At 39.9% G+C, this 144179-nt stretch overlaps 1 protein-coding gene, 1 non-coding gene and 1 pseudogene across 10 annotated transcripts; all 3 read left to right on the top strand.

Annotated features, from left to right (window-relative positions):
• Positions 1-45495: 45495 nt before the first annotated feature.
• On the top strand, positions 45496-45636 carry LOC128592782 (U4 spliceosomal RNA). The gene has a single exon (XR_008382005.1). It is a non-coding gene; the product is annotated as a U4 spliceosomal RNA (small nuclear RNA).
• A 2360-nt stretch (positions 45637-47996) lies between these two features.
• On the top strand, positions 47997-75399 carry LOC128592449 (phospholipid scramblase 1). Of its 8 annotated transcripts, XM_053600373.1 has the most exons (10): positions 47998-48231; positions 54600-54625; positions 56937-57261; positions 57946-58020; positions 60365-60582; positions 62629-62671; positions 65939-66159; positions 66254-66415; positions 73711-73893; positions 74358-75396. In XM_053600373.1, the coding sequence occupies exons 4-10, from the start codon at positions 57948-57950 to the stop codon at positions 74400-74402; spliced, it is 945 nt and encodes a 314-aa protein (XP_053456348.1). In that variant the 5' UTR covers positions 47998-48231; positions 54600-54625; positions 56937-57261; positions 57946-57947; the 3' UTR covers positions 74403-75396. The 8 variants fall into 8 exon arrangements, with proteins under 8 accessions (XP_053456351.1, XP_053456352.1, XP_053456348.1 ...); XM_053600376.1 differs by lacking the exon at positions 56937-57261 and having other exon boundaries at positions 47997-48231; positions 60464-60582; positions 74358-75399; XM_053600372.1 differs by lacking the exon at positions 56937-57261 and having other exon boundaries at positions 60374-60582.
• Positions 75400-103269: 27870 nt separating this feature from the next.
• Positions 103270-104363, top strand: LOC128592448 (triosephosphate isomerase-like; annotated as a pseudogene). The gene has a single exon (XR_008381871.1). The product of XR_008381871.1 is annotated as a triosephosphate isomerase-like (transcript).
• Positions 104364-144179: the final 39816 nt, after the last annotated feature.

The following is a 144179-nucleotide window of genomic DNA, read 5'->3' as shown; positions in this document are numbered from 1 at the left end:
CAATTCATAATTGTTAAGTCATGGAAAAAGCCCAAGTGCCCATCGATCCACGAATGGATTAATAAATTGTGGTATATGTATACCATGGAATACTATGCAGCCTTAAAGAAAGATGGAGACTTTACGTCTTTCCTGTTTACATGGATGGAGCTGGAACATATTCTTCTTAGTAAAGTATCTCACGAATGGAAAATAAAGTATCCAAATGTACTCAGCCCTACTATGAAACTAATTTATGGCTTTCATATGAAAGCTATAACCCAGTTATAACCTAAGAATATGGGGAAGGGGAAGAGGGAGGGGAGGGAGGGGAAAGCATGGGCGGAGGGAAGGTGATTGGTGGGATTACACCTGCGGTGCATCTTACAAGGGTACATGTGAAACTTAGTAAATGTAGACTATAAATGTCTTTTTTTTTTTTTTTTTTTTGTAGAGACAGAGTCTCACTTTATGGCCCTTGGTAGAGTGCCGTGGCCTCACACAGCTCACAGCAACCTCCAACTCCTGGGCTTAAGCGATTCTCTTGCCTCAGCCTCCCGAGTAGCTGGGACTACAGGCGCCCACCACAACGCCCAGCTATTTTTTGGTTGCAGTTTGGCCGGGACCGGGTTTGAACCCGTCACCCTCGGGATATGGGGCTGGCACCTTACCGACTGAGCCACAGGCGCCGCCCCTAAATATAAATGTCTTAACACAATAACTAAGAAAATGCCAGGAAGGCTATGTTAACCAGTGTGATGAAAATGTGTCAAACGGTCTATAAAACCAGTGTATGGTGCCCCAGGATCGCATTAATGTACACAGCTATGATTTAATAAAAAAAAATAATAAAAAAGAATTCAGGTATTGAATACTATAAGAAAACAATAAGCTTAATTGCTTGTTCATTCAAGGTAGAGATGGTTGTGTAAGACACAGTTTATAAGCAAAGAAGAGAAATTATATGATACAGGGTTTGGGGGAACTGCAGAGTTTAGAAACTTGAGCAAACATGTTTCCCAGATACTGACTGGCTAACTCTTGGAAAATTGTTCCCTGGACTGGCGCTATTGCTGATTATCAGATTTTCAGAAATTATCTTAAGAGGATTACTACTGATTGTCTTTCAGAAGTGTGTGCACTTAGTAACCAATGATTGATGGATTAAGCAAGTTTAATACTGTTTTGACTGTTTCTCATTTGGTTGTGACTATAATAAGTGAGCAAGCAACGGGTTATTTCTGAGGAGAATGAGAACTTTATATTCCTCAGCCTATGAAGAAGAGTAACTCAAGACAAAGAAAGAGGGAGAAATACAGCTGCTATTACATTTGAGCATAGAACTGAGTAAAGGAATCAAGACAAGAATATTTGGGACAAGCATGAATCCTATGTACTCAATTTTGATATGAGGACAATTAATGACAATTAAGGTTACGGGGGGAGGAAAAGCAGAAAGAGGGATGGAGGGACAGGGGTGGGGCCTTAGTGTGTGTCACACTTTATGGGGGCAAGACATGATTGCAAGAGGGACTTTACCTAACAATTACAATCAGTAATTGGCTTATTGTACCCTCAATGAATCCCCAACAATAAAAAAAAAAAAAGAATATTTGGGACAAGAGAGTTCCTGGCAAATGGAAAAGCTAATGCAAAGACTCTCAGCCAAGAGCATATGGGGCAAGTTTGAGAAGCACAAGAAATCTGTGTGACTTAAGTACAGTAAACAGTGAGGTCAGAAATAGCACCAGGGGCTAAATCATAAAGAGGAATAAACACACCATAGAATTTGATCGGATATGAGATGTTAGGGACATGAAGAACTCAAGGATAGAGCCCCAGTTGTTTCTATTGTGAGATACTGAAGTCATGGCCATGCCACTCACCAAAACAGGTGTAATTCAGCGTCACAGGTGCCACAATAGAAAGAATGTACCACAAAGACACAGAAGAGAACGCGTTCAGTACCAGTGACAGTGGGAAGTTAGGATTCTTAGACATTAGGTACAAACAACAAATGAATTAGACAGACATCCTCCAGCCTAGATGGGGTCGAAGCCTGAACGTATATATCTGAGAGAACATTTGAAGGCAAGAGCACGGACCAAAAGCATAGAAATGAGAAACACAGCACCAAGAAGAAGAGGCCCCAAGAGCATCATCATGTGCATAATGAGGTCGACTTATTCTTGTGCAAGGCAGCCACACCTTCCCATTCACCTGTGCCCCAGATAACTTCCAAATAATGGTGCTTGATCATGACACAAAAAATATTTTCTTCTCCTGGATTTATACTTTGTACTTGGCCAGAGCATGTTCTGGAGACTTTGGAAACTACTGATAAGCTAGACTGAAACTCAGAAACTGTGTGTGAGTGAACCAACATGTATGAGCGGAGAGAAAAACTGAATATTTTTCCCAACCCGTAATATCGTAAAAAAGGGAAACTAAAAACTCATATGATAAATTACTCAGATTTTCCTACAAAAGAGAAACTTGGCTAGATGATTTAAAGAGTCAGGTTATACTCCAGACAGCATTTTTGGCAGGTTACTAAATTTCTGATTCATGGGCGGCGCCTGTGGCTCAGTCGGTAGGGCGCCGGCCCCATATACCGAGGGTGGCGGGTTCAAACCCGGCCCCGGCTGAACTGCAAACCAAAAAATAGCTGGGCGTTGTGGCGGGTGCCTGTAGTTCCAGCTACTCGGGAGGCTGAGGCAGGAGAATCACTTAAGCCCAGGAGTTGGAGGTTGCTGTGAGCTGTGTGATGCCATGGCACTCTACCGAGGGTGATAAATTGAGACTCTGTCTCTACAAAAAAAAAAAAAAAATTTTCTGATTCATTTTAGCCTCAATTAGAGGTTTACAGATATTTTTAGATTTATTATATTTTATTATCAAAGTGAGAATATATGTAGGGAATGTCATAAAATTGTACTACTTTACAAATTATTCTTATTCTATTTTTGCAATTCTGTGTCAGTTTCTTTAATCGTTAAAATTAGGAAAAAACAAAATTACTGTTAATAATATTTTAACTTCTCAAGTTTAGCAATTTTTCTCTTCTATAAACTTCTATTTTTATCCTTTCTCCTTATATTTTGTTTTGGAATCTGTGGCTTACTTTAGAAGGAAAATTTCTTTTTAATAAAAATTTTCTAAACAAATGCTAATAATTTTTTTCTATTTCTTATGCTATAAACATTGTTTATGACATTATAACAAGTGGGAATTATACTTAGTGACAATGTACTGTGATTCATCCTACTGTCCAGGTGTTAAATTTAGGCATCACTAATTTAAAAATTTTTAATTAAGTAATTCAATTAACCTATAATACATTTTAAAAAGGAAAAAAAAAACAATTAATTAAAATCTTAAGAGCAAAAACCATAGTAGGTTTTGCTGATTGAGCCACTGTTTTTTTTCTTTTCTTTCTTTTTTTTTTTTTTTTAGAGACAGAGTCTTGCTTCATCACCCTCAGTAGAGTGCTGTGGCATCACAGCTCACAACAACCTCCAGCTCTTGGACTTAGGCAATTCTCTTGCCTCAGCCTCCTGAGTAGCTGGGACTACAGGCGCCCACCACAACATCCTGCTATTTTTTGTTGCTGTTTGGCCAGGGCCCAGGTTTGAACTCACCACCCTTGGTATATGGGGCTGGTGCCCTACTCACTGAGCCACAGGCACTGGCCCCTGAGGCACTATTTTATGACTATCTGACATGTATTATTATCAAAATAATTAAAAATATATTTTCTGGCTCAGCACCCACAGGTCAGTGGCTAGGGCACCAGCCACATACACTGGGGCTGGCAGATTCGAACCCAGCCCAGACCTGCTAAACAACGACAACTACAATAACAATAACAACAAAAAATGCTGGGCGTTGTGGCGGGTGCCTGTAATCCCAGCTACTTGGGAAACCGAGGCAAGAGAATTGCTTAAGCACAAGAATTTGAGGTTGCTGTGAGCTGTGACACCAAGGCACTTTACCAAGGGTGACATAGTGAGACTCTGTCTCCAAAAAAAAAAAAAAAAATCAAATACATATATATGTGTGTGTATGTATGTTTTCTAGGAACTTCCATTTAAATATAAACATATGGTTTTCAAAGATCAGTTATGAAACTATAAGAGATTTCAAATATTAAATTTTGACATTTTGTTCAAAACAAAACTAAAATATGAGAAGACTATATATAAACAGTATTGATGAGCATCTCACACTGTGCTAGATTTCTTATCTACATTTATGATCTAATTTCAGTGATATACACAAAATGATTATTAAAAATACAAAGAAAAGGGTGGCACCTGCAGCTCAAAGGGGTAGGGTGCTGGCCCCATATGCCAGAGGAGGGGGGTTCGAACCCAGCCTGGGCCAAAAAAAAAAAATCCAAAGAAAACAATGTTTAGAAAGGTTAAGTAACTTGCCAAATCAACTTTTAAAATAACATAGAACAAGGATTCCGGAACCTATGGGAGAGGTGCTTTCATTCTTCTAAGACCTAAATACATAATATTTTCATCGATATTATGTGATAACTATTTGAAAAAGCAACATACAAATAATATTTTAAATCTTTTACTGACAGTATAGCCATGGTGCCATTTTTGTGGCTATCTCTGCAGTTACTATTCCCTATAAGGGATGAAGCAGTCAATGTGTAAGCCTGGAAAAAAGTCTCTTTGAAAAAAAGTTCAAATTATATCAGAGTATGTAGTATATGTTATAAATTAGCAAATGTAAAATATTTGGAAAATATTATCTGATATCAACAAATTATTAAAGCTATATTTGCCTTCCATTTCATTACCTTTTCAAAGTTAATTTTAGCACAAATAATTGACATGTCAGTATTTATGTTTGTACCTATCTTTTTTTTTTTTTTAAGGGACAGAATCTCACTTTGTCACCCTCAGTAGAGTGGTACAGCATCACAACTCACAGCAACCTCCAGCTCTTGGGCTTAAGCGATTCTCTTGCCTCAGCCTCCCTAGTGGCTGGGACTATAGGTGCCCACCACAACACCAGGCTATTTTTTTGTTGCAGTTTGGCTGGGGCCATGTTTGAACCTCCGTATATGGGGACTGGTACCCTACACACTGAGCCACAGGTGCCGCCCTGCACCTATTTTATACTCTCAAGCACATTGGATAGTTTAAAATATACCCTGTTTTTAAGTATGTTGAAGGCTTGCAGTAGAAAATATATAAACTAATAAAGAAATTATATAGTTCCTACTTTTTTATCCCAGCAAATTACTTAAAATGCAGTTACACGTATAGGTAGGATAGAGTTTTAAGAAGTCTTTCATGCTGCAGATGGCAGCAACACTTCACACTCGGACGGCACCGCCTTGCTATGCCATCAAAATCATGGACATACAAATTTCTCTTGTATATTCCCTTTGTTCTTTCTGTAATCTGGAAAAGAAAATACATTGATTTTTGTATGTCTTTGATCTTTTAAAATCAACAGAGAAACAGACTATTTTTATTGATGCATTATCCACACCACAAAAGTTTAGTAATTATTTACTATTTTTAAGAAACAAATTAATACAATTTCCATCAATTTAGTGAATGCATATAAATTTTTTTAAGGAAACTGAGTAACACAGGCTTAAGTAAAAAATAGTTAAATAAAAGCAGTCATAAAGAACATAATTGAAAGTAGTTTCCGAAATCTGATTTTGTCTTTATCATTTAAGAGTTAAACAGTTGTTACACAAAACTTAAAATCACCTAAAATGATGCAGAAAATCTCTTCACTGTGATCATTTGTATGTGGCACCTTGATCAGCTTCAAAGGAAATTTTTAGGCAAAGCTGAGACAAATCTATTTCTGGTTTGATGATTCAAGTTCCTCAAGCAAGAGCAAGTAGGTCTGACCAAGAATAAAAATGCCCCCCACCAGTTTTAATAGGCTTTTAAGATGCTAATGATATAATACCATAATAAACAATCTATCCAGAATTGGGGTGAGGGATCAGAGAAAAACAACATAAATATAGAGAAATCAACCCTACTGTATATGGGTGAGTTTCAACCCAAGCTGAATTTTTAAATCACATGAGTAGATTTTTTTTAACTACCAGTGCCCAGATCTCATTCCAGAGCTATTAAATCAAAATAACAAGGAATGTCTCTTGCACCACTTTATTCTTTTTGTAAAATCTGCTCAGTAATTCTAACGCGCAACCAGTATCATAAAATCTTTCTGTTTAATAATGACAAAATAGTATAGATTGTATTTTTAAGTCTAAATCCCAAATTTGGCATTGAACAAAATGTTCAGTAATCAGTCTCTGGTTTACTTTCCATTAGCTTATATACTTTTTATTAGCCTGAGCTCTTTATAGTGCAGTATTATCCCTCTGGATCCCTGTGCAAATCCCTAGTCTATTCTCTATAACCTGTTTCAACTGGGCTGAACCACTACAAAAGAACAGTAATAATAGTGATGTAATTTTATATTTTTAGAATTGTTCATGGTATTTCAAAGCCCTTGGACGATATGAATGACTTGAGTTTGACCTCTCAAGAATTGATTCAATTATACATAACATTGGAGACAGCTAGATACAACCTCCATATACTGAAGCCTTAGAAAATGAGAAGTAGAAAAATTAAGTGATTTTCTTCTACTTTATGTACACAATCTTTTTTTTAATTTCCCAGAGTATATTTTAAAGGACTATGCATAATATATAAAATGTTCAACAATGGTCAATGGATTAATAATAAATTATGGTTCATACATAAAATAGAATTCTTTTTAAAAATGGGATTATTATTAAATTATAGAATAAATACACAGATAGATGGGATGTAAAATATCTATAATACCTTGGTGTGTGCCACACCTTTTGGGGCAAGACACAATTGTAAGAGGGACTTTACCTAACAAATGCAATCAGTGTAACCTGGTTTCTCGTACTCTTAATGAATCCCCAACAATAAAAAAAAAATCTATAATATAAGTAGGTAAATGAAAAGCAAATTACTTTGCCGAAGTGTGCAGAACTATGATTCACTTCTTATAAAAGCAAAACCAATTACATTGGAGGGGTGTGTGTGTGTGTATGTGGGTTTGTGTGTGTAGAACAGAGAGATGAAAGAGAGGCACTGGGAAGAGAGAATAATGGAAAAGGTTAAATGTCAAATTTGCTACAGCAGAACCACAAGCATGCAAATCATCTAAAAGTCATATTAACTATTTTTAGATAGATATTTAATAGAATTACACCAGGATATAGTTTTACTCTAAGGTAGTTTAAATTTGTAGTTTATACTTTCACAAGCATACACTAACTTTTCTGTACTGCAGAGGAATTGTGAAGATACACAATTGTATCTTGTCTAACTCTGACAAAACCATAGCACTGTGATCAAATCCGGAATACTACTGAGATGTTTCTTGTGGAAAAATTCTTCCTAAGGGTTTTTCCTGAATTCAAGTTAGTCAGATAGTCTTAATGAGCTGGGTCATTCTGGTATAACAAGAGACTGGTCTGCAAAATGAATTTGAAAGAAATAGACAAGCAATTATAAATATGCACCTTCATGATTCTTGGCAACCAAGTTCTAGAACCACATGTGCAACACTGACTCTCATAACTTCTCAGAACATGTATATATTTTTTTTTTTTTGTAGAGACAGAGTCTCGCTTTATGGCCCTCGGTAGAGTGCCGTGGCCTCACACAGCTCACAGCAACCTCCAACTCCTGGGCTCAAGCGATTCTCCTGCCTCAGCCTCCCGAGTAGCTGGGACGACAGGCACCCGCCACAACGCCCGGCTATTTTTGGTTGCAGTTTGGCCAGGGCCGAGTTTGAACCCGCCACCCTCGGTATATGGGGCTGGCGCCTTACCGACTGAGCCACAGGTGCCGCCCAACTTCTCAGAACATGTATAGGAGAACTAAAGCAACTAAGTTTGTTATTTAGTAGAAATTTTTTAAAAAACACCAAAACTCTGGCATATACAGTCCAGAAATGCAATGATCCTTATACTATACAGAAAAGTAATTTATGTTAAAAAGGTGTATTCAAAGAAGGAAATTAATAAATGACTATTCATTGAATAATCATTAAATAAACTCTGCTAAGGAAAATATTAGCCAATATGGAGCCACTGATGTTTGGCTAGTGCATTTCTACACTACCTTTTGCTACTATCAACGACAGAAGCTAAGTGTGTATGTGCGCGCGCGTGTGTGTGTGTGTGTGTGTGTGTGTAATGTAAAGCAAGAGAAAGAGAAAAAAGGATATGAAAAAATAAAATTTTCAGAGAAAGAATTTTCTTTTCTTTTCAGAGAAAAAGGGATATGAAAAAATAAAATTTTATATATTTATAGCAGAATCACAGATATACAATCATCCAAAAGCCATATAAAATGTTTCTAAATGTACATTTAAAAGGATGACAGCCAGGATGTAGGTCTCTCCAGGCCTAGGTCTATTGCTTTCTCAGCTTCATTGTATCCATTGCATCCTTGTAAATCAGATGTTGTCAATGAAACATAACTATAAGTTTATTGGGTCTTCCAGGAAAGTATTTACTTTTCTGTAAAGAAGGGAGGATCTCAGACCTCTAATCCTAGCATTCTGGGAGGTTGAGGCGGGTGGATTGCTTGAGGTCAGGGGTTCAAGACCAGCCTGAGCAAGAGTGAGAACCCCATCTCTAAAAATAGCCAGGCATCATGGCCACTTCCTGTAGTTCCAGCTACTTGGGAGGTTGAGACAAGAAGATCACTTGAGCCTAGGAGTTGGAGGTTGCTGTGAGCTATGACACCACAGCACTCTACCAAAGGCAACATAGTGAGACTCTGTCTCAAAAAAATAAATAAATAAAAATAAAAAATATAGAAGTTAGAAGCAGCTGCAAACCCCCAGCTCCCAGTGAAAGAAGAGTAAATAGGAAGCAGGTGTCTATACAGACAACTATTCTCAGAAGGAATATTGTGAAACCATAGAGAAGGGGTGTGGGCTTGCAGTGTGGGGGAAAAAGGGTGATGAGGAAGTGATAGTTAGATGCTATCAGAGCTCACATGGGAAGGATCGCAGGATAGAGCTCAGGACGCTGCGTTCATACAGCAGGCGCTGCCGGTCAGTTGTGAGCCGCCTCCCATGATCAGGGACCGGCCTGGAGCCTGCGCAAAAGTCACTGCACCTGACACTAGGGGCGGTGGGGATTGGGCGGAAGCTTAAGCCATCCTGAGCTCCTGGGTGCATGGTGCCGGGTCAGCAGGGACTCAGCTGTGTGGCTGTGGCCTTCACATTGCCCCCACCAGGAGGGAGTGGGCCAACAGGAGGCTCCTCCGACCTGTACCAGGCGCCCCTTCTCAACAGTGGATGGGATATGAGGCCATGATCTCTAATCTGGGAGGCTTTGGGCCTCTGGCTGCTGGAACCGACCTCTTCCCACTTGACTGCTGTCTGATCCTGAACTGGGAGAACAACCTGCCACCTGCTGGGCCTGGGCTCTGCCCTCCAGATGCCAACTGCCTGTGGCCTGCTTAGCCCTGACCTGCCCTCCATGCCGGTCCAGCCCTGTTGTCCTCATGTCCTTGCTACTGGCCCTCAGGCCCTGCTCAGAAGCCTGCGTCTAGCTCCTTCCAGTCTCCTCTCTGAGGTTTATTTATTTCAGATTAATATGAGGGGACAAATGATTAGGTTACATTGTTTGCATTTATAGGGTAAAGTTCAGTTTGTAGTTGAGCTCTTCATCGAACGGGTTTGCTGTATACCCTTACATTATGCACAACAGGTGAGAGATTGCCAGTTCTCCTCCCACCTCTCCCTGCACCCCTTCCCCCCACTGGAATATGCTTGTGTTTTTCTCTAGGGTAGGTTTGCATGTGTAAATATCTGTATCTATTTTTGTGTCCACCTATCCAAATGGGTTTATTTTTCAAATATTTTAAAAATACACAATTATGTAAACTTGTATGTAATCCCTTCATTATGTCTAGTCCTATTTGAAATAAATACTATCAAAATTTTTGGTATGTATTCTTCTAGATTTCTAAATTTAAAATATCCTATTTAGTGTACAGGGTGTCCCAAAAGTCACCCCCAAAGTCATCATACAAAATGGGAAAATGGGAAGTTGTAGCTAAGTGCACCTTTACTTACAAAATATTCATTATAAAATTTTACAAAGAGGTGGCCAACATGCAGAGACTATTTTGTAAATACTTTGTAAAATAATTTAATTATTGAAATGTGTGGTCACATCTTCCTTTAGTCCCAGCTTCTTGCCAGGCAGGAGGATAATCTGAGCCCAGGTGTGTGAGGTCACAGTGAGCTATGATGAGGGCACTGTACTCTAGCCCAGGAGGCTGAGCCAAGATCCTGTCTCAAAAGGAAAAAAAAATTGCCTTAGTATATGTTGTGTTTTACATAAGAAAAACGTTGATCTCAAATTTTATGGTTAGATTTATATTTGTGTGTGACCTGAAATCATATCTTCATTTTTCTAAAGGATTGTATTAGATAGCAATACTTTCAGCTTCATGTTACAGTTTCCCTGAATAGTAGAGCTTAATCACTAAAGAGCTCACGTAAGAATTTTGGAGAAAGGTACTCCAGGACAGGCAAAACAACCCCAACTCCATCATATCACCAAGAGCTCATGTTGTTTCCATGTTTTTGAGTTTCTGTCCTTGAAGTATTGGCTTATTTATTCATTGTCACAGATCAGTACTATATTTTCAGGTATCAGATAGATCATATTCCCAGTAACAAGAAATGGGCAGAAAATAGATCTCTGCTAAAGTTTCCTCCTGATGGTCACTTCAGGATAAACCCTTTCAGTGGCAGGGGCTGCACCCTGTCCTACTGCAGCAGGCTGGGACACCTGCTTGGCTCCGACTTCCTTCTCCACAGCTGCGGTGTGAGGAGGGATTTGGCAGCTTGAAGCAAGACAGTGGTGCTTACCAGGGCTGAAGCTGGGGCTGGGTTGCTGAGGACTCACCCACTCCACTGCAGATAGCAGGACACTGCACCCCTGCCGCAGCCTGGGGCCTCCCAGACACCTGCCACGGCGTTACCAGGCTCTGAGCCTCTGGGGGTTTGACTCCTAGCCAGATCATGTTCTTTCTTATTTGTTCCACAACTTCTTCCCGTGGGATCTCTGGTAGGTTTTGGCACTTTTCCCTTGGAGTAGCTCCTGAGCTGTGTTTTTTTCCCCAACTAAAACTGTCTCTTTTTGAGACAGTCTCACTTAGTCCCCTGGTATAGAGTACCATGACGTCATCATAACTCACAGCAACCTCAAACTCCAGCTTCAGCCTCCCCAGTTGCTGGGACTAACAGCACCCACCACAAGGCCAACTTGTTTCCTATTTTTAGTAGAGAAGGGGTCTAGCTCTTGCTCATGTTGCTCTGGAACTCCTGAGTTCAAGCAATCCCTTAGCCTCCCTGAGTGCTAAGAGTACAGGGGGTGAGCCACTGCCCGGCCCCCCAACTAAAACTTTTTCTTCTTTCTGAGATGATTTGCCTCCCACTGTCTCTGGTCAACCACTGTCTCCCCCAAACTCTCCTCATTTTCACATTCAAAGAATGGTGTTCCCGTCTGCTTATCTGATGGTGACAAGAATTGTTCATCCCTAAGCTCCCAGTCCTATGTTGGGAGAGACGTAGCAGAAAAAAAATGGGTATTTATAGCACAGAAAAAGGACAACAGACACCAATCTTCTATTCTTAAATATAAATGAACTAAGGGAACTACATACACAGTATATGAGGAATAAGAAATGGAGATGACCAAAAAAATAGCTGAGCAAAGAGGGAAATGCATGTAAGCCAGGAAAGGAAAAACTTAAAAAAGAAAAAAATTTGCATTGTATCAATATAGAAGAATTTGAAGTAATGCCTCTGTTAAGGAAGAACTGAAGGCTATGAAAAAAAAAGAAAATATAAATTACATATAAATTGTAAACATATTATTGCATTCCCAAGGCCACTGTGATTTGGTATAATATTACAAAGAAAATTTGAATTTTCCTTTTTTTTGGTAGCCCTGGGTAGAGTGTGGAGTTGTCATAGCTTGCAGCGACCTCAAACTCTTAGGCTCAAGCAATTCGCTTACTTCTATTACTTCACTTACTTACTTCTGATATCATGCCATCTGTATATGATATTAAAGTGTTAAAAGAGCAAGCTTGACTCCATTTTGCTGTTTACTCCTTTTCTGTTACATTTTATTACCTTCAAAACTGGTTCCTCTTATTTGCCCTTCCATTCAGTAACGGTGAATGCATTTAACTAAAATTGTTAGTGATGTAAGTTACTGACCCACACTTGTGATTATAACCCTGGTGATTATTGCTTTTTATGATCATGCCCTTTAGGACCCTTACCTGTATGTTCTCCTCCCTAAATTTCCCCCTAGGACATTGTGGTTTGTACCTATTCTGTAAGGGAGAAAAATTGCTAATCGCTCTAGTGATCATAGCATTGTGTAAAATGACTAACCACCCTAACCTTGTGATTCCTCCTACCGCTTTAACTGCTGTTTTCACTTCTGTAACAATGCTTACTTACCTTCCCCCACCATCCGAGAAATTTTGCCCTATAAAAACCAGAACCTCAGACAACTTGGGGCTGCTCTCAGAAAACCCCATGTTGGGACACTGATGCAGTCACCAATGGCCAGCTTTTCAATAAAGGGACTCTTTTTAGAATTCAGCTTGTTTGGCAGTGTGTTATCTCTGGGGAACTCCTGGGCCAACACCTCAGCCTCCTGAGTAGCTGGGACTATAGGCATAGTCCCCTACAAGGCCCTGTTATTTAGAGACGGGGTCTGACTCTTGCAAAGGTTGGTTTTGAACTGGTAAGCTCAAGCAATCCACACACCTTGGCCTCCCTGAGTGCGAGGATTACAGATGTGAGCTACTGGTGCCCAGGCAAATTTTCTTTTTCTTTCTTTCTTTCTTTCTTTCTTCTTTCTTTCTTTCTTTCTTTCTTTCTTTCTTTCTTTCTTTCTTTCTTTCTTTCTTTCTTTCTTTCTTTCTTTCTTTCTTTCTTTCTTTCTTTCTTTCTTTCTTTCTTTCTTTCTTTCTTTCTTTCTTTCTTTCTTTCTTTCTTTCTCTTTCTTTCTTTCTTTCTCTTTCTTTCTTTCTTTCTTTCTTTCTTTCTTTCTTTCTTTCTTTGCTTGCTTTCTTTCTTTTCTTTCTTTCTTTCTTTCTTTCTTTCTTTCTTTCTTTCTTTCTTTCTTTCTTTCTTTCTTTTCTTTTCTTTTCTTTTTATTTATTTTTTTTTTTGAGATAGAGTCTCACTTTGTCACCCCTGGTAGGATGCACTGGCGTTATAGCTCACATCAACCTCAGACTCTTGGGCTTAAGCAATTCTCTTGCCTCATCCTCCCTAGTAGCTGGGACTACAGGCACCCACCACAATGCCCACCTCCTTTTAGAGGCGGGGTCTTGCTCTTGCAGAGTCTGGTCTCCAAACTGTGAGCTCAGGCAATCAACCCATTTCCACCTCCCAGAGTGCTAGGATTACAAGTGTGAGCCACTGTGCCAGGCCCTGAATTTTCTATTTGAACTAAGAGTTTTAGGTACTGAAGAAGCTAAGAAAATTTCACCCCAAAATATGATTCCTTGGTATAAAGATTATTTTGAATTAAAGGCTATTCATAATCAGGAAACTCTGAATGAAGACTTTCCTCTATCTACCTAAAATCTTACAGGGCTTCTAGACTCCTTATACCTGCTAATAGACCTGGCCTTAAGGTGATGTGAAGCACAATACCCGTCACTCAGGTTAATTTACTAATCAATCTGTTTCCCTCCATCTACCCATCCCCCTTAGCAACCACTTGCTGCACATATACTTTTCCGTTTCTTTCCCCCCTCCCTTCTAAAAGGCATCTTTAAAAGCCATTGGCTATCACTAAAACTTTGGGAAATCATTCTTGTGGTTCCCCCCAGGTGCATGGTATTTGGAAATAAACCTTTCTCTTATTAATCTACCATAACTGTGAGTTGATCTTTTCAGCAAACGAACCTAGGGGAAAAGGGAGAGTTTCCCTGAGACTCCCCTTCAGCACCTTTCCAGGAAATGTTTTATTAGAAGTTTTAATGAGTAGCATAATTAGTAAATTTTAAATATTAAATTTTTCAATTCTCAGATGAAGGTAAATATCAGCAATAAAGATATTAATAACTAAAACTAAAATTACTGATCAAAGGTATGTGGAGTATACATAAACACGGTATGTAATAACTTGGTGACTGTTTTGCTTTCATGTTCTTAATAAATACACCAATCCCTGTGCATTTTGGCAGAGGAATAATAAGCCAGATGGTGTATTAGAAAAAGGAAAAAACAGGGGCTTATTTTTCTTCTTATTTCATAGTACTATAAAAGAAAAAAGAAATTATAATTGTGTAATCCACATAAATAATCTACAAACTGCCATCAACAATTGACAAACTGTTAGTTCTTTTCTGAGCTACTAATATTACTTTTCCTGAATCATATGCAAAATTCTATGACATAAACATAGTAGCAAAAAAATCAGCCTACAGGAAATTAATATTACCTCTTTCTTACTCAGTCTTTAATAACCTTTATGAATGAACCATGCAAGAATTGCATGAGTCAAATTCACAAAAATATTACTGTATTGCTTTGTACTGTAATTTAACATACATTTTACAAAAATGAATGCCAAAAATAGAGTGGATTAAAAAATGTATTCAATAATTATACAAAGACATACGGCAATTGACTATCAAAGTAAACTCTGCTACAAAGACTTATATGGGTAGTAACACATTTCTCTTCTTGATATTTCATAATTCTATCCTTTTTTCCAATAAAATAAGGCTCACTATATACATTAATAAATACCAAAAAAAAAAACCCAAAAAACAGTTACATCACTTTTATGCCTGGTTGTAGCTTCCAGACAATCCAGAATGTAAATCTCTTCACTGGATGAAATATTTCAGTATTTTATTTTTTATTTTATTTTTTTTTTTAAGTAAATTTATTTCAAGTTACTGTGAGGGTACAAACAACCAGCTGAAAATATTTGATTTTGTTAGGTATAGTCCTTCTTGTGGTTATGTCCCACACACAAAAGATATACCAAACGACCCACGGGTGTCCATTCAGTGAGAGCACTCCAACTCCCTCCCTCCCTTTCTCATTACCCCTCCCCACAACTTGAACTGAAATGAGTTTTTACTTCAGTATTTTACACCACAAGTGGAACAGCTGTGAGGACTGAGGAAACATCAAGAGTCAGCTCACAGAAACAAACTTGCACAGCTATTAGGCTTACAAGGGAGGGAGACAGTAAAAACTCGGTGTTAGAAAGTTAAACGTCAGTGTAAAACTTTTCAAATTTAATTTTGAGGCAAAAGAACAATGTCTGGATTTTAAATAATCTTTGCCTGACTTGCTTTATTCAAACTTAACATGCTTGAGGCATTCTGATTTCTCTGCATTTATTTGTACTTTTCTCTCTACCTTAGTACATTTTTGTATTTTTCTACCTACTCAAACCCCATTCGTCTTTTAATGCCAAAATTGTTCTTGCTTTTTTGTTGTTGTTGTTGTTGTTTTTTCAGACAGTCTCACTTGTTGTGAGACTGTGGCATCATAGTTCACAGCAACCTCATACTCTTGGGCTCAAGAGATTCTCTTGCCTCAGCTCCCTGAGTAACTGGAACTACAGGCACCCACAAAAGCACCTGGCTTATAGAGGCAGGGTCTCGCTCTGGCTCAGGCTAGTATTGACCTGTGAGCTCAGGCAATCCACCTGCCTCCCCTTCCTGGAGTGCTGGGATCACAGGCATGTTCTTGCTTTAAAATTATTATCTAATTTTTGTACACTCTGTATAAGTTTATCCATTCATTTCATATCAACAAAACATAATAATAATGTTTTTATGGAAATTACCATGTTCTGTGACACATAGCTATTTATTTATTTTTCTTTTTTTGAGACAGTCTCACTGTATTGCCCTAGGTAGAGTACTGTGATGTCACAGCTCACAGCAACCTTAAACTCCTGGGCTTAAGAGATTTTCTTGCATCAGCCTCCCAAGTAGCTGGGACTACGGGCACCCACGACAGTTGCGGGTTTTTTTGTTTCAGTTTTTATTGTTGTTTCACAGGCCCAGGTTGGGTTTGAACCTGCCAGCCTCTGTGCATGGGGCCTGGGCCATAACGACTGTGCTATGGGCACTGAGCCACATTTTCAGTTTCTGATACATTTTTTTTTTCTGATACATTTTTTTACATGAGACTGTGAGCTCATTCTGGTTGGTCTCTGACTCTGAATGATTTTTGTATTTGTCATTTATGGTGTCAAAGACACTAGACACTATGTCTTCCATATAATTAATTTCCATAAACATTTAATGAAACTTTTAAGCTATAACATCTCAGGTATGACTAAAATTCATTTTTGAAATTCCAAAATGAAAGGTGGGTGTGTCAACATTCCATGTTAAAAACAAACTAATAAGCAAACAGGAATTTTATTTAACTATAAGCTCAGTAAACGCTAAAACAAACAAAAAACAGAGATTTACTGAGATAAATTGATATAAATGTATGTCCATAACATAGGAGTAGCTATGGCACTCTGTATGTTAATAACCCTTCCTCCTAGATATTATGAATGTTATAGTAATAAATCCAAACTTTAGGAATTTAAAGGAAAACTGAAGGACACCAGGAAAAGAATAATTAAAGGGATGAAGAGGCTAGGTGCCTATAGCTCAGTGCCTAGGGTGCCAGCCACATATACAGGAGCTGGTGGGTTTGAATCCAGCCCGGGCTGCCAAACAACAATGACAACTACAACCAAAAAATAGCCGGATGTTATGGCAGGTGCCTGAAGTCCCAGCTATTGGGAGGCTGAGGCAAGAGAATTGCTTATGCCCCAAATTTGTATGCCCCAAATTTGAGGTTGCTGTGAGCTGGGACGCCACAGCACTCTACCAGGGTGACATAATGAGACTCTGTTCACAATAAATAAATAAATAAAACAAAGGGATGAAGAGTGTGGAATCCATGTTCTATGAAAAGTAGATACAGCAGCATGAAGGGAAAATGTGGGTGCTAAAATATGAAGGTGGGGAGACCACAAAAAGTGGGATTCAACTCCAGCAAAAATGTTCAAACCACACAAAGACTTGGAAATTAAACAAACTTATGCTGAATAATAGTTGGGTTCAGGAAGAGATAAAAGAGGAAATTATTAAATTCTTCAAACATAACAACAATAAAGATACAGTTACTTAAACCTGTGGGATACAGCAAACGCAGTCTTAAGTGGGAAGTTTTTCCCATTAGATGCCTACATTCAAAAAACAGAAAGCACATCAACAAACCCATGAACCATCACATGGAACTAAAAAACGAAGAACAATCTAATCCCAAACCCAGCAGAAAAAAAGACATAACCAAAATTAAATCAGAGATTAATAAAATTGAAAACAAAAAAAACATTCAAAAAATTAACAGAACAGAAAGTTGGGTTTTTGAAAAAAATAAATAAAATCAATAAACCTTTGGCCAGATTAACTAGAAACAGAAAAGTAAAATCTCTAGCAACCTCAATCAGAAATGATAAAGGAGAAATAGCAATAGATGCCACAGAGATACAAGAGAACATCTCTGAGTACTACAAGAAAATCTATGCCCAGAAGTTTGAAAGTGTGGAAGAAATGAATCAATTAACTGGACTGGCACTCTCTCCCTAGATTTAACCAAGAAGAAATACATCTCTTTAACAGACCAATTTCAAGAACTGAGATCAAAGAAACAATAAAAAATCTCTCCACAGGCTCAGTGCCTGTAGCTTTATGGCTAGGGTGCCAGGTATATACACTGGAGCTGGTGGATTCAAACCTAGCCCAAGCCTGCTAAACAACAATGACAACTACAACCAAAAAAAAATAGCCAGGTGTTGTGGCAGGCGCCTATAGTCCCAACTACCTGGGAGGCTGAGGCAAGAGAATTGCTTAAGCCCAAATATTTGAAGTTGCTGTAAGCTGCGATGCTATGACACTCTACCAAGGGTGACATAGTGAGACTCTGTCTCAAAAAAAAAAAAAAAATTCCCACCAAAAAACCCTGGTCCAGGTAGCTTCACACCAGAATTCTATCAAATCTTCAAAGAAGGGTGGCACCTGTGGCTCAGTGAGTAGGGCGCCAGCCCCATATTCCGAAGGTGGTAGGTTCAAGCCTGTCCCCATCCAAATTGTAACAAAAAATAGCCAGGAGTTGTGGCAGGTGCCTGTAGTCCCAGCTACTCGGGAGGCTAAGGCAAGAGAATCCTCTAAGCCCAAGAGCTGGAGGTTGCTGTGAGCTGTGATGCCACAGCAAGGGAGACTCTGTCTCTAAAAAAAAAAAAAAAAAAAATGTTCAAAGAAGAGCTTATACCTGGGTGGTGCCTGTGGCTCAAAGGAGTTGGGCACAGCCCCATATACTGGAGGTGGTAGGTTCAAACCCAGCCCCAGCCAAAAACAAACAAACAAACAAAAAAACAGTTTATACCCATACTGCAAAAATTATTCCAAAAAATTGAGAAAGAAGGACTCTTCCCCCAACATGTTCTATGGAGAAAACATCACCCACACACCAAAGCCAGGAAAAGACCTAACTAAAAAGGAGAACTTCAGGCCAATTTCAATAATGAATATAGAAACAAAAATTCTCAACTGAATCCTAGCCAATAGATTACAGCTACACATTAAAAAAAATAATTCATCATGATCAAGTAGGTTTAATCTCAGGGATGCAATGCTGGTTTAACCTACACAAGTCCATAAACATAATTCACTATATCAACAGAAGTAAAAACTAAGACCAGATGATCCTTTCAATAGATTCAGAAAAAGCATTTGACAAAATTCAGCATCTTTTTATAATTAGAACACTTAAGAAAATAGGCATAGGTGACACATTTCTTAAACTGACTAAAGGCATCTGTGACAAACCAAAATCTAATATTATATTGAATGGAGTAAAACTGAAAGCTTTTCCACTTAGAACTAGAACCAGTCAAGGTTGTCTTCTATCATCACTACTACTCAGCATAGTGCTGGAAGTTCTAGCCAATATAATCAGGCAAGAGAAGGAAATAAAGGGCATCCAAATGGGGGCAAAGGAGGTCAAACTCTCACTCTTTGCTGATGATATGATCTTAGAGAACCCCAAAGACTCAACCACAAGACTCCTGGAAATGTTAAAAAAATACAGCAATGTCTCAGGATATAAAATCAATGTCCATAAATCAGTAGCCTTTGTATATGCCAATAACAGCCAAGATGAGAAGGTAATCAAGGACACAATTCCCTTCACAGTAGCTGCAAAAAAGAAAAAAGAAAGAAATACCTAGGAATATACATAACAGAAGTGGTGAGGGTCCTCTACAAAGAAAATTATAAAACCCTAAGAAATAGGAGAAGATATTAACAAACAGAAGAACATACCATGCTCATGGCTAGGACCAATCAACATTGTCAAAATGTCTATACTACCCAAAGCAATCTACAAATTCCATGCAATCTCCATTAAAATACCATCATTGTACTTTCAAGAGTTGGAAAAAATAATTTTTCATTGTGTATGGAACCAGAAGAAACCCCATATAGCCAAGGCAATTCTTAGTAATAAAAACAAAGCTGGGGGTATCACACTATCAGACTTTTGGCTATACTACAAGGCCATAGTGATCGAAACAGCATGGTATTGTCACAATAATGAGAAATTGACATTTGGAACTAAATAGACATACATGGGATGAAACTAACATTTTATAGCCATGTGATCTTTGGTAAACTAAACAAGAACAACACTGGGGGGTGATGCCTGTGGCTCAAAGGAGTAGGGCACCAGCCCCATATACCAAAGGTGGCGAGTTCAAACCCAGCGCCAGCCGAAAAAAAAAAAAAAAGAACAACACTGGGGAAAAGAACCCCTATTAAATAAATTGTTTTGGGAGAGCTGGATAACCACATGTAAAAGACTGAAACTAGACTGCACTTCTCACCACTTACAAAAATTGTTTCAAGATGGATAAAAGAATTAAATCTAAAGCATGAAACAATAAAAATAAAGAAAGTGTGGGGAAAATACTTGAAGATATCATTTGGTCTCATGAAACTGTCATGAGCAGTGCCTCAGTCTTTTCTGGCAGCAGTTTCTTGGAGATCACTGCCTTTTAAGGACTTTTACTGTCTGGATTAATTATGGGCTTGATATCATTTAGTATTTCAGATAGGACAGAGACCTTAGAAATGTTTCTGTTGGCAAAGAGCGGTGGCTCACACCTGTAATCCTAGCACACTGGGAGGCTGAGGTGGGTGGATTGCCTGAGCTCACAGGTTTGAGACCAGCCTGAGACAGAGAGTGACCCTGTCTCTAAAAATAGCTGGGCATTGTGGCAGGCATCTGTAGTGCCAGCTACTTGGGAGCCTAAGGCAAAAGAATTGCTTAAGCTCAAGAGTTTGAGGTTGCTGTGAGCTGTGATGCCATAGCACTCTACCGAGGGTGACAAAGTGAGACTGTCTCTAAAGACAAAGAAAAAAGAAAAAAATAAATGCTTCTCTCATCCTCTAAATATTGCTTTTCATCCTCACTGGGCATCTTTGCTAAGCATCTCTGAAACAGTGGAGGCATCTCTATCCAAATTTGGGAATGCTCAGCACTATAGCCAGTGGAAAGGGCTGTTGTGTACCTAGTCGTATAAGTGAAGATTTACTCACAATTTAAGATGTTTTTCAACACACAGGGTGGTTGCAAATTGTTGTGCAAATTGCAGGTGGCACACAAACTTTATGGCCACCCTATATAATAATACATCTTAAATTAGCTTACTGAACTGTGCTTTGTAAGAAGTAAATGTAGGAATATAAGTAGTTAGGGGGCAGACTACGTTCATTTAAATTATAAAATTATGTTTACTGATGATACTCCAATTGAGATAACATAATCCAAATGTGAAACCAACTGAAGCAGTTTATATTAAAATAATGTAGAGCCATAGAATATAAATAGTAATCAAGGTCTAATTTTTATAAAAGTATAGATACAGCCAGAAGTTAACCAGCCATTGTTCCACAACTTCCTTATGGCTGTAACCCTTACTGCTTAGTGGTACAATCCTCCCTGACAGGCGCAAGATTTGTGACTTCCCCAACTGTTTCTATAGATAAAATCACTATGGTAAAGCACAAGACTTATGCTTCTATAGATAGCACTGGTGTTGTGAGGTCTAAAAGGGGTCTTTGAGATGTCTTTCAGACTCTATATTTTAGGGGAACCCACTAACACCAAAAAGGACCCTAGGTAGATGAAGGAATGAACGCAACAGCTTCGACCCCCTACCTAAGAAATTTCCCAACTGGCTTGGCACCCATACGACAGTAGTTATGGTGCCAGCCACATTCACAGAGGGTGCCAGATTCAAACCCAGCCGGGGCCAGCTAAACAACAATGACAACTGCAACAAAAAATAGCCAGCCATTTTGGTGGGCACCTGTAGTCCCAGTTATTTGGGAGGCTGAAGAAAGAAAATCACTTAAGCCCAAGGGTTTGAGTTTGCTGTGAGCTGGGACACCACATCGCTCTAACAAGGGTGCCAAAGTGAGACTCTGTCTCAAAAAAAGAAAAAGAAATGTCCCAACTGAAAATATAATTTCTCCTTCACAGCCCTATCAGTTCATCCCAGCCAATAAGCAGACCCAATCCCCTAAACTTTTGTTCACCAAACCTACCTTTAAAACCTTAGCTCCCAAATTCTTAGGGAGACAGATTTGAGAAATTATTTCCATCTTCTCATCTGCTGCACTGCAAAATAAAACTTTTTCTGCTGCAACACCTGCTGTTTCAGTATACTGGTCTTCACTGAGTGGTAGACGAGGCACCTGGACTTACAAAAATGAAAGCTCTCACTCAGTCTGATGCTTTACTAACAATGTCAAAATATGTTCAAGTTTCAACATAGAGGTGAAACAAGTAAAGTTCCAGAAACATTGACACAACTTATCAGATCTATTCTTATAGCTTTGGGACGCTATAAGAAACCAAATTAAAATCAGAGGTTGCTAAATAATGTTTGTGGGTAGAGTACTTAACAGGATGGAGCTGTTTTGGCCATGAAACATCTCCATTTTATACTAAGATAGTTTATTAGACATTTTCCAAGGAACTGTGACCCACAATTGCAAACATTCTAGAGTTGTTTATTAATCCCAGACAAGCCAGTTCCAACTTCTTTGTAAGCATCCTATAGATAAGGGCTAGGTGGGCATGGCAGCACCACTGATTGTTTCAGATATTCAAGAGGTTGAGCCCCTCTGCTCTCTTTCGTACCATTTTACTTGATCTCTTTGGTTTGGGGATGGGTAACATATTACTTTGTACTGTGGCACTTGACCTTTGTGTATATGATAGCTACTGAGTCACTCGCAAGAGCTTGAGTTTGGGAGATGGCTGACAGCAGTTGTTCACAGTGAGCGCTTATTACTACAGGGGGTTGTTAGTTTCTTTGTGCATTTAGATAAGAAAAGCCTGGTATAAATAGTTAGAGAAATGTCTTTATAGCAAAGTGCGCTGTAAAACCATTCTGTGGCCTGGTCCCATGGTGATTCCCTCTTTGGGGGGGGACCTGAGAGTTGATGTAAAAGTGAAATACTTAGTTTTAAAACATCTAGTTGCCATATCTTCCAATTGTGCCTGCTTGTCACATAAATTATTATTAAATGCTTTATTGGTCTTGTTCCTTAACAGACTCACCTCGGTGGTCCCACTGGAAAACAGATTAAATGGAAAGCTATTACCAAGATTATTACCTATCTAATAATCTTATAATCTTATAAAATTCTGTGGTAAATTCCTATGGTTTTGTTTCCTTGGTATCCATTTTTTAATCCTTTTTTTTTTGCCCAGGGCCAGGTTTGAACCCACCACCTCCTGGTATATGGGGCCAGTGCCCTACTCACTGAGCCAAAGGTGCTGCCCTCCATTTTTAATCTTTATCTAACAACCTCAAGCACCTTGAAAAAGCTTAAGTTATATCTATGTGCTTTGTGATATAAATTTACTACCTTGTTTTCTCTAAAATTCAGTTAAGGGCTTTGGCCATGTGAGATAGTTTGAATGCAACAGTCCTCTGACTAGTGATTTTTATTAATCTCATGATTGAATTTTAAAATAAAAGCTATAAAAGTCTTTAGTCATGCCTGTCTATATTATGTGTACCCAGAAACATGTCTGTATTTATTTATTGTCTATATTATATCAAATCGACTTATAGATAAATGAATAGGCATAAATTAAGTAAATAAGCCCAAATGCTTTTCAAGTACACATGATTTTAGTAATCTTTGGCAAATAAAGATAGTTTTTAAAACTGTTGGTAAGAATAGATTAATAAATTGTGGTATATGTACACCATGGAATATTATGCAGCCTTAAAGAAAGATGGAGACTTTACCTCTTTCATGTTTACATGGATGGAGCTGGAACATATTCTTCTTAGTAAAGTATCTCAAGAATGGAAGAAAAAGTATCCAATGTACTCAGCCCTACTATGAAACTAATTTATGGCTTTCATATGAAAGCTATAACCCAGTTATAACCTAAGAATATGGGGAAGGGGGAGAGGGAAGGGAGGGGAGGGGACAGGATGGGCGGAGGGAGGGCGATTGGTGGGATCACACCTATGGTGCATCTTACAAGGGTACATGTGAAACTTACTAAATGTAGAATATAAATGTCTTAATACAGTAACTATGAAAACACCAGGAAGGCTATGTGAACCAGTGTGATAAAAATATGTCAAATGGTATATAAAACCAGTGTATAGTGCCCCATAATTGCATTAATGTACACAGCCATGATTCAACAATAAATAAATAAATAAATAACTGCTGGTAAAATAAAATGGAAATATTGATGCAAGGTGCCCCTGTTCAGGGCTGGACAGAGGCCCCATTTTCTAGGTCTAAGCAAACAGACTTTTTCTCTCTAAAGTGCACTCTCTGAATACAAGCAAAACAGGAGGAAAGGAGTTTTTGCAGTATTTCACGTAAGCTGTGCTCTTCCGGAGTGGACTTACTGCTGATTTTGCCCAGAGCTGGATTAATGAGACACAGAGAACAACTCCAAGAAGGGGAGAGGGGCCTAATGAGACTTGTAGTCCTTCCTCATGGGCTAGCAAATCAGTTTTAGGGATCCTCTTGGCCAAGAGAGGGTCCAGTCAGTCGCTGAAGGGGAAACCTTAAGATTTTCTTTTGGTCAAGGCACAGGGGCTCACACCTGTAATCCCAGCACATGGGAGGCCAATGGGGGTGGATTGCCTGAGCTCACAGGTTCCAGACTGGCTTGACCCAGAGCAAGACCCCATCTCTAAAAATAGCCAGGTGTTGTAGCAGGTGCTTGTAATTGCAGCTACTTGGGAGCCTGGGGTGAGAGAATCGCTTAAGAACAAAAGTTTGAGGTTGCTGTGAGCTATGAGACTCCTCGGCACTCTACCAAGGGTAACAAGTGACACTCTGTTTAAAAAAAAAAAGATTTTATTTTAGTTCACAATTTCAACAGTGTAGATCTATCTGTTACCATGGGTTGAAATAATGTGCATATGGCTGTTTCACTTCTAAGGATAGGCAAGAATATCTTAACAATCTATTGGTTGTTCCCATTCCAATGTCTCACAGGCAATCAAATTCAGTTAAAGTAACTGGGGGGGATGCTACCCTGAATTTTCTTTAGCAATTGTTATTTATATGTTTGCACTATCAACTGCCAAAGGTGGAAACATTCTTAAGATAATTCCCCACATCCTCTCTCCAAAATATATTCAGTCACCAAGCATCAGCACCATAATCCCTATGAGACTGCCCTTCTTTCTAATTTTACTAAACACCATCTCAAGATTTTAGTTCAGGATTGCACAATTTTGGTTTTGAATTGTAACTAAAACAATCTCCTAATTGCTTGTTTCTCCTATCATACAAATAATTTTTCACAATATAAATAACTTAGTATTTCTAAAATAAAAGGCTAATAGTGTCTTTCTCATTCTTCAAATTGTATCATTCTTTGATCTATCCACCAATATAAAATCCAAAGTCTTCTATAATACTACATATGTGACCTCATGCCAATGGCTTCCTCCCAATTGATAGAGTTGATTAGTGTGAATAATGCTAGCTGCTATAATACATTTTCTAATAGAAGGTTATTCTTATTTCTTCCTTTCATGAATATCAAAGTGTGGGCTTCTGGTTGGTGCATAGCTTATAGCCAAGTGATATTTCAGAGTTGAAGGATCCTTCTGCTCTTTAGCTCTGCTATTCCTTAAGAGTCTCATCATCTTGGGCTGTGCCTGTGGCTCAGGGAGTAGGGCACCGGCCCCAAATGCTGAGGGTGGTGGGCTCGAGCCTGGCTCAGGCCAAACTGCAACAAAAAAAGTAATTAATTAATTAATTTAAAAAAGAGTCACATCATCTTCAACATCAAGATAATGGAAGGGAAATAGCATTGGTGATGGAATTTCTTTCTGCAGTAGCTCCTTTGTCTCAGAGATTCACAGACTACCCAGATCAGATAGGAAGGAATTGAAGGAAGGAAAGGCACCAGAGCCTCTGGCAGAGGGGGGAAGACTCAAATGGGAAGTGGTGTTATATATTGTTCTGTAAATAGGGAGATCTTGAGAATTATATTTGGCCTGGACTTGGCAGACTTCAATGTTGATTAGTGAATGAATAAGTGTATTAACAAGTGAATGTAGTCCTTCCAGCTCTGGGCAAAAGTGGCAGGGAATCCACTTCAGAACAAAAAAAACTGCTTTTCTCCTGTCTTGCTTGTATTCAGAGTGCAGTTTGGGGAGAAAAATTCTGTTTGCTTAGTCCTAGAAAAAAAGGGCCCTTGTCCAGCTCTGAGTGAGAGAAACCCTATATCAGCATAGTGAAGGCTCACCTGTTTCTTAATAACCTTGATTTGGAAGTAACACATTTACCTTCTTCTCACATTCTATTGGTGAATGTGGGGATTATGGCAAAACTTGCTCCTTCCCCCCCCCAAAATCTCACTGAAAGATCAACTCACAGGTAAGGCAGATTAATAAGAGAAATGTTTTTTTCCAAATACCATGAGCATGGGGGCGGAGGGGGGGACAAAGAATGATTGTTTAGTGTCTCAGTAATGGTCAGATACTTTTATAGATGCCTTTATTATTATTATTTTTTGAAACATTCCATTTACAATCACTTATTTATTTATTTATTTATTCATTGCCATTTTTTTTTTTTTTTTTTTTTTTGCCAGGGCTGGGTTTTAACCCACCACCTTTGGCATATGGGGCCAGCACCCTACCCCTTTGAGCCACAGGCACTGCCCTATTGATACTTTTTTGAAATGGGGGGGAATGTAGAGCATAGGTGTAGCAAGTGGTTGCTAAGGAGGATGAACAGATGGAAAAAACAGATTGACCTGTAAATTAATCTGAGGCAGGTATTATGTTTTAAATGATTTGAGCCTGGTCTGCTAGGATTCAGGGGGAGAAAAGGAAATCAGTTGCCCTCTTTGATTCCCCTGATCAGATCAGTCTGGTGCTTTCTGATTAGGAATGGCCTTTAATCCAAAATATTCTTTATGTTAAGTAGTCTTATTTGGGGGAAAATTTTTCTTCGATTTCAGAGTCTCAGAGTCTGGCCTCTGAGACAGTCTCTTTTATGGCCCTCAGTAGAGTGCCATGGCATCACACAGCTCACAGCAACCTCCAACTCCTGGGCTTAAGCTATTCTCCTGCCTCAGCCTCCGGAGTAGCTGGGACCACAGGCACCCGCCACAACGCCCAGCTAGGGAAAATTTTTCTTAGTCTTTCAGTCCCTCATCCAGAACTTCCCTAGGAGGCCCACATTAAAACCTGGGTCAGTAGCTGTGGTGAGAAGAGATTGGGTTGGTAGACTGGGAACTAGATCTTGAAAGAGAAATAAGAACATAAAGGAGAATGAGAATAAATAAATAGGAACAGATCTTGGGCACATTTCTGCACATCTCATTAAACCAGTCTCCCATTCTTAGAAACAGGTCTTTTTTAATCTGATGGGGAATATTTATCTTGTCTTTTAAGAAAGGTAGATCACAGTCTTTACTCACCCTTAATCAGTATTTTCACCAATGATCATATAAGCTTTTCCCTGTTGGGCTGTTATGGCATTCAGGAGGCAGCAGTTTTCAAATATAATAACAGAGGCTGGGGGAGGCCAAGGTGGCTGGATTGCCTGAGCTCATGAGTTTGAGACCAGCCTGAGCAAGAGTGAGACCCCATCTCTAAAAATAGCTGGGCATTGTGGTGGGCACCTATAGTCCCAGCTACTTGGGAGGCTGAGACAAGAGGATCACTTGACCCAAGAGTCTGAGGTTGCTGTGAGCAATGAAGCCATAGCACTCTACTGAGGACAACAAAGTGAGAATCTGTCTCAAAAAATAGTAATAAATAACAGAGGCTGGTCTGCTGCTGATTTCTAACTAAAGTGCTCTTTATGCTTTCATGGCGATATGGAACCTTTGCTCTAGTACAAGAAGAGACGAAGCATGTTGTTTCTTATCTGGTTGTAGATGTAATGTTTTGTCATGCAACCATCTTTCAGTTTGGTATCACCAGGCACTCACATTGGCAGACATAAAATGAGTTCAGCTTCCTTTGAATGATCTAGATGTTGACATAACCAGCAATTAGACTGATTTGTTAAGGTGGTCAAGGTTTGAAAGACTGGAATGAAGGGATGCTTTCCTGATCTTAGAAAAAATAGTAAAGATCAGTGAGAGCAAATTCAAAAGCTATAGAAGAAGATAAAAGGGAGAATGACGTAGGTTGAGGCAATCCACTCAGCATCCAATGTGCGATTCTCAAAGGGAAAGACTTAAAAGAATTGTCTAAAAGTAACATTTAGTGAGGTTTTAACACAAAAAGAAATTTATAGACAAAAATAATTGTTGCTGTTTGCCCCCATTGACTTCCTTAGAACCTGACTAAAGTGGAGGAGGTTGGTATGACAAATAAAGACTCTCACATTTGTGACAAATAAAGATTCTCACATTCAGCTACTTCAGGAACAACAACCAATGAGGCTTCAAGAGGCAAGCACTCTGACTGTTGTAAAGATGTACTGGGATGCCATCCCATCTGAAATCTCACCAGGCCTTTTATTGTGTTTCAACAGTATAGCATTAGTGGATTTATTATGCTCATTTAGTAGTCAAGGAAACAATGTCCCCATACATGGTGTATGGGTGGTCTTGTGTAAGACAGGGGAATAGACAAAGGATCTGGGTTACGTGTGCCGGGAGAGAGTTATATAGGTTGGGTTAGGGGAAGTCTTAGAATGGTGACGAGATGATAGAATAGCCAATAAGGAGTTACTGCTCTGGCCAGAAGAGACATTAGGGACAGGCCATAAGTTTGAAATTTTCAGTGGGTAATTGGGATAGGGAGATAAAGTAAGTTTTGTGGCTGGGAGGCAATTCCCTGTTATTTAGAGGGCAACTTCTTGTGCTTAGAGACGAGCTGTAATTTTGTAGAAAGTAGGAGGGTCTTTTCTGGGGGAGGGGCTTTCTCTGGGGCAATAACCTAACAGAGGTGACAGACAAGAGTCTCACTTTGTCACCCTAGACATCAACAAAAACTTTTCTTTTTTCTTTTGGTAGAGTGCTATGGCATCATAGCTCACAGCAATCTCAAACTCCTGGGTTCAAGTAATTCCCTTGCCTCAGCCTCCCAAGTAGCTGGGACTGAATGGTGGAGACTGAGGGGAGAATTCTCAGTCACAAGTCAAGCTCAGAAATGTAACGCAGGATGAGAATAAAACTTTATATTGTTTTGTTTCAGAGACCCGCAACAAAATTTGTCTTAAAATACACTGGACTCGTCAGAATCATGTTACTGGCTAGTATGCAGGGCCAGTTTGAACACTGGGCTCCGGGGGAGCTAAGTCTGGGTTCATCCCTCTGGCAACCCTCTTTAGACAAAAGGACATAGAAAATTGACAAAACAAGAATAAGCAATAAAAATGTTACTGGAATTTCTTCCTCGGTAGGTCCTTGGTCTTGGGGATTCAAAGAATGAACCCACGCGCCACAGATCAGTGGTAAGATAGGATTTCATTAGGCAGAAGGGAATAAAGAAGGAGTAAAAAGTAACAGAGTCTGGCAAAGGGGAAGCGCTAAATTGGACAAATTGGAAGTCTCTCACCTGGGCCCATTGTCTTGGGGTCTAAATTACATTTTGGCCAGGACTAGGGAGGTGGAAAACGCCTTTTCAAAGTTAATGCTGCATTAACAAATGAATGAAATGCAGTTCCTCCTCCTGTAGGGTAAGGTTATCAGGTCCTTGCAGGTTTTGTCTCAGGGAAGGGATTAGGGTGTGTGTTCCCTACTCAAGGTGGAACCACCACCACCACCTCAAAAGAAAAGTCTGGGGCTCCTTTTGTCTCTGATCTTGTTAGAGCCCAGAGGATGTGACCTAGAATAGGCAGCCTGTTTGTGCCTGGAAAAGGAGGTCTGATTTCGGAGCTCACCAGGACAAAGAGAATGGGGGAATCTCTGTCCAGCCCCAACTTGGGGGAATCCCGTATCAACAACAGTGACAAAAGCATTTCTGAGAGGAGATGGAATCAAACAACATGAATATTCATACACCACAAAGTACCAAAAAATATGCCAAGACCAGAGGCTTTCACAAGACTGGGCATCAACAAAAACTTTCTCTTATTAAATCTTAAATTTAGAAAGGACAATGATCTTTCATCATCTGCTCAACCAAAGCCCACAGAGAGCAAAATCAGGAGTCTGACTGGTTGAGTATCTGATCACATGCGGGTTGGTCAGTTACAATCTTCCTCACTGCCCCTTTCAGAAGAGCAGAGTGGCATTGAGGTCTTGCTCACAGTGCAAAACTGGAGAGACTGTAGGGATAGTGGTGAAATTTGCCCTTTCCCCTTTATCTGGTTCACTGAAAGATCAACTCACAATTATGGTAGATTAAAAAAAATAAAGGTGGGCATTGCCTTGGCTCAAGGAGTAGGGTATTGTCATACCGGAGGTGGCAGCTTCAAACCGTCCCCAGCCAAAACCCTGCAAAAATAATAATAATAAAGGTTTATTTCCAAACAGCAGGTGCATGGGGGGAACCACAAGAATGATTTCCAAAAATCTCAGTGATGATCAGTGACTTTTAAAGATGCCTTTTAGAAGGGAGCGGGAGAGAAACTGGAAAGTAGACCTGAAACAAGTGGTTGCTAGAGGGGAGAGTGTGGATGGGAAACAGATTGATTTGTAAATTAAACGGAGACAAGTATTGTGCTTCAAGTGACCTTGGAGACAGGTCTATTAGCATGTGATAAGGAGGCCAGGAGCCTTTTCTAATTCTAAATCAGGTAACTTAGGTTTTATAGAGGAGAGGCCAGTACTTTCTAATCAAAAATAGCCTTTTAATTTAAAATATTCTTTATACCAAGGAATCATATTTGGGGGTGAGATTTCCTTATCTCCTTTCACCTTTTCCCTTCATCATTTCACTGAAAGATCAACTCACAGTTAAAGCAGATTCATATGAGAAATATTTATTTCCAAATACCTTGAGCATGGGGGAAATCACAAAATGATTATCCAATGTCTCTCTCTCTCTCTCTTTTTTTTTTTTTAGAGACAGAGTCTCACTTTATCACTCTCGGTAGAGTGTTGTGGTGTCACAGCTCACAGCAACCTCCAACTCCTGGGCTTAGGTGATTCTCTTACCTCAGCCTCCCAAGTAGCTAGGACTACAGGCACCCGCCACAATGCCAGGCTATTTTTGTTTTTTTGTTACAGTTTAGCTTGGGCCAGGCTCAAACCTGCCATCCTTGTTATATGGGGCCAGCGCCCTACTCACTGAGCCACGGGTGCCACCCATACCCAATGTCTTAATACTGGTCAGATATTTTGATAGATGCCTTCTTGAAGGAGGGGGTGGGATGTAGAGTATAGATGTAGCAACTTGTTGCCAGGGAGGATGAATAGATGGGGAAAACAAATTAACTTGTAAATTAACTTGAGAGATGCCTATTGTATTTTAAATGATTTGGGCCAGATCTGCAAGGATTCAGGGGGAGGACAGGAAGTCAGTTGCCCCCTTTTGTTAGGCCTGGTGGGCCTTGGCTTAGATGGAAAAGTGTTAGGCCTAGGCTAAAATGGAAAAATGCCAGTTAACTCCTGGCAAATTTCCGGACTGCAAGCTTTCAGAAAAAAAATGGACTAAGTTTAGTTCCCATCCAAGATAGATGGGAAAGTACTAATTGATTTCTTGTTTCTAGTTCACTCCCAATTTCTTGCTTAGCTATGTCCTTCAGAAATGGACTGGGAGGTATGACTGCTCCCAGACTAACCTTTAAAAAAACTACCAGGTGGAGAAAGTACTGAAACAAAGATGTATAGCTAACCAACCGCAAAGTTCTGCTTCGGTGCAATGCTTGCTTGCTGACCTACCCGGATGCACCTGGGCAGCCTTCATACTAACTAGGATGCAGACCTTAAAAGCCTTAAAAACCCGACACCTTAGTACTTAGGGCTGCTCTCAGAAACCTCATATTGGGACATTGAATCCGTCACTGGCCTGCTCTTCAATAAAAGACTCCCTTGCAAATTCAGCTTGTCTGACCGTGTGGTCTCTGGGGGACCTTCTGGGCATAACACTTTCATCCCCTGAGCAGTTCATTCAGGTTTTAAGCAGATAGAAGGAAATCTCCTTCCAATACTTTCTGTTTATGAATGGCTTTTAGTTCAATATATTCTTTTGTTGTTCTTGTTGCAGTTTGGCAGAGGCCAGGTTTGATCCTGCCACCCTTGGTATATGGGGCCGGCGCCCTACTCACTGAGCCCCAGGTGCTGCCTAGTTCAGTATATTCTTTAAGGAGTCAAAATTTCCTTAGCTCTTCGGTACAATTCAGTCAAATGGGGAAACCTAGATGCAGGGTAATGTAGTCCTAACCTGGACAGCCACTTATTAGCCACAATTTTATTCTATGGAAGATAAAACATAAATTTTGGTCAATAATTGTCGCACCTTCAACATAAGGAGTATCTGTCCGTTCCATACCTTGTTCCTAAATGCACTGCAGCCCTACTTGTGTTCTTAAAATACAGCATGACCTTCCTTTGGTATGTTGCTGCCTTTTGTTCATGGCTGTCTTCTACCCTTCTTTCAAACATACCTGAGAAATCTTTTCCTGCAGACAGTAAGCACTGAACTGGATGGATAAACACCCACCCCACGTGATCTATATTTTTCTGTTGTAATAAGTGTTAGGTTCAGTTCTATGGTGTATTACTTAAAGACATCAATCTTTCTCTTTCTCAATGGGACCTAAAAAACGCGGGTATTGAAACTTTGGCTCATTTAGAAAGATTCCTATTACAAACTTACAGAAATATTTTTTGTTACAGTAATCAGATTTAATATTGTATAAATAGTTGTGATCATACATCTGGTTACTTAAGAGTTTGCTAAAGAGGGCGGCTCCTGTGGCTCAGTGAGTAGGGCGCCGGCCCCATATGCCGAGGGTGGCGGGTTCAAACCCAGCCCCGGCCAAACTGCAACCAAAAAATAGCCGGGCGTTGTGGCGGGCGCCTGTAGTCCCAGCTGCCTGGGAGGCTGAGGCAAGAGAATCGCGTAAGCCCAGGAGTTAAGAGGTTGCTGTGAGCTGTGTGATGCCACGGCACTCTACCCGAGGGCGGTACAGTGAGACTCTGTCTCTACAAAAAAAAAAAAAAAAAAGAGTTTGCTAAAGAGGGGCTTTATGTTTGTTTTAATCATTAGTGCAGCCTATAGTCCCAGCTACTTGGGAGGCTAAGGCAGGAGAATCACTTGAGCCCAAGAGTTTGAAGTTGCCCTGAGCTATGATGACACCATGGGACTCTCCTGAGGGTGACAGAGTGAGACTCTGTGCAAAATAAATAAATAAATAAATAAAATAAAATAAAATCCTTAGCACAAAATCACAAAAGAGAGTGATACAGGGTTCCCCACATTCAGGGCTTGAAAAGGGACCCTGCTTTCCAGGCCTAAGCAAAACAGACCTTTTCTTTCTAAACTCCACTCTATGAATATAAGCAAGACAGGAAAAAAGCAGTTTTTTTCAGTATTTCTTATAAGCTGGGCCTCTTCTGAAATTGACCTCCTGCCTTTTTTTTTTTTTTTTCCCACCCCCGAGCTGGAAAAACTACATTCATTTGTTAGTACACTCATACATTTGCTAATCAACATGGAAGTCTGGGCTGGGCTTCCATGCTCAGTGGTTAGGGCGCCGGCCACATGCACCAGAGCTGGTAGGTTTGAACCTGGCACAGGCCTGCTAAAACAAAAATAAATAGCTGGACATTGTGGCAGGCACCTGTAGTCCCAGCTACCAGGGAGGCTGAGGCAAGAGAGTCTCTCGAGCCCAAGAGTCCGAGGTTGCTGTGAGCTATGACGACACAGCACTCTAGCAAGAGCGACAAAGTGAGACTCTTTCTCAAAAAAAAAAAAATTGAAGTCTGCCAAGCCCTGGCCAAATATAATTCTCAAGAGCTTCCTATTTACAAAACAGTATATAACCCCTAGACAAAAAGATGCACGCAGGGACTTTCCACTCGGGTCTTCACCCCTCTGCCAGAAAAGTTGGTGCCTTTCATTCCGTCTATTCCTTTCCATCTAAAAAGCCTATCTTATCACTGTCTCTGTGGTCTGTGGGTTCATTCTTTGAATCTCTGAGGCCAAGGACCTATGGCAGAAAGAAACTCCATCAACAAGAACATAACTTTTTGTCTAACTAATAAAAAAAGATTTGTTTTTTTGCTTATTTTCATGTACTAGATAGCAAATCCCAAGTTTCCTTGAAGTTTAGTGTGGCTCTCCAGCTGAATTCAGATCCATAAAATATAACCAGAGTGGCATGTGTCAATGTCATGCCTGGTCCATAAAAACCTCCTTTATGCAACTCTTTTCTGCTTTACGCTGACTACAGACTCACTGCCAAAGCCCAGAATAACTTGAGAAGTCCGTATATTTAAAACTTCCAGAGTTGAGTTCCTTAATGGTGCTGAAGCAGAGTTCCCTACTACCAAAGAGGAATAGTTCCACTTAGTTGTTTCATAGCTTAAATTATTTTTTACTTTATTAATTAAAGGCTTGAGGTCGGTAATGAGCTTAGCATTACTCAAAATAATATGGCCCAAATTTGATCAATAAAGGATGCATGAAAATTAAAATTCTTTGCTAAGGTTAGTTTCTCAAAATGGAACACTTTGCCCTAATTTAGTTGAAACTTGGGTATCCAGTTTTCAGGACTAGTGACACACAGCGAATCATCTTTCTGCTGTTTCCTATAAAGCCATGTTATACCAACCCCGATTAGGGCCACGGAAGTTTGGAGCTATTGGTTACACCAGTCAAACTAACCAAAACAAACAAGCACACAAACAAACAAAAAAACCTGAGATAAGATCAATAAAAAGGATTTTAGAACAAATAGGTTTCATATCCTTGGTGGTACAATGCTTTTGACTATAAATAAATTTTCATAATCTCTTAAATAAAAAAAAAAATTCACGCTGGGTGCCTGTAGCTCAGTGGTTAGGGTGCTGGTCACATACAGCAGGGCTGGTGGGTTCAAACCCAGCCCAGGCCTGCTGAAACAAATAAACAAAAATTAGCTGGACATTGTGGGGGGTGCCTGTAGTCCCAGCTACTCGGGAAGCTGAGGCAAGAGAATCACTTGAACCCAAGAATTTGAGGTTGCTGTGAGTTATGACTTCACAGCACTCTACCAAGGGTGACAAAGTAAGACTCTGTCTCAATTAAAAAAAATAACAAATAAATAAATAAATCCAGAATCACAAAAAACTACAACCATACTGTTCAAAAGAAATACACCTGGCCATATAGATGAATAACTTATTTGCCTCGAATATGAAATTAAGTGAAGAACAAAGATATATATCTTTAAAATTCACAATCACAAGCTAGCCTTTATGTAACAAGTCATCTGGAGCTGAATAAGTGTACAGGGTCAGGTTATGAGTGCCTCGTGTTCTTAGTCTTTTTCCTCATTTCAATTTCACCATCCTTAGGACATGTTCTCTGCTGGTATGAATGTGTTGCAATTCCACACAGCACTTCCTCAAAAAAGAGAGAGCACAAGTACCTGTACCTATCCTTACACACATGTACTCAGTAAGTCCTTTCCTAGAAGCACTAAAGATTTTCCCTTATCCAGATATAAACACCCTGTTTCCCTGAAAATAAGACATCCTCCGAAAATAAGACCTACTTATAGAAAAGATAAGATGTCCCCTGAAAATAAGACCTAGCGTGTCTTTGGGAGCACACCCTAAAATAAGACACTGTCTAAAAAACTGTTTCGAGGAAACAGGGTAATATGTCCACAAGTATACCAATCAGAAAGAAAGGAGCATGGAATCATTATGATCATCTACTAATCAAAGTTCATCATTTGTGGTCTGACTCTCCTTCCATGAAAACATTGTTCCATAATACATGAACGAAATAGAGGTTTTTTTGTGTTGTTTTATTTTCCTTAAGTAAGTAGTTCTTAAAATGGCAAAGCATCACAGTATCACACGAAAATTTGTTACCTGATGATAGGGCTCTACAAATTTAGTTTTAACTATATGTCCAAGTGATTCCTAAACATGTTAAAATTTGAAAACTGCTATTTTGCATATAAAAAATGAAAGTCAAAACAAAACAAAATGAACAAAAAACTAAAAAGTTGTAAAATCCAGAAAGACTATGAGAAGATGAGAATGTACTATAGTGAGTAAGATTTCAACAAATTTGAGAAATTGGGAAGAAGTAGATGTGGAAACTTGATTTTTCAAGACTTGGGATGTTACAACATAAAAGTGTATAAAGAGGTATATAAGATTGAAGAGGTCTAACTTATTTCCACACAACTCTAGGGAGACTGAAGACCTAGTCATGTCAAACATAAAGTTGAAAATTAGGAAATATAAAATGAGAAATGCTTGTAGGTCTATATTCAGAAGTCTATTCACCCATCCTTGCTCACTGCTTCCTTGGAGAGGACATGGGATGGGAGACTTCTTCCATGCAAAGCTGACCAGAAAAGTCTTGGGACTGAAAAACTTAATATTCATCAGGGAAGGAGAGGTTGAAAAATAACTTTGAATATCAAAACCACTGGATTTATACTGCCTTCCAGCTCTTCTGAAACAAAAGTTCAGCTGTTAGGCTAAGGGGTGGTGGCTCATGCCTGTAATCCTAGCACTCTGGGAGGCCAAGGGGGGTGGATTGCCTGAGCTCACTGGTTTGAAACCAGCCTGAGCAAGAGCAAGACCTCATCTCTACTAATAGTTTGGCATTGTTTCGGGTGCCTGTAGTCCCAGCTGCTTGGGAGGGTGAGACAAGAGAATCTCTTGAACCCAAAAGTTTGAGGTCGCTGTGAGCTATGATGCCAGAGCCCTCTACTGAAGGTGACAAAGTGAGACTCTGTCTCAAAAAAAAAAAAATTCAGCTGTCAGGAAGCCAACCCCAAAGCAAAAACTTGCTCTGTGGTATGTACCATTCTATACCCTTTGTATATGAGTTAGACAATTAAGTTCGTGAACTGGCCACCATAAGTTTATGTTGGTAGCACTGTATGAACAACTCAGTAAGATTTTATCACGTTCGTACATCAATGTCTCACAACTGTGTTCATCTCAACACGTGTCTTGCTGAGTGGTGTTCATTATTTCTATCATGAGAATCTTGAATTAGAGAACCAAACAAACATTAAATTTTTTGTTAAGCTTGGCAAGAGGGGAAGTGAAATCAGGGACATGGTAGTCTACATTTAAGGGATAATGTCACAAAGAAAATAACAATGGACAAATGGATTAAATGTTTTTCTGAGGGGAGAGAAAGTGTCCCTGATGAAGAGAGGTCAGGTGGCCAGTAACAAGCAGAAATTAAGAAAACATTGCCAAAATGTTTCCAGTTGTACATCAAGACCATCAGCTGACTGTGAGAAGCATAGCACACCAAGTAAACATGGATAGAGAAACTGGAAAATCTTAACTGAAAATCTTGGCATGAGAAAGGTGTGGTTCTTGCATCACAACAATGTACCAGATCACACAGCACTGTCCGAGAAGGAGCTTTAGCCAGTAAACAATTATATTGGAACATCCTCCCTTACTCTCCTGATCTGGCCCTCAATGACATTTTTCTTAACCCAAAGATAAAGGAAATATTGAAAGCAAGACATTTTGATGATATTCAGGACATCAAGGGTAACACAACAGCTCTGATGATCATTCCAGAAAAAGTTCCAAAATTGCTTTGAAGTGTGGACTAGGTACTGACATCAGTACATAGCTTCCCAAGGGGAGTACTTTGAGATTGACCATGGTGATATTAGCAATTAGTTATGTAGCACTTTTTCTAGGATGAGTTCACAAACTTAATTGTTATACCCCATATTTTAACTTCCTAAAAGCTCATAAAAATCCTATGAGGTGAATACTAACACTATCCTAGTTTACAGATTTTAAGAAGCGACATTTGCCAGACAAATTTCATAAGGTCACAGGGATGATAAGCTGAAGAAAAAAAGCATTTAGACCCAGGTGGTTTGGTTTTCTTCTCACCTTTTTTGGTCTTCCCTTCCCTTTTCTTTCTTTCTATCTTTCTTTCTCTCTCTCTTCTTCCTTCCTTCTTTCTTTCTTTCTTTTTTTCTTTTTGACGGAGTTTCACTAAGTTGCCCTTGGTAGAGAGCTGTGGTGGAACAGCTCACAGCAACCTCAAATTCTTGGGCATAAACAATTCTCTTGCCTCAGCCTCCCAAGTAGCTGGGACTACAGGTGCCCACCACAACACCCGGCTATTTTTATTGTTGTTCTTTAGCAGGCCCAAGCCAGGTTCGAACCCACCAGCCTTGGTGCATGTGGCCAACGCCCTAAGCACTGAGCAATAGGTGCTGAGCCCATCTTACTTTTTCAATTTCTTTCTCCATCTCTCTCATTTCCAATCTAGTGTTTCTTTTCTTTTGCCTGTTCTCTTATTATATCTTTAGATGTTTGTTAATCTTGATTAGCAGGGAAATGAGGAGGAAAGTAAGGAGTGGAGAAAATAAGGTTTTACTTCTTTTCTGCATATGCTGCTTTACTGTTTGAAAGATCACATTACTATAGCCGGGCATTGTGGCGGGCGCCTGTAGTCCCAGCTACTCGGGAGGCTGAGGCAAGAGAATCGCTTAAGCCCAGGAGTTGGAGGTTGCTGTGAGCTGTGTGAGGCCACGGCACTCTACTGAGGGCCATAAAGTGAGACTCTGTCTCTACAAAAAAAAAAAAAAAAGAAAGATCACATTACTTTAGCAAATAAAAACTTTGAAAGAGTCTCGGTGCCTGTAGCACCGAGGTTATGGTGTCAGCCACATACACCAAAGGTGGTGGGTTCAAACACGGCCTGGGCCAGCTAATAGTAATGACAACTGCAACAAAAAATAGCCGGGTGTTGTGGTGGGCACCTGTAGTCCCAGCTACTCGGGAGGCTGAGGCAAGAGAATCGCTTGAGCCCAAGAGTTGGAAGTTGTTGTGATCTGTAATGCCACAGCACTCTACCAAGGGCAAAATAGTGAGACTCTGTCTCAAAAAAAAAAACCAAAAAACTTAGAAAAAAGGGCGGCGCCTGTGGCTCAGCGGGTAGGGCACCGGTCCCATATGCCGGAGGTGGTGGGTTCAAACCCAGCCCCGGCCAAATTAAAAAAAAAAAAAAAACTTAGAAAAAAGAACAATGAATCCTTCAGATCAATAAATATTTATCACATGTCTCTGTCCTATTTATAGGTTTGGAAAATTAAATATTCTAAACAAATCTGGTTGGTTTGTCTCCTAAAACATTTGAAACATTGAAGCATTTCTGGTTTTTATCCTTGCTTTTGTAGTCTGAGCTGTTCATATGATATCCAAGAAACCTTTGCCAAAGCCAATGTCCAGGATGTTTCTCCTTTGGTTTCTTCTGGTTTTGTGGTTTCTAGTATTACATTTAGGTCTTTTATCCATTTTGAGTTGGGTTTTGTATATGATACAAGATAAAGGTTCATATTTCTTTCTCTTATATATAGAAATCCAGTTTTCCCACACCACTATAGTTAATTGTTATGTAATATATTCAGAATTTTTGATGCTCTAGGGGGGATGGGTAACCATATGTGATGATGGATACTTAAGAGACTATTTTATCCCTCACTGTGTTTTCTTGATGATATATCAAGAAACAACCAGTTGGTGATATATGCTTGCATTTATTTCTGGGCTCTCTATTCTGTTCCATTGGTCTATGTGTATGTCAGTATCATATTGTTTTGATGTCTCTAGCTTTATAATATAATTTTAAATCAGAAAGTTTGATTCCTCTCACTTTTATTTTTTTCTAAGTATTGCTTTGGTTATTAAAGGGTCTTTTATAGTTCCATATGAAGTTTAGGATAACTTTTATCTATTTCTGTGAAGAATGACACTGGAATTTTGATAGGAATTGCATTGAATCTATATATTGCTTTGGGTAGTATGCACATTTTAATAACATTAATTCTATGTCAAACTAAAAAGCTTCTGCACAGACACAATTGAAACAAAATGAAAATGCAACGTATCAATTAGGGGAATAGTATTTGCAAGCCATTTATCAGATAAGGGTTTAATATTCAAGATTTATAATGAGCTCATATAACGCTGTAACAAGAAAATATATAACATTGGCAGCATCTGTGGCTCAAAGGAGTAGGGCGCCGGCCCCATATACCAGAGGTGGTGGGTTCAAACCCAGGCCAGGCCAAAAACTGAAACAAAACAAAACAAAAAAAAAAAAGAAAAGAAAAGAAAGAAAAAAAAAAAGAAAACATATAACATGGCCAAAGGACTTGAATAGACATTTTCCCCCAAATTACATTAAATGGCAATGGCTACATAAAAACATATTCAAGAGCAATTATGAAGAGGAAAATGTAAATTAATACCACTATGAAATACTAACTCGTATCAGTTGGGATAGCTATTACCAAAAAGACAAGAGATAACACATGTTGGTAAAGGTGTAAAGAAAAGAAAATCTTGGTGGCATCTGTGGCTCAGCGGAGTAAGGCGCCAGCCCCATATGCTGGAGGTGGTGGGTTTAAACCCAGCCCTGGCCAAAACTGCAAAAAAAAAAAAGTAAAAAAAAAAAGAAAAGAAAATCTCTGTACACACTTGGTGGAAATGTAGCTTGGTGCTGCCATTATGGGAAAGAGGTTCCTAAGGAGGTTCCTAAGGAAATGAAAAATAAAAGTACCATATGACACAGCAATTCTTCTGGGTATTTACCCCACAGAAATGAAAACATCTCATAAAGATATCTGCACTCCTATGTCGATTGTACCATTACTCACAATAGCCAAGATATAGAAACAATCTACCTAGAATAAATAAGACTATATATATATTCAATCATCCATGAATAAATAAGACTATATATATATTTACTATGCGTTTATGGACTTGGAGGATGTTGTGCAAAGTGCTAAATGAAATACACCAAACACAGAAAGGAAAATATTGCATTATATCATTTATATATGGAATCATAAAAAAACAAAACAAAACAGTCAAATAACTAACAGGGAGGCTCGGCGCCTGTAGCTCAGTGACTAGGGTGCTAGCCACATACACCAGGGCTGGCGGGTTTGAACCCAGCCCAGGCCTGCCAAACAACAGTGACAACTACAACAAAAAAATAGCCAGATGTTGTGCTGGGTACCTGTAGTTCCAACTACTCAGGAGGCTGCGACAAGAAAATCGCTTAAGCCCAAGGGTTTGAGGTTGCTGTGAGCTGTGATGCCACAGCACTCTACCGAGGGCAACATAGTGAGACTCTGCCGGGAGCCAAAACATCTCACAAGAATACCCCTTGTTATCTTGATTTTACGAGCAAACTATTCTCAGGAATTAAACCGTAAACAGCAACGGTACTTTCCCCTTGCATATCTCCTCAAAAATGCACCCCCTGCTTTAGGGTCCTTCTCCTAGTAATTTTCCAGAAACTAGCCCCCTCCCCGCCCTGTTAGGAATAGCCCTTAGTTACTTCCTCGTTTGTGTGCTTATAAGCCCAGCTGAAAAATAACTCGACGGAGCTTGATCAGACTCTTGACTTGCTCTCATTCTTTCGTGTCTCTTGTCCCCTCATTCGACTGACCCCTTTGTTTCCCAGGTCCCCGTTGAATTCCCCGCGGGCCGGGGCAAGACTCTGTCTCAAAATAAATAAATAAATAAAAATAACTAAAAGGGAATCCTATCCATCTTCCCTCTCCGAAAATAAGATCTAACTTCCATTAGGGAAAAAGGGCGCTGACCACTCCAAATTGCTTCTTCCTGAAGATGGACGGTGAAATACTATGGCAGTTCCTCAGAGGAGGGTGATCCATGGTTCACAGTAAGGAAATCCAGGTTGATCTCTCTAGCTTGGGGCAAAATGTCAGAGTATTCTCTTCATGAAATTGTCCAGGGCGGCGCCTGTGGCTCAAGGAGTAGGGCACCGGTCCCATATGCCGGAGGTGGCGGGTTCAAACATAGCCCCGGCCAAAAATCACAAAAAAAAAAAAAGTGAAATTGTCCAGGCCTAGAAAACTTAAGTCCCTTGTCCAGTCTTGAATGGGGGAACCCTATATCACTAGAAAGGGGCAGTTAGCTTTTCTCTGGAGGAAGGGCAATTCAGCGGTTCACAATAGAATTAGGTCTTGGGTTAGAACCCTTTTCACTGTTTGTGGCCTAATGATATCATCTCTGGAAGACATAAATCTGATTAGTACATCATCTGATAGCTAAAGATCACCTTTTAAAATCAAAAGTTTAGTAAGGTTATAAGAAATATAACAATTAGGGCTCTTCCAAAGACAGCTTAATTGCCTCTGGGGTTAAGAGGGTTATAGCTTCTAACACCCATAAACAATGTGGCCATTCCTTGGCCTAGGTGTCAATTTCTTTAGTAAGATAAGCTACAGGTTGTAAAACTGGACCCTCGTGCTGGGTCATGACTCCTAGGGCAATTCCAGTCCACTCTGGATTAAATTGTTGTCTGGTAAGAATACTTAAAGCAGGGGCCTGTAAAAGAGCATTTTTCAGCTGTTGGAAAGCCTTATCTGCCTCCTGTTCCCATTTTTGAGTGAGCAGGCACTCTTTTTGAGTAAATTAAAGAATAGTGGTGGCGGCGCCTGTGGCTCAAGGGGTAGGGCGCCGGTCCCATATGCTGGAGGTACTGGGTTCAAACCCAGCCCCAGCCAAAAACCAAAAAAAAAAAAAAAAAAAAGAATAGTGGTTTAGCTATTCACATATCCAGGAATCCAGAGTTCACAAAAGTCTGTAATTCCTAAGAACCCTTGAAGTTGTTTGAGAGTTCGAGTTTTAGGATGAGCCAATATTCATTCTCCTCTTTCCTTGCCCAATACTCTGTTCCCCTATGAAAACTGGAGACCCAAATAGTACAGTTCAGGCACACATAATTGGGTTTTAGCCTTGGAAACTTTGTACCCACAATCAATAGAAAGTTAAATAGAGCTTGGGTAGCTTTGTGGCATTCCTCTGCATCTTGTCCTCCCAAAAGAATGTCATTTACATACCAAATAAGAGTCCCTGTGGGATATGAGGAGCAACTCAAGTCTTGGACTAAGGCTTGTCCAAACAAGTGAGGGCTGTCCCTAAATTTCGGAGGTAACACAGTCCATGTAAGCTGGGTGTAGAAGACAGAGGGTTCTTCAAAAGCATAAAGGTATTGGAAATTCTAATGAAAAGGGAATGCAGAAAAAGTTATCATTTAAGTCTAGGACTGTGAAACAGGCAGCTTTTTCAGGGATTTGAGGTAATAAAGTATACGGATTGAGAACTATAGGGTGGAGAGGAAACTGCTTCATTTATAATGTGGAGGTCTTGAACTAATCTCAAGGTCTCATTTGGCTTTGGCACGCCTTTCTTTTTTTTTTTTTTTTTTTTGGCCGGGGCTGGGCTTGAACCCGCCACCTCCGGCATATGGGACCGGCGCCCTACCCGTTGAGCCACAGGTGCCACCCTGGCACGCCTTTCTATTAACAATTTCTGTCGCTTCAGATTCTGTATTATGGTATTAGCCCATTCTCAGCTTCTGCTCTTACAGGGTATTGTATTTGATTGAGATAGACAGTGGGATTTTCCAACTTAATTTGAGCCAGTTGAGCATATTTTGCTTTTCCCACCTGTCTCTCGGTAGCCCATACTTGCGGGTTAATTTCTGACTCTAATAAGGGAAGGTATAGTATCGATTCTTGTCCCATATTCATATAAATGGTAGTCAGTATGTTCTTCCCCCCAAAGGGAACAGGACTTTCAGGCATAATTAGGAAGAGAGAACAGCTGGTCACTCCAATTGTCGCTTAAAGGCTGAGAGAAGAATTTAGTAACCCGTTTAGTTACAGATTTGGAGGATAGAAGGCCAGGGTTAGAGAAAAGTACAGAAAAAGTTGCTCCAGTGTCCAAAAGACATTCTGTCCTCTGGCCCTGCACTATGAGGCAGAGGGATGATGACACAGGAAAGAGCCGTGAGCAGCTGCCCCAGGCACTCTCAGTGCAGTTGGGGGTGGGGCTGATGAGATCACTGTCCCAGGAGGCCTTTTGCCTCCAGGGACAGGCTGTCCTCCAGTGGTCACCCTTGTATTCTGGACAGGGGCCCAGTGCCTTGCCCTATAGGCAGTGCTGGTGGGGGCAATCTCTCTTGAAATGGCCATTCCAACCACATTGGCAGCACTTGCTCTTAGCTCCTCTGGCTCCCCTCTGCCCTGCGTGGGCAGAGTACCATTACTAGATCTGCTTTCTTTTTTCTCCTTTTCCTCCTGATCTCAACTATAAAAAACCGCTGTGGCCATTTTAAGAAGATTCTCCAGGTTATGATCAGGACCTAGAGCCAATTTCTAGAGTTTTCTCTAATGTCTGGGACACTTGAATTATAAATTTACCTTTTAAAGTAATTTGGTGGCTTGGCGCCTGTGGCTCAAGTGGCTAGGGCGCCAGCCACATACACCTGAGTTGGCGGGTTCGAATCCAGCCCGGGCCGTCCAAAACAACAATGACGGCTGCAACCAAAAAATAGCCAGGCATTGTGGCGGGCACCTGTGATCCTAGCTACTTGGGAGGTGGAGGCAGGAGAATTGCTTTAGTCCAGGAGTTGGAGGTTACTGTGAGCTGTGTTGCCATGGTACTCTACCCAGGGTGACAGCTTGAGGCTCTGTCTCAAAAAAAAAAAAAAAAAAGAAAGAAAGGAAAGAAAAAAAAGAAATAATAATAATAATAATAATAATTTGGCCCTCTAAGGAATCAGGCAATAAATCAGGTGTGTTTTCTCACCACCTCCGTAAGCCACTCAAGAAAGGCTATGGGACTTTCATTTTTTTCCTGGTAAATAGTGGACAATTTAGAATAATTGATAGGCTTTTTCTTGGTTCAACATAAACCTTCCAGGACAGATGTTAGAAAATGTTTACACCACTAGTCAGTCACATTGTTTTTTAGGGTCCCATTCAGGATCCTCAAAGGATCTGTCTTCACATTCCTTTTCTCAGAGGACATACTGCTATCAGTATTGGACATGAAACACTAATTATCCCACTTTCTAGCCTTATCTAAGACTTCATTTTTCTCACTCAAAGTTAAAGTTTACACTAGTAGTAGCATTATATCTCTCCAAGAGAGGTCAAAGCTCTCTCCGAACCTCAATTTACCATTGCCAAAATGTGGAAACAGCCTAAATGCCCACCAACCCAGGAATGGATTAACAAGCTGTGGTATATGTATACCATGGAATACTATTCAGCCATTAAAAAAAATGGAGACTTTACATCCTTCGTATTAACCTGGATGGAAGTGGAAGACATTATTCTGAGTAAAGCATCACAAAAATGGAGAAGCATGAATCCTATGTACTCAATCTTGATATGAGGACAATTAATGACAATTAAGGTTATGGGGGGGGAAGCAGAAAGAGGGATGGAGGGAGGAGGGTGGGGCCTTAGTGTGTGTCACACTTTATGGGGGCAAGACATGATTGCAAGAGGGACTTTACCTAACAATTGCAATCAGTGTAACTGGCTTATTGTACCCTCAATGAATCCCCAACAATAAAAAAAAAAAAACTTTTGTATTCAAGGGAGGTGCCTGTAGCTCAGTGAGTAGGGCACCAGCCCCTTATACGGAGGGTGGCGGGTTCATTCGAACCCAGCCCCGGCCAAACTGCAACAAAAAAATAGCCGGGCACTGTGGTGGGCGCCTGTAGTCCCAGCTACCCGGTGGCCAAGGCAAGAGAATTGCCTAAGCCCCAAAGCTGGAGGTTGCTGTGAGCTGTGACTTTACAGCACTCTACTGAGGGTGACAAAGTGAGACTCTGTCTCTAAAAAAAAGAAAAGAAAAACTTTTGCATTAGAATTAGTCACCACTAGCTTTGCTCAGTGGCAGTATGGTAGCCAATGAGGTTTATCCAAGACGCGATTATTGCTAATTGAAAACTTTTCCCAATACCCCACCATGATGACTTGAAATATAGTTGGCATTGGCAATTTTTGGTGGTCTCTATGGAGACTGAATTAAAAAAAAAATAGAATGAGTCACAACTTAGTCTTAGAGAAAACTGTAATGACTTTGAACCTTTCCGTTTACATCAATAGACCAAAAAAAAAAAAAAAAAAATCAAATACCCAGATCATTTTCTTTGGCTTCCTTCATTTTTAAAGATTTTCTTTTTAAAGAAGAGACTGAACTGTAGCCCAGGGTTTAGGGCAATTCTTGCCTCAAGGGGTTGCCCTGGGCTCCTCTTCAATAGGCTCCTGGTCTCCCAGAGATACTGTGTAGGAGAGTCATTTTGGAGCGGACTTCTTGGCCTCTAATCATTAACATAGTTCAGCTTTTTGCAGACATGTGGAAAAGTTAATTGGATTTAATTTTGGAGGAAAAGGCAATGAAAAGGACCTTTTTGAAACACACTTATAACATCTTAAAAAAAATCAGAAAAAGCCAGGACAAACTTAACTAAATGTATAAAGCAATCCTTTACTGACATTCAAACAAAGCATGCAAACTACAAGGAGAGAGAGGGAGAAAGTGGCAGGGAGGGGTCCGTAGAGATAAGAAGAGGTTCAGGACCCAGGAAGACAGGAGAGCATAGTACAAGAGCTGGGAGAGCACATTTTTCAGAAGGTCCACCAGTGCTATGGAGTCAGAACTGTTGGTGGGGACCCCAGGACTTCTGGGTGCTACGTCTATTTGCTGGGCTCTCAAGCCTTCCAACATTCCCTTCTGCTCCTTTCTTTTGGAGCCAAGGGGAAGTAGAAAGTTGATTCCCCAATAGCCTCTCACCTATGACCTAGAGGTTGGCAGCTGCACTATGTGCTATTAGGGGCTGACAGGCATTCAAATTATTAGTCTCCACTATCATGATTATGGAGAAAAACAGGATAATGGCCCCAGTGCTTAACACAGATCTTCAGTCCCTGAAGACGGCCCCAAAATATGTTACCGGAATTTCTTCTTCAGTAGGTCGTTGGTCTCAGGAATTCTAAGAATGAACCCACAGACAACAGATCAGTGCTAAGATAGGTTTTTATTACACAGAAAGGAATACAGTAGTAAAAAGCACCAGGGCTTCTGGCAAAGGGGAAGACCCAAGTCGGAAGCCCCCAGAGTCCTTTGTCTAGGGGTATATATTACATTTTGGCCAGGACTTTCTTTTTTTTTTTTTTTTTTTTTTATGGCCCTCGGTAGAGTGCCATGGTGTCACACAGCTCACAGCAACCTCCAACTCCTGGGCTCAAGCGATTCTCTTGCCTCAGCCTCTCGAGTAGCTGGGACTACAGGGGCCCGCCACAACGCCCAGCTATTTTTTGGTTGCAGTTCAGCCGGGGCGGGGTTTGAACTCGCCATCCTAGGTATATGGGGCCGGCGCCTTACCGACTGAGCCACAGGCGCCGCCCATGGCCAGGACTTTCTAAAGTTCATGAGAGTATTAACACATGAATGAATATAACTCTGCTGGGGGAAGGTCATTAGGTCTTTGCAGTTTTTGTCTCAGGGAAAGGATTAGGGTATATGCTTCATACTCAAGGTGGAACCATCTAAAACCTTTCAGGCTGCTTTTTCCTGACTTGCTCCAACCCAGAGGTTGTGGAAAGGGCAGCCTGTTTGTGCTTAGAGATGAGGGTCTGATTTCTGAGCTCACCTGGGCCTAGGGAATGAGGGGAAGTCCCTCTCCAGCCCTGTATCAAAGGCACACAAAGTAGCCAGTATGTTGGATGAGAGGTATAGTTAATTACCATGCAATGTATTCAGAATTTTTGCTGCTCTGGAGGAGGGAGGATGGTCAACTAACCGCACGTGATGATGGACAGGTTAATTTGTTTCACAATTGTATAACAATATGTAAATTAATAACATTTATTTTTTATAGAAAGGATCAAAGCACAATATATAAATGAAGCAAGCTCTTACAATAAGAGTGATTAAAAATAATAAAATATAAATTTGTTGAAAGGATTAAGACAGTGAGAGAGAGAGAGAGAAAGAAAAACAGTCCTGACCCCTCCTCCTCAGCTCTAAGCACTCCCTCTGTTTCCTGCTCCTCCACCTCCCACCCCAACTTTGGAAAGCCATGTGATTCGGAGGGATGGAGATGAAGGCCGGCACGAAGGAAATTTCCCAGAGGAGGCCACTCCTCAGTTATTGACTTTACAGTCCCAGCCTGTGACGAAGTCCCAATCCATCTCTGTCCAAAGGCTTTGAGACTTTGTCCTTAGAGTAAGGAAGCAGGGAGCGGGGTGGGCGGGAGCAAGTGGGAGTGGCGGAATGCGGGAGGCGGTGGGGTCGGTGGAGGTGGGTGCGGCTCCGGGAGGCCTCTGTTCTCACCTACAGCTTGGCCTTCTGCCAAGAGTGACGCGTGGGACCTCGGGGACAAGGGGAGGGCAGCCGTGTCCTACACGTAAGGGACAGGAAACGAAACCAAGAGCCCTGCGTATCAGCAGTGAGGTTACTCTGAGGCTCTTCTCACGCCTCCTTCAGAGTTGGTTGTGTGACTTCTGCCCCTGCAGCAGTTATAGGTCGCTGGAGACAAAAGAGTAGCCAGCAGACGCCCGGGTCAGGGAGCCCGGCCTTGCCCGGTCTGCGCGGGAACAGCGGCAGCCGCAGGTGAGCGAGCAGCTTCTGTCCTCTGCCTCCCGGGGCGTGGGCGTGAGTTTATACGTGGAATCCGCGCGGGTCCCAGGGCCGGGCGCATTTGATGGGCCATGGACCCCTGGGTTGTGTTTGCTCCGGGGTGGGGGGAGGACTTGGAGTGAAGGTTGGGGGCGGGGGTTCAGAGTCCTGGGGAGTGGAGCTCTGCTGGCGCAGCGCACCTGTGATCCCGGAAATTCTTACCGCACCTGGCTCAGAGCACCTGCGGAGCTGCTGCCCTCCCCGCGTTACTCTACGGGGGGAGCAGCCCTGAGTCATGGTCAGAAGCCGAGCTCGAGACTGTTTGCCAGCGTAATGGGTTTTAAAAGGGAGGACTTCATAGAGCCTCCTGGCTGTTATTTAACAGTAAGTATTAATTGGAAATATGACTGGAGCCCCAAACTGTACCAGCTACACTACGATACTAAGGCGATAGGAAAGGTGGGGTCTGTACAACACGTGATGGCTAAGACCGTTTGCTCCAGACCCAGGCGGCCTGAGTCCGAGTCCCACCTCTATTTCACCCATGTGGTTTCTGGACCAGTTTCTTCACGATGGTCCTTCCTTTGCTTCATGTCTGAGATTGTGTATTAAACGAATTACGAAAGTTACTGAGTACATTACATGTACTCACGTAATGTTACCTTGCAGGGAGTACTCTGCCAAGTTAGCGCTCAGAGTTTAGCTTTTCGACGAGGTCCCTGCGGCTTCGCGCTCCCTGTCCGCTCCCAGGTACTGTGATTCACTGGCTGTTACTCCTCAAGGTCTTGGCGGCTGCGTCTCACTTCCAAGAATGCTCATTGCTGCTGCCGGTTTAGCAATTTGAGATACGTGGCTAGTTGTAAGTCAAACCTCCTTAATGAGAATTGTCAGGCACTTTGTGTTCCTTTTTCTTTCCCAAGCTTTCCTAACGGTAGATGTTTTCTCTTAAAATGCAGCAAGCCCACGAGTTTGAGGTTGCTGTGAGGCCAGGGCACCCTACCCAGGGCGACATAGTGAAACTCTGTATCAAAAAAAAAAGCAACAATAGGAGGGATTTGAACAATAAACAAATTCAAGGAAATGAAAAACCAAATGAGTGAATTTCTGCTCCTGGGCAGAAAAGTGGCGTTTAAACCGTTGGGTTGTAGATGACACGACCTTCTGGTCTGTAGAGGAGTTTGGAATACCCAGCCCCTCAGCACCTCCCCATCCCATCTCTAATTAGGGACCCCTCTTTCCTATTTCTGTTCTCTATCCTCATTTCCTTGAATGAGCCCCGTTCTCTCCAGTCTCAAGACTTCTACCTGTGAAGTCCCCTTTATCTGTTAAGCTCTAGTTCACGGCACCCCCACAGACCCTCCACAGCATAACGATTTTCAATTTCCTTCACCTCTAAGTCTGACTTTGCCAACAAGTTTCCTCCCTATCATCATCCAAGTTAGTGCTCTTTTCATAACCCTTTCTTATAACATCATTGTTTGATGCAGAGCGCCTAGTATTTTCACTAATGTATTTGTGTCCCCCGGGGTCTTGCTTTAGTGCTGTGGTGTCTGCTCTATAGAGAGCCTGTAACCCACACCAGCTTTATACAAAGCGGATATTTTATATGTATACATTTGTATGTACGTAAGTATATGCACACTCTATAGCACTACCAGAAACAGTGCTAAATTTAAGAAGGAAACCCTTTTTTAATGCACAAAATTTACCTATAAATATAGCCCGAACAACAGGAAAACTCCATGGTATTTGACTTGTGGTGAACCTACGTCCACAATATTAAGTTCTGCTTTTGGTCTACTATTCCAAATTCTTCCCTTCCCGTTAGCCTAGCATCTTTCATTTTCACTCACAGGTAGGAAAGTAAGGACCTACAAGTCTTGTGATTTGTTTTATAACAGTAGAGTTTTGCTAAAATAATTCAGAATAGGTTTCTCATTTTGGCTTATGTAGAACAAAAACTGGTTTACTTTGTATTTGGGGGGCATCAGGAGAAGGTTTTTTCCTCAGGCAATTAATAAATAAATTCAGATAACTAACTCAAATCTAGTTATGCCTTGTTTATAGACACATTGGTTTTGGGATTTTCCAGAAGTAGAGATATGTCCCCTTTGAGTTCCCTATTTTCCATTAATACTGTTTTGAAAGCAAAAAGAGAACTTGCAGGATGTGAGAAGGGATTTGTTGTAATATGGATTGTGAAACCATAACTGGAAATCCCCTTTACTGTTTTTCCCTTTCTTTGGTGGTGGTGGTTAAAAATTATCAAATAGTCCAGAGCCTCAGTGGGAACTTAGAGTTCTGATTAAATGATTTTTAACAGACACACACTGATATATACATATATGATGAGGAAATTGAGGCCCCATGTATTATATATTATATGCATATCATATATGTACATGTCTCTATGATTGAAATTCTGTTGTTTGTCCTGAAGTATTTATTTATTTATTTATTTTTGCAGTTTTTGGCCAGGGCTGGGTTTGAACCCGCCACCTCCGGCATATAGGGCTGGCGCCCCACTCCTTGGAGCCACAGGCGCCGCCCTTGTCCTGAAGTATTTATGATTGCAACAGTACAATTGATAATGACTTCATTTCAGACCTTTGTTTTGTTACATCATAAATATAATTTTTCTCTTTCCCTAAAGTGCTTGTGAACTTTTTAACAAAGAAAGAGTGGTCCAAACCATTGCTAAAGAGTTACGTTAAATTAACTAATTCAACAAGAACATACTCAGCTGTTCCCCAAACTGAGTGACGTAAGTCTTAGAATAGACTCAAATTTGAGAGAACCACAGGATGATTATAGCAGCAAACAAGTGAACAGGCATCTACATGGTGAATGCCTTTATTCATCTGGTTTATGGTGCCTCATTCTACTTGGCACAGGAACAGGTACAAAGATCACTTAACATTTTGCACATGTTATCCCCCTTATCTATGATGGGAGATAAGCTCTGAGATGTTATATAATTGCTAAAATTCTAAAACCTCCAGTAAAGCGACAACCCAGATTTTATTCTGTAGTGGTTTTGTCAATAGGTGCTCCTCCTTCCCTAACGTGTTTTAAGACTTAATGTAACTAAGTGGGAAGAAAAAAGCAAATATGAACAAATGAGCACTGTTATATAATCTGCTTATGTTCTCTTCCTGGGAATTCTGTGCAAGAAAGAATGATCTCTGAGCCCATAAAAAGTAGATACTGTGTGTCTGCACCCTTGGCGCTCATTTGGCAAGGACTTGGAAATATATGACACTCCATGCTTAAGATCCTCCAGATGTTCTTAAAATTATGCATAGCACTAGTTTATGGATTCCCTATTTTTCTAGCAGATTCTTTATTTTGAGCTTGCACTGGACTTACCAGCCTAAAACAGCTAAATGCTAAGACGAAATATTTTTAAATGATAAGAAAAAATATTGTCCATCTGAGATGTAGGGATTTGCAAATCCAGAATTTATGAAAATATTTTTTCCAATTTAATGGTTCGTTTGCAAAAAAATGAGAAATAAACACTTACCTGTGTTTCTCCTCTTAGATATCATTTAGAACTTTTTATTAGCTGTTACTTAGTCCCTTTCTGGCATCGTAGGCAAAGTAAGAATGCTAAAACAATAGTTGCATAAAAATTAGCCGGGTGTTGTGGCGGGCGCCTGTAGTCCCAGCTGCTCGGGAGGCTGAGGCAAGAGAATCGCGTAAGCCCAAGAGTTAGAGGTTGCTGTGAGCCGTGTGACGCCACGGCACTCTACCGAGGGCGGTACAGTGAGACTCTGTCTCTACAAACAAACAAACAAACAAAAAAAAAAAAATAGTTGCATAAAATTGCTGTTAAAATTAGTTAAAGGCCATGCTAGGGAAGGTAGCTCACAACTATAATCCTAGCACTCTACTAGGCTGAAGCAGGTGGATTGCTTGAGCTCAGCAGTTCAAGACCAGCCTGAGCAAGAGTGAAACCCTCATCTCTAAAAAAATAACCATGCACTGTGGCAGGGGCCTGTAGTTCCAGCTATTCTGAGAGGCGGAAGCAAGAGGATCGCTTAAGCTCAAGAGTTTGAAGTTGCTGTGAGCTATGATACCATGGTACTCTACTACTGAACGTGACAAAGTGAGATTGTCTCAAAAAAAAAATTAGTTAAATGCCATAGAATTCTTTTTAAAACCAAGAATTGTTAAGAGAGGTGCCTTATATGGGTTAGATAAAAACTCTATAGATGTGTAGTCCGGCATGTTAATTAAGGGATATTACCTCCTTTGACTCCAGAATTTATCAGTCCTTTTTATACATCCATTAAATTATTATTATTATTTTTTGAGACAGAGTCTCACTATGTCATCCTCTAGAGTGCTGTGGCGTCACAGCTCACAGCAACCTCTAACTCTTGGGCTTAAGCGATTCTCTTGCCTCAGCCTCCCAAGTAGCTGGGACTATAGGCACCTGCAACAACGCCCAGATATTTTTTTGGTATAGTTGTCATTGTTTAGCAGACCTTGGCCCGATTTGAACCCACCAACCTCAGTGTATGTGGCCGGCACCCTAACCACTGAGCAATGGGCACCGAGCCAGTTAAATTATTCTTAACATGTTTTAAGAAAATGAGTATATTGGGCGGCGCCTGTGGCTCAAGGAGTAGGGCGCCGGTCCCATATGCCGGAGGTGGTGGGTTCAAACCTAGCCCCGGCCAAAAGAAAAAAAAAAAGGAAAATGAGTATAGGGGCTGCGCCTGTGGCTCAGAGGAGTAGGGCGCTGGCCCCATATGCCAGAGGTGGCAGGTTCAAACCCAGCCTGGGCCAAAAACTACAAAAAAAAAAAGAAAAGAAAATGAGTATAAATTTTTTTTTTCAAATTTGAATTTTGGCCTTCCTCTGTTCTCACTGATTGCATTTAAAGTTAATGAATTTGGGGCTTACTATTCCTTATTTGTAAAGTGAACATTATTAATACCTATACACCATGCCCAGGACATCGTCAATGTTCAGCACATGGGGGCTGTTCTGTCTTCCCCATATATACCCTATGATGAAGAATATGTGGATTTGACAAAAATAACCTGGCCTTTTGTATGTATAAATTCAGTCCCTTTTTATAGTCCTTTAGATGATAGAACCTAAAATATGTACATAGCTTTGAAAACTTTTAGACTACCTTGGTTACACATGTTTATTAACTTATTAATCACTTTATAGATTAATTACAGAGAAATATAAATTTTAATATTTCTGCCCTTCTGACTTGAACACATAGCTTACTTCTGACCAGTTAATGCAAACCTGGTTCCTATTGTTCTAAGAAAATCCAGGAAGTTAAATCAGTAGCACAGACACATTTTTGGATTTATTCCAGGGTCAAGTAAACCCATGTTGACTTATTCAACCATTGCTTTACTTCTTGAGTCAATATAATTCAGAAGTGACTATAATTGGAACCTTCCTAAGAGTTTCACAAGATTTTGAAATTTTATGCTGAAAGTCGGCAAATGATAAAGAAATAATTTTGAAATAGAGAGGAAGAATATGGTTTCTTCCTTAGGAACCCTAGAGTTGAGTTGAGGATGTAGAGGGATCAGGTCACCTAGGTAACACTAGGGAAGGCTTAGTAGGAATAGTTGCTAGATGGGCAGCCAAGACCGGAATGTGCCTGGGAAGGGGAATGGCTAATTGGGCAACAAGAGTTCCTTGCCTGGTGTGTTTACTGTAATGAGCAGGCATTGAAGGGGGTTGGGACCCACAGTAAACAGCGAAAGTTCCTTGTGGGAACAACTAAAATGGGATCAAAGCATTGGAAGGCAGATGCATTGAGTAGAATGTTTATTATTATTTATGTTTCTGTAGAAATAACCAAGTACAAAGTTTCGCTTGCGTTGTCAGGGTGCTACAGCAATGCCAACTGAAAAGCCGTTGGCATGTGGCGAGGCAAAGAACACAGTTAAGCCTTCTCAAAATTGCCTGAAAATTAATCTTTCTTGCTCTCTGCTATATCAGTCCCAGAGGTCAGCTCAAGGGTTGAGCACTGGACTATATGCTTCCTTTATGTTGTGTACGTTGTGAAGTCTGCATTTTTTAGTTTGGTTACTATTTGGGGTATTAGGCTCACAGCGTTTCTTCATGGATTTCTACTTCACTGGACTCTTCTTTTCGAAGACTTAGAAAGTGTTCACCATCATGGGCTGACCAAAAACTTCTGAATTCCTACTCAGAAATACAATACTTGACTCTTAATAGAGCCAAGTCCAAAGGGCTTCAATGACTGGATAAGGCTTAACTAGATGAATGAGGAGGAATGACCTATAGAGTGCCTGTGTAGTTTAGAGACCTGTACATTTGGAAACAATATGTTGATATCGGACCTTTCTTTTCAGAACTATTGATATCATGGACAAACAAAGTAAGTAATCTACTGTAAGTGGTTACTCTTCTCCCTATAACCTTTATCTGTTGGTAACTCCTTTGTCATAATGTTTTAATCATTGCGACACAATCATTAATCAGTTTCTGAAAATACAAAATTTGATCTGTGTTGTTTATATGCCAAAATCCAATGTCTAGTTCAGCATTTTGAAAATGGAGAGATGTATACAATCACTGATTTTTTTTTTTTTTTATTAAAAATAAGAAAATCTTTGTGGCAGGTGCCTGTAGTCCCAGCTACTAGGGAGGCTGAGGCAAGAGAATCACTTAAGCCCAAGAATTTGAGGTTGTGATCTGTGACACCACAGTACTCTACCAAGTACGACAAAGTGAGACTCTGTCTCAAAAATAAATAAATAAATAAGAAAACCTCAGAGAAAGCTAAGAAATTTGAGGTTTATTGGGAAATATATTGTATAACATATACTATATTCCCATCCAGAACAGTTTTTCTTTGTGTATTTTATATGCATAAAGATTATTCAAGTCATGCTGATTAACAGATAATAATTTTAAGATGTCAAGTCATTGTTGACAAAGTCCTCAGCTATATATTCTGATGTATATTTCATTACATACACATGTAATGTAGGTTTAAACAAATCCCAATTGTTATGGTAATTTTTTCTCTATAATTGTAAATAAGATGGATATTTATCAAACATATAATGAAAGACTGTCTTTTAAAAATTTTAAGATTTGGAAAAAGAAAAACACTACGTAGGCAAAATATAAAAATATGGTTTAATGAAATGTTTTTCTTTATTCTCCCTTTTATCTTTTTTTGAGATAGTCAAAAAATATTTCTCTCTCAATGCAATGGCAGCTATCTAGACAAGTTAGATAATCTTTAGAACTGGACCCCTTACTTTTCCCATGTGAAGTTTTGTGATCTTTTTATTTATAAAAATCAAGGCTTTTAAAATGTAAATTTATATTGAATTAAGCTATTTTATTAGCTATAAGCATTGAGATGCTTACACTCAATTTAAAAACATTCATTTAGTCAATTTATTTATTTATTTTTTTGTAGAGACAGAGTCTCACTGTACCGCTCTCAGGTAGAGTGCCGTGGCGTCACACGGCTCACAGCAACCTCTAACTCTTGGGTTTACGCCATTCTCTTGCCTCAGCCTCCCGAGCGGCTGGACTATAGGCGCCAGCCACAACGCCCAGCTATTTTTTTTTTGTTGCAGTTTGGCCGTGGCTGGGTTTGAATCCGCCACCCTAGGCATATGGGGCTGGCGCCCTACTCACTGAGCCACAGGCACCGCCCTAGTCAATTTAAAAACAAACATTCAAATATGACATTTGATCATCGTTACCTTTTTTTTCTTTTTTGAGATAGAGTCTCATTTTGTTGCCCTCAGTAGAGTGCAGTGGCGTGATAGCTCACAGCAACCTCAAACTCTTGGGCTCAAGTGATTCTCTTGCCTCAGTCTCCCAAGTAGCTGGGACTACAGCACCCACAGTGTGTGGCCATTTTTAGAGACAAGGTCTCACTCTGGCTCAGGTTAGTCTTGACCTGTGAGCTCAGGCAATGCACCTGTCTGGACTTCCCAGAATGCCAGGATTATAGGCGTGAACCACTGTGCCTGGCCCTATAGTTAACTTTGACCTCTTCAGTTTTGAATGCTATGTATGTAATTGTATGTGTGTATGTATATATGTGCATAAATAGAAATAAAATGCATATATAGAGATGTAAACATCAAATATCTTTAAGACAATGTGATAGTTCTATGATTTTTATAAGCTGCAACTGCAGAAATCAACCTCTAATTCATATACTCTTCAGTATACTTGAACTCCTGCCCATTCACTTATTTTCTTTGTATAAATTCCTCCTGTAATTCCTAAAACTGGATCACTGCTCTGTACCAAAATCTCAGAGATTATGAGCTCTTGATTTTTTTGACTGTCTCTGCTCCTAAATATGTGTATGTATTTTCTATTGTTTTAACAATGCTGCCTGTTGAGAGGTGACAAAATGTGTCCCATTGGTTAAGAGTAAACCTTTAAGTCAAAATGGCTGTGTTTACTTGAGTTCTGTTCTGAGTCTGAAACTGTTGTTTCCAACTTGAGTTCGGAGTGTGGGCTACAGGCAGAGCCTTCATAGCTAGAGAATTGGGGAGCTTGGCCACCACGTGAAGCTGAGGAATAGAATAATTGCGATGGAAAAACTTGTCGTATTTCAGAGGTCTGTGATAATTTGCGGTATATTGCAGTGTCTGTCCAGGGGAAAGTCTTCATTTGAGTAAGAGGGCATTGATTGCTTGAATTTACAGTCTCCAAGGATTGCATTCTGCTGAAGTTACTGCGAAGCCAGTTGAAGTCTGAGAAGGGGAGATGGCGCACAATCCCGCCTTCCTGAGTGAATGGCCTTTGAAAGTTCATAATAGAGACACACTCAGAAAATTTGTCAGATTGGAAGTTTAGCCAATGTACCCTCTATATTGATGCCATGTCTCCATGATACAGAAACAAAAATTTTGAATTTGGGCGGTGCCTGTGGCTCAAAGGAGTAGGGCACTAGCCCCATATGCCCAGTCCTGGCCAAAAAAAAAATATATGAATTTACAGTTAGTAGCCCGTAAGGAAACAGAGGAGGAGGTAAGTGTAGTGTCTGCTAGACCACAAGGTGTATGAATGCAAAGACTCTGAAACCCCAGAATTTAACTCCAGGATGACGCAGGGGCTCAGTAAATAGAGGCCGGCTGTGGTGGATGAGTGAATGACTAGAGACGGGAGTAGGAAGAGCAGGGAGGCTGGATCCTTAGTGCACATACCAACGTCACACAAGCAGCGCTAATTAATTAGCAGGCAACAACGTTTAATGTTTATTGTAATTAAATATTATGGAGTTTGTAGGCCAAAATCTGTCATATATTGTAAATTTGGCATGGTTCACACTTATTTGTGTACTTCCAGGGTAAGTACTAAAAAGATTCTGAAATGCGGAAGTAATACATTACTTCAAATATTTTAAAAATGTATGGAGCAATAATTAGAGATGTCTTTTAAATCACTCGTAATCCTACCCTTACTCACATACAACTTGTTTCCTTTATCACTTCTTCGTAGTCTATATGTGATTTAGAAACTACCTTTTCTGTAATACCAGCAAAATCAAAGCATGCAACTGAGCATTCATCTAGCACATATGAAAACTATGAATTCAGCTTCAGTAACTCAGCGATCTCACTTTATCTAAAAGAGAAAATTTGAAACAAGATTCTCTACTGCAAATTAGCTCCTATAACAGCGGTTGTCTATTGACCTGTCCTTGACTTGCAGACATGGAAGTGAATGGGCCTTATCTGGGAACACATCCTGGGTACCCCCCTCAGAATCCATCAGCAGCATTCCAAGGTAAGATACTTGATTAAAGAAGAAAAGATAAAATTAACCAATTGATATGGAGGTGGGGGTGGGGATATGTGTATCTTTACTTAGTACTTATTTTTCTTAAAAGCACATGAATAAAATTTTGGCAGCCTAGCTGTTTTTGATTTTTTTTTTTTTAATTTGACTAGACTACCTGTTGTCTGTGAAAAAAAAAATTTTATTTATGGAGGACAGTAAAAATGTAAAAGAAAGCTAATAAAAATAGTAGTGAGCTTATTATGTTTAGTAACTGCTGTCCATAAACCCCAAAATACAGATATAAATAAAATATTTTATTGATCTTCTATCTATTTTGAAAATTATAAGTATTTAATAACACAGGAAACTTATCCCTGGGTTTTTTGAGTCATGTAGTAGCTGGTGTTGTGGTCAGTGAGAGTCATAGAAAAATAACAGAATTGCTTAAAATTGGAAACTGGGTGGGACACAGTGGCTCGCACCTGTAATCCTAACCCTCTAGAAGATCAGGGCAGGTGGATTGCTTGAACGCACAAGTTCAAGACCAGCCTAAGAGCGAGACCCCATCTCTACTAAAAGTAGAAAACAGCCAGGTGTTGTGGTGGGTGCCTGTAGTTCCAGCTACTTGGGAGGCTGAGGCAAGAAGATCACTGAAGCACAAAAGTTGGAGTTTTCTGGGAGCTGTGATGATGCCATGGCACTCTATCCAGGATGACAGAGTGAGATTCTGTCTCAAATAATAATAATAATATCATGAGGTTTAATCTGTCTTTATAAGCCTTATTTTATTTTATTTTTGAGATAGAGTCTCACTATGTCGCCCTCAGTAGAGTGCTGTGACATCACAGCTCACAGCAACCTCCCACTCTTGGGTTTAAGCAATTCTCTTGACTCAACTTCCCAAGTAGCTCGGACTACAGGCCCCTGCCACAACACCTGGCTAATTTTTTGTTGTGGTTGTCATTGTTGTTTAGCTGGCCCTGGCCAGGTTCAAACCCGCCAGCCTCAGTGTATGTGGCTAGCGCCCTAACCACTGAGCTACGGGCACCGAACCAATATAAGCCTTATTTTTAATTGTATGTGAACTTTGTTTAATTGTATGTTCCATTTACAAGCTTTTGTAAATTGCCCATTCTAAGTAAAAAAATTTATATGGCCTTTAATGTTAAAATATTGAGAAATTTAGTCCTTTGAAATTATATTCCGGGGTGGCACCTGTGGCTCAAAGGAGTGGGGTGCCAGCCCCATATGCCGGAGGTGGTGGGTTCAAACTCAGCCCCAGCCAAAAACTGCAAAAAAAAAAAAGAAATTATATTCCCATTTTGTGGTATTGCTACTCTGTGGACTACACAAATAATCTTACAAAGCGTCTTGGTACTTACATGTGCAGAGAGAAGATGAAGCATATGTGCTTACTGAATCTCTGCCTGGCAACTCTGCCTCACATTCCTCTTTGCCTGCCTTCTTTCTCAAATTGTATCTTCCAGAGTAGAGAATGCTAAATTGTGAAATTTCAGTCTCTAACCTAAATATCGTGATTTTATTTAGGTTAGATAAGTCTAAATAAAATTTAGAATTTGAAAGAATAAAAAAATAGAGCATGACCTAAAACTCCAGGAAAACTGTTAACCCAAACAAATATCTAGAATGTCCTAGAAGAAATGACATGCTTTTACCGCCACATCAGGGTTTCTCCACAATATACTATTTTGGTCCGCACAATTCTTTGTTCTTAAGGGAATGTTCTGGGTATTTTAAGTCGTTAAGCAGCATTCCTGACTTCTACCGTTTTTACCAGTGTCCTCCCCACCTACAATCCTGACAAATAAAACCATCTCCAGACTTTGTCAAATATCCCTTGAGAAGGGAAAGAACAAAACCTCCCTCACTTCCAAACATAGGATACGCCATTTGTTAGAATTCTAGAATTATCACTTTTTCCAGGTATTTGGCCCTAAAAATACTGGTTCAAAGCCTTTACTTTAGGCCTTCTAGCCCATGCCATGTCTTTTCCATGAAGGCAGCTCAGAATCTTTACATAGGTGACCTTAGATCATGGTTGTTTAATTTTCTCCGGTATTAAAGCCTGTGTTCCAGCAACGTTTTTAATGGTGAGATTTAAGGCTATGGGCCAACTCTATTCATAGCCCACCAACTCTCAAAGTAGAAGTGAAGAGGAAACTACAGCTATGTCATTGAAAAGTCTCTGAGGATGAAAGCAATCCTTAAGCTTCACAGATACAGAATTTCTGAGAGGAGAAGTCAGCTTGTAGACAGCTGGGGTAATCCTAAAAGGACTGATGATATTTTTCTGTGCATTTACAAATTATTTCACCTGTTCCTATTTGAGGACCTCCAGGACCTGTTGGATTCCTGGAGCCTGGATACCCTGGGCCTCATGCTGGTTACCCAGTCCCGCCTACTAACTACTCACCTGCTGGGCCCCCAGGCTTTCCTGTTCAAAATCAGCCAGTCTATAATCAACCAGTTGGGCCTGCAGGGGTACAATGGATGCCAGCACCACCCCCTCCATTAAACTGTCCACCTGGATTGGAATATTTAACTCAGGTAATTTCAAATACATAAATTGTCATACAAAATAAAGCTGTTCTCCAGTTTACTTAACCAAATTAACAAAAGAATAATTCAATAGAGTTTGAAATGGTAAAACAAAATTTCCTGATTATAGATTACTCTTGATTCTTTTATATTAGGTTCTCTTTCAAAGCAAAATACAAATGTTTAGGAAATTGTGTTTTCTGTGAACTTGATCTCTGATAATTGTCAATTGCAAATATTTAGTAAATACAGTTCTTTTGTATTTGTCCTAAGCATAATACATAAACTAACTCGTGTAATTCTTACAGAAAATGTGATGTATACGTGCCAGGATTATTTCCACTTTTCACAAGAGGAAACTGAGGTCCAGAGAAGTTATATAACAAAAACCGAAGGAAGGCTGGCTTTTTAATCCTGGAACTTTGGTTCTGAATCCTAGGCTCTTTAATCTTAGCGCTGAAAAATTACCCTGCAATCTGAAAAAATAAAAAAAAATTTTGAGAGAGAGTCTCACTTTGTTGCTCTTGGTAGAGTGCTATGGCATCACAGCAAACTCAAACTCTTGAGCTTAAGAAACTCTTTTGCAGAAAATGAATCAAACAATTGCTACATCGAAATATTAAGCAATAATAATAATAATGTAAATTCCTTTTCTGAATTTATGTTCGTTTGTTCTTTAAGAGGTTTTTGTTTCTAGTCCTTAACTTAAACATTGTTATTGTTATTAAATTTTAAGTCTTTAATTTTGTGAAGGCAAAAAAATGGAAACCTAATTACCACATGTATATGTAAAAATAAAAATTAAAAAAAAAAAAAGAAAGAAAGAAAAACTCTTTTTGCCTTTGCCTCCAAGTAGCTGGGGCTACTACGGGTTCCCGCCACCGGGCCTGGCTATTTTTAGAGATGAGGTCTTGCTCTGGCTCAGGCTGGTCTTGAACCTATTTGCTCAGGTAATCCACCCACATAGGCCTCCCAGAGTACTATGATTACAGGCATGAGCCACCACGCCTGGCCTATACCTGGCTAATTTCTCATAACATAATGTCCTTCGGGTTTATTGATGTTGCTACCAACGGCATGACGCCATTCTTTTTATGGTCGAATAATATTCCATTGTGTGTATAATAAAAAGTGGATTTTTAAACCATTTTTCTGCTGATGAACCTTTAGGTTGATTCAATATCCTGGTTATTATGAATAGTACTACAATAAACATGGGAGTACAGGTAGCTATTTGATAGTCTGATTTCCTCTCCTTGGGATATATATTCAGCAGTGGGATTGCTAGATGATATGATAGTTCGATTTTTAGGTTTTTTTCCTTGTTCTGTTTTGTTTGAGACAGAGTCTTTGTCAACCTTGATAGAGTGCCTTGGCGTCTCTACAGCTACCTCAACCTCTCTCTGTGGGTTCAAGAGATCCTCTTGCCTCAGCCTTTCAAGTAGTTGAGACTACAGGTGCCTGCCACAACACCCAGCTATTTTTAGAGACAGGTCTCGCCCTTGCTCGGGCTGGTCTGGAACTCCTGAGCTCAAGCAGTCTACTCACCTCAGCCTCCCAGAGTGCTATGATTACACGAGTGACATGATACCTCCTGGTGGATTTTATTTGTATTTATTTTTATTTTTATTTATTTATTTATTTTGCGGTTTTTGGCCAGGGCTGGGTTTGAACCCGCTACCTCTGGCATATGGGATTGGCGCCTTACTCCTTTGAGCCAGAGGTGCCACCCATTTGCCTGATGATTAGTGATGTTGAGCATGTCTTCATAACCTTGCTGGCCATTTGTATCAGTTTTCCAATTTTTATAGGTATTTCAGTATGAGTCAATTTTATTTGACCTAAAACTTTCCCACACTGATAGTGAGACCTTTAATAAATATTTTTAGCCATTAAAAACAGGAACTTTAGCTTTAGACTAAAAAGTAATAAAAAGTTCATTAAATATTGATAATTATTTATACTTTTAAAGTATAAAACATTAATATTAATGTGATTGGTTTAAAATCCTTCATATGACATACATTTAACCCTTACTTTTCTTTTCTCTACTAGATAAATCAGCTACTGGTTCATCAGCAAGTTGAAATTTTAGAAGGTATGTACTCACTGTATTCATTATGCCTTTAGATTAGAAGAAGAGGTTTATGAACATAAAGACACCATCAGCCTCCATGAATACAACAATTTAACTCATGTGAGACAGTTAAATCTGGTTTGTTACAAACCTCTCTCTTCATCCTAATGAAATTACAAACATTTTTAGCAATTTTCCAAAAATGGGACATGAAATGCTGGGGATCTGTCCCCATGATACATGTATAGACATTAACTTAGAAGGAAAACAAAACTTTTCTTCTTAGCTCTCTTTGTATGTCACTGTAAGTGTTTCTGTCACATGAAATGACTTCTACCACTTCAGCTATTTTCTTCCCAAATGTCATTGCCTTGAGAATAGCACAGTTCCACACAGATCTTTTTGATTTTGGATGGGAATGTATTGGGTACTTACCATTCATGCCTACAGTTTCTCTAGAGAGTTTAGATGAACACCATGAAACCTTGATTACACGGGCAGTAGTTTGCCCGCTAGGATGCAGAAGCACTGGACTGTTGGAGGATGCTGACCAGTGAATCTGAAGGCTTGGCCTCCTAGAACACTGCTGCTCCTGAATAAACCTGTCCTTTCACTGGGTCCAGTGCTACCTAGTGCAAGAATAAACTTAAGAAGCCACTGGACGCTTCTGGACAGCTCCAGGGGAATAAGACCATGGGTGGATTTATGAACCTTAGTGTCTTTCTTCTAGACAGAAAAGATTAAGTGAAAACCCTATTGGTTCTTAGAATATATCTGTTCTATCTTTATCTGTCTCCAGTGATAGAAATTAGAACATGAGGTTGGACGCCTGTAGGTCAGTGGTTTGGGCACAGGCCACCTGCTCTGGGGCTGTTGGGTTTGAACCCAGCCCAGGCCTGCTAAACAAAAAATAGCCTGGTGTTGTGGGTGCCTGTAGTCCCATCTACTAGGGAGGCTAAGGCAAGAGAATTGCTTAAGCCCAAGAACTTGAGGTTGCTGTAAGCTATGATGCCATAGCACTCTACTGAGGGTGACAAAGTGAGAGTCTGTCTCAATAAAAATAAAGCAAGAAAGAAAAAAAAGAAATTAGAACATGAGCTGTTTAAGAATGATGGATTTGGTTAAAATATGCGATTGTCACCTATTATTGAAATTATTTATAATGTACGTAATAAATGATTCTGTTTAGTTTCTTTAAAACAAAGTTAATGCTGGAAGAGAGCTCTTTGTTGTTTGATAATTTATATTCTGAAATTTAATGTTTCATTTATGATATATATAAAATTTATACAGTTAAATATCTACATTACACAGCTCACCATTTACCTTTTTTTACCTTTATAAATACTTGTAAAATACATGTCTTATCATAAAATATAAAATAAGTTCCAAATACTAGTTTTTAATTCTGCATTAATTTTTAAAAGATCTTTCTAATTTTCTTGCTTTCTTCCTCTTCCAAATTGGGAGCCTATATTATTTTCTCATATTATGAGTAATATAAAAAAGATAAACAGTATTCAGTTCTTTAGTATCTGAGCATATAATAGGCATTTATAATCTCCCTCAATTTAAAACATTATAGACAATAAAGATGTAAACAAAAGTTTTATTTGCTTTCATTTTTATTTATTTTATTTTATTTTTTTATTAAATCATAACTGTATACATTGATTGCTTTCATTTTTAAGTAGCTAGAAGGAAATGTAAAAATTATGTAAACCCATGTTGGTTTATAAATAAACAAACTGGAGATTTCTGAGATTAAGTTTCTCAAAATCAAACAGATGATATAGGCGCTCTCAAAATCAGTTTAATATTTTTCTCACCAAATATTTCTTACAAATGTAGAGTGCAGGGCCTTCTGGATCCCACCAAAGACATTTGAAGGAGTTTATGGTGATAGTACTTGGAAGGACATTTGTATATGACTAAAATTCCTTCCACACCGACATTATACAGTGATTTTTGTCTCCATATATATTTTTTTCAGTCACTCATTTGGTCCGGTCTTTGATATCTATGACCCCAGTTTCTGAGGGCTATGGGCAAGTGGGATCATTTATGGCTTCTTTCTGGCTCTAAATAGGGAGAGGGTTCCAATATGGGAAGACGTCAGTAAAACATCATATGGATGTCAGCATTTATCATCCCTCTGTTCCCTCCATAAAGAGATTAGCCTATCTAAGCAAGGTACAGAGTTCACTTAGGCTGCCCTCAGCCTGGTTGTTTTATGAGAGTTTTTTTTTTTTTTTTAAATAGACAGAGTCTCACTCTGTTGCCCTGGCTAGAGTACCATGGCGTCATCCAACCTCCTGGACTTAAGTGATCCCTTGCCACAAGCCTCCTGATTAGCTGGGACTAAAGGTGCCTGCCATGATGCCCGGCTAATTTTTCTATTTTTAGTAGAGATGGTGTCTTGCTTTTGGTCAGGCTGGTCTCAAACTCCTAAGCTCAAGCAATCTGCCTGCCTCCGCCTCCCAGACTGCTAGGATTATAAGCATGAGTTACTGCACCAGCCTTATTTTGTAAGTGGAAGCCCTAGTTGTCAAGCATTTATTCCTACTCTTTAATATCAATCTCCTACTTCTGAAAAACTACTGCTGAGCTAAACCAGGGTGTGTCCAATATGACATTATAATTCACTTTCCATTTTCTCTTTCTCCCTTTTTACACATAGGCATTGAGAATAAGGTCTCTCATTGCCTTCCTTCAAACACAGAGAAAAAAATAAGAAACAAGCATAGCTTAGGAAACAAAATCTCATAGAGCATAAATGACAATCATCAGATATTCTCCTCAATAATACATTAAAACTACACTGGGTAAGTGGACATTTTCTCTGTACACTTGACACCACTATGTCCACCTGTAGCATCACCCAACCCTCAGCAGAGATGTCTCCCTCTCTGGCAGGGGTCTGTGAAGTTGGGAAAAAGACTTCTTTTCTTTGTCATGTCTCATATAAGGACTCTTTATTTCTCCTTATGCTAACAGGCTCTCTTTTTCCTTTTCCTTTGCTTTTTTTTTTTTCTCTGCTTGGTTTTTTTTTTTTTTTTTTTTTTTTTTTTTTGGCTGGGGCTGGGTTTGAACCCACCACCTCCGGCATACGGGACCGGCGCCCTACTCCTTGAGCCACAGGCGCCGCCCTTTTTCTCTGCTTGGATCATCTCTAAAAACCATTTCTTGAAGTATCATCTAAAACTGGTATATTTAGATATTTTAATAGTGTAGGTTCAATATGTTTTAGCATGAAAGTGATTATGATTTTCTCTTTTATATGTTTAGTCTTAACAGGTTTTGAAACTAATAATAAATATGCAATTAAGAACAGCCTTGGACAGAGGGTTTACTTTGCGGTGGAAGATACTGATTGCTGTACCCGAAATTGCTGTGGGCCATCTAGACCTTTTACCATGAGGATTCTTGATAATATGGGTCGAGAAGTCATCACTCTAGAGAGACCGCTGAGATGTACCAGCTGTCTGTGCCCTTGCTGCCTTCAGGAGGTCTGTGGGCAATGTCCAGGGCACTTGGTAGTGTAGCTCAGCAAGGATTTTCATGCTTTTATTGAACTTAACATGTATTCCTTTGCCTTTGTAGATAGAAATCCAGGCCCCTCCTGGTGTACCAGTAGGTTATGTTACTCAAACCTGGCACCCATGTCTGCCAAAGTTTACAGTACAAAATGAGAAAAGACAGGATGTACTAAAAATTTCTGGTCCGTGTGTTGTGTGCAGCTGTTTTGGAGATGTTGATTTTGAGGTAAGAAATGTTGTAATGTTATAAGGTTTCTTTCCTGATAGAAGAATATAATTTTGCAGGATGTTACAAATACATTAAGCATTGTGCACTAATAACTTGATAGAGAAATAATGTTCTCTTATATTTTACTTTAGTCAGGGTAGTGAAAATACTGGAGAAGCATTGTGAATTTTTTTCATTTGATGCTAGGAAACTAAATTTCATCTAACAACCTTTCTTGGTAGATGCCCTAAAGCATCCATTGCATGGAATGAATTAGCTTTTCTTCTGTTCATCCAGAGCAGTGGTTCTCTGCGACCCACAGGAACTATATTAAAGGGTTGTGACATTAGGAAGGTTGAGAACCACTCATCTAGAGTGATCATACTGAGGTACTGTCTTGGAGAGAATTGGGAAATAGTCACTTGAATCATTTTCTTTCTTTCTTTTTTTTTTTTGAGACAGAGCCTCAAACTGTCATCCTGGGTAGAGTGCTGTGTCATCACAGCTCACAGCAACCTCCAACTCCTGGGCTCAAGCAATTCTCCTGCCTCCGCCTCCCAAGTAGCTGGGACTACAGGTGCCCACCACAACACGCAGCTATTTTTTGGTTACAGCCATCATTGTTGTTTGGTGGGCCTGGGCTGGATTTGAACCTGCCAGCTCAGGCGTATATGGCTGGCGCCTTAGCCGCTTGAGCCACAGGCGCCAAGCCACTTGAATCATTTTCTATTGAATTCATGTTGGAAAATTTAAAATGTTAAAGCAGGAGTTATCAGTATGAGAGACCACTGAGGAACATGGACTCCATCCAGGTGTCACTGAGCTTGAGAACTTGAAGTAAAAATAAATAAACTTGGGAGGACAAGGCGTGTGGATTGCCTGAGCTCAGGAGTTTGAGACCTGCCTGAGCTAGATGAGACCCCATCTCTAAAAATAGCCAGGTACTGTGGCAGCCACCTGTAGTCCCAGCTACTAGGAAGGCTGAGGCAAAAAGATCACTTGAGCCTAAGAGTTTGAGGTTGCTGTGAGCTATGATGCAACAGCACTCTACCAAGGGTGACAAAGTGAGACTCTGTCTAAAAAGTAAATAAATAAATAAATAAATACCTGATCCACAGCAGAGTTAGATCATTCTAAATAAAGTAATAATTCAAGAGACATCTCTTAAGTACATTGTGCAGTATGGTCCATTGAGAATGAAGAAAAACGTAGAGATGATTCTGATATCTGATTATTCTGATCTCAGATGTTTGAACAGCTGAATGAATAATATTATTGGCCAAGTTAAGAATCTTAGAGGAGAAACACTTGTGGGAAGCTCAGGATTTGTATTTAGGTCATGTTAGGTTTTAGTTATGTAGGAAGGGGGGGAAAGATGTAGTTTTCAGCATACAGATAGTAGCTGTAGCTATAAAAAGATTATCACATGGCCATGCCTGGCGGCGCACACCTGTAATCCTAGCACACTGGGAGGCTGAGACAGGTGGATTGCTTGAGCTCAGGAGTTTGAGACTAGCCTGAGCAAGAGCAAGACCTTATCTTTACTAAAAATAGAAAAAAACTAACCAGCCTGCGGCAGGCACCTGAGTCCCAGCTTCTCAGGAGGCTGATGCAAGAGGATTGCTCAAGCCCAAGAGTTTGTAGTTGCTGTGAGCTGTGATGGCCGAGCACTTCCACCCAGGAAGTGCTGTGATGGCCGAGCACTTCCACCCAGGAAGTGCTGTGAGCTGTGATGGCCGAGCACTTCCACCCACAAATACTCTTATCTCAAAAAAAAAAAAAAGAAAGAAAGAAAGAAAAAGAAAAGAAAATATCATCATCGTGGTGCATACAAGACAGCCAAGTAGATCTATCCAACGTAGATGATAAGGGAGTGGGCGAGTGGGTGTCTGTCTCCTCCCAGGACTCTTGATAGTGTAAAACATATGTCCACATGAAACTGACATCCAAAGTCTAGGAGTGTGATGTCTGAATTCATGCCGCTATTGTGGTTCAGGAATCTCAAATACAGAAATTGATCCTGAGTGGTGATAGAAGGGTAAAAGCAATGCATAAACGTAGTAGAAAGAGATGGGTCACCAAGGATACTCTTGATCCTAACCCGAATCCTATCTTGACATGAGAAAATTGAAAAGTAACACCCAGGTTGAGTATCCTTTTTCAGAAGTTCTTGGGACCAGAAGTGTTTTGAATTTCAGATTTTTTCAGATTTTGGAATATTTGCATCATTCTTATTTATTGAGCATTCCTAATCTATAAATTTGAAATCTGAAAGGCTCAAACAAGCATTTTTCTCTAAGTATCATCAGGTCAGTACTCAAAAGGTTTTAGATTCTGGAGCATTTTCGGAGTAAGGATGCTCAACCTGTAATGCTTTGGGAGCTGATCATAAAAGACATACCTAAATAAATATTAAATATACAAAAGATCAAAACAGGCCATGAGAGGAAATGAGACTATAAGGAAAGAGAAGGAGGATTTGAAAACAAGTCAAAAAGAATCTCTAAAAGTCTAAATCATCTAAAAGAGAGATGGTCACTGATAAAACCTCCTTGGAGAGGCTGAACTGCAAATTAGTCATAAGAGAAGGCAGACTTAGTAAACTGCATGATTTATATAAGGAAACTACAGGTAAGGAAAAAAATATAAATTTGAAGGCACAAGTAAAATTGCAGAGCCATGAAAGCTTGAATAAACAGCTCTTTTTAATGTACTTTCTCTTCTATCAAAGAGAATGTATAAGACGCAATTTGTCGAGATTATATTCAAACAGAGAAACGGCTAAAAATATGCAGCATTGATGCCATCGAACCTCAGATTAAGGAAATGCAGGTACTTCTGGATTTAAAAACAAAAGCAGTGACACCCAGATACAATTCAGTTTAACTCTGATCCTGAAATGAATAAAGAAAATCTAAAAGCAACAGGAGAGGGGGAAGGGAGGAGATTATCTCTAACACATAATTTCATGGCATTTTGCTTTAAATTTACTGTTATTTGCTCTTTTTTTTTTGGTAATTCCTTTACCTTTTTATCTTTGGTTGTTTACTTTTTTCTTGTCAATTTATTAACTAATTTCTGTCCTAGAGATACTGACTTTGTGTCTGTCCTCTAGTAGGTAAATATTTCCTCAAATCGACCTTTTGTTTTTAGATGTGATATTTTAAATCTGCAATAGAATCTCCATAGTTGGCCACCTCCCTACATTGACCACCTCCTTCAGTTGACCTAATTTTCATAGACCACGTTTACATACCAGTAGTGCAGTAGGCCTAGCCTCTTATGTTGACCACCTCCATATGTTGATGAGTTTGCTACTGTCCCTTGGGTAGTCGACTTACAGAGGTTCTACTGTGTACATACATATATTCATGCACGTGCTATATAAACTTTTGTATTTTTAGGTAGTCATCTACAACCCACTGATTATTTTTTGCTGACCCCTGACCTAGATTTTTATTAGTGTTTGATACTTAACTTTCCAAAAGCAGAATATCGTATCAGTCAGAGTATAGAAACTAGAACCAAAATGCCTGGGTTTGAAACCACCCATCCCCACCACATCTTACCTGTGTGACTTTGGACAATTCATTTCATTTCTCTTTGCTTTAGGTTTTTTCGCATTAAGATTGAGTAAAATAATAGTATATACTATCTTATAAGTTGGTTATGAAGATTTAATTACTCAGTAATTATAATGTCTTTCTCTGTCTTGCATATACTAAATATTATATAAATGCATCATTTGTAAATAAAATATCTTAGCAACCATTGATACAATCATATGTTACATTTTATTATGTTATTCCTTTGATATATTGCTGGGTGCTATGTACTATTGTTGTAGTTAATATTTTTTACATTTATTTAGAATATTTTTAGGATGGCGCCTGTGGCTCAAAGAGGTAGGGCGCCAGCCCCATGTGCTGGAGGTGGTGGGTTCAAACCCAGTCCCAGCCAAAAACCGCAAAGAAAAAAAAAAAAAGAATATTTTTACCAGTTATCGATATTAAATTTATGAATTAAAAAGCTGAACATTTCCATAATGCCAATTTATTATATCCAAAGGTTGTAATCTTATTATAGGGATTTTCTTTTTTTATTTATTTTGTTTTTATTTGGTTTTTTGAGACAGAGTCACATTCTGTGTCCTGGGTAGAGTGCTGTGGCTTCATTGCTCACAGCAACCTCAAACTCTTAGACTCAAGTGATCCTCTTGCCTCTGCCTCCTGAGCAGCTGGGACTACAGGCAGCCACCACAATGCCCAGCTAGTTTTTCTATTTTTTAGGAAAGACAGGGTCTTGCTCTTGTTCAGGCTGGCCTTGGCCTCCCAGAGTGCTGGGATTTTAGGCATGAGCTACTGTACCCAGCCAGGATTTTCTACTTTAAAATCATTAGCTAGGAATTGCTAAAAATTAGTCCTAACAACTTCTTGGTTGTAAATCATTATTTGCATTTCTGATTCTTGTCATAAAAAAACCCCTACATTATCTACTTCTAATTCAGTTTTATTTAATTTTGAAAATTCTTGCTGTAGAAATCAAAAAGTGAAAGTTAATATCTTTATCGGTGTAGTGTTTATGGTGGCTAATAAGTTGTCGGCTGCTTTTTTGTTTTTTGAGACAGTCTCACTTTGTCACCCTAGGTAGAATGCCATGGCGTCACAGCTCACAGCAACCTCAAACTCTTGGGCTTAAGCGATTCTCTTGCCTCAGCCTCCCAAATAGCTGGGACTACAGGCGCCCGCCACAACGCCTACCTATTTTTTTGTTGCAGTTGTCATTGTTTAGCAGGCCTGGATCTGGTTCAAACCCACCAGTCTCGGTGCATGTGGTTGGCGTCATAACCTCTGTTCTACGGGCACTGAGCCCACTTCACCCAGATTAAGAAAACTACTCATGTCACATCTGCTAATGCTCATTGGCAAACAAGTCTGGCCACGCCTGATTATTGAGCAGAAAGTGTACGACAATAGTCAGGCCTGCAGGTGGTAGAAGGAATGAAATGTGTGTTTGATAGAGAATAATCCATGATATCAGTTTCTTTTTCTTTTTCTTTTTTTTTTTTTGGTTGCAGTTTGGCCGGAGCCAGGTTCAAACCTGCCACCCTCAGTATATGAGGCCTGCGCCCTACTCCCTGAGCCACAGGCGCTTCCCATGGTATCTGTTTCATTTTAAAAATTTATTTCAAGTTCTTTAAGAAGAACCCATCCATCTTCATTCAAATAAAATGATTCAAATGTTTTTAGCTTCTCTACTTGTATTAACCTAAGGCTAATGCTTCAAAGAGTACATGTGAGACCTTGAACCACATTTGAGAAAGACTTTCTCTCTCTCTCTCTCTCTTTCTTTCTTTCTTTCAATAGAGTCTCACCTGGTTACCCTCAGTAGAGTGCTGTAGCATCTTAACTCACAGCAACCTCAAACTCTTGGGCTCAAGCGATACTCTTGCCTCAGCCTCCCAAGTAGCTGGGACTGCAGGTGCCTGCCACAACGCCTGGCTATTTTTAGAGACTGCGTCTCACTCTTGCTCAGGCTGGTCTGGAAACCCTGAGATCAGGCAATCCACCCACCTTGACCTACCAAAGTGCTAGTATTGCAAGCATGAGCTACCATACCCAGCCCAGAAGGACACTTCTTTCTTGGCTAACACAACCCTGTATACAGAGCTTCAGGAATGTTAGCTATGCTCAGTCCCCATATGCCTGGTTAAAGAGTTGCTTTAGTCTAAGCACAATCTGTTCAACACCGTATCAGGGCCCTAGATTTTCCTCAGGCAGAATTGTGAAATTAGAAAGTATTTTCTAATTTCGGGTGCAGTGGCTCACGCCTATAATCCTAGCACTCTGGGAGGCGGAGGCTGTTGGATTGCCTGAGCTCACAGGTTCAGCACCAGCCTGAGCCAAAGCTAAATCTCATCTCTGAAAATAGCTGGGTATTGTGATGGGCATCTGTAGTCCCAGCTACTTGGGAGGCTGAGGCAAGAGAATCACTTGAGCCCAAGAATTTGAGGTTTCAGTGAGCTATGATGCCATGGCACTCTACTACCAAGGGTGACAAAGTAAGACTCTGTCTCAAAAAAAAAAAAAAAATATTTGCTTCAGAGCTTTTTTCATGTACCCTTTTATTGTTCACACCCTAACCCTTGACCTGGGACCTCCCAGCAAGTCACTTACTGGTTACTTTTCTTTACTCAAAACTTCCAATCTTGCCAGGCACAATGGCTCACGCCTGTAATCCCAGCATTTGGGAGGTCAAAGTGGGTAGATCGCCTGAGCTCACAGGTTTGAGACCAGCCTGAGCCAGAATGAGACTCTGTCTCTAAAAATAGCCAGGTGGTGTGGAGGGCACCTGTATTCCCAGCTACTTGGGAAGCTGTGGCAAGAGAATCACTTAAAACCAGGAGTTTGAAGTTGCTGTGAGCTGTGACGCATCGGCATTCTACCAAAGGTGAAAAAGTGAGACTCTATCTCACACAAATTAAAAAAAAAAAAAAATCCCCAAACTACTATCTTCTTTCCTATGCTCTTACCATTTCATGTTTCCCAAACAGTGAGTGGTAATGAGCCCCCCCTCCATTAAGCCTATGTAAACTGTCTCTGCTTCTCTTATTGCAGAAGTCTAAAAGGAGTTTTGTTTATTTACTTATTCATTACCTTTATGGTGGGTTTTAGAAATTTTATTAAAGAAACATTTTATATTTTTATCCTTTTCTGCTTAAATTTTGTTTTAGATTAATTCCAATTATTTATTACTGTTTGTCTTAATGTAAAGTAGAAAATATTAAATATTTCAACAAAACTAGTTCCATGTAATTTCTTATTAAAATGCAATCGTTTTCTTGTATATAAATAGGTACAGAAGCCTATTCATATGTGATGAGGGTTATATTTTTATAGTTAACATAGGATGTATAGTTTTAACATATTTATTTCATTTTACTCTAACATTGAAAATACTTCTGCTGGGCGGCGCCTGTGGCTCAGTCGGTAGGGCGCCGGCCCCGTATACCGAGGGTGGCGGGTTCAAACCCGGCCCCGTCTGAACTGCAAACCAAAAAATAGCCGGGCGTTGTGGCAGGCGCCTGTAGTCCCAGCTACTCGGGAGGCTGAGGCAAGAGAATCACTTAAGCCCAGGAGTTGGAGGTTGCTGTGAGCTGTGTGAGGCCACGGCACTCTACCGAGGGTGATAAAGTGAGACTCTGTCTCTACAAAAAAAAAAAAAGAAAATACTTTTGCTATGTGTTTTCTAGAAATATCTGACTTTGTTTCTTTTTGGTGGGGGGGGTGTTTGTTTCTTTTTTTGCAATTTAGATCACATCTCTTGATGAACAAAATGTGGTTGGCAAGATTTCCAAGCAGTGGTCTGGGCTTTTGAAAGAGGCATTTACAGATGCGGATAACTTTGGGATCCAGTTCCCTTTAGACCTTGATGTTAAAATGAAAGCTGTGATGCTTGGTGCCTGTTTGCTCATTGTAAGTCTGTCTTTACAAATCGTGGTTATAATTGATTTCCCTGGTATCATTCTGAAATGATTCAGTAAACCGTATATTTCAAAATGGCCTGCTTAAATACATAGGTTTTAAACGAAAGTTCCCATTTAATCTTAGCTTTGAAATTCCATTGGATCCTAACATTCTGGATTCACAGGTGACTAGTTTTTGTCTGAAGAGTCATTGTACTGACGAGAGGACCTAATCTTAGGGCTTTTCTTTTAAAAAAATTGGTGTTCTGGGAAAGAAGGTCAGTCTGGGCTTCTGCAGAAAAAACATTCAGTGAAATGGCAAACTTTGTCCCGACTCATTATTGAACTAGATCTTCTATTATAGGAGTATAAACTGCAATAAGAGTATGCAATCAGTTAACCCTCTAGCTGTAACTACCAATTTACAGCAAACATAAGGGATAATACTCATTTCTGTATTTTTGTTTTTATCTAGGACTTCATGTTTTTTGAAAGTACTGGAAGCCAGGAACAACAATCAGGAGTGTGGCAGTAGCTTAGTAAAGTCCACAGAACTTTTACGTCCACAGATGGATTGGGGCACTCTAAAAGGAAAAAGAACGTGTTTGTTTTTGAGATTACACGTGTCTAAATTAACCTCTGGTTGTCTTTATCTCTAGTTGTAGTTGTATGATTTTTCTTTTTCAATTATAGAGTTTATTTTCTGTATCACTGATTTATAAGTTTTTTATGCATTGACCTCCTACAAAAAGCTGCTTTAAATTATAATCTGATTTCTTTTCTATTTTCATGGCAAAAGTAAACGGGGATTAAAATAATTTTTAATAAAATATCCATTCAGACATGACAACTGTTGTTTTGAAAATATTGTATCTTTTTAAAAGTTAAAAAATAAGAAGTTTGTTATTATGTTCAAATATCACTGAATGTGCATCTCAACCAAGAAAATTAAAATGTGTATTTTTTTGACCTTTAGAAAATCATACTATGTTTAACTTCTCCTATAAGCTAATCTATTACTGTAAATATTTATTTTAATAATGACAAGATAATAAGTTATTCATTTATAAGTGGCTTCAGTAAAGGAAAAGGGACATAATTTTCTTCCAAAAAAAAGATACATTTTAAAGATTTACTGGCTCTAAAATGTTAGTATTATTATGAATTTTGAGGTTATTATCTGTACATGAAATGTTAACTCCTATCATTTCTAAACTACAATAATTGAGATTACTCTGGCATTACCTAAATAGCACATATATTTCCTCATGGTGTGTAAACGTAAATGCTAGTCTGTTAGATTATTTATACAAATAAACAAATATTTTTTTCTTTTTAATTTTATTTATTTATTTATTTTTTGTAGCGACAGAGTCTCACTTTATTGCCTTCGGTAGAGTGCTGCGATGTCACAGCTCACGGCAACCTCCAACTCCGGGGCTTAGGCGATTCTCTTGCCTCAGCCTCCCGAGTAGCAGGTGCCTGCCACAACACCTGGCTATTTTTTGGTTGCAGTTTGGCTGGGGCCAGGTTTGAACCTGCCACTCTCAGTGTATGGGGCCAGCACCCTATCCACTGAGCCACAGGTGCCGCCCCCAAACAAATATTTTAAATAAAACTTTGTTGATATATTTTTTGCATACGTAGTTGTTTTTTTTTTTTTTTTTTTAAACAAAAGGAAGTTAGTCAATTCAGGTGTATTCTGAACACTCTTTCAGTTAAATAAGGGCACATTTAACTTCTCTTTCCTTTCAAATCTCTTTAAAGGAACAAAAGCCTATAATACCCTGTAAAAAATTCTGTAGCAGAGTTGGAAACTAGAATTTGTACGTGTCAAAGAATTAAAGGAATGTTGTGGTCTGTTTTGTAAGGAAGATTGAATTGAGAGAGGAGACGAACAATGTACAATTTGCCTCGTGCAAAGGAAATAAGGTCACGGCAGAGGGACCCCCTTTCATGTTCAGCAGAACACCTCTAAAGGCCACTCCTCTCACTGCAAGGATCAACACCGGTAGAATTTCACCAACGCTAGTAGCTCTGAATGGTGAATGAGAACATTGGTATGGCAGGGGAGCTGCAGTAAAAACAAAGTCTATTTCACCTCTCAAAGGCCAAAATAATTCCCCAGATGCTGGATTCCACTGGTGCAGAGGCTCACCCTCTATCTTAAGCTTAGTACAGACAGCGTGCCAAGTCTGCATAGCTGGACTGAGGTGGCATTCCTCGTGAGTGGAAGGTCTTCCAGGCTGGTCATCACGTCCCACTGTGATGCCACCTAATAGAGGCTCAGAGGTACTGACAGTGTCTCTGTGTAACTACATGTTACTTTCTTTTTTTTTTTTTTTATTTGAGACAGCGTCTCACTCAATCACCCTGGGTAGAGTGCTGTCACAGCATAGCTCAGAGCACCGTCTCCTGCTTAAGGGATTCTCTTGCCTCAGCCTCCCAAGTAGCTGGGACTACAGGTGCCCACCACAGTGCTTGCTTTTTTTTTTTTTTGAGAGACGGGGTCTCACTCTTGCTCAGGCTGGCCTGGAACTCATAAGCTCAAGCCATCCGCCTGCCTCGGCCTCCTAGAGTGTTAGGATTACAGGTCTGAGCCCCTGCGCTTGACCGCATGTTACTTTCATTTCTTCTCTCTGTTCTATCTAGGATTCTGGATCTCCGGTTAAGCAAGTGACCTAAACAGTTCCTTTCTTCCTCAACTGTGCATGAAAGATTTGTGGAACCCATTCAAGTTAAATACGAGACAGATGTTTTCTCATGAAATATTTTATGTAAAGAATAATCATCAAATGTGAAAAAATAGAAATCAATGTTTAAAAATACCAGGAGTTACAAAAAGTTTTAATTTATAATCTCGGGATTGATGTTGCCTATTCACTTCTACTGGCTGGGTTGTGGCCGTGGATGGAAGCTCAGTGGATGCTGCTGACCAAGGAGTTAGGGTAGAAAGGAGGAGCTGGGCTGGCTGAAGGATGGAGCTGTGTTTCCAGACTTGAACAGGAAGTTCTGGGCATGTGATCATTGGGGAAAGAGGAGAACGGAGAGAGAGGGAGAGGAAAAGGTATGGGATGCCACTGCCGGACCTGAGCTCCTCTGGGGTGAAAGTTGGAGAGAGAGTGGGCAAGAGAGGAGCACGTAAGTGAAAGTGGAAACGAAGCTGGGAGAAGTGGGGGAAGAGCCCCAAGCACAAACAGGTAAATAGCCAGAAAATCCACATTAGGGCTCCTGGCATCTAGTTAGGTTAATTATTAAAGTTTTAACTAAGTTTGGTCTTTCAAAGAGCTACTGTAATGCAGTGGCTCACACCTGTAATCCGAGCACTCAGGGAGGCCGAGGCAGTGGATTGCTTGAGCTCACCAGTGTGAGAGCCTGAGCAAAAGCAAGACCCCCATCTCTACTAAAAATAGAACAAAAAGAAAAACTGAGGCAAGAGGATCGCTTGAGCCCAGGAGTTGGATGTTGCTGTGAGCTATGATGACACCATGGCACTCTACCCAGAGTGACAGCTTGAGACTCTCTAAATAAATAAATAAATATAAAAATGCCTGCAGGCACAGTTAAGTGCTCCTGGTGCTGTGAAGTACCAGAAAGTGCACAGAAGGTCCCACCATATCCTTCCCCACTCCGGCCCCTGTCCCTGCCTGCCATGCACTGGCTGCTGACTTTCCTAGGACAACATTCCTGCACCTGACCCTGTCACTTTCAAGCTCTGTGTTCCTCCCTTGCCTTAATTTCTCTCAGTTGTCAATAGTATAGCTCTACCTCAGAAGGTCAGTGTGACAACTCACTGATCTCATACAGATCCATGAACGTGAACAGGTTCCTGCAGTAGAACTAGAGGACGACAAGGGCTGCGTGTTGGTAAAGATCAGTGGTTCCCAAAACACAGGGAAGGGTGTCAAGCCAGAGTGGAAGATTTGGGCTAAATTGGACTTCTGTATTGTGAGTTCGAATGGCATACATAATGTATTCTGAGCCCTACGATGAATAATAATTCTCCCCTCAGAAGAGATAAGATGTCTCCACACAAGCTGGGAAATGAAGAGATGGTTCTCTCACTGGAGGGGGGAGTATTATCTTATCTGCAGAGGCATTGAAGTCTCATAGCTTCAAAAAGGGGCCAGCTGTTGAAAGAGAGGAGCAAATACCTGGTTCATGCAACCAGATGAAATATAAATGGATAATACAGGGTTTGAACTCAAGACTCTGAAAGTAAAAGTTGAGAGGTCCGTAGGATGAGAAGCAATAGAGTTAATCACAGAACTCTGAACTTACCCCTCCCCACACAAAGCATTCAAGTTAAACTTTAATCTGCTTTTAATATTTATATGGTAGAAAATGTTATATTTTGCCCAAAAGATAGCTTATAAATTTACCCCATTTGAGCATTGACCAGATTTGGAAAATTGATGGATGTTCTCTATAGCAAACATTCAAGTTAAACTTTAATCTACTTATACTGTTTATGTAGTAGAAAATGTTCTGTTTGTGCCAGTGATAACTTATAAATTTATGCAAGATTTGCTAAAGATGCTTGCCTAGTAACGGCAATTTGTTTCTGCCTATGGATTCTGGTTTTTCGATTCACATAGTAAGGATTTTTCTGTCTGGCCATGATAGGGAACAAACACTGGCCTATTCCTTCTTGCAATAGAAGTTTTTTTGAGAATTGGTTGCTGGGAAACATTTCAACTTCAATCAAGCATTGCCAATAGACTGAAGCCATTAACTTTACAGAGTAAATTAGATCTTAATCCGCTATGTATCCATTCGTGCGTCCATGAAAAAAAATCTTAAATGGGGTAATTTGTAAAGAACGTAAATCTACTTTAGTTTAAGAGGCTGAGAAGTCCAAGGCCAAGGCACCAGCAGATTGGTGTCTGGCAACGTCTGTGTTGTCCGCTTCCAAGATGGCACGTTGTCCCTGCACCCTCACATAGTGCAAGGCCGAAGAGCAAAAGAGGTAAATCTAGTGCCCTCCCATGGTAGAAGGAGAGGAAGATCAAAAGAGGTCTGGCTGGTTTCCCTGGGCCATTACACAGGCCATTAATCTCATTCATGAGAAGGGTGCCCTCATGACTCTGTCACCTTCTAAATGCCCCACATTTCTCCCAATTGGGGAGACACATAAAGCTTAGCAACTACTCAGTGTGGTTCTATTAAATCTTACTGCTAGGGCGGTGCCTGTGGCTCAACGGGGTAGGGCACCTGTCCCATATGCCAGAGGTGGCGGGTTCAAGCCCAGCCCTGGCCAAAAACCACAAAAAAAAAAAAATCTTACTGCTAAAACTCTCCAATATTGCTATTCACAAACAGAAAAGGATATTCTTGCAAAAATAATTTTTTTTTGTAGTCTATTTCATTTTCGTATGAAATAGATTCACTTGAGTCATCCCCATGCTTGTATTTATAGCTTTTGTTGTATTAGAATTGAGGGACGGCTGACATAAAAATATGACATTGATTTAAAGAGGCTTAAACATCAGTTATTTAATAAATACATTCGAAGGTGGTGCACTGGGCCAGTGGCTGTGCTAGGCATATTGGTTGAAATGAATAACAGAAGTTTTTTTCTGTAAGGTACTTCAGGCCAATTACACCTGTGGGAAGTTTTCTGATAGGGCACACTGTACTATAAAAAATAAGGAGTAGGGACACTTAATTCAGTTCCTAAGGGTCAGGAAATTAGGGGAAATGATGTTTAAACAAAGACAGGAAGTTTTCTGGGCAAAAAGAAGTGAGGAGAAGATTGTTTCAGGCAGAAGGAAGAACATAGGCGACAGTCACATCAGGAGCGGTGGAGGTTGCTGGACCTCGGTTTTGTGTTCGTGTGTACTCTGTGAGGGAGGAACAGGGAAGGGGATGGGGCAAGTGAAGAGGGTAGATCAGCCGTTGCCTTGTTAGCCACATTAAGAAGCTCAGGTTGGGGCGGTGCCTGTGGCTCAGTGAGCAGGGCCCCGGCCCCATATGCCGAGGGTGGCGGGTTCAAACCCAGCCCCGGCCAAACTGCAACAAAAAAATAGCCGGGCGTTGTGGCGGGCGCCTGTAGTCCCAGCTGCTCAGAGGCTGAGGCAAGAGAATCATTTGAGCCCACGAGTTTGAGGTTGCTGTGAGCCGTGTGACGCCACGGCACTCTACCGAGGGCGGTAAAGTGAGACTCTGTCTCTACAAAAAAAAAAAAGAAAAAAAATATATATATTAAAAAAAAAAGAAGCTCAGGTTGGATCCTGAAAGCAACAGTGGGGGATTTTCAGAAGGGGAGTAAAACTGGAGAGTTTTCAGAAAGGAACTGGAATGCCATCTGCTAAAGTGGCTGAATGTCTCCCACATCAGAATGGAAGGTGTGATATTTACAGTAGGGATGTTTACATTCCTTGAAAAAAAAAGGGAGTTTACACTATGTTTTTAATTAAGACTCTTTTAATAAGAACTCCTTCTTAAGAACTGCAAGAACCTCCCTTATCATAGCTCCATAAGCCTAAACTAAATTACAGTACCCAGAAAAATATATTTCTATAATTATCCATTCAGATTTATTTCCCATTTGTTGCTCAGATGAGGATTTAATGAAAAATTTAATTTTATCTCTTTTCTCTTCTTGAGCAATCTTTTTTTTGAGACAAAGTCTCAAGCTGTTGCCCTGGGTATTGCGCTGTGGTGTCATTGGTCACAGCAACCTCCAACTCAGGCTCAAATGATCCTCTTGCCTCAGTTTTTCTATTTTTAGTAGAGACAGAGGTCTTGATTTTTGCTCAGGTTGGTCTTGAACCCATGAGCTCAAGGAATTCACCCACCTTGGCCTCCCAGAGTGCTAGGATTACAGGCATGAGCCACTGTGCCCAACCTTCTTGAGCAATCTTGATTTCCTTTCTTATAAATGCAACAGGATGGCTTGTATCCCTGCCTTATCTCTGTTTTTCTTAGAGCTTTCAACCATTCCTAAAGGACCAGATCAAATGTCTTTTGCTCCAGTAGTGTTCACTCTCTCCGGCTCCAGAAAAATTTGATGATGGACTTCTCTGAAACTGCATTTTTTTTTTTTTTTCAGCACTGTGGCTTGACTAATAGTTTTCTAAGAGCTAGACCAGCCTCTTCAGCTACAGAAGTTCTTTTGTATATATGAAAAATGCTTTATAATGTTGGTCTTCCAACCTCATTACCAGAAACTAGGTATATGATAGATGGCCTAAAATTGTTGAATTATCTACCTTTCAAATTTACAAGGTTAATTGATTGATGCTACAAGTCCTGCAATTTCTCAAAATAATCAAAGCCCCTTTATTTGGGGATATTGGGATTGCAATTACTTGTTTAAGTAAAAATATCAGTAAAAGATGAAAAATCCCAGCCTGCGCAAGAGCAAGACCTGTCTCTACTGAAAATAGAAAAACTAGCTGGGCATTGTGGCAGGCCTCTCTAGACCCAGCTACTTGGGAGGCTGAGGTGAGAGGATTGCTTGAGCCCAAGACTTTGAGGTCACTGTGAGCTGGATGCCATGGCACTCTACCAAGGGTGACAAAATGAAACTCTGTCTCAAAGAAAAAAAAGATAGAAATCATTGTTTTTAAAAATATGTATACATTATTTAAAATAAATTAAGGATAAATTTTTTTATTATTATATCATTCATTCATACTAGTCTCTCTATGCAGGGCCAAGACCAAGTATGGGTCTGTTGTTCTGCCTTGTCTTTGCTGTGTAAAGACAAATAATTTATTTTTCTTTTCTTTTTTTTGGCCGGGGCTGAGTTTGAACTCTCCACCTCCGGCATATGGGGCTGGGTTTGAACCCTCCACCTCTGGCATATGGGGCCAGTGCCCTACTCCTTTGAGCCACAGGCCCCACCCTAATTTATTTTTCTTTAAATGGAGCCAGAACTCAAAGACAATTGAAAAGTTATCTTAGTGCAGAATACCAGATTTTTATTATTCTTCTCTTGTCTTTCATATTTGTCTCACCCTTGATTAACTCCGGAGCAGTCAACATTACTGACTGGACTTAATAAGCCTTTTTTTTTTTAACAGGATCTTGCTCTGTTGTCCGTGCAATGGGACCATCATAGCTCACTGTAACCTCAAACTCCTGGGCTCAAGCAATCCTCCTGCCTCAGATTCCTGAGCAGCTGGGACTAACAGGAATAAGAGTATACAGTATTTACATTGTCTCAAAGTAGCTCCCCACAAGATACTTATTAAAAGAATATAAATAGAGTAAAACAATAACTTCACATTTGCTGCAGGAGAAAATCCAGCTGAGCTGTCTACCATTATATGACCAAGAGAACTTCTCGTCCAGTTTCCAGTAGATGTTTTTCCTGTTCATTTGAGCCCTCACCTGCAAGGCATTTAACTCCATATTTCTACTATCGGTCTCTTCACATTCGTGTAGATATTCTGTAAGACAGTAGTTCTAAACCTTTCTAATGCCGCGACCCTCTAATACAGTTCCTGTGGGTCGCGACCCACAAGTTGAGAACCGCTGCTGTAAGAGGATATATATTTTCTCTACCATGTTGCTCACTTACTTTTGAGTCCATACCAGAATTACTAACATCCATATTTCTTCAGTCTTGCCTTCGGCAGGTTGAGCTGCTCTAACAATATACCATAGACTGGCTTACAGGCAGACATTTAATTCTCACAGTTCTGGAGACTGGGAGGGCAAAGATCAAGGTTCCAATATATTTGGTTTCTGGTGAGCCTCCCTTCCTGTCTTGCAGAGGGTCCCCTTCTGTCATCCTAGCGTGGCAAGGATGTGCAAGCTCTGATACCTCTTCTACTTCTTATAAAACATTCATTCTAGGGCGGTGCCTGTGGCTCAAGGAGTAGGGCGCTGGTACCATATGCTGGAGGTTTATATATATAAACCTATTTTTGGAGCGCCCTGCCTCCAAATACCATCGTGTTGAGGATTAGAGTATCAATATACACATCTGGGGAGAAAGGTCCCAAACACTTAGCCCATAACCCTCCACCTCTGGCCTCCTGTCAATCGTGTCCTTCTTGCATATAAAATGCATTTATTCTGTCCCAATAGTGCCAAAATTTTTAATTCATTCTATCGTAAACTCCCAACATATCACCTAAATTAGACATAAGTGGGACTCCGGATAGAATTCATCCAAAGGCAAAATCCTTTCCAGCTATGGGTCTATGAAACTATGAAACCAAATAAGTTATGTGCTTCCAAAACACAATGGTGTGATAGGAACAGAACAGACAAGTTAGATGGAAGAAGTGGGTGACTGTACCCAAGCAAGTTTAAAACTTACCAAAGCAAATACCATTAGATCTTAAAGCTTAAAAATAGTTCTTTTTGGTGGGATTACACCTGCGGTGCATCTTACAAGGGTACATGTGAAACTTAGTAAATGTAGAATGTAAATGTCTTAACACAATAACTAAGAAAATGCCAGGAAGGGGCGGCACCTGTGGCTCAGTCGGTAAGGCGCCGGCCTCATATACCGAGGGTGATGGGTTCAAACCTGGCCCCAGCCAAACTGCAACCAAAAAATAGCCGGGCGTTGTGGCAGGCGCCTGTAGTCCCAGCTACTCGGGAGGCTGAGGCAAGAGAATCACTTAAGCCCAGGAGTTGGAGGTTGCTGTGAGCTGTGTGAGGCCACGGCACTCTACGGAGGGCCATAAAGTGAGACTCTGTCTCTACAAAAAAAAAAAAAAAGAAAATGCCAGGAAGGCTATGTTAACCAGTGTGATGAAAATGTGTCAAACAGTCTATAAAACCAGTGTGTGGTTCCCCATGATCGCATTAATGTACACAGCTATGATTTAATAAAAAAATAAAAATAAAAAATAAATTTGAAGGGAGAAAAAAAGATAGTTCTTTTTTGGCTTGATATTCTGTCTTCCAAACCCACTGCGACAGCAGTTTCTCCTGCAAGGCTCTGTTACGCAGGAGTTGTGCTCTCAGGATTCTGTCCCGTGGGAGTCGTGCACCCAAGACTCAGCTGGGCCACTGTGTGGCCTCTCCAAGCCAAGGCCATAGCTGTCTCCTGCTGCTCCTCATCTAGATCAGAGTTAACAAGGCTGACTTGGTGATCTCTGAAATGCATTTTTTCCTTACTTTAAAGAACAGTGCACATCTGCAAACAATAGCGTCATGGTCTAATCCAGTAACCTGTGAATAGTCCTACAGCTTTTTTTCAATTCATGTAATTCCATGCCTTTAGTTCAAACTGCCAATTTTTTTGCTGGGGTCACTTATTAGGCCTGTGGTTCACACTCAGGTCCATCTGTTTATAAAATGGTTATTTGGCCCCACCATTAGTATTCCCTTTAGAACCAGAAACCTCATTTTTTGTAATTTGAATAGGCTGAAAATTTTCTAAATCTTTAATTTCCCTTCCTTCCTTCCTTCCTTCCTTCCTTCCTTCCTTCCTTCCTCCCTCCCTCCCTTCCTTCCTTCCTTCTTTCTTTCTTTCTTTCTTTCTTTCTTTCTGACAGAGTCTCACTATGTTGCCCTTAGTAGAGTGCTGTGGTGTCACACCTCACAGCAACCTCAAACTCTTAGGCTCAAGCGACTCTCTTGCCTCAACTTCCCATGTAGCTGGGACCACAGGAGCCCACCACAATGCCCGGCTCTTTGTTGTTGTTGTTGTTGTTGCAGCTGTCATTGTTGTTTAGCAGGCCTGGACTGGGTTTGAACCCACTACCCTTGGTGTATGTGGCCAGTGCCCTACCCACTGAGCTGCCCAAGTTCTTCTTTCTTTATGCTTAATAATTCCACTCAGCCACTTTGAACTCCTCATGCCTCTGAATCAGGAAGTTACTGTGTTGGTTGGGTGACTGATTTTAACTACCAAGAGGAAATTGGATTGCCACTCTACAGTGGAGATAAGCAAGAGAACATGGCGAGTACAGGAAATCCCTTAGCGCATCTCCCATTACGACCATGCACTGTGATCAGAGTCAGTGGAGACTGCAACAACCTGATCTCGGCAGGGCTACTAATGACTCAATCCCTTTGGAATGAAAGTTTGAGTCACACTGCCAGATAAAGAACCACAATTAGGTGTGGTGCTTGCAGAGGGCAGTGGGAACATGCAATAGGTAGTAAGAGAAAGTAGTTATAAAAAAAAATCCAGTTATATCCAAGTGGCCAATTATAAAACTGAGAACTGTTAAGTGTTACGAATATGTCTTCCTCATTTAGTTGGGAATGTTGCCTCTCGGTGCGTGTATCCCAAGGATCTTTGTTTTCTTCCCTGTCCTATCCCCAAATCAACAACAAAAGATGTATTGACTTTATACTGCAATATTTAAATACAGATTTGTTCCCTGTACATCATAGTATTGAAGTAATAAAATCAAGGGACAGAGGTAGTCTGGTAGGCTGCAGACCCAGGGAATAGCAATGCTGTAGTTTGAGTTTCAAGGACGTCTACTGGTAAAATTCTCCTTTTGGTGAAGGAAGTTAGCCCTTTTATATTAAGAGGTAGTGTGGTTTTGATGGTATACAAGATAGTAGTATTATGATAGACAGCAGTAAATATACTTTAAGGAAATGTATAGACTCGTAATGGTTACTTTTCTGTGTCAACTTGGCTAGATCACACTACATAGATGTTTGTTCAAACACAATTTTAGATATTTCGGCAAAGGTGTATTTTGAATGAAATTAACATTTGAATCAGTAGACTTTGCATAAAGCAGGTTACCTTCTGTGCTGAGTTTGGGTCTCCTCAAATCAATTCAAAAGCCTTAATATGACAAGGCTAACTTCTCTCAAAGAAAGAGAATTCTACCAGCAGACTATCTTCAGAATCAAACTACAGTATCAACTCTTTCCTACATCTCTAGCCTTCCAGAGAACCTCACAGATTTGAGGGCTTAACACTCTTAACAATATACCAGCCAATTCCTTAAATGATAGACAGATGATTGACAGATAGATAGTCAAAAGACAAAATTAGCCCCCCCACCAAAAAAAAGTTGTAGGTCTAATTGGCTTTTATTCATGATTCATGTATTGTGGCAGCAAAAATCCTACAAAATGACATGAGAGTTTCCATTGAGAAATGGCAGAGCAATGGCCTACCAAGTGGGAACAAGGAAATGGAACAGTAGAAAAATAACTGATTGCTTAACATCAGTTTACTTCAGGGTATTTTTTTGTAACTGTTAAAGCAGACGGGATTTCCTTGTTAGGTTGACTCAGGTAGATTGAAATTTCCTGTTTTTAGGAATGACTGGTCTATTTTGCTTTTTTTATATATTTTTTTCTGTTTTGGAGACAGAGTTTCACTTTGCCACCCTCAGTAGAGCATCTTGGTGTCATGGCTCACAGCAACCTCAAACACTTGGGCTCAAGCGATTCTCTTTCCTCAGCCTCCTAAATATCTGGGACTACAGGCGCCCGCCACAATGCCCAGCTAATTTTAGAGACAGGGTCTAGCTCTTGCTCAGGCTTGTCTCAAACCTGTGAGCTTAGGCAATTCACCGGTCTCGGCCTCTTAGAGCGCTAGGATTATAGGCATGAGCCATGATACCCAGCCTATTTTGCTTCTTAAACCAAAGTGGAGCCTTGTACAGGAGCTCATTTCAAAACAATGATAGTTCACAATTTTTTATCATATATATGTACTTTTGACCTATTAGTTCTATTTCTCTGGAGAACCTTAATGCACTAACTTTTCTCTATGTCAATAAGTGCAGTGAATATTTCTGGACATGCATCCTTATGCTCTTATCAAAGGTGTATTCTGTAGTTATCCCTAGGAGTAGAATTTTTGGTTCTAAGATTTTATACATTACTATTATGAAATATAGTAATACTGCTCTCTCAATCAGGGAGGAATTAAAAATGTATTGTCTTCCTTAGCAGAGGAATCACTACTGCTTTACATCACCATCAATTTGTCAGTTTTGGTTTTACTCTTGTCAGCTGATATTTTTAATTTAGGAATTTCATTTTTGTTCCTATTTGCATTTCTGAGATTTCCTGAGAGGCTGAGCCAAGAGGATCACTTGAGCTCAAGAGTTGAAAGTTGCTGTGAGCTATGACACCACAGCACTCTACCGAGGGGGGTAATGTGAGACTGTGTCTCAAAAAAAAAAAAAAAATCTAAGAAAATCGTCAGAGAAAACATGATATCATCAAAGCAACCTTTATAAATATCACAATACCTATTGTCTATGTGTGACAACTTCCTCAAAGTTTCCGAGCCAAATGTCCTTACAGTCATAGTGAAACCTTAACTAGATGATTGCGGGGAAGGGTGTGGGGGTGTGGGAACTCGGCAGACTACGCTCACTGTACTGCATCAGCTCACCTTCTCAGACTACCCTCCATCCTGCAGGCCGCTTTTTTGGCTTCAGTGGGAGAAGTATTGCTGTTTAGGATGAGGGAAAGTCATCCATCTTACTTACAAGTAAATTAGAATAAGTTTAATTAAACTAAGTTAATATCGAGTACATCATCAAAGAGAATGTAGCCAGAGAGAGGGAAAACAAGGAGAGAAAGGAGACGGAACCAAGAATGTTTGCATTTTGAGCCCACAGCCATGCAGGGAGGTAAGAATGTAGTGGGAGTCTGGCCACGCTGGGCTTTGGTCTCAGTCACAGCCCGACATGTGCAAAGTCCACCCATCACCCGCCACAACTGTAATAAGAAAAATCTATGTACACTGAGGCTGAGCGTATTTAGGGCTGTAGCCACATGTGCACTTCCTTGTGCTCTGATGGGAAAAGTGTTGGGAGAAGTAAGTTCCACGCGTGAGGAGGAGTAAGAAAGAAATCTGAGACGTGTAGACTACTTTGACCTGCTGCTCCCTGGAGTCTCTCAGTATCTTGGGCCTCTTGTTTTCCCGGATGACCCAAATCAGAATCAGTGTAGTTAATAAATCATGTCCTCTAGACCGTTTGACAGGACTGGAAATGGCAGAAGTTTATTTTCGGGTGACCTGTATAAATTGGCCTGCAATAAGAGCAAGACGGCCGCCGTCAGTTAGAATGCTGTCTCTGTTCTTTTCCACTTACCAGGACCTGCAAAAGTCACCCAGGGCTTGGGTGGCTGGAAAATGAGAAGCCTCAGTTAACATATATTGGTAGATCATTTGAAAAAGAAAGAAAGAATAAAACAGCTCTGCCTAAGCTCTGCATCAACTATGTTCATTGTCTCATTTTCTAGTCTGTGACTCAAATGGAAAGTACACCAGGCATTTAAATACTACTGAGGATTCTTGTTTTCTATTATTCATGCTAGATCCCACTCTGACTTTTAGGGAGAATGACTCATAGATAAATTTCTTTCTTTCATTCATTTATTTATTTATTTATTTTGAGAGTCTTGCTTTGTTACCCTTGGTTGAGTACCTTGGTGTCATAGCTCACAGCAACCTCGAGCTCCTGGGCTCAAGTGATCCTCTTGCTTCAGCCTCCTCAGTAACTGGGACTACAGGCACCTACCACACCTGTCTATTTTTTTTTTTTGTAGAGAGACAGGGGTCTTACTCTTTTGCTCAGACTGGTCTCCAACTCCTGAGCTCCAACAATCCACCTGCCTGGGCCTCCTGAGTGCTAGGATTACAGGCCACTGAGCCCTGTAGAGAAATTTCTTAAATGGGTAGGGCCACATACAACACAACAATTTAACCTTCAGGCCATTAAAAGAGAAAAAGGAGAAATCTCTGATCTGTGTGCCTATGTCGTCAAGAGAGCTTTGTTTTAGGAAGCACGTTGAGTAGATCTGAACCTGTTAGCCAGAGCTCGTTAACTCAACTGCCTACTGGGGCCAAGTAAGCAAGAGAAATCAGAAGACTATGGATAGGAAGTAACCTAGGTAACCAATGGCCTATAGAAAGAGACAATCAATGACAATCCATAGAAAAGGGCAATACCACATGGAGGTGCAGAGAGGCCAGTGAAAGACTTGCAGCCGATTTCAGAGTATTTATACTGCTGGAGACCTTCCCATCTCTCTGTCTTTTCTCCTTCACAATAGAAAAGACCCACTTCCAACTCTCTTTGGAAATGTTCTAAACTTTGTCTTTGTTCTTTTTAAATAAAAACTCTCTGTTACCCTGAAGCTGGTGTAGGTTACTTTTATTTTCTGTCCACACAGCTGGGGCTCCTCCTGTTTTTTTTTTGTTTGTTTTTGGCCGGGGCCGGGTTTGAACCCACCACCTCCGGCATATGGAGCTGGCACCCTACTCCTTTGAGCCACAGGTGCCGCCTGCTCCCATTTCTACTCACTTTTGTTTTCAGTTACTGTGGTGTCTTGGTTGAACTTTCTAGCTCAGGTGAGTAATCAAACTAGGTCAACCGGGTCCTGGGAACTGGGACACCCAACTTCAACATTGGCCAAACCCTCAACACTAGGCCAACCTGGTTAGGCCCAAAGGTCTCAACTGGCACCCACGTTTTATGTGCTGTCACATCCATAAAATACTTTTCAGAAGCAAAAGGTCCTGAATACAATTTGAGTATTTAAAACAATTTCTTGTAAGCATCAGTATTTTCTTTTCTTTTTCCTTTTGAGACAGAGTCTCACTATGTCACCCTCTGTAGGGTGCTGTACCATCAGAGGTCACAACAACCTTTAACTCTTGGGCTTAAGTGATTGTCTTGCCTCAGCCTCCCAAGTAGCTGGGACTACAGGCTGAGGCAAGAGAACACCCACCTATTTTTTGTTACAATTGTCATTGTTTAGCAGGTTCGGGCTGGGTTCGAACCTGCCAGCCTTGGTGTATGTGGCTGGTGCCATTAACCACTGTGCTACTGTGCTACTGTGCCAAGCCCGCATCAGCATTTTCTAATGACTAAAAGTGAAGACTAGAGAAATGTCTATTTAGAGTTAGTACTGCATCCCTGCCACATTTTGGGTCTGTGACTCAGTTTCTTCTTAGCAGCTCTGTACTTTGGGACAGTCATATAACCTCTCTATGTCTCAATATGCCCACTTGTAAAATGGGTATATTAGTAAAAGAAACCAATAAGTCCTCCTTTGGCCACATCTATAAATGATTTCAATATAGGTCAAAGGGTTGTTTTAAGAATTAAGTGAGTTATGATATGAAAAGTTCTTCCAATCTGTCTAGGCATACTGATAATGAGCAGCACCACAAGGGCATTTGCTATTATCATGTGACTCACTTTTCCTCTTGAAAGTCAAAGCCAGGGTGGCGCCTGTGGCTCAAGGAGTAGGAAGCCGGCCCCATATATGGGGGGTGGGGGGTGGGTTCAAGCCCAGCCCTGGCCAAAACTGCAAAAAAAAAAAGAAAGTCAAAGCCAATATTTTTTCTTGCTTCTAAGTCTGTCATACTTGAATAGTGTTATGGTTCAAATATTTTTAGCTCCTCCAAAACTCATATGAAAATTAATCTCTCCAATGCAATAATCTTGGGAGGGACTCTCATGCATGGATTCAGGAAGCTACAAAAAGGGATTGTTGGAGTAAGTTTCCTCTCTTTTCTGCTCTTCTAGCTCGTAAGAAACCCTAGTCCCCCACTCCTCCACTCCAGCCACTCCAGATGATCCTGGCTTCAGGTGGTCAACTTGGAAATGGAGACCAAGCCCTTCACAGATACCAAACCTGCCAAGACTTTGCTCTTGGCCTTCTCAGACTCCAAAACTATGAGAAAGAAATCTCTATTGTATACAAATTACCAAGTCTATGGTATTCTGTCACAGCAACACAAAATGAATGAAGATACCCTGTTCAGTTATTTTGAAATTATTTAACGTTTTAAAAATATTTTAAAGTTCAATAAATAGTTCAATAACCTATCAGCTAAGGATATTTTGGCACACTGGTTGTTGTCAAACTTTAGAATGAACATAGATTACATGGAGAACGTGATGAAATACAGATTGCTGGACCAATCCATAGAGTTTCTGATTCAGTAGATACCAGTTTCTGCCTGAGAATTTGCAACCTAATACTTTCAAGTGTGATACCCATGATGCTAGTCTTGGATTAAGAACCCTCCTCTGGGGTGGTGCCTGTGGCTCACAGGAGTAGGGCGCTGACCCCATATGTCAGAGGTGGCGGGTTCAAACTCAGCCCTGGCCATAAACTGCAAAAAAAAAAAAAAAAAAAAAGGAACTGTCCTCTTAGTAAATGAAATCTAATGTTTTCTGGGGAAGGAAGTTTGAAAATGTTAAAAGTAAATTTATTTTTCTGTATGTGTATACCTACATGCATCTACATTCACATATACAATAGAGATATAAAATTAATATTCATTATAGTTGTTAAAATGTGAGACTAAATAATGTTACAGTATAAATGCATAGAACATTTAACGTTCAAGTCATATTCCTAACTAAGTTGGAGTTTTTGGAATGTTCGAAAAATATTTTATTTTGTAAACATGTATGTATGTATGTATGTATTTATTTATTGGCACAGAGTCTCACTATATCACCCAAGGCAGAGTGCTGTGGCAAAACAGCTCACAGCAACCTCAAACTTTTGGGCTTAAGTGATTCTTTTGCCTCAGCCTCCCAAGTAGCTGGGACTACAGGTGCCTGCTACAATGCCTGGCTATTTTTGTTGTTGTTGTTGTAGTTATTGTTCTTTAGCAAGCCTGGGCTTGTTTTGAACCTGCCAGCCCCTTTGTATGTGGCCAGAACCGTAACCACTGAGCTATGGGCACTGAGCCTATTTATTTATTGAGACAGAGTCTCACTTGTCACCCTAGGTAAAGTGCGGTGGTGTCATAGCTCACGGCAATCTTAAACTCTTGGGCTCAAGCAATCCTCTTGCCTCAGCCTCCCAAGTAGCTGGAATTACAGGTCCTCATCACAATACCTGGCTATATTAAGAGACAGAGTCTCATTCTTGCTCAGGCTGATCTCGACCTCCTGATCTCAAGCACTTTGGGAAGCCTAACGAGGATTATATAGGCATGCATCACTGCACTTGGCAAAACATGCATTTTTTCTTAAAACTATTAATTAACTCACTTGCCCTTTTCTGACAGACATGTATATGATCACTGATTGCTGGGGGCAGGGAGGCTGCCAGGGTGCTGTTTTTTATTCCCATTCTCTGCACCTGCCCTCCTTAGTAAAGCTCTTCTAAAAAATAATAATCAATACACAGAAATCAATTCTTGCTTCTAGATACATGGGTGGGTGGGTAGAGAGAAATTTTATTTTAGTGAATCATATTCCTCTTAATAAAGTATAGAGTGTAAAAAGCTATGTGATGTTCAATTTTTAATAAATATTAGTTGCACAGTAGTAGTAAATATTTAAGGAAGAGGAAGGCCAATCACAACTGAGCTTATATTTTGTAAATGCATTTTCTTACCTAAGGTTGTGCGTAAGTTAAAATGTGGTATAACATGTGAAAGATTCACTTGACCTTCCTTGTGTTGTAAAACTGGCAGTTTAGGTACTCATATCCAGGAGACTGACACTCTAATTTTATCATCCTTGGTGTTTCTGTGGCCAGTATTTATCATTTATTATGTTGTTATTTCACTTTCTGATCTTGTGGAAAATGTAGGTGTGTTTTATTGCAGCTATCACATTCTTAAGATAAAGAATTGATTCTTACCACTGTTAACATGTGTAATGTTCTAAAACATAAAATAATCTTATGTGATCAGGGTGCAAAACAAAATGTTCTGGAATCCTGTCAAGTGATCAATGTTCCTGGGTCGGGTGACACCATTCAAGATCACAGGATTTCAGGATTAAAGAAACATAGAGCTGTGAAGCTCAATTAATCTATAGGTTTTCAACATGCTAATCTGGCTGAGGGGTTTGAGACTGACATTTGCCTGTGCCCTCTTTAGCCTCTCTTGTCTTCTCCAGGGGAAGTTGTATAGTTTCTCTTGGACAGACTAGACTCATCTTTCACTAAGTGACAGGTATTATCCACTGATTAATGTCAGTGGGTTCTGGTCTCCCTTGAACAGATAATGCTGTGAGGTGATAAACCTCTACCCCTATTCATAGGAAATGCCCTCGCCAGGGGTTCGTTGACATCATGGGCAGAAGGAGAGGTAAACTTTCAGGAGTCCAAATCCCTTTACTTTATTCAGCAGGGATTACAAATGTTTAGGCCAGTTATGTTGTCCAAGATGAGGGTGGCATATGGGCTCACACAGAGGGTAACTCAACATAGTATCTCTACAATTCTGCTTGCAAATCCATGGGCAATCATCAAGCCCCATTGTCACAACAAAAAAGGTCTTACTTGTGGCCTGGGGGTGTGTGTTACACTGTCTGAATTGGGCCCACTCCGTGGCTCAGAAGTCACCTTGGAAGGAATGATTCTTACTGAGCATGCAGACCTCCCATGAGCCTCTCTGAAAAGTCATGGGTGGGTTAGGAACCACTGTGTAGATTTAAGCTAATGACATGATAATTAGCCTTAAGGTAGTTCTAGGTCACCTTCCGGACTCTATTGTCCTATGCTGCTTGGCTTATGGTCTAAAGAGCCCTCTGCTCCCTTTCCCAGTTGGTGCACTAAGTTCTGATTGGTAAATTGGTCAGGTATTCTGTCCTCCCCAGATGTGGACAATTGCTTAGGACAGGATTAAGGTGAAGCAGCACCTTAATTCCCTGGGGGCTTGCCTTTTGTCCTTTTTTCCCTAGGAGAGCCAGAATCCTAACTATCTACCTAACACTAACACTGTCTTTAAGATATCATCCAAATTCTGCGTTGAGGGAATAGGTGACATCCAACAGACTGGTGGCCACGTGTGGGAACTGATCTAACAGGTTTTGTGATCCAGGAACTGATTCAGCCAAGAAGACAGTTTCTGCTTCCTAACTCTATCATGAGTTCTTCCCCAGCCAATCAGCAGATCCAATTCCCTAGCCTTTTGTTTGCCAAACCATCTTTATTTATTTTTATTTTATTTTATTTTATTTTATTTTATTTTATTTTTGAGATAGAGCCTCAAGCTGTCACCCTGGGTAGAATGCCGTAGCATCACAGCTCAGAGCAACCTCCATCTCCTGGGCTCAAGCAATTCTCCTGCCTCTGCCTCCCAAGTAGTTGGGACTAAGTAGCCCACCACAACACCCGGCTATTTTTTGGTTGCAGCTGTCATTGTTGTTTGGCAGGCCCAGGCTGGATTTGAACCCACCAGCTCAGGTGTATGTGGCTGGCACCTTAGCCGCTTGAGCCACAGGCACTGAGCCCAGACCACCTTTAATTAATTAATTAATTAATTTTGGAGGCAGAGTCTCAAGCTGTCACTCTGGGTGGAGAGCCATGGCATCACAGCTCACAGCAACTTCAAACTCTTGGGCTCATGTGATTCTCTTGCCTCAGTCTCCCAAGTAGCTGGGACCACAGGCCCCTGCCACAAAGCCCAGCTATTTTTTGTTGTTGTTGTTGCAGTTGTCATTGTTTTAACTGGCCTGGGCTGGGTCGAACCCAAGCAGCTTTGGTGTATGGCTGGCACTCTATCCACTAAGCTACGGGCTCTGTCTTGCCAAACCACCTTTAAAATCTTAGTCCCTTAATTCTTCAGGAACTGGATTTGAGAAATTTCTCCCATCTCCACATCTGGCACCTTGCACTATTAACTCCTTCGCTGCTGCAACACCTCCTGTCTCAGTATATTGGCCTCTTTCTACCTGGGCAGCAGGCAAGGGACCTAGTTAAGCAGTAACATGACCACTAAGCTAACTTGAGCAGATGGTTTCACATAAAGAAAACAGCCATAATATGTTAATAATTAGTTGAGAAGAATCACTAGGCAAAGAAGAAAACACCACCAATAACAAACTCTGGAGAAGGGGCAAATATGGTTTCCAAAATTGTCATATTATTTTAAACATTGGCTATTCAACAGATTATGAAACATGCAAATAAATATCAATGTGTGGGCATACCGAAGAATAAAAGTGGTAAATTGAACTTCCCCAGAAAAAGCACAGACATTGCACTTGCTAGCCTGTCTTTAAATTACTTGTTATAAATGCATTTAAGGTACTAAAGGAAAACATGTCTCAACAACTAAAGAAAAATATGAGAATGATGTCTCACCAAATAGAGACTATGTGCAGAAGTAAATAAACTCACTGTGAATATTTCAGCTTGTAGCTTTCTTTTTCTCCCATCACATTTAAGGACAACTCTGTAAAGCAAGTTTGTGCAGATGGACTTGTATAAAGATATCCAGGTACCCCTTGGTATGCATACACTATTAATTCCAGAACCTTTTGCAAATACCAAAATTCATGGATGTTCAAGTCCCTAATAGAAGATGATGTAGTATTTGTACATCATCTATGCATGTCCCTGGATACATAAAATCATCTCTAGATTAATTATGGTATGTAATGCAATGTAAATACTACCTAAATAGTTGGTATACTATATTTTTAAGGGAATGATGACAAGGAAAAATGTCTGTACATGGTTAGTAGAGATGCAATTTTTTTGAATATCTTCAATCTGTAGTTGGTTGAATTCACAGATGCAAAACTCATGGGTATGGAAGACTGATTTTAACTAGTATGAGAACTGATTTTAAAAGCAATTGTATAAAATGTTATATAAAAAAGCATGTTTTAGGGCTTATAAAATAAAGATGATAAATGATGAGGCTAACATAACAAAATATATATGGCCGGGCACAGTGGCTCATGCTGGTAATCCTAGCACTTGTGAGGCTGAGGTAGGTGGAATGCCTGAGCTCACAGGTTCAAGACCAGCCTGAGCCAAAGCAAGACCTTGTTTCTAAAAATAGCTGGGCATTGTGGTGGGTGTCTGTAGTCTCAGCTACTCAGGAAGCTGAGGGAAGAGAATCACTTGAGTCCAAGAGTCTGAGGTTGCTGTGAGCTATGTCGCCATGGAACTCTACCCAGGGTGACAAAGTGACACTCTTTTTCAAATATATATATATACACATATATATTTAATACAGAAAAGAAAAGAGCAGATACACAGACCTAAAGAAAACAAAAAGAGAAGTGGCTGATGTATATCAAATTATATCAATAATAACATCAAATATGAATGGACTAAACAATTCCATTAGGAGTCAGAAATGGGCTGAACATTGTCCACCTCTGTGTTGTCAACCAAACACAGGCACAAATAAGTTGAAAGTCAGAGGATGTGAAAATATATAGCATGAATATAGTGACCCTAAAGATCACTAGGTATGGCTGGGTAGACTACTATCAACTACAAAATAGACTTTATGACAAAAAACTATTACTAGAATTATACAAATAATTTGTAGTAATGAAAGGATTAATTAATTAATCAGGAGATACAATAGCTAAAAATATGTGGATGTATAACAACAGAGCCCCAAAATTTACAAAGAAAAAACTGACGGAAATGAATAATAATCCAATAATCAATAGAACGGTATAGCCAGGCGGTGGCTCATGCCTGTAATTCCAGAACTCTGGGAGGCTGAGGCTGGTGGATTGCCTGAGTTCACAGATAGGAGACCAGCCTGAGCAACAGTGAGACATCATCTCTAAAAATAGCCGAGTATTGTGGCAGCTGCCTATAGTCCCAGCTGCTTGAGAAGCTGAGGCAAGAGGATGGCTTGAGCCTGAGTATGATGTCGCTGTGAGCTATGATGCCAAGGCACTCTATTGAGGGCAACAAAGTAAGACTCTGCCTCAAAAAAAAAAAACCTGGTTCTTTGAAGTGATCATGAAAATTGACAAACCTTTAAGTAGAATAAGGAAGAAAAATAATATAAGACTCAAACTAATAAAATCATTAATGAGACATGGGATATTACTATCAACCTTACAGAAATTAGAAGAATTTTCATATACAGTATTTCTGCCTTCCAATGTTTTTTGTCTTTTGCCGTCAAAATTGTTTGTCTCTAAATTTTTTCTTAACTTGTATTCAGTCTATATTATTTTCTTCATTCTGTTCATATGAATTTAGACCTTATTATTAAAAGTAGCATGTTCTAACATATGGTAGCTGTTTATCTTCTGTTTATTATGTACCTTCTTTACTAGACTGTGAGTTCATTCTAGATAGGCTTTGACCCTGAACCTCTTTTGTATCTAACTCCTATGATGCCAAGAACACTGTTCCTCCAGAAAGTTGATTTTAATAAGTATTTATTTTCTTCTTGTGAAACAAATAAAAATTTTAAACAGATACATGTGGCATATCATACATGACTAAAAATTATCTTTGAAATTTCCAGATAGAGATTTGTCAATGTTCCGTGTAAAAAGCAAGCAGGCAAGCCAACAAACAAACAAAAAACCCAGGAGTTTTATTTGACTACAAGCTCAAGTAACTACAAAATACATCAAAGCTCAAGTTTGACTGAGATAAATTTACAAAAACATAATGTCTTTAATAAGAGTGGTATCTAGACCAGTCAATAATCCTTCATCCTGGGTGATATTTAATAGTATAGATTCCAAGAAAAAATTTTTTTTCGAGACAGAGTCTTACTTTGTTACCCTTGCTAGAGTGCTGTGGTGTCACAGCTCACAGCAACCTCAAACTCTTCGGCTAAAGCAATTCTCTTGCCTCAGGTGCCTGCCACAATGACTGGCTATTTTTAGAGATGGGGCCTCACTCTTGTTTAGGCTGGTCTTTAACTTGTGAACTCAGGCAATCCACCTGCCTCAGCCTCTCAGAGTGTTACGATTATAGGAGTGAGCCACCACACTCAGCCTGATTCCAAATTTTAAGAACACTAGAAAACTGGAAAACATCTCAAAAATAATAATTAAAAGGATGGAGAAGATAAAAATCATGCTCTTTGAAGAATAGTTGAAGGCATAAGGCATCAACTAGGGAAAAGGTGGATGTTGAAATGTAGAAGTGAATTAGACACTCTGGCTCCATAATGGCTCTGATTTCTCACCCATAAAACTGGTAGAATAATGTACATTTTCCGTAAGATTGTTGTAAGGGTTAAGTAAGTCACTGTATGTTAAGCCCTTAGAATAGTCTCTGGACAACAGTGAGACCCCGTCTCTACAAAAATCAGAAAAATTAGCAGGCGTGGTAGTATACACCTATATTTCCAGCTACTCAGGAGGCTGATTAAGGAGAATTGCTTGAGCCCAGGAATTGAAGGCCCCGGCGAAATATGATCCCACTACTGATTATACTCCAGGCTGAGTGACAGAGAAAGGCCTTTTCTTTAAAAAATAAAAAAAAGTAATAGTTTCTGGAACATAAACATTATAAAAATGTTAGCCATGATTATCATTACTTCTCTAAAGTATTGAACAAGGCAAATATTAGACAAACATTTTTATGCACTGTAAAATAAAGAGTTTCATGATAATTTGAGTTTTCTAATCTCTTAAAATAGTGAAATAGTTCAACATCCAACTTAGCTGCTTCTCAGTGAGGAAGCAGCAGAGTATTTCAGTCCTAGAAAGAGGTTGACTACATGAACTCCTAACTGTGATGAACATGGCTGGAACCACAGTGACAAGGTGCCTGGGACTCTGCACATTGGTGCAGACCGTCAGGAGCACTGCTAGCCCTCCCCACATGGCAGTGGGCTGGAATCACTCAAGCGTTCACAGCCAGTAATGTCTCCATGCTGGCGAGGATGTGCACACGCTGGGATTTATGACCATATGCACAGGACGCTAAAACTATGAATCTGTAGAAATATACTACAGCATGAGAACTGGTCTGGGAAAAGAACACAGAAAAAAAACAAGTGTTGATTAAGTGCCCCTTTCACAATTTTGTCTAAAATGCCTCATTCGTAGGGGATAAGCAAAAGCAATGACTAGTTAGGAAATATGCGATTGAAAACGTAACTTCCTTAATCTGCCTGGTGTGTTCTAGTTATCCATAGGAGAAAGAAAGCTAGCATAATCTAAGGTTGTTTTATTTCCACCTGGAAATCCAAAGAATTGTGTAGGACTGGTTATGTGCTTTTGTATTTCATTTTGTGTGGTATTGACTTAGTAAGAAGAACACTGCACAGAATATGTTCACTTTCCATATTAAAGTATTTACTCTAGGCTAAAAGCAGTAACGTAAGACACACCCGCCTTCTACATGGAACTTAGGAAGTGAGCCCAAACAATTCTTCATAAAGGATTTTCTCTATGTCTCAGGCTCAGTAGTTATATAATAATCTTTAATGCCACTTGTTACCATAATGTCTACTGTTCAAAATTAATCAGTCATTTGCACATGGAAAGATGTCAAACCAGTTTTTTTTTCTATCCTACACTTGGCAAACACTGTAAAATAATGTCTCTACATGTAATACCAGCAAATTTTCACCAAATTGAGCAACATCATTTACATATTGAATTGTGTAACAGAATTCTTGACAGCAGAATTAACTGACAATTTAAACAAAACCCACTCTGAATAGTTGATGCACAAAATAAATATATTAATAAAGGATATTAGGTAGTCTTCAGGTTGAGGAAGGCCAGAGAGTCTGGCAGGGAGGCTGGGTCATAGGAACAATGCTCAAACCTTTCAAAGGCCTGCCCCAAATGCAGGATGTGCATGGAATTACGGGGTAAAGAGAACAGTCAGCAGAAAGAAATTAAGGACTCTTGAAAAGGATGAAAGGATATAACAGAGGAAATTAAGGCATTCATGTTGAGGAAAATAAAAGCTATTTCGATTTTTTTCTCCTTCTGCATTTTCATTCATAAATCCAACTGGTAGGCTTGGTGCCTTTGGGAATAACTAAATTGAAAGTAAAAAATGAACATAAAGCAGTGACAGTAAAATGTAAACAGAAATTGCAGCTCCAAGAATGCACATAACAGTATCGGATGACTTCAAGTTCTAATTCAATCCAGATTTAATTAGATATGGCTGTGAATACATATCCATTTTGGGGGGGTTGTAATCAAGGGTTTTATAGGAGTTAAATGGTCCAAGCTATATAGAGATGGTAGAATCGTTACTGTCACTGTAACTCAGAGACTGATACAACCTAATGAGAACAACATTCACAGAGCAGGGGGCTTGAGGCCTTCTGGACAAAGCTAATTAAATGCTTTAATAATAGGAATAAGACACAGAAGAAAACAAAAAGTTAATCCTCCTCTCCTCCACATGATACTAAAAACAAGGGAAATCATATTATTTCCTTCCATTATCAGTTTCAAATTTCCTGCCAAAGCTATGTAAGGCTAAATATTATAAATCCATTTGGTGATAAAGCTGAAGTCTTAGGTTTCTGCATTCTTTTATCAGAAAACTTGAGTCATTAGGCCAGTGTGGTGGCTCATGCCTGTAATCCCAGCACTCTAGGAGGCCAAGGTGGGCGGATTGCCTGAGCTCAGGAGTACAAAACCAGCCTGAGCAAAAGAAAGACCCTGTGTCTAAAAAAAATACTGTTGTGGCGGTTGCTTATAGTCTCGGCTATTCAGGACGCTGAGGCAGGAGGATTGCTTAAGCCCAAGAATCTGAGGTTGTTGTGAGCTATGATGCGGCAGCACTCAACCCCAGGGAGACTCTGTTGCAAAAAAAAAAAAAAAAGTCATATTTACCATGTGATGTTTGCTGAAAATAGACATATATTCTTTTTATAAAGAGAAAATTGAAAGTTTTTTTGTAAAAATAGCATTGGCAAACACAAATAATATGGAATCTTTTTGTTAAAATGTTTTATAATTAGGGCAGCAGCACCTGTGGCTCTAGGAGAAGGGCGCCGACCCCATATACCAGATGTAGCAGGTTCAAACTTGGCCCTAGCTAAAACCTGTAATAACAACAACAACAACAAATTATAATTAATGTGCAGCGGAAGAAAGTACTTCTTAGAAGAGGAAAACAGTTTATCTTTCAGACTAAGTGCCAAGAATTCTATAAAAAGGAAAGTTCTACAGTTCACTAACCTGATTCTGTTGCTACACAATGCCTGCTAAAGTCAAATTTTATTGCATGAGAAAAATTTGGGGTCCTATAGTTGAAAATTACAATTTAGAAAACTGCAATTAGAGCCTCTCTCCTAGGTATTGTTCCCATGGAAGTAATTGTATAATATTATAAAATACAGCAGGGAAGCATCATACTTACTTGTAAAACACTAAAATCATACAGGCCTCTTAAAGGATAAGAATAAAATATGGATGGCCCTCAAATTTCTGATATCATTCAATAATATATTCAAATTTTTAACCAATGAACAAGGCGTGATCAAATGAATAAACATGCATATTTGAGAGAAGAGGCAAATTTGTGGGACTTTCAAGTTATTTTATTTTTAGAAAATATTGAACAATCAACTGACAAAATGAGGTACTTAATAATCAGCAACTATTATTAATTGTAATATAAAATATACAAGCCATTAATAACCAATTTAAAAAGTCAGTGACACTATAAAAATACCAGAAGAAAGTGCAGGGAAAACACTTGAAGAAATCAACCTGGGAGAATATTTTATGAGGAGGACCCCCCCCCCCCCCAGGCAATTGAAGCAACACCAAAAATACATTAATGGAATCTGGTCAAACTAAAAAGTTTTTGCACAGCCAAGAACACAGTATGTAAAGCAAGCAAGCAGCCCTCAGAATGGGAGAAGATATTTGCAAGTTATGTCACTGACAAAGGTTTAATAACCAGAATCCACAGAGAACTCAAATGTATTAGCAAAAAAAGAATAAGTGATCCCATCTCAGACTGGGCAAGGGACTTGAAGAGAAACTTCTCTGAAGAAGACAGGTGCACGGCCTACAGACACATGAAAAAATGCTCATCATCCTTAATCATCAGAGAAATGCAAATCAAAACCACTTTGAGATATCATCTAACTCCAGTAAGATTAGTCCACATCACAAAATCCCAAGACCAGCATTGTTGGCGTGGATGTGGAGAAAAGGGAACACTTCTGCACTGATGGTAGGAATGCAAACTAATACATTCTTTTTGGAAAGATGTTTAGAGATCACTTAGGGATCTAAAAATAGACCTGCCATTCGATCCTGCAATTCCTCTACTAGCTATACATCCAGAAGACCAAAAATCACTTTATAACAAAGATATTTGCACCAGAATGTTTATTGCAGCCCAATTCATAATTTCTAAGTCATGGAAGAAACTCAAGTGCCCATCGACCCGTGAATGGATCTATAAGTTGTGGTATATGTACACCATGGAATATTATACAGCCTTGAAAAAAGATGGAGACTTTACCTCTTTTATGTTTACATGGATGGAGCTGGAACATATTCTTCTTAGCATATATATCAAGAATGGAAGAAAAAGTATCCAATATACTCAGCCCTACTATGAAACCAATTTATAAGCACCCACACTTCCATATGAAAGCTATAACCCAACTACAGCCCAAAATGAAGGGGAAAGAGGAGCGGAGAGGATGGATGGAGGGAGGGTGATTGGTGGGACCACACCTATGGTGCATTTTACAAGGGTACATGTTAAGTCTTCTAAGAGTAGAATATAAATGTCTTAGCACAAAAAGAAAATGTGGTGAAGGCTATGTTAACCAGTTTGATGAAAGTATTTCAAATTGTATATAAAACCAGCACATTGTACCCCATAAGGGCATTAATGTACAGAGCTATGATTCAATAAAAAAAAGTCAGGGACAAAAAATTAACCAAAAATTTACCATAATATTGTAAAATGCCCAACAATAAATATCTAAATAAATGTGCAATAGCTCAACTTACAATGATAATAATTTTTATGAGGACTATCAAAAAAAATGATGGAAGTGCCAGGTGCTATGGCTCACGCCTGTAATCCTAACACTCTGGAAGGCCAAGGAGGGTGTATTGTCCAAGCTCACAGATTCAAGACCAGCCTGAGCAAGAGGGAGACCCCATCGTCAAAAGTAGCTGGGCACTGTGGCAGTAATTTCACATCAAAATCCCTAAGTAGTCCCACGTAGTTGGGAGGCTGAGGCAAGAAAATCACTAAAGTCCAAGAGTTTGAGGTTGTTGTGATGCCACAGCACTCTACCCAGGTCAACAAAGTGAGACTCCATCTCAAAAAAAAAAAAAAAAAGATCTGGAAAAATGGAGAGACGTTTTAGTGTATTACAAACTTGATATATTGATTTCAAAGTGTATGTGGAAGAATATATGAAAATACATGCAATCTTAACATTAAATAAAAGCAGTGAAGGAAGACTATGCTGGACATTATCCAAACATACTTTATAACATTCCACTATAAATTTTGAAAGCAGAGAAGTATTGTACATAGTGCTTGAGCAATAAGGTAGGTGAAACAAAAACACCACCACATACGACAAACTAGAGATTTTGATATATATGGTGATTGCAAAGATGATAAAATTGACATCAGAAAGCAGCAGAGAATAATTAATGACTTTAAACAAAGTTAAAACTTTGACTGAAACAAAATTTTGAGTTTCAGACTGAGTTTCCTCTGCAGGTCTCAACAAATGCCACGTGATCAAACTGAAACTTTAAGAAAGCAAGTATGTCCCAGAACAGACCAGTTTTCCTTGAAAACAGGAGGTTCTGGTGATAGTGACCTTCAGCGTGTCACCTCCAGCACCATGGCGCCCTCCAGGAAGTTCTTTGTCGGGGGGAACTGGAAGATGAGCTGGAGGAAGAAGTGTCTAGGTGAACTCGGTAGCGCTCTGAACACAGCCAAGGTGCCATCTGACCCAGGTGGTTTGTGCACCCCCCCGCGGCCTACATCGACTTCACCAGGCAGAAGCTGGATCCCAAGATTGCTGTGTCTGCACAGAACTGCTACAAAGTGACAAATGGGGCTTTTACTGGGGAGATCCGCCCCAGCATGATCAAAGACTGTGGAGCCACATGGGTAATCCTGGGGCACTCAGAGAGAAGACACGTCTTTGGGGAGTCAGATGAGCTGATTGGGCAGAAAGTGGCCCATGCTCTGGCACAGGGACTTGGAGTAATCACCTGCATTGGGGAAAAGCTAGATGAGAGGGAAGCTGGCATCACTGAGAAGGTTGTTTTCGAGCAAACCAAGGTCATTGCAGATAATGTGAAGGTCTGGAACAAGGTCGTCCTGGCCTATAAGCCTGTGTGGGCCAGTGGTACCGGCAAGACTGCAAACCCCCCAGCAGGCCCAGGAAGTACATGAGAAACTCCGGGGATGGCTTAAGTCCAATGTTTCTGATGCAGTGGCTCAGAGCACCCGAATCATTTATGGAGGTTCTGTAACTGGGGCAAACTGCAAGGAGCTGGCAAGCCAGCCTGATGTGGATGGCTTCCTTGTGGGTGGCGCTTCCCTCAAGCCAGAATTCGTGGACATCATCAATGCCAAACAATAGGCCCATCCATCTCCCCTACCTTTCCTGCTAAGCCAGGGACTAGGTAGCCAAAAAGCCCAGTCACAGCTTCTCCCCTATGTACGCTTCTCCTGGTGTCATCTGCCCTGTCTCATGGCCTACTCCAAACGGTACCTTCTAACTTACCATTTATACCTTCCCCCGTAATGGTTGGGACCAGGCCAATCTCTTCTCCACTGACTATAATGGTTGGAACTAAACATGTCACCAAGGTAGCTTTCTTGGCTGAGAGGTGGAAAGGGTAGAGCTTGCTCCTGGGTCCTCCCAGGCCCCCAAGAAGACAGGAGAAAGAAACCATCCTCCTCCCCTCAGAGGCCAGGGTACTGCCCTCTCCCATGGTGCCAGATGCCTGAGTGTGTCATGTATGTGATCCATCCCACATGCGAGGGAATAAAAACACTTGGCATTAAAAAAAAAAAAAAAGAAAGAAAGAAAGAAAAGAAAGCAGGAGATTCTAGTTGACCTGAGTCAGCATTTATAAAAAAGTCTTCCCTGCTTTAGCCTTTACAAAAAAGGCACCTGCAGCATTCCCATGTTAAGCAACCAGTTATTTCTCTACTGTTCCGTTTTCTGGTTTCTACTTTACAACATACTGTTCTGATATTGCCTGCGGGGAGCTTTCCTTCTACTTTGTGGAATGGACACAGCCCCTAATTATAAGCTATGAATAAAATCCTTTTGTATTAATAACAAAATTTGTTGTAATTTTGTCTTTTTTTTTTCTTTATAGAAAATACCACCCTCGATAGAGTGCCATGATGTCACAGGACTCACAGCAACCTCCAGCTCTTGGGCTTTGGCGATTCTCCTGCCTCAGCCTCCCGAGCAGCTGGGACTACAGGCGCCCGGCTATTTTTCGGTTGCAGTTCAGCTGGGGCTGGGTTTGAACCCGCCACCCTCGGTATATGGGGCCAGTGCCCTACTCACTGAGCCACAGGCGCCACCCTGTAATTTTGTCTTTTGACAGTTCTGAGGACCATGAAGGGAAGTGAAGGAGACTTTTAGTGACCTAGAGGCCTCTTGGGGGAACATGGGACATGTGCTGGTTGATCCCATTTTGAGGTTCTCTGTCTTCTTCACGGAGCCCTGAGACTCATAAGAAAGTTCCTCTGAGATCTGAAGCTCTGAAGCGCTGCTCTTTTTCACATCAAAATCCCTATCCCTTTGGATTTTAGGGTACCACAGGTTAATTTGTGCAGGGAGAGGCCACTTGACCAGCTGACAAGTGACTAACAAGAGCTACAGTTTTAAAGGTAACTGACAGCAGTTGTAACAAACAGGTGTTTGTAGTCTATCTTCTTCATTTGTTTTTCTTGCACAGTTTAGTAAGAGAGCAGTCTGATTGTGTCAAACAGAAACTTGAAAATTCTTAGCTAAGTTTGTCAAAGTGATCTCATAGCCAAAGCCACAACTTGACTGGTGGGCCTAGGTTTGCATTAGTAGCTGGACATGTGCCACCATAAAAATGAGACCCTTGTGAAAGGATAAACCAGTCATAGATTGGGCTAGAGGATGTTGGATCGTTGGATGCCCACCTGCTACAAGAAATATCTGTGAGAGGAGACACACCAAAAAAGCCTCACTCCACCCAGTGCCACAGCAGGGCCTTGCTAGGTTTGTATCTCGGCTCTGGGAGACTGGAAGGCTGTGCAGTGTACACATGGGTGAGAGAAAGAATTCTCAGGCAGAGTTTAGGATAGAAGCACAAAGTTTCCTTTGCTCCTCCACAGAGATAGAGAGCACAGAGCACTCTATCAGGAGGGGGGTGGGGGGAGAGAGAGAGAGAGAGAAAAGACGCTGGCCCTGAGGCCAGATGACTTTAACCTCTTATTAGGGTGGCTGAGGAGGGGTATGGGGTTAACTCCAATTCACACAAGAAGACAGCTGAAATAGTTTTAAGTTTTTTCTTTTATCTCTTTTACTTATCAAATTGATAACCAAAGTTGATTTTCTCTCGTTCTTCTTGGCCATGCATTGATAACAGGAGCCATCTGGCACACGTCTCTCCTTAAGAAGAGGGGGCATCTCATGCCCTTGTCTGTTCAGGTGCTGGTCAAGGCTGTTTAAATAAACCCAGAAAACTTTTTTGTCTATAGGTAGTGAATCTAAAATGACAGTTGATTTGAGTGTCTCCTTCCCCCATTCTGCTGAAGATCCCTTTCTTTTTGGAATGAGAATTGACCAGCTCAGGGGAATGTTAAAGAGGCTTTACATTTTTCCTAGCTTCTTTTAATTGCTAGGTAAACATCTAGAGGCAGAGTTCACACTGCTCTGAAAGCTGCCAGTTAGCAATTTATTTTCTTTGTGCTCTTTTTCGTAGACTGTCCTTTTAGAGACCCAAGACCCAACACAAAAACGGGATCTAATTTCTAAAGATCTGAGTGGTCCATTTTTTGATATGCCTGCCTTTCTTATACACATGAATTATAGTTCCAGACACTGCAAATATTTACAAAAGTAGCAAAATCTTACTAAAGACAATTTAGAATTACAGTGTCCATTTGTGAAATGTTCCAGATGAACAAGATCATTCTTCCCTCACTTGAGTCTGAAGCCTCCTGAATCCAGAAAGGAGAACAGGATTCTTATTTTTTTAATTGCCATTCAGAAGTCTCGAAGAGACACAGGATTATAAATAGCTTTCTTAAACTATTCATGTTGAAAAGCAAATGAAAACTTAATATGCACATTACCTCCCTTATTAAGTATGGGACGGATGTGACTCCAACTGCTTACCCCTGCCCTACTCGGCCTGACTACTGTTTACTAGTTCAATCTGGATTGCCTTTCTTCTCTGAAAAAACATTTGAACAGTTTCCTTATGAGATAAAATCCACCTGAAAATTCAGTACGTAATCCCTGAGTGACTGATATTCCCTGGACAAAAAGAAAGTTTAGGGTTATAGTTAAAGAATCACTTACACCTAGTGCTAACCTAAAGGAAGAAACTGTGTGGCTCCCGCCTGTAATCCCAGCACTCTGGGAGGCTCAGGAGGGTGGATTGCCTGAGCTCAGGAGTTCAGAATCAGCCTGAGGCAGAGTGAGAATCTCATCTCTGACAATAGCCTGGCAGGTGCCTGTACTCCCAGCTACTTGAGAGGCTGAGGCAAGAGAATCGCTTAAGCACAAAAGTTTGAGGTTGCTGTGAGCTGTGATGCCACCATACTCTACCCAGGGTAACAAAGTGAGACTCTGTCTACAAAAAAAAAAAAAGAAAGAAAAAGAGAGAGAGAAAGGAGGGAAGGATGGAAGGAAGGAAGGGAGGGAGGGAGGGAGGGAGGAAGGAAGATAGAAAGGAAGGAAGGGAGGAAGATAGAAAGGAAGAAAGGAGAGACAAAATTAATACAGAGACTTTATTTGGGTTAAGATGGAGGACTGCAGCCTGGGTAGTGCTCCAGAGAACAAAGGAGAGGCTCAAATTTTTTAGAAAAAGGGAAAAATCAGATGAGGCAATTAAAAATGTTGTTTTTCAGGAATTCTCGTTGCCTTATTGAAATAACATTGATCAGTAATTGGCTACATGCAATGCATTGATAAAGTACAGGATATGAGATATGGAGTGCAGCAGACGGCATTGTCAGATTAATTTATAGCTGCTTGCTTCTACCCTAAGTCTAGAGTCCACACAACAGGCGTCTAGGAGGTAATTACTTAGCTCAATGAGGGAGTGAGATATGATACTATAGCATTTTAATGCCCTCTCTGACCCTGGTAATTTAAAGGGGACTCACATTTTTTGAATTAAAAAAAAAAATCTTTTCTTTTTTATTAGGAAAGACTTTCAGAAGTTTTCTGAAGAATTCAGGGTGTTAATTCAAACCTGTGATTCTGGGATACCGACCAAGTAATACGCATGTTGGTCTACCTGGGGAAGCCTCCAAAATGAGTAAGAGAAGCAGAATGGTCTTCTTCTGAGAATGGTATCAATGACCTGAGGAGTCCTACGTGGTGCACTTTGGGCCAGGTAAATCCCCCTCAAAATTGCAAATGACTTTTTGAAAGCCATTTATAAAACATCTCCCACCAACGCTGACCTGCAGGCAAAAAAAAAAAAAAAAAAAAGGCTATTAACTGATTTTAAAATTTTCTTGGAAGCCACTTTCCTAAGGCATTCTGGCTTCCACAAAAATTGAGGTACAAGAGAGATGGACCTAGCCACCCTCTTTATAAATGGAATCTCTCTGGAGATAGCAGGCTCATCAAAAAACAAAAGATAGGCGGAGAGGCTGCAGGATTGGCTGAAGTACTAATTAAAACAGAACATTTCTAAAGGACCTTAGAACAAGACAAGACATAAAAAGCTTCCAAATTAATGGCCTCAACTATGTAATAGTTGCCATTGTGCAAAACCTCAGGACATTAAAAGAAAAACTGCTATTGGGCGGCACCTGTGGCTCAGTCGGTAGGGCGCTGGCCCCATATACCGAGGGTGGCGGGTTCAAACCCGGCCCTGGCCGAACTGCAACAAAAAAATAGCCGGGCGTTGTGGCGGGCGCCTGTAGTCCCAGCTGCTCGGGAGGCTGAGGCAAGAGAATTGCTTAAGCCCAGGAGTTGGAGGTTGCTGTGAGCTGTGTGATGCCACGGCACTCTACCCAGGGCCATAAAGTGAAACTCTGTCTCCACAAAAAAAAAAAAAAAAGAAAAACTGCTATTAAAAATTTCCATGGGATACCCTAAAAATAGACTGCCCATCTTCTGGTGATGAGCTTCCTGTTAATCTCCAGGACTGATGGGGCTCTCAAGAAAACTCAGGTAAGCATTTAAGTAATCAGAGGGAAATATACAGGCGTCCTCAAACTGCGGCCTGCGGGCCACATGAAGCGGTGTGATTGTATTTGTTCCCGTTTTTTTTTACTTCATAATAAGATATGTGCAGTGTGCATAGGAATTTGTTCATAGTTGTTTTTTTATTTTTTAAACTATAGTCCGGCCCTCCAATGGTCTGAGGGACAGTGAATTGGCCCCCTGTTTAAAAAGTTTGAGGATGTCTGATTTAGAACATGCCTAAAATTTACTCCACAGCCTCTATAAAATAGATCTTTAATAATGGGCAACGTAACATAAAGTATTTTTTCTCAGAGCCTGTGAGATGTAAATTTTCCAAACTATTTTAACTGAAAGTCATCCCTTTGAAGGTTTAAGTTATAGGGATGCCTGACTAACAATTACTTAGGGTAATGAAGGAGGTAATCAAAATGTTGATCGTCCGAAAGCAGAAAAGAAACTCCTGTTTGTATGTGTATGTGTTTCCTGCATGTGTAATGTATATGCAATATGTTCCTCAGGTAGTGTCAAAATATATCTAAAGAGCTCTATTGGCTTGAAAAAAAAAATGATTCCTTATATAAAATATAATCTCAGAAAAATAGAAACAAGTCCAAATGCCTTTTATTTTATATGATCTGGGATAATCTTTAGTAAATGAAGCTAGTTGTAAAATTGTTGGTAAAATAAAAACAGAAATGTCTTCAGAATTGTCAGTATTCATTATAATGTAAGCATACATATGTATTTTTTTAATCTAGAGTTATTTGTCAAACAAACTTCTCTCTTAGATGTTTAAAGTTATAAACTATAAATCCAACCACAGAGCAGCGTGTACAATGAAAATGAATTGATGAAAGGTTGGATGCATGTCACTTGTACAGGAAAAAAACAGAAGGAAAAACCACATTTGACTTTTAACTTTTTAGTTCTTTGCTTCTGTGATGTTTTGATATGTGCCTGACATATCAATAGCAAAAAACTTATGATAATGGCTAGCCTTATTTTTCATGAGCAGTTCAGACAGTAATTATTAAAGAATGAGTAAATTGGGTGAATGAAAACGGATAAATGAATTTTTCATAGTTTCAAAATATTTTTCAGTACTCAAATTATTAAAGTTATGTTATATTAAGTAATACTTATGAAATGTCTAAGTTATTTCTAAATAAGCTAAACTTCAAAGACATTAAATGCTGAACATACGATTAATATATGTATATTTCAGCATTTGGATCTTATATTGTATAGAGAAGTTAATACATTTGTGTCAGTTACTAAACATAAAAATTATTCTATGATTAAGCACTTTGCTATTAATGTATTTTTATTTATTTATTTTTAAAATTATTTTTTTCTGTGAAATCTTATTTATTTATTTATTTCGAGACAGAGCCTCAAGCTGTCCCCCTGGGTACAGTGCTGTGGCATCACAGCTTACAGCAACCTCTAACTCCTGGACTCAAGTGAGTCTCCTGCCTCCACCTCCTAAGTAGCTGGGACCAAAGGCACCTGCCACAACACCCGGCTATTTTTTGGTTGCAGCCATCATAGTTGTTTGGCGGGCCCTGGCTGGATTCGAATCTGCCAGCTCAGGTGTATGTGGCTGGTGCCTTAGCTGCTTGAGCCACAGGCGCGGAGCCCAAAATCTTATTTATATGTGGATTTTTTTTTTTTTTTTTTTGGAGACAGAGTCTCACTTTGTCGCCCTTGGTAAGTGCTGTGGCGTCTTAGCTCACAGCAACCTGAAACTCTTAGATTCAAGCAATCCTCTTGCCTCAGCCTCCCAAGTAGCTGGGACCACAGGTGCCTGCCACAACACCTGGCTATTTTTTTTTGCAGTTTTTGGCCGGAGCTGGGTTTGAACCCTCCACCTCTGGCATATGGGGCCGGCACCCTACTCCTTTGAGCCACAGGCGCCACCCAGTGCCTGGCTATTTTTTAGAAATGGGGTCTCACTCTTTCTCAGGCTGGTCTCGAAACTGTGAGCTCCGTTAATCCACCTGCCTTGGCCTCAAACTCTAAATAAAGTCTTTTTCACCTTGAATTAACTTTGGAATTTTCAGGTTTGGGCCCTGAAAAGACTCCCTATTTAGGCTTTTTTTATATGTTAAGTTACATGAGAAGTATTATCAAATAATAAGTGATGACAAACTGTTTGTAATATTTATGGGTATGTCATTCATATGAGTGTTCCAAATGTTGTATGAAATGTTTAAAAATCTAATATGTTGTAAGTTATAATTTTGGTTATTATGTTAAAACGTTGTATGCCACAGGAAAAAACGCTCCAAATTATCTTGTGAGTTGCATCATTATCATAATGAATTCTCACTAGTTTTTTTTTTTTTTTTTGTAGAGACGGAGTCTCACTTTATGGCCCTCAGTAGAGTGCTGTGGCCTCACACAGCTCACAGCAACCTCCAGCTCCTGGGCTTAAGCGATTCTCTTGCCTCAGCCTCCCGAGCAGCTGGGACTACAGGCGCCCGCCACAACGCCCGGCTATTTTTTTGTTGCAGTTCGGCCGGGGCCGGGTTTGAACCCGCCACCCTCGGCATATGGGGCCGGCGCCTTACCGACTGAGCCACAGGCGCCGCCCTCTCACTAGTTTTTTAACCATGGCCATTATAAGTTTTTGTCATATACCAAAAATTGTTTTGATTCCTCTTTAAAGCATTTTCACTAAGCTGCAAGAAGATTCATGGATACAACTGTGACAAGTACTCTTAAATACAAGTTTCTGATAACTTTTGAGATCATACCATTGAACTGGGGAAGAATTTCTAGAATTCTAATGAAGAAAGAAACTCTATGAAACTGGTCATGAAACTGCTATTTCAAAATCAAGGAGAATAAAATGAGTTCCATGGGACTTAGTGAACTTATGAGGTTAATTTTTATGATTTTTCATTTGAAAAATCACTTATCCTTTAATGTTTTATTTTCCAGACTTAAGGAGACTTGTTTTTTCTTTTAAGCTATGTATCGCTCATAGCAATTTGGTGATGTATTCATTTGGGAATAAAAATTGAAATATTTGCTTTTCTCCTTACCTGATCCCTCCAAAATTCAGAAATTATTGGTCAATATTTTTATAGCAATATAGTTCTTTGGGTAAGTTCAAATGGAATCTTCTTTTTCTTTCAAATGAAATACAATTGGAAATATTACTTTGGACTCCTAAGCCTTGAGTCCAAAGTCTAATGTGGGCTGGATGTGGTGGCTCATGCCTGTAATTGTAGCACTCTAGGAGGCCAAGGTGGATGGATAGCTTGAGCTCAGGAGTGCGAGACAGCCTGAGCAAGAGCAAGACCCTGTCTCTAAAAATAACTGGGCATTGTGGTGGGTACCTGTCATCCCAGCTACTCAGGAGTCTGAGACAAGAGAATCACTTGAGCCCATGAGTTGGCGGTTGCTGTGAGCTGTGAAGCTACCCAGGGCACTCTAGCCCAGGCAACAGAGTGAGGCTCTGTCTCAAAAAAAAAAAAAAGTCTACTCCTTGATCCCTTATCAAAAGTTCCATCAAAGCAAACTTATAGAGAGTCTATGTGGTTGATTACTATTTTTTGCTGCACTTATGTAAATGATCAGCCCAAGTTTGATAGGTTCAACTTATTTTGCAAACCAATTGGTCTTACTTTGATTATCTTTTAGTGGAAATGGGGGTGACTCTAGAGAAACAAATTGTGTGTCAGAAGAAAATCTCCAGTATACCTGTAAATAGATAGTAGCCCTATTTATTATTTTCAAGTTTTTATTATCTACCTGTATACTGAAGCTAGACATTAGACTTCTTTTAAGTTCCTCCACTTTTTTCCCCCAAGAACAAGCATTTCTCTGTCTTGTAGCCCTAGGAACTGAAGATGTGCAACTCAATAAACAAACAAAAAAACAGAATGAGAAGTTGATGAATTCATGCTGCAGATGGCTTTTCCCAAGATGTCAGAACAAGAATCCCCATTATAATGACACTCTTATTCTTCTTAAATTTTTCCTTGTATGCTTACACTTTTTACTTGAAAGTATAATACTGTAATTAGAATTTCACATTCAGTGTCTTCTGTTGGTGGGATGGGATGTTAGATCTGTTATCTGAAGCCCAAATCTATTTTTCTTTTTTTGAGACAAAGTCTCACTTTGTCACCCTGGGTAGAGTGCTGTGGCATCACAGCTCACGGCAACCTCCAACTCTTGGGCTCCAGCGATTCTCTTGCCTCAACCTCCCAAGTAGCTGGGAATACAGGTGCCCGCCACAATACCCAGCTATTTTTACAGATGGGGTCTCGCTCTTGCCCAGATTGGTCTTGAACCTGTGAGCTCAGGGCAATCCACCCCCTAGGCCTCCCAGAGATTTAGGATTATAGATGTGAGCCAACATGCCTGGCCTGAAGCTCAAATCTTTACATGACCTAAGGGATCCTTTAGTCCACCCAGTGATTAACTTTAGCTACATCTCTGATGCAACTGTTGTCAAAGTGTATTAGTCATCCTTTTTATGGAGTTAAGACTTCTAGACCGTCTTGTTCTCAAATTTTGTTTCAATTGGACCCAGTCAAGCTGCTAACTACCAGCTGAACAGGGAGGAGTCTGTCAGTTGCTACCACTTCTTGTTGAATGTAGATAAGCAGAATGAAAAAACTAATTTGTTAAAATAGGCTGACTCTTCACCTGGCTTATTCTTTGTCTATTCAATTTTAGTTGGTTTGGTTCATGGGGACCCTGGCATAATCCAAATTCTTAGTGTTTTACTCCTAATAATGATAATATCAATTTCCTGGGTATAATATACTCTCTCAAAAGTTTAAAATGTCTGTATGTAGCCATTTGTCAAACAGAAAATGGCATCTCTTAGACTGGAACAACAAAAACTCAAAGAAACCAGTGACAAAGACATCCTAACTTAAAACCGTGTGGTGAGCCCAGAAAGCTCGACTGATGATAACCCAGTGGTGCTAGTGCCCTACTAAGTTTTGTCCATACTTTCACCCAGGCAAGAGCCTGACCAACAGGAGAGTGATATTTAAAAATTATGGGAGACCTCGGTTTTGGACTGAACTCCTGCTCTAGGCCCCAACAGACCATATCAAACTAAGAATCATTCATGTTCAACAGCACATAATCAAACTGAAGTTTTAAGGAAGCAGATGGATACCAAAACAGATTAGTCATTCCTGAGAACGGAGGCTACCAGTCTTCTTCAGGTGGCATGATAAGAAAGTTCCCTGTATTTTAACTATTATAAAAAAACAAAACAAAACTGAAGTAATCTTGCATTAACGTATCAATTAGTTTTCTATTGTTCTGTTTCCCTGTTTGTTGCTTTGTTTCTTTTTTTAATTGAGACAGTCTTACTTTGTCGCCCTGGGTAGAGTGCTGTGGTGTCATAGCTCACAGTAACCTCCAACACTTGGGCTCAAGCAAGCCTCTTGCCTCAGTTTTTCTATTTTTAGAAGAGATGGGATCTCGCTTTTGCTCAGGCTGGTCTCCAACTTGTAAGCTCAAGCACTCCACCCACCTCGGCCTCCCAGAGTGCCAGAATTACAGGCATGAGCCACCGCGCCCAGCCCTTTTCCCTGTTAACATTTTAAAAAATCCATTGTTCTGCTACTGGCCAGTGGTAGCTCTCTTCCATTTTCTAGAATGGAGATTGCTCTAATTGATGAATTATATCCAATTAGATCTAAACTAAAGATGAATAAAATAAATGGAATGAATAAAATCCAGTTAGATCAAAGGTGTTATAATTCTGTCTTTTGATACATTGCATTATAATTAGACAGTATTTGGGAAAAAAGAAAAAAAAATCAATGTCTTGTATATGTCACATTGAAAATAAATATCGAATGAAGTAAAAAAGAAAATGCAAGGAACAAAAGCACAAAAAGATTAGAAAAATCATGAGATAGGCTAAGTGCGGTGACTCACAGCTATAATCTAGCTCCCTGGGAGCCCCAGGAGGAAGATCGCTTTAGGTCAAGAGTTTCAGACCTCCCTGAGCAAGAGGGAGACCCTGTCTTTACTAAATATAGAAAAACTAGGCACAGTGGTGCACACCTGTAGTCCCAGGTACACCTGTAGCCCTATTCAGGTAGCTGATGCAGGAGGATCTCTTGAGCCCAGGAGTTTGAGGTCACTGTGAGCTAGACTGATACCATGGGCAACAGGTGAAACTCTGTCTCAAAAACAAACAAAGAAACAACAACAAAAAACAAAAGTGAAGAGATTACATTTATGCTCATTGTATTGATAGAGGTTTCCTAATGAAAGACTCAGGAAAATAATATCAAATATATATGCCAATTTTCTCCAATAACATAAGTAAGATAAATCTTATATGTAACCTTATCTGGATTATTTAATACTAAATATATTTTGTGATTCTCATCTGATTCTAAATATCAGAGAATAAATTCTTATATCACAATTTAATATAGCTGTACCTATTAGGAGTTATGTATGTATTGATTCAAGTTAATTCTTTTGTATGTGTGTTCTCCTTTTATTTCTCATGAAGAGTGATTTTAACTAATTTTAAATTTAGGATTCGAGTTAATTTTTAAGGGCTTCTTTTCACAGAAAGACACTATTTGGAAAATTTCTACACTGTTAGCGTGACTTGATTCCAATTAGCGCATTTCAGTAACTGCTTTCAACAAAGTATAAGTAAAAAAATAAAACAGAGGAAGAAATGGATTCATGTTTATTGTCTATAATTGTCAGATTTAATAAGTTCAATAAATTAACAAAGAAAAATCAGAAGGCACAGGGAGTATCTAAAAAAAATTATCAACAAAGAACAAATAGATTCCACATATAAGTTATCTAAATGTTCATGTTTCTAACAGGTGGAAATGAACATGCCTTTCACAATTATCAATATAATATTTTCAACTAGAAGAAAATTGTAGCTAGTATAATTCAGATTATGGCTATGGAATATGGTGAGTTAGTGTCTTGTGTTTATCTTTCCAAGGTTACAATTTCTCTTCTAGCTATATATATAGAAGCTTTGCTATGACCTGTTGACCAATCATCAGTTCAGTGAATGTAGCAGTAAATACATAAATGTGTGTGCGTGTATATATATATATATATTATTATTTTTTTTTGAGACAGAGTCTCACTTTATTGCCTTCAGTGGAGCACTGTGGTGTCACAGCAACCTCCAACTCCTGGGCTTAGGTGATTCTCCTGCCTCAGCCTCCTAAGTAGCTGGGACTACAGGCGCCCACCACAACACCTGGCTATTTTTTGTTGTTGCAGTTTGGCCAGGGCGGGGCTCAAACCCGCCATCCTGTGTATATGGGGCCGGCGCCCTGCCCCCTGAGCCACAGGCGCCACCCTATATAGCTGTATTTTTTCTCATGATAATAACTACTCATTTGGTATGAAAACTTTATTCCAAAACATGGTCTCAATGACCAAAAAGGGGGTGAAAGAGATAAGAACAGGTTAGAAAAATCAAAGTACATGTACTTAACACTGGTAGATCATAATTATGCCAACAACTAACAGACCTGGAGCCCGTACTGTGTGTTAGAAAACACACTAAGTAGTACATGTTAACTCTAATACCTTTATAATATTGTTATCTACACTTAAGAAAACAGATGAGAAAAATGAGATAGAGTAGCAGTGCTGATACACAGTTTCATTTTTGTAGATATTACAATTTGGTCATCACTCTGAGTCAACCCATGTTCATGGGTTACATTTCGTTATGTAAATAACTAGTGAAAGAATTTGAAGCTTTGCTATGACCTGTTGACCAATCATCAGTTCAGTGAATAGCAGTAAATATATAAATGTGTGTGCGTGTGTACTTATGTACATATGAGATCGTCAATTTAGGAAGATTGTTCTGTTTGAGAAAGAGGCTGGAGAAGCACCAAAGGTGCTGTGCTCTGTAACAGACATTAACACTTACATTAACTGATTTGTCCTCATCTGTTCCTTTCCTTTTCTGGGTGTCTTGCCCCTTATACTTAAGGAAAAGTAAAACAGCATAGCTGGAATGGTGATCTACATTTATTTCACACAGGGATTACTCTTCTAGTGTGGCATCATAAAATACAACCTCTTATGAGACTTTATCGCAGAACAAGCCTTTCAACGGACACATACAGAAACTCAATGTAATCGAGAATTTTAATTTGCTAGAGTCATAGTTATATTCCTTAATAAAACAAGGAGAAAGTTGAGCTGCTAAGTCTTATAAACAGCTGCATTTGATGTTATCAGAGTCCAGAAACAATATGATGCTTCAGAATACTGGCTATATTTCTACCAGCTATTATCATGTTCCTTAATGATGTGCAAAACATCCACTTTCTGTAAAATTCAGATTCAGTTCAACTTAAAACATAGTTAAATGAATATGTCCTCCTCTATACAGAAGCTCCTTGACTATGATGGAGATAAGTCCTGAGAAACCCACTGTAAGTTAATATCGTAAGTTGAAATGTATTTAATATCCTGATAAGCTCACTATAAAGTCCAAAAACTGTAAGTCAAATTATTGTAAGTGCAGATGGTCATTGATTTATGATGGGGTTATATCCTGATAAATCTATCGTAAAAACTGAAAAATGATAAGTGGAACCACCGTAGTGGGGACTCTCTGTGTATATACATGGTAGACACATACATACAAAGTGCCAATTGCACTTTGATAATCCTTATATATACACACACACACACATACACATACAAATTATGTATATTCTATATATACTACTTTATATAGCCCTTAATTCAAGGTCTGGCATGCAAGAAATGCCCAAATGCTTTACAAAAATATTGCATATTACAAAAATCTGCAAACCTCTCTTTTATGGCATTTTTAATCTCTTAATGTTTTTAAGGGCTCTTCCGATTGTTCACTGAGATGGATCCAAGATCTTACTATGTTTTGAGACTCTTAAGAATGAAACATTAGGGTGGCGCCTGTGGCTCACTGAGCAGAGCGCCGGCCCCATATACGGAGGGTGGCGGGTTCAAACCCAGTCCCTGCTGAACTGCAACCAAAAAATAGCTGGGCGTTGTGGCGGGCGCCTGTAGTCCCAGCTGCTCGGGAGGCTGAGGCAGGAGAATAGCGGAAGCCCAAGAGCTAGAGGTTGCTGTGAGTCCTGTGACGTCATGGCACTCTACCAAAGGCGGTAAAGTGAGACTGTCTCTACAAAAAAAAAAGAAAAAGAAAAAGAATGAAACATTAGTTGGGCATGGTGGCTCATGCCTGTAATCCTAGCACTCTGGGAGGCTGAGGCAATTGGATTGCTTGAGTTTAGGAATTTGAGACCAGCCTGAGTCAGAGTGAGATCCCATCTCTAAAATAGATGGGCATTGTGGTGGGCACCTGTAGTCCCAGCTACTCAGGAGGCTGAGACAAGAGAATTGCTTTGAGATTACTATGAGCTATGACAATAACACCAGGGCACTCTACCAATGGTGCCAAAGTGAGACTCTGTCTCAAAATAAATAATTAATTAAAACATTTCAAAAAACAAGAATAAAACAGTTTAAAAATATAAAGTGATGTATTATTTCTGTTCAAATGTGTTATCAACATTCCAGGTTTATCCTCAGGTAAATGAGGTTGAAACACTGAGGTACATCTGTAAATTCAGTGAGTTTGATATGTACTTGATACCTATCATTGAATAACATCCATTTGTAATTCACTTTTAAACTTAATATAGTTGAATTTTTTTTTTTTAGTTTGAGCATTATAGAAAGAACTTCTTCATGTGTAGATTTTAATTAAAGGAAGAAACTCCTTAGAAATACTACTTAGGCAATCTGAGCTTTATTGGGAAATAAATCTGAAATATGTAAAAACTAATCCAGTAGGTTGCTTTATTTCTTTTCTCTGTGTGTAATTTACATGCAAAATAAGGATTATCAAAATGCAGTTGGCAACAATGTCAAATTTTTAATATATCTTTACATTTCAATTAATCATTTGCAGCATTCATAGTATTTCTAAACATATGAGCATAAATAATATTTAGTATGTCATAAAATGGTAGGAAAATTAAAAACAAATATTCCAGGCAGCACCCATAGCTCAGTAGGTAGGGAGCCGGCCACATACATCCAGGCTGGCGAGTTTGAACCCAGTCTGGGCCAGCTAAACAACAATGACAACTGCAAAAAGAAAAAAAAAAATGGCTGGGCATTGTGGCGGGCACCAGTAGTCCCAGATGCTTGGGAGGCTGAGGCAAGAGAATTGCTTAAGCCCAAGAGTTGGAGGTTGCTGTGAGCTGTGATGCCTGCCATGGCACTCTACCAGGGGCGACATAGTGAGACTCTGTCTCAAAAAAAAACTAAAAAAGAAAAAAAATTCCAAAATGCAATCAGTGTAACCTGGTTTCTTGTACCCTCAATGAATCTACAACAACAACAACGACGAATATTCCAGCTCCATCCGTTTGATATCCAGTAAGCACACTCCATCTTGTCTTCTCACTTAATATTGCTAAAAAATCATAAATAGGACATAAAGCAGGACTCTTTTCAAGGACTCTAAAAGTAAATAGTAGAAGATCCCAAAGAGATTTTGTTTATGTGAATCACATCTTGTGATATTTATTTACTGTATTAAAAATGAAAGCTGAAAAATTATTAAAACAAAAAAATACAAGCTCACATTTCATTAGCAGTCCAGTGGTGATGTCATCACTTCATTCACAAGCCTCTGAATTTTTCCACTGTTCACTCATAAAATAAAGAGTGAAAGAGGTGAATAACATATTACTAATGCAGGAAATAGTTTTACCACATCTTAAGAACCACTGTCATATATGCAACAAATAATGGATAAATATCCAGGCACTTTTGTAGGCCAAAGTGGGCAGATCACCTGAGCTCAGGAGTTGGAGAATGGTCTGAGCTAGAGTGAGAGTGACACCATCTCTAAAAAAAAAAATATATAGCCAGTGTTGTGGCAGGTGCCTGTAGTCCCACCTGCTAGAGAGGCTGAGACAAGAGAATCACTTGAGCCCAAGAGTTAGAGGTTGCTGTGAGCCAGGGCACTCTACCAGGGGTGACAAAGTGGGACTCTGTCTCAAAAAAAAAAAAAAAAAAATATATATATATATCATTTTAAAGCACACATGAAATATTAATGTGCCACAAATAAATCTTTTGACAAATAATTAAAAAACTAATTTCGTACTGAAAATACTGGGGAAAAAGTACAGTGACACAAGCTGAGAGAAAAAAAGTTTTGGAAATTAAATAGGCATGTCTGAGTAATGCAAACACGTGGTTTTTATGTCATTCCTCTTGCCTCAGTTCTCAGCATCACATTCTTAGAGCTCCATTTGCATAGGGTCATGGCAGATTTTAAAAGAGCTCCCAGATTCGTAGGGTGCCACTAACCTTTTAAGCATAGGCCTCCACTGCTGTCAAGGAAGTACTCACAGTTTATTTTAAGTATTTATGTTTACTGGACTCTTTGCATCAAAGCCTCCTAATTTTTGGACCAAATTTAATAATAGCAAGGCCAAATCTTGTTACAGCCCAATTGGGTCCCTTGCCAACCACCCAGTGAAGGCCAAGACTGTAGTCTCTGCAGGGAGGGAGTTTTATTTTGCGAGGTGCCAAGGAAATGGGAATCATTTCTCAAATCCATCTCCTTGAGAATTGGGAAGAAAGAGTTTTTAGACAGGTTATTGGGCAAAAAGCTAGGCAATTAGGTCTGTTTTTTGTTCCTGAGCCTCTCCCCAGGTGTGGTTGGTTCAGTCCCTCCAGAATGCAGAGTCTGGAAAATACTTCAAAGAGCAGTCTTAGGCTTCAAAATAGCAAGGTTACCTACAGGAGAACAAGTCTTTGGGCCTTATACTAGAAATGCTCTCTCTGTTAGAGGCAGCGGGGGAAGTCACTAATCTGACACCTGTCAGAGGGATCGTGCCAATAAGCAGTAACCAGTCACAACGGCTGGCAAAATTCTAGCTGTATAATACTTAAAAAAAATCAGACTTTGATTATTGTTTATACCTTATGGCTCTCCATTATTTTAATATAGACCATTTGGTCTGGGTGGTGACGGTGATGAGCATCAGTGCTCAGAGGGCCCTGAGTAGTACCCACTCATCCAGCCTTCCAGAGGGAAAGTCTCTCTATTAAATCTCCTGTTATCTCTTGGAGGCTCAAGGCAGGTGGATCACCTGAGCTCAGGAGGTTGAGACCAGCCTGAGCAAAGCAAGACCCCCTCTCTACTAAAAATAGAAAAAATAGCCAGGTATTGTGGCAGGCCCCTGTAGTCTCAACCACTCAGGAGGCTGAGAAAAGATGACTTGAGACCAAGTGTTTGAGGTTGCTTTGAGCTATGATACCACAACATTTGTCAACCCCAGGGCAACATGTACTTGACATGTATTTGACCAGACATTAAGTGGGAGCATTCTTTTCTTGACACTCAGCGTTAACACAGGACAGGACACTGAGGTCAGCAGCAGGACACGACCACAACAGCCTCTGCTTCTTTCACTTCCGTGCCATTTACGAGACCATAACCACTACCTCAGAAAGTTACCCTGACATTAATTTCAGAAACTCCACACTTCTGTTTTACACATCCTTCCTTGTCTGCCCAGTTTGTTTTAGCCAAAAGATGAACCAGTTGTTCTTCTTGTATCCGTTGTCTTTACGTTGATGTGTCACAAGCATCTCAAACTCAAGGAATGTAACTGTACTTTACACCAAATTTTATTCCATGTCCTCTCTTTATATGTGCTCACTAACATTTATACAATTGCTCCAGAACAATTTTCTTTAAAAAATCTTCTTCCTTCCCCAAAATGTATATGACCACTAAGCGACATGTATTCATTGGTTTGTTTTAATTTCTGGACTGTCTCTCCTCCTTTTTAGTTTTTTCTTACCTATTTTATTATTATTATTATTTTTCAGGCTTACATTATTTTGTGTCTGGAAATCACATAAAAATAATCTTTTACTTTCCATCCTAAATGTTCATTCCTGACACTGTCACTAATTTAGTCTTTTTATTTTTATGTTATTTTGGAGACATAGTCTCACTTGGTCACCCTTGGTAGAGCGCCATGGTGTCATAGCTCACAGCAACCTCAATGGACTCAAACGATTCTCTTACTTCAGCTTCCCAAATAGCTGGGACTACAGGTGCCCACCACAGTGCCTGACTATTTTTAGAGATGGGATTTTGCTCTTGCCCAGGCTGGTCTCATACTCGGGAGCTCAGGCAATCCATCCGCCTTGACCTCCCAGAGTGCTAGGATTACAGGCATGAGCTATTTTAATCTTTTTAAAACAAGAGTCTAATAGTATCTTTCTTTTTTTTTTTTTTGGCCGGGGCTGGGTTTGAACCCGCCACCTCCGGCATATGGGACTGGCGCCCTACCCGCTGAGCCACAGGCGCCACCCAATAGTATCTTTCTTATACTTCAAGGGGTATAATTCTTCAATTCGTCCTCCAAGATAAAATACAATCTCTTCAGCATAGTATGTGGCCTTGACAAGTGGACCCTGTCCAATATTTCAGAACTGAGTAGTTTGGATGATAACTACAATAGTCTTCATGGCTTTCTCCAATATAACTTTATTTCTGACTTACGTGACTGTCAACATGGAAGCTTCTGGTTGGTTGGCAGCGTTTATTCTCATGGTATTTCAGGGTAGAGGGATCCATTGGTTTTATAGCTCTGCTGTCTTTCTGAGTTCTTGTCATTTTCTCCATCAAGCCCATGAAAAGAGCACCACGTGGTGGCTCACACCTGTAATCCTCACACTCTGGGAGGCTGAGAAGGATGGATTGCCTGAGCCACAGGTTCAAGACCAGCCTGAGCCAGAGCGAGACCTTGTCTCTAAAAATACGTAGGTGTTGTGGCAGGGGCCTGTAATTCCGGCTACCTGGGAGGCTGAGGCAAGAGAATCACTTGAGGTTGATATCAGTGAGACCAATAGTTTGAGGTTGCTGTGAGCTATGACACCATAGTACTCTACCCAGAGTGACAAAGTAAAGACTCTGTTTCTTAGGAAAAAAAAAGAAGAAGAAGAAGAAGAAGAAGAAAAGAAAAAGAAAAGAAAAGAGCACAGTGAGAGCTCACTTACCTTGTAAAAATCTTGACTTGGAAGTAATACATTTGTTTCTTCTCACATTCTGTTGGCTGGAATTCAGTCACATAGCCACATCTAGATGCAAGAAAATGTCACCCTAGGCTAGACAACCACTCTTCAGCTAAAATTCTATTGCATGGAAGAGGAAACACAAATTTGGTGAACAATTACTTGCCTCTCCCTACAGAGTCTTTGTCAACTCTATACCTTGCCCCCTCTTATACTGCAGCCATGCTTAGTCCTCGTGTTTCTTAAATATGCCATGTCCTTCCTTTGCTTATGTTGCTGCCTTTGGCTCATAGCTATCTTCTTTCTACTCTTCTTTCAAAATTTACCTGAGAATCTTTTCCTGCAGAAAGCTGCCACTGAACTGTTCTTTCTGTATTAATACCTCCCCTTATGAGATCCATGTTTTTTTTATTGTTAATAGGTACTGGGAAAATCTTGCCAGATTCAGTTCTATATAACATTACTTAAAACTATCCATTTTCAGGCGGTGCCTGTGGCTCAAGGAGTAGGGCGCTGGCCCCATATGCTGGAGGTGGTGGGTTCAAACCCAGCCCTGGCCAAAAACCACAAAAAAAAAAAAAAAAACTACCCATTTCCTCTTTTCAGTGGGACCCTAAAGACATGGCTTTAGAAAAATGAAATCTAGCTGATTTAATGACTCAGATAACAAATTTCTGAAAATGTTTTTGTTATAACAAAAGAATTTAAAACTTTACAAATAGTTGTACCCATACACTGGATAATATATACAGTCTGACAGTTAAGTTTGTGAACTCATCCTAGAAAAAATGCTACATCCTTCATTGCTGAATATCACTACGGTCACCTCTGAAGTGAAGCTCCCTTCAGAGGGAGATATGAGACAATGCTGGTGCCTGGTCCACCATTCAAAGCAATTTTGGAACTCTTTCTGGAATGGCCATTAGAGCTCTCCTTGTATTATCTTTGATGTCCTGAATGCCATGAAAATGTCTTCCTTTCAATATTTATTTTATCTTCAGGAAAAGAAAAAAAGTAATTGGTGGTCAGATCAGGTGAGTAGAGAGGGTGTTCCAACACAATTACTTGTTTACTGGCTAAAATCTCTCTCATAGACAGTGCCCTGTGAACTTCTGTGTTGTGGTGATGTAGGACCATTTCTGCAAACACATTCTCATGCCAAGATTTCTATTAAGATTTTTCTTTTTTTTTTTGTAGAGACAGAGTCTCACTTTATGACCCTCAGTAGAGTGCCATGGCCTCACACAGCTCACAGCAACCTCCAACTCCTGGGCTTAAGCGATTCTCTTGCCTCAGCCTCCCAAGTAGCTGGGACTACAGGCGCCTGCCACAACGCCCGGCTATATTAAGATTTTTCTAACTGCTTCTCTATTGATGTTCACGTGGTCTGCTATGCTTCTCACAGCTGATGATTTTGATGCACAATTTGAAAATTTTATGCAACGTTTTCATCAGTCTGCTTGTTAACTTTCTTCATCAGTGATGCTTTCTCTCTCCTCAGAAAAATGTTTAATCCATTTGTACTATGACATTTTCTTCATGGTATTATCCCCATAAACTTACACTAACATGTTCCTGATTTCATTTCCACTCTTACCAAGCTTAACACGAAATCTAATGTTTGTTCGGTGCTGTAATTCAAGCTCTGACATTTTTGTGATGGCACACAAAAACATGCAACAACAATAAGGAACACTGCTCAGCCAGACACTACCATTTGCAGAACACAAACACTGCTGTGAGACACTATATATGCTGAGGTTATAAAAGCTTATTTAGTTGTTTGTACAGTGCTGCCAATGTAAGTGCAGGTTGGCATGTTTGCGAACTTAATTGTTGAACCTTGTAGTTTGTTAAAAAGGGGCTTTTTCCTTTTTAAATATTCAGTGAACAATCCTCAGAGGACAGCATAAAGATTTCTTGCTTAATTAATAATAATTCATTTTTGCTTGTTTCTGGAAGGAGGCCAGATTTTCTCCCAGCCTCCCTGGCAGTTATATGTGGTTTAACTGAGTTCACACCAACAGATGTGAGAAGAAGTAATTTTTGTTGATGCCAGGCTTGGCTCATAAAAACCTCCCATGTGCAAACCTCTTCTTCTTCCTCTATCTACAGGTTCAATGTTAAAACCCAAAACAACATGGGACGGCAAATACTAAAGATGCCAGGTCCCCCATTAGCCTGGGTCCCTCAATGATGCTGTGAAGCAGAGTTTTTCAACTTTCTCTCCCCATACCACCAAAGAAGAACTTCTATTCAGTTGATTTGCAATTAAAAAAAAAACAAAAAAAAAAACTTCTATTGTGTTATGCTATCATTGATGTTTGAGGATTGATAATGCTGTTAGCATTTTCCCAAATAACATTGCCCAATGTTGTGGACTAAAGAATTTCTGTTTGTATTCTGATTGGAAAATTAAAATCCTTTTCTAAAGCTAATTTGTCAAAACAGAAAATTTTGCCCTAATTTAGGTAAACTGAGGCACCCAAATGTCCGGACCAGGGAGTCAAAGTGAAAACACTGCTGCTGCTGCTGCTTATCCTAAGCCCTGTTACACCTACCAATCTCCCCTTGGGGGCTATTGCGTGTCTGAGCTATTGCTTACAGCAGTTATCTTCTGCAAGAAAACCCAGGTAAAAGCAATAGAGAGGATTTTGGAGGGAATATATTTAATACCCTCAGTAGTAGAATGATGTTAACTATAAACAACATTCAATAGCTTAAATGAAAAGTCAGAATCAGAAAGAGCTACAGCCAGTGTAAAATTAAAAAGAAATAAATCTAACCACGCAGATGAGAACAACAATAAAGAAGGCTAGTTACCACCAGTATGACTTTGAGAAGTCTGTAACCATAAGCCAGTCTTTAGATAACAAGTCATCTAGGGCCACCTAAATCCAGTGTCATTAAGCTCTGAAACTCTTTCCAGATTTTGTTCAACCATCCTCAAGACTTTTTCTTCCGTGATCTCAAGATGTCTTTTAAAATTCCACTGTCTTATATGAGAGAAGGAAGAATATATGTACACACAGTATGGCCCCCAGAATCCAAACGCCCCACAACTTGAACAATTTGCAATCTGAATGAAAAATTTTAGCAAATTTTGTCCAAAATCCAAATGCTTCTTTGGAATCCGAATGCCCAGGAAATTGTTCGCATGTTATGTGCATATGTTTCCCCAGTGCATGGGCCACCCGTATGCTTTGTCATTAAGTCAGAAGCTGTAGTGAAAGCATCTTGTGTGGGTTTTGCTGCTAATTTTATGCTTTTGTGCTGGGTTTTCTGGCTTTTTTTTTTTTTTTTACTATAATAACAAGTGGTGGGGTGTAGTGTCTCATGCCTGTAATCCTAGCACTCTGGGAGGCTGAGAAGGGTGGATTGCCAGGGCTCATAGTTTCAAGACCAGCCTGAGCCAGAGCTAAACCCCATATTTTAAAAATATCTGGCATTGTAGTGGGTGCCTGTAGTCCCAGCTACTCGGGAGGCTGAGGCAAGAGAATCACTTGAGCCCAAGAGTTTGAGGCTGCTGTGAGCTGTGATGCCAGGGCACTCTTCCAAGGGAAACGAAATGAGACTCTGTCTCAAGTAAATAAATAAATTAATTAAATAATATAATAACAACTAAATGTAATTGCCCTGGGTCAAAAAAGTAGAGTGAGGAAGGTAAGAGTTAGAGGAAAGCTCTTAGAGCTTCAATTGAAGTTAAGAAAGGTCTTATTGCTAAGCATGAAAGCGGTACACGTGTGGCTGATCTCGCTGCTATGTTTGGGACGCCTAAATCGACTGTTTGTACAATTTTGAAAAATAAAGAAGCTATCAAAGAAGCTGATGTGGCGAAAGGGGTTACCATGCTGACCTCTAGGTGACTGAAAAGTATGGAAGAGATGGAAAAACTCCTCTTAGTTTGGATTAATGAAAAACAGCTGGCTGGTGATGTGGTTTCTGAGATGAAACTTTGTGAGAAAGCCAACATCCTGCAGGATGATTTAGTGAAAGGCACGCTGAATACTAGCACTCAAGGAGGAGTTTAAAGCCAACAGGGGGTGGTTCAAGAACTTTAAGCAAAGGACTGGGATCCACAGTGTTCTTATGTACAGAGAGGCTGCCAGTTCTAATTCAGAAGCAGCAGCAAAGTTTGTAAAGGAGGTTAAGGAGTCTGTGAACCGTGAGGGAGATGTTTCCAACCAAGTGTTTAATCGTGATGAAGCAGGCCTTTATATTTTTAGGTTTTCACATTTTAAACTTTATTAGTTTACATATTTATTGAAAAATTATTTGTTAATATTTTACCTTAAAATCCAGTGTATTTGCTGTTAAAATAATTTTGAAAATTCGAGTTTGTGGGACCCTGGAACAGATTAATCCAGTTTCTATTACTTTAAAGGGGAAAAGTTGTCTTGGAACTTGAACAATTTGGAACCTGAATGGGGTTCTGGAACAGATTAAGTTCGGATTCCCAAAGTATCACTGTATGTGTAATTGTATTATATGGGTGTATGGGTATATATATATGTACATAGATAGATACACACATAAACACACACACACACACACACACAAATAGGCAGGAACTCATTTTCTTAAACTTTTCAAGATTTTTTCTTAGCCAAATATGGGTACTATAACCATGTGTCTACCAATTACAGGAGAAAAGATGGGAATCATTATAATTGTCTACTAATCAATGTTTGTCCTTCAAGTTAGGACCCTCCTTTCATGAATCCATCATTCTTTAATAATTTCAAAAACTCCTTTACTGATTATTATTATTATTTTTTTTTGAGACAGAGTCTCATTTTGCCAGCCCTTGTTAGAGTGCCGTGGCAGCTCACAGCAACCTCCAACTCTCGGGCTTAGGCGATCCTCTTGCCTCAGCCTCCCTAGTAGCTGGGACTACAGGCGCCCACGACAACACCCAGCTATTTTTTGTTGCAGTTTGGCTGGAGCCTGGTTCAAACCTCCCACCCTCGGTACCACCCACCAATAAAAGTGAAGTTCCTGGAACAACATCTTCAGCATCACAGGAAAACTTGTTAGAAAAACAAGTTCTCAGGTCAAATCCCAGACCTACTGAATCAGAAACTGTGAATGTGGCTGCCACATGTTGAATTTTAACAGGATTTCCTGGTAATTCTTTTGTATGCCAAAATTTAGAACCAATATTTTACCATGTAAAAGGAGATACTAAGTTTTTGTTGAACAATGAAGAGTTTATACTGTTATAATTTAAGGTGGCACTTTTCTTAGGCTATAATAAAATGAAGGTAAAATCAGTTAAAACAAATAAATAAACAACCCCCCCCCAAATTGTAATAATCCAAGGATGACGAAAAGATGAGATCATATAGCAAGGAATAAGATTTCAACAAATCTGAGAATATGAAAAGAAGAGAAAGACATGAGATGTGGCAATTGATTTTGATTTACTTTTACAAAACCCCAGAAAGACTGAAGAATATAGTGATGCCAAAAAAGGGAGAAGATGAAATTAAAAATTAAAAATTAAGGCCGGGCACGGTGGCTCACACCTGTTATTCTAGCACTCTGGGAGGCCGAGGCCGGCCAATTGCTTGAGCTCAGGAGTTTGAGACTGCCCTAAACAAGAGCGATACCCTGTCTATACCAAAGTAGAAGAAATTAGCCAGTCCTTGTTGTGGCAGGCGCCTGTACTCCCAGTTACTCGAGAAGCGAAGGCATGAGGATCTCTTGAGTCCAAGAGTTTGAGGTTGCTGTTAGCAATGATGGTGCCACAACACTCAATCCCAGGGCAACAGAGCGAGCCTCTGTCTCAAAAAGAAAAAAAAAAAAAAAAAGAAATTAAAATACCATGATGGGATTGGTGTGCTTATAAGAAGAGGGTATGTGCTTTTTCTCTCATTCTCTCGGCTGCACGAGGACACAGCAAGAAGGGGACTGTCTGCAAACCAGGAAGAGAGCCCTCAACAAACGATGAATCCACTGTCATCTTGTTCTTGGACTTCTCAAACTGTAGAACTGTGAGAAATAAATGTCTGTTGTTTAAATCTTCTATTTTGTTACTGCAGTGGGAGCCAAGACAGATGTTGCTATGGTCTGAATGTTTGTGCCCACCCAAAATTCATGTTAAAGCCTAATCTCCAACCTGATAGCATTAAGAGGCAGGGCCTTGGAAAGGTGATTAGGTCATGAGGGTGGACCCCTCATGAATGGATTCAGTGCCCTTATTTAAAAGATCCGGAGAGACCTCTTGCAATGCAAGTCTTAAAAGACTCCAAATGACTAAAACTATACAGCACATGTACAAACAATGAAAAAACTATTCCAAAGCCCCAACTACTTGACAAAAGAGAAATGAACAGATGTTAAATAAATTATAGTGGATGTCATGAGTAGGCATCCTGTAATAAAGTGCAAAACCCAAATGTGAAAATAGAACAAAAGTACGGGTAATAAAAATGAAAATTTCTGTGTTCTTGAAACTTCCCTTTATAAGTTAATAAAGGGGTACAAGACAAGAACCATAGTAAAGGCCTAAATTTGCAAAGGCACAGGCATAGCTAAACATAATGACAATAACAAGCCACTGTCCCCTAGTTGCCTTTCTTACAACTTCTAGTTTAGAGTCACGTAGCTGATGGTAACAAAGATTCTTAGTATTACCCACATCCTTTGTGAAACCTAAGGCTAGTTGTGAAGAAATCTTCCAGGCCCTACCTTCTGGTGGAAAGGCCAACCTACTCAGACCAGTGTCTCATACCAAGGAACTGACTCGACCTGTATTGTGAGCCCCACTTGAGAACCAACTCAACAAAGATAATTTCTGTACATCTGTGCATCTATCCTGAACCCAGCCAATTAGTAGACACAATTGCCTACACTTTTGCCCACCAAACTATCTTTAAAAACTCTTTCTCCCAAATTTTCAGGCTTAAATCTGTCCATTAAATCCACTAATATTATCTTAAAACAGGTGGTTTGAGATAATGTTGCATAAGCCATACTTATGTAGTTCTTATTGTGCAATATGTTTGAAGGAAGCAATGAAAGGGCTTACACAATGCAATATAAAAAGGGAAAGAGAAAATGGAAGGTGAATTAGAATGTCACTTTGGGTCCTGTGCACCCTGGTTTAGCTCAGCAATAGTTGAGAAGTGGGAGATGGATATTAGACAGGGATAGAGGGTGGTTGGTAACTAGGCCTTCACCTCACAGAATATCCAGACCACAGCTGTCCTAAGTGAACTCTGCAGCGCAGAAGGGTTAACTTCATCATGAAGAAAACAAAGAGATGCTCAGGGTTGACCTTTGCATGGCATCTTCCAAAGGGCCTCCCATATTGACCCATACACTGGATACCTCTCCTGGTTTACAGCCAGGAAGCAGCAATGAGTGGGCCCACCTCTTTAAAGTGGGGCAGCATAGGACTTCATACAGAAATGTCTTTCATAATATACAGGAAAAATTAAAATCTTAGGGTTCCTCAAAATTCACTACACCAGACTTGGTGCCTGTAGCACAGTGGTTACAGAGCCAGCCACATACACCGAGGCCGGCGGGTTCGAACCCAGCCCGGGCCAGCTAAGCCACAATGACAACTGCAACAAAAAAAGAGCCAGGCATTGTAGCAGGCACCTGTAGTCCCAGCTACGTGGGAGGCTGAAGCAAGAGAATGGCTTAAGCCCAAGAGTTTGAGGTTGCAATGAGCTGTGACGGCACAGCTCTCTATTGAGGACGACATAGTGAGACTCTCTCTCTCAAAAAAAAAAAATCATTACACCAAAGAGGAGTACTGAGCCTGAGAACTGAGTCACATTAGCACTGCCATCCTCTCTCCAGTGAGGTACTACAGAGTCCTCTGCTAAGTAATGATGGGGCTTAGAAAATGACTAAACAGGCTCAGCGCCCATAGCTCAGTGGTCAGGGCACTGGCCACATGCACCAGGGCTGTTGGGTTTGAACCCGGCCCGGGGCCTGCTAAGCAACAATGACAATAGCAACAACAACAACAACAACAAATAGCCAGGCGTTGTGACCGGTGCCTGTAGTCCCAGCTACTTGGGAGGCTGAGACAAGAGAATCCTTATTAAGCCCAAGAGTTTGAGGTTGCTGTGAGCTGTGACAACACAGGCGACATGGTGAGACTCTGTCTCAAAAAAAAAAAAGACTAAACAGGGTGTTTTTGTTTGTTTTGGGTTTTTGCTTGTTTTTGTTTTAGTCTGTGTGCTTAGGCTAGCCGAGGGAGAAAGGTAGCCTGGACTCCAAGGTTGTCTTGTCATGCAGCTAAGCCTCACAGTTAACAGCTCACAGTGAAATGTTTGTGTGCTGAACTTTTAGGCTGTCAGACTCTGTCCCAGGTCAAACTGGCAGGGCCAGGCTGCATTTTTTTTTTAATTTTTTTATTAAATCATAACTGTATACAATGATATGATTATGGGGCATCATACACTCACTTCATAAACCATTTGACACATTTTTATCACAGTGGTTAACATAGCCTTTCCGGCGTTATCTCAGTTACTGTGCCAAAACATTTACATTCTACATTTACCAAGTTTCGCAAATACCCCTGTAATATGCACCACAGGTGTGATCCCACCGATTCCCCTCCCTCTACCCACCCCCCCCCTTTCCCACTTCCCTCTATTGTTAAGTTGTAGCTGGGTTATAGCTTTCATGTGAGAGTCCCAAATTAGTTTCATAGTAGGGCTGTGTACATTGGGTATTTTTTCTTCCATTCTTGGGATACTTTACTAAGAAGAATATGTTCCAGCTCCATCCATGTAAACATGAAAGAGGTAAAGTCTCCATCTTTCTTTAAGGCTGCATAGTATTCCATGGTATACATATACCACAATTTATTAATCCATTCGTGGATTGATGGGCACTTCGGCTTTTTCCATGACTTAGCTATTATGAATTGGGCTGCAATAAACATTCTGGTACAAATATCTTTGTTATGTTGTGATTTTTGGTCTTCTGGGTATATGCCCAGCAGAGGAATTACAGGATTGAATGGCAGATCTATTTTTAGATCTCTGAGTGTTCTCCATATATCTTTCCAAAAGGAATGTATTAATTTGCATTCCCACCAGCAGTGCAGAAGTGTTCCCTTTTCTCCGCATCCACGCCAACATCTCTGGTCTTGAGATTTTGTGATATAGGCTAGTCTCATTGGAGTTAGATGATATCTCAAAGTAGTTTTGATTTGCATTTCTCTGATGATTAAAGATGATGAGCATTTTTTCATATGTCTGAAGGCCGTGCGCCTGTCTTCTTCAGAGAAGTTTCTCTTCAAATCCCTTGCCCAGCCTGCGATGGGATAGGAAGTTAACAACTTAATGGGACATCTCACGCAACTGGAAAAGGAAGAACATTCCAACCCCAAACCCAGTAGAAGAAAAGAAATAACCAAAATTAGAGCAGAATTAAATGAAATTGAAAACAAAAGAATAATACAACAGATCAATAAATCAAAAAGCTGGTTTTTTGAAAAGGTCAATAAAATAGATAAACCTCTGGCCAACCTAATCAGGAAAAAAAGAGTAAAATCTCTAATATCATCAATCAGAAACAACAAAGACGAAATAACCACAGACTCATCAGAAATCCAAAAAATCCTTAATGAATATTACAAGAAACTTTATTCTCAGAAATATGAAAATCTGAAGGAAATAGACCGATACTTGGAAGCACGCCACCTTCCAAGACTTAACCAGAATCAAGTGGAAATGTTGAACAGACCCATATCAAGTTCAGAAATAGCATCAACAATACAAAACCTCCCTAAAAAGAAAAGCCCGGGACCAGATGGTTTCACGTCAGAATTCTACCAAACCTTTAAAGAGGAATTAGTACCTATATTACTCAACCTGTTCCAAAATGTAGAAAAAGAAGGAACACTACCCAACACGTTCTATGAAGCAAATATCACCCTGATCCCCAAACCAGGAAAAGACCCAACAAGAAAAGAAAATTATAGACCAATATCACTAATGAATATAGATGCAAAAATATTCAACAAGGCCAGGCTGCATTTAACAGAGATTCCCTACAGATGCAAATTTCTCCCCCAGCCTTTCCACCTAAAGAGCCTTCCAGCATTGTTCTAGTTTCCCTTTAGCCATCTCAAAATATGTCAAAGAAATGTATTTTTGGGTAAAACATTTTATATTTCCTCCAGCCCTCACAAATCCTTCAAGATGCACAGCCCCTATAAAATGAGGGCATGCCATAAGTCCCAAAGCTTAGGACTAGAGACTACCTGACCTCTCAAATGCTGATTATCTCAAATTTATCTTCACAGATGGAAACTAAGGTAAAGCCACAACCACTCTCCTACCCACCCTGAGAGGAATACAGCGCTGACTGTTTCCTCTAACTCCTTTTAGTAATGTTCATTTTATCTTATGTAGATTTACTGAGCACCAAATAGAACTTCATAAGGAAACTATCAATTGCCTCACTGCTCACCTCCTTCACCCCTCCCCTCTTTCCCTCGTACCCTTTTTTTCCTTATAAATGCTATGTTGTCAAAATCTTCCTTGGAGAGCCCAGTCTACAACAGATACTTTGTAGGTTGTGCTTTTCCAAGGAGTGTCCTTAAAATCCTAGCCTGATAAATGTCAGTTGAGTGTGACTCTTGTTTTCTGTCCCCTGTCATTTAAGTTAACAGCAAGTTATATCAACATAAACTCTCTTAAGTCTCTTGAATTTCTACTGGGACTGTTTCCATAGGAACTATGAAACTTGATTTCAATATCTGTCAGTGTCAAATGTTAGTGAAAATGTTTAAAAACTGATTTAAAAAATTAAATTGATTCTTGAGGAGGTGTCTATCATCATCTATCTACTTGTTTAATTGTGTAGCATAATCCTGAAAAATCTTAAACTTGTTTATCTGTAAAATAAAATAAATGGGCTTGCATAATCCCAAAGTTTTCCTATGGTTATTTGAAAAATGCAAACACACAGAAGAATTCTACAGTTATATCTTTAGCATCTATTAACTTCTCAGTGGGGGAAGCTGAAAGTGCTTGTCATAGTCTCATATGCTAAAAATGAAGTGAATAGGCTGGGTGTGGTGGCTCACGCCTGTAATCCTAGCACTCTGGGAGGCCTAGGCAGTTGGATTGCTTAAGCTCAGAAGTTCCAGACCAACCTGAGCAAGAGTGAGACCCCTCTCTACCAAAAATAGAAAAAATTAGCTAGGCATTGTGGCAGGTGCCTGTAATTCCAGCTACTCAGGAGACTAAGCAAGAGGATCATTTGAATCCAAGAGTCTGAGGTTGTCTTGAGCTGTGACGCCATGGTACTCTATCCAGAGAAAAAGAGTGACTCTGTCTCAGAAAAATAATGATAGTAATAAAATAAAAAAAGAATACAATTAACTGACAATCTTTATCTTTTTATATTGCTTATCATGTTAATAATATAAACCTTCAATTTGAGAGAAAATAAAACAAGAAAATTAAAGGTATTGCCTAAAAAACTCAAAACATAAAAACTACTGCCTGTGGAACTTTCTATTTCACATGAGGTATATACAGATATTGTACAAATAGATCTAAAGCTTATCAGTCTAAAAAATATAAATGCAGTGCTATGCAGTGCACAGTGTGAAGCATTTCAGATTTTATGCTTCAATAATATATACCATATAACAAGTTATTTTAAATAACTCAAACACTTTCAAAGAACAAGTGCTCCTTTTCGACACAAAAGTTTGAGAAACCACAGGAACCCAGAATATTATAAATATCTAATAATGGGCAGTGCCTGTGGCTTAAAGGAGTAGGGTGCCAGCCCCATATGCAGGAGGTGGCAGGTTCAAACCCAGCCCTACCCCAAAACGGCAATAAATAAATAAATAAATATTTAATAATGTACATTATAAGCAATGTAATACATGACAATTACATATTTTAACAAAATCCACTTCTATGCTTGGACAATTTATGTTCCAATTTCTACGAGTTAAAGAAACTGTAGACGTGTGAAAATGGATTTAACAAGCAGATTCATTATACCTACAAGGCGTACTTTCATTACATCTAGAAGGAAGATACTCTGATTCATAAACCTACTCAGGGTCTCATTCCCCTGGCAGCTGTTCTAAAATAGCTTCCTGAGTTTAGCTTTGCACCCAGGGTGCACTGAACCCAAGAAAGCTTCTGTGGTGTCCAGCCCATCAGCAGGGGTAGCAGTGCTCTTCCAGGAAGCCAGGCCTGCAGGTCTGCTGATCACCAGCCTCCAGCACTCCAGTGGGCCTGCATCCTGGCTGGTCATCTACAACCCATGGAGCAAAAGACTTATACAGCTCATCGAAACTCCCAAGAGAAATCACAGGCACGAACAATAATGATCCAAGACATCCACATCCGATTTAAAAAGGTCACTTGCTTTGGAATTGCACTAAGGTAACTGACCTACTGCGTGTGACTCTGTGCTATTCTCAAGGTGACCACACACTGGAGAGGAAATGGCTCAAGTGGCAGGAGTCAGGTAAAATGACTGAATCACTCAAAGTGATTTGTATAGAAAGAGAGGAACTAAAGTAAGACTTGGTTGTGTTCCTTCTAGGTTAGAGTCTACAACGTAAGGACAGAAGGTGATCATCGTAATATGGCCACCCCTTGGCATCCACGGGGGATGGGTTCCAGGACCTCCTACAGATGCCAAAATCCCAGGGTGCTCAAGCCCCTGACATAAAATGTTATTTATGCACATCTACCTGTACGTTTAAAGTCATCCCTAGATAAAGAGTTGTTATATTTTATTATTTAGGGAATAAAGGCAAGAAAAAAAATCTACATGTGGTCAGTAGAAACAGATGCAATTTCTTTTAGTATTTGCGATCCATGGTTGGTTGTATTCCTAGATCTGAAATATGTGGATAAGGAGGCCCCACTGTGTTCTACCCTTTGACTACTAATTTTTGACTGCTGATTTCGTTATTGTGAAGGAGACATTTGTTAGTAATCAGGTTTACCATAGCATATCATCCAGTGTGCATTTAATTTTTCTTTATCTGCTTAAATCTCTTTTTTCCCCCAAAGACATATGAGTAATACAATGAATACATACTTTCTGAAATGTGAGGTTTCTGACGAATCACTACCATATCTATCTATTATAGTGGAAAGAAAATTAAATTGTATAATAAGTATTATTTATTCAACCAAACTAATATTTTTTGTTTTTGTTTAATACTGCATATATTCAATTACAACATTTATAATTACCAAATTTTAATAATAGATTATATTATTTTTTAGTGTAAAACTACAGTTGACATATTTTTAATTAAAAATTCTGTATGAGGGAAGACATTATTCTTAGTAAAGCATCACAAAAATGGAGAAGCATGAATCCTATGTACTCAATCTTGATATGAGGACAATTAATGACAATTAAGTTTATGGGGGGGGGAAGCAGAAAGAGGGATGGAGGGAGGAGGGTGGGGCCTTAGTGTGTGTCACACTTTATGGGGGCAAGACATGATTGCAAGAGGGACTTTACCTAACAATTGCAATCAGTGTAACTGGCTTATTGTACCCTCAATGAATCCCCAACAATAAAAAAAATAAAAAGAAAAAAAAATTCTGTATGAGAAACCTCCCTTTATAAATTAATAAAGGGGTACGAGGTGAGAACTGTGGAAAGGGCCTAAATTTTGCAAAGGTACACACATAGCTAAAAATACCAGCCACTGTCCCCTAGTTTCCTTTCCTATAATTGCTACTGTGGAATCACGTAGCTGATGGTCATAAAGATTCTTAACTTTCCCCATCAATAACATCACCCTTGTGAATCCCGAGGCTAGTTTTGGAGATATCTTCCTCAAACCCTGCGCTCTGGGGGAAAGGCTGACCCACTCAGACTAGTGGCCTATATCAAGGAGTGACTCAACTGGTACTTTGACCCCTATTTAAGAACTTCCTCAGCAAAGACAATTTCTGCCCATCTCTGGTTCTGAACCCAGCCAATTAGCAGATGCCATTGCCTAAGGGCCTTTTGCCTGTCAAATGGGTATTACATACCCTTCTCCCAAATTTTCAGGGAGATGGATCTGAGAAATTTCTTTCATTTCCTCCCATGGCACCTGCAACATTAAACTCTTTCTGTCTGTAGTCCCTGCAGTCTCAGTGAACTGGCTTCCTTTTATGTATTTGGCAATGAAGCTGTTTGACCTGTAACACAGTGAAGGCAACTGTACATTAGTTTAAATCCAGGGACTGACTAGGGAAAAGAACTATACAGTGCCTTATTTAATAGATTCACAATATGGAGAGAGCATTAACAAATCTCTAAGAGAAAAAAAATCTCAATCTAACAGAAAGTAAGCCGTGTATATTAGACAAATCTCAGAATAAAATTGTAAAACAATTAATAATCATATAAAAATGTTCAACCTCATGAGCAATCAGAATTTACAAAAAAACATAATATTTGCCATTCACAATAGAAAACATTTAGAATTGATATTCTAGAATTAAAGAGGTGTGGAAAAACTAATATTCCCATTACTTATTGACAGATAAACACAATAGTATGGTTTTCTGTATTGTATACAATAAGGTATTGCAAACAGTCTACACCTAGATTATTAGATTAATGGCACAGTTCTGTAGAGAGGCATATAGATTCCCAAGATGACTTGTTAGATGAAAAACACATCAGATAACAGTTCGTGTAAAATAATCCTATTAATGAAAAACAGAACACTAGGTAGATGTTTATATAGCTATGGTTGGCAGAATTTCTTTCTCCAGTGGGTCTTTGATCTTGGAGATTTGAAGAATAAATCTGCAGACCACACAGATTGGTGTTAGGACAGAATTTATTAGACAGGTAGCCATGCAGAAGGAACGAAGGACAATAGCACCTCTGGTGTTAGAGGGGGAGTCCCAAGTGGGAAATCCCAGGTGGATCTTTTGTTTAGGGGATTATAATCTTGCTTGTAAACTGGAAGGTCTTGGAAGTAAAAATCACACTTGGCTAGGAGCTTGCAGGCAGAAAACATCTCCCCTATGTTGATCAGGGAATGAAAGAATGTCTTAACCAACGACTGCCATCCTCTAGCTCCAGGTAAAGCAGCAGGCTGTATGCATTCCAGAGGGGTCTGTCTATGTGAATGAAATACTAGCCAAAATGCTTTTGTCCTATCTTGCTTGTGTTCAGAGAATATAGTTTGGAGAAAAAATAGTCTGTTTCCTCTGGCCTAGAATATGGGAGGTCTTTATCTAGCCCCCAATGGGGGAACTCGGTATTACTATGAGAATTCTTCAAAAATGTTCAGGAGAAATGTGCAATCAAAGCAAGGGGAAGCAAAAGTTGGAATTGATTAATCAGCAAAAGCATAAAAGTCAAGGGCAAAGGTCAAGGTCATAGCAACAGAGTTTGGGGATGCTTAAGGCATTTTGCATATTGACTTTCTAGGGCAGCAGTTCTCAACCTGTGGGTCATGACCCACAGGAACTGTATTCAAGGTTCGAGGCATTAGAAAGGTTGAGAACCACTGTTCTAGAGGAACATAGAAAGATGACATCTTCTTACTGTGAATGGACAATCTAAATGCCCTCCAACCTAGGAATGGATTAACAAGCTGTGGTACATGTATACCATGGAATACTATTCAGCCATTAAAAAATGGAGACTTTACAACTTTTGTATTAATCTGGATAGAGTTGGAACACATTCTTCTTAGTAAAGTATTATAAGAATAGAGAAGAAAGGATCCAATGTACCCAATTCTAATATGAAGCCAGTAGACAATCTAATACATACTCACATAAGAGAAAAACTCAAATCAATTCAAGGTGGGGGGCAGAGGAATGAGGGAGCTGGGAGAGGTGAAGAAGGAAGGGGATAGGGGATGTCATATGACACACTTCATGGGGGCAGGACACAATGTTAAAAGGGACTTTACTTAATAAATGCAAACCGTGTAACCTAATTCTTTGTACCTTCATTGAACCTGAAAAAAAAAATCATAAGAAGGGTAAAAATAAAAAAATTAAAGCTCAAAAAAAAAAGCCAAAATTTTAGCACAAAAAAAGGCTGGGATAGTGTCACCAGAATCCCCCATCACAATAGTGCTTCTCATTCTCTTCATCAAAAATGGGCACTTTTTGGACTTTCACTGGAAAACCACCCACTTGTGAGAGCACAAGTAGTAAGAATCAGATGGAGTCAATCAGGCTAAGGCCAACATGACACAATGAGTTGGGTCAGTTTAGGCCCTAGGTGAGCTTTCCCTCATGTTTTCTATTCTTATTGTTTTGTAAATTTAGCTCCCACCTAAAAGATATTCATCTTGAGTAGTTTAGAAGAATTGAATTAGGAAATTCACTTTTGAATTGGAAATGTTGTAATAGGTCACTGAGTTATGTTAATTATTATTTAAAATAAGAGTTAATGTGGTTTGTGTTTTGAACCTTTACATATAAAACTGGTTTTGGAAACAGAAGAACTGAACAGTCTTGGAGAGATTACTCTCACAATTCTCCAGAATCACTGGTCTTCTGACAAATCACTTGGCAGAGACCTCCCCATTTTTTCATATTGGCTTACAATGACAGGCAGCTGGACCCTCTTTGTCCACTAACACTTGTAGTCCTAATTTGGATCCTTCTGTTTTTTTTCTTTTTATATATATATATATTTCACAATTTTATAAAAAAATGTTTAAAAGGCACTCATTTTTCTTCCACTAACAATCTAAAAAACACCACATTGACCTTGTTAAATTCCCAGGACCTTAAGTTCTTTACAGTTATATTAAATGGTTATATCATTGCTTACAAAACTGTCTTGAAGTTAATGGAACACATGTTAAGAAATAAAGATTATATTTTTAACTTTCGGTTCTATTTTTCCATGAACTTTCTGGAGCCCTCTCAGGTTTGTAAGTGTAATATTTATTGAGCATGTACTCATGACAGACATCACTGCCAGGGGTCCTCAAACTACTGCCTGCGGGCCACATGCGGCGGTGTGATTGTATTTGTTCCCATTTTTTTATTTCAAAAAAAGATATGTGCAGTGTCCATAGGAATTTGTTCATAGTTTTTTTGTTAAACTATAGTCCGGCTCTCCAACGGTCCGAGGGACAGTGAACTGGCCCCCTGTTTAAAAAGTTTGAGGATCCCTGTAAAACACTTTATCCTTAGTCATCACAAAAATCCCATGAGGTAGATACAATCACTACCCTCACTTTAAAGATTCTAAAACAGGGACACAGATTGTCAGGTAACCTTCACAAGGTCACTGAGCTATGAATTAGAAGAGAAATAATTCAAACCATTTATAGAAAATTCATGGAAAACCTAAACAGGGTTTAGTTGAGCAAAGAATGATTCATGAATGGAGCCACCCCAGTACCAGCATAAGTTCAGACAGACTTCTGCATTGCCACATGGTTGAAGATTTATGATCAGAACACACAGAGAGTGAAAATGAGGTACAAAAACAGCGTTTGCCTTATTTGAGCACAGTTGGCCAGCTGGCTGCCTCTGATTGGCCAAACTTCAGAGATTAGAACAATAGTAGCTTTCATTCTATTCACATATGCAGTTGGGCTACAGTTCACTACCTACAGAGACGCTTCTGGTTTAGGCCAAACTTAAAATATATAAGGACATAACATTAAGCTAAACTTAATAGAACCAAGGTGGCATATTTTCAGCACTCCTTTTATCATCATTCTCAATTTCTTTTTCTGCTTTTCTCCCTTCCAACCCCCTTTTTCCCTCTCCTCTCACTTAGTACATTTCTGTGAACTTTGACTAGCAGAGAAATGGGGAGAATAATAGGAAACAGAGAGGGTATAGTTTCACTTCTTTTCCCCAGAAGTAGTTTTATTGTTTGTTAATTTTTAAGTAAAAGTTTTACAGAAAAACAATCAGTGACAATGAGTATTTATCTATTGTGTGTTGGTGTGCCAGTCTCAGTGTTACTGAAAGCTTGGCACTTGGCCTTGAGGTCACATTGGAAGAACAGGACAAGTGGGTTCAGGAGGAGGAAAGCGAGGCTTATTAATTTGTCAGCAAGTGAGGAAAAGGCAGACTCCCATCTCAGAGTACCATTTTCCTAATCAGAAGCAGAAATGCAGAGCTTTCAAAGGGGATTTTTCAGAGTCAGGCTGTCTTAACTATCCTTGATGGTACTGCAGAGACAACTTTGAGCAGACCTCCAAAGTTCTGCGACAATTCTGTTGAGCCATGTACTGTGTTATAAAGAACAAAGGGCACTCAGTTGCCCCTCCAGACAACCTGCCAGAGGATTTTAATTTAAAACCGGGATACAGGTTTATTTTTCAAAACAGGTGAAGGGGTTTTAAAAAGCAAGCATTTTCACCTTTCCTTAGGCCATTCTGTCTGTTACATCAGGGCCCCAAAATTTAACATTGCATATCCCTAGTCACTTTTACCCTCAAACAAGTTAAAGATGGCTTTTGATGGAAAGAAAAGGGAAATGAACAAGGGTTAGAAGAAAAAGAGGTCTGCGAGAAAAACAACCTGACCCCTCATCTGTACTCCCTGCAGCCCTGTGCTCCCCTCCGCTCGCATTTTGAAAAATCCCAGGAACCCAAGGGATGGAGTTTAAGACCAGAGTGAGGAAGCTCCCCAGAACAACTCCCAGACAACCCCAATCAGGAGGAGGCCCCTCCCCAGCTGATGACTTCCCAGATCCAGCTGGTGCCCACGTCCTCGTTCCTCTCTGCCCTAAACCACAGAACAGTCGTCGCCAGATTCTCCCCAAGGAGCGAGCAAAGGGTCTTGGGGTGGAGAGGGGGACTCTTGGCTTGGTGGTCCATCTCGAGCTTTGCGGCCCTCCAACAGGTTACAGGATCCCAAACTCCGGCTGGGGAACCAGGATACTGCATCTGGAAATGAAAATCAGGAGGTGTCTTGGCTGGTTGGCACCAAGGTCGCGTGAGGTCCCTCCTCCCACAGCTGTGGTGGGTAGTTAGGCAGGGGGTGGGCTCCACCTGAAATAGGTTCCTCTTCCGTGGCTTGAGGAGGGCGGAAGAAGGGGAGATGGGGAGCACAGCCTGTGGGGGAGGGGCAGGGGCTGATCATTGTGTTTGCGTCAGAGGGCGGGGCCTGGGAAGCAACACCGGAAGCGGAAAGCCCAGTCCGGACTTTAAGCCAAAGGCCCAGCTGGCCCCGCAGTGGCCATGATCTGCCCCAGAACCATTCTTATGACACCTGTCTTTCCTGAAAACTCTTCCCAGGGCTCTGCTTCTCCTTAGCTAGGCTGTCTTTCAGGCAGACAGCAGCCCTGAATTGTGGTCAGAGGCCAAGCTCAAGACTGTGGGCCAGCATAGTGGGAATATTAAAAGAAATGATTAACAGAGCCTACTGGCTGTCATTTAACAGTAAGTATTAATTTGGGGACACGACTGGAGCCCCGAACTGTGCTAGATACTCAACAATACTAGAGCCATAGGAAAGGTAGAGTCTGTACAAAGCATGGTGGTTATATTAGCTCCAGAGTCAGGCAGCCTGAGTTTGAATCCTGCCTCTACTGTATGTCGCATGTGTGAATTCTGAGCCAGATTCTTTTTGTATGTTCATCCCTTTGCCTGGTGTCTGAAATTGTGTAACTGTTAAAAGAATTACAAAAATTACAGAGTACTACAAGTATTAATGTCATTAGAGCAGTGCCTGGCACTACAGACATTACTCAGTGAAAGTTAGCTTTTAATATTTTAAATACCTCTATTTGACAAAACTCTCTGATTCTCCAAGCTCAGCATCTGCTGCCCCTGTGCTTTTCTTCATGTGCTGTTATTCCTGAAAGCCTTGGCATGGCCAGGTCCCAGCTCTAGGAACAGGCAGTCGTTGTTTCTCCTGCTTCAGCAATTTGAGATAACATGGTTAGTACGAGTGACACTCGCTTAATGGGAAATATCAGGAAGTTTTGGAGGCTCCTTTTTCTTGACCTTTCCTAGCAGTAGAACTTTCTCTAATGCTACCATGGAGTTCCCAGCAAGTGGAGGGCTTTGGACAATGAACAAAGTACAAGGACTTGAAAATAGATGAGAAGAGAAATGAGAGCATTTCTGTAGTTGGCTATGAAAGTGGCAGCTGGGTAGCATCCTAGAGTAAATGGATTATAACTTGAAGGTCCGTGTTTCCTGGAGTAATCATAATTCCAATGGTGTAATATATGGCTTTATCACACAGTTTTTTTTTTTTCTCTTTTGGTACAACATAAATATGACTTTCTCTTTCACCAAGGTAGTTCCAAAATTTGTTTTTTAGTGAGAATAGTGGAAGCAGACTCCATGCCTAAAGCAAGAGGATCACTTAAGCACAAGAGTTGGACGCTACTGTGAGCTGTGATGCCATAGCACTCTACCCAGGGTGACAGCTTGAGGCTCTGTCTCAAAAAAAAAAAAAGTGGAAACAATTATTTAAATTTATCATGTTAATTTAATTATATAATTCAACCTCAGCACAGCCCAATCATTTTGGCAAACTGAGTGTTGGTGTGTCTTGTAATGATCCAAAGGTATTAGTCAGAATATTCTAGAGAGATAGAACAAAAGAGATTTCTTATAAGGTTGGCTCATGCAACCATATGCTATAAAGTCTCCCTATCAACAGTCTGTAAACTAGAAGTCCAGGAAAGCCAGTGATATAATTCAATCTGAGCCCTGAAGCTGTGAATTTGGGGAACCAATGATGTAGATTCCAGTCTGGGTTGAAAAGCCTGAGAACCTGGGTGCCTGAGAGCAAGAGATCAATGTTGTACCCAACAATATGGCAGGAAGAAGTTTATTCCTCCTTGTACCCCCTTTTGTTCCATTCAGACCCTCAAAAGAGTAGATGTAGCCCACCCCCATGCACAGCAAGCAGGGCAATCTGTTTATACATATTGTGGATTCAAATGCTAATCTCATCTGGAAACACTTTCTAGACATGCCCAGAAGTAAAATTTCGTCTGAGTATCCTGTGACCAGTGAGGTCCACATAGAATATCAACCATCCCAGCTCCACCTCTTAGCAATGTGGCATCTATACGCATCTTCTTAAACTATATTTAATCTTATAATAAAGACAAGCAAGGTTATAAAATTCTACTTTATTTACCAATTATCCTGAGTAAAACTGAAAACCAATCCCTTCCCCCAGGAAAGGAATTAAAGGTCCTGAGTGATTTGTGTTCTTCTCCTTGCTGTCCCATAACTTAAATACTATGAATACTGTGATGTAAAGTTAACGGTAATTAAATCAATACATCTTATGTTACAT

This window comes from Nycticebus coucang, chromosome 8 (assembly GCF_027406575.1).
Source record: "Nycticebus coucang isolate mNycCou1 chromosome 8, mNycCou1.pri, whole genome shotgun sequence".
In the NCBI taxonomy this organism is placed as follows: Eukaryota; Metazoa; Chordata; class Mammalia; order Primates; family Lorisidae; genus Nycticebus; species Nycticebus coucang.
The sequence above is the reverse complement of the archived record's forward strand: the minus strand, read 5'-3'. Positions and strand labels throughout refer to the sequence as shown.

What these genes read in the sequence shown, in the direction of transcription:
- LOC128592449 (XM_053600370.1), top strand. An exon ending in TTGGAGATGTTGATTTTGAG is followed by an intron (nt 66,416 to 73,710) that starts GTAAGAAATGTT and finishes TTTGCAATTTAG; the next exon opens with ATCACATCTCTTGATGAACA. An exon ending in TAAGTCTGTCTTTACAAATC is followed by an intron (nt 73,894 to 74,357) that starts GTGGTTATAATT and finishes GTTTTTTGAAAG; the next exon opens with TACTGGAAGCCAGGAACAAC.